Here is a 144,179-nt window from a genome sequence, read left to right on the forward strand (position 1 = left end):
ATAGTTGTATGTTTTTGTCTATCTGATGACATTGTTTAAAAAAAGTAATAATCAGACTTCATGTTCATTTTGGCAGATCCGGCAGCTCTCGTGCATATAAAATAATAATATAAAAACGTTGGGGGGAAAGAAGGAGATGAGTCGTTGATGGCTTTCTCCACTTTATTGTGGCACCAATAAGAAAACAAAATAATAGCGGACTGCTGCCACATTCGACCGCAAAGTTTTGCTTCTCGCTCATCTCACCCCCTCGCCTCCTACTACTCACAGCTCTCCAGTCCCAGCGTCTCTTAAACGGATCGTGCATAGTGTCTTGTTATGAGCTTTTTGTTGACAAAGGTATTGAACACACGACGTGCTGACAACTTTGTTTCTTTATTAACACATGGAGCTAACAGTACGAACACAGCTTGGGGCTCTCGGCAGGCTGTGAGGAGCGATAGATAGAGCCTGTAGAAGTGGCGTCTAATGGCGTGAGGAAATGTAGTTTTTTCACACAAGCGAACAGATTACAAAGCACCACCTCAGTGTTGTCCCGAGACTACATTTCCCATAATTCACTGCATGACCTGCGCCGCTCGCTGATTTGCTGCGAGATTGACTCAATGGCTACGCTAAACCAACACGCTAATTGTCAGCTGTCCCCTGTCAGCGGCTCTCGTAAAACACAAACTAGAAGGCTATCATGCGATCACCGTGAAAGAAACACCGAACCGTCCAAGAGCAATGCAATGCATGAAGCATGAATGTTGAAATACATAATACAAATACAAATAAATGTGCACAAACTCACCGGCGGTGTGTGTCTCTTACGGCAACGTGACCGTGAATTACTGCGATGCCGACCCGCTTATATGCACATCCACACCCCTTTCCCGATTGACAGTGGATAACCCTTTCGGACAAGATCGTAGATGACGCACAATTTAAACACGCTTAACCTAGCGAACGCAACAACAACTATGATCGGGGATTGCCACGAGTTAGCTATCGACTAACGTCGCTAGCTTCTACTGTTCATTCCAGAACAGTTGGCAGCTCTGCTTTGACAAAGTCATCAGTCATCTATCCAAAAATCCCACTTACTTTTTGGCAAATCCTTGATCATAAGCAGACCAGTTGAGGAAGCAGGCATCTTTGAAGTGTTTGCAGCAGAGAACACTACTCGATGATGGCGAGAAATTCATTCGCTTAGTGCGAACAAAAGATGTCCATTTACGTGCCCTGCTATCCTTCAGCCACTCATACAACTTTTCTTGAGATAGAGAACAATACATCGCCACACACCGCCGTGGCATCTTTCCGAGAAGCAATGCAACAATACTGTGTGTATGGCGGACTTCCCTCGCAATTCTCGGTGTGACGTCAATTCCGAAGATTTCCGAAGATTGTCGAAGAAAAGCATTTTCGTTGTCAAGTTGCTATGGGTTAAACAAAGAATCTGGATGGGTTGCGTTAAAAAAAAAAAAAAAAAAAAACGAAAATATGCTTATAATTGTTTAGCCATTGATATTATTCAAAAACATGGTTGGCCAACATTACTTCACATTTGACTTTTAAACATATTAAGACATTGCAAGCATTTTCTGTAACAATCCTGCTTTTAAATTAAAATTAATACCGTAAATTCCGTGCTATCTGGCCCAGCCATTGGGACTATGTAGTCATCACATTCAAAATCAGTGGGAAAAAAAGGGTTTATTTGAAATATGTTGTTTTTGTGGCGTGTTCAATTGAATAAAGGTCGAATTGTTTTGTTTTTGAATTATTGTTTTTCCAACTGTATTGGAATTGAGTTTTGTAGATCACAAAAAACAACAACAACACATTATTATTGTGCTTTGGATGCTGGGAAAAAAAATATAGAAAAAAAATACCTGAAGTTTCTGTCATTCTACAAGTCCCGACAACTATTATGATAACTATCTTTATGCTCCTTGGCCTGGATGGATGAGCTACGGTGTAAACAGCCAGCAGCTATTTACATTCGTCTAGCAGGGAGCTAATTCCTCTTAGCCGACATGGTCTGGACTTTCTCTCATGGCCCAAAAAATGATGAATGGACAGAATAGCATGCCTTTACAATGTTTTTTATCTTGTTCATGCATGTTTCCAGTGTTGTTCCCTGTTCATGTGGTTTTGGCCTCTTTCACCCAAATGGCAGCTGTACAGTACAGTTTCAAGCACTTTTAATTAAGCACTTGACTAACCATAAAGCCATGTTGGCAATGTCTGAGCGGCTGGCAAAAAGGAGCAATGCGGTAATGAGGTTCATGAGGTGCGAGTCGTTTGCCTGAAATGTGATTCCTCTTGCCGTGTTGAATAAGAGTCCGCTAAAATCACACTTTTAACTTCTGTGCTTGCGCAGGAGATAAGCCTTTCGATCCTGTACTCTGCTAATTTATGGCATAAAACCACTAAACATTAGGGGTGGGGGGCAATATTGATTTGGTGAAAGGAGAACTATCACCAGTAGTATGTTTTCATTGCAAAGCTAGAGAAGAAAGAAAGAAAAAGAAGAATGAAAATGCCACCGTTTACCGTTTCCACTCATATGAAGCAGAATCAAGGCACGCTTATTCTCCAGCATAGCTAGAACTGTCAATGAAAGGAGGAGGGGGAAGAAATGGAAAAATGAATGCTTATGATTTGTCTTGTAGTGAATGCCAACACAAAATTATGTAGTAGCTTTCTTTCCTACCCATTTTTCATTTCGGCCGGTTGCAAGCTGCTGGTATACTTGAGCCACATCAAGAGCCCATTCAAGTTTCTATCACTCACATTTGTGAGGGAGGACTGCATTGAAGTATTAACCCCTTTAAAACAATAAAAATGAAGGAGGAGATGTGATGCCACAGTACTCCTGTGTGGTCTCTCGCTTCTTCTCTCTCTCTCACTCTCTCTCTCACTCTCTGGTTCCTCCCTCTCTGACATTCTCTCCAAGCCTATGAGCTAGCGAGGGCCCTTCTTATTACACACCCAGCAAGGCTTTAAAAAGGCAGGTTGTGTTTGTGCCTTTTTGGTTTTGGCATTTTCCTCTGAAAACCGGTCGTGTCCAACCTCCTGTTCACATCACACCAGGGATGCAGATGCCACATTGCCGGCCTCAGAATCTCCCACTGATTCTTCTGGGAACTATGTTGCTGGCAAGAAATTGGACTACTGTGAAGAGCCAAGGTGAGGAGTCAACAGGGATACTAGTGGTCCTTGTGGTTTGGCTATTTCTAGCACTGTGTGTGCAGATGCAGGTAAACTCAACATAGTAATGTGTGTGAGGACAGATTGTGCCTCAGAACAGAATGCACAAACTCAGGTGTGTAAGCAGAGAGGAATGTCAGCAATCCTGCAGATGGGTAAAAGTGAAAGTGTGGAACATATTTTTGTTGTGTCTACCTACTGATGGAGAGTGGGGGCAAGTTAAATTATTTTGTATCTTTTAAGGGATATAAAACATGTGGCTTCTCAATTATTCTTTGCTTGATTGAGGTCGAATTGAAATGTACATCACGTGGGTAGTTTAAGTATAGGAATGCCATGTGTGTTTGTACACCAGACTACAGTAGACGGATTAGTAATACTTATGTCCTCTGATTTTGTGTTGAAATGCATCCTATTGTTTTGTACACGCAAGTATCATATTTTTGGTCATCTTCACAGTCCTGTACGAGCATGAAAGAGAACCAGCCTACTGGGATGCCAAGGCCAAGGAGACACTGGATGCTGCGTTGAAACTCCGCCCTCTGGAGCACCAGGCCAAAAACATCATCTTGTTCCTTGGAGATGGTATTCTTCCTACTACTAGAGTATTTTTGGAGATAATATTCGTCGAACTACTAGAATATTTTCTATCAATAAGCAGATAAGGTCCTTTTTAAATCTAGCTTGATGGATTGCAAAAAACAGTTCTTAATATCCAATGCAGGACAATGTGTATGTGTAAGTAGTCAATAAGTACTCAGTCATGTTGGATTGAGTGAATGTGTTTAGAATACGATGGCCATGCGCGTGTTTTCAGTGGGAAAATGAAAGCCTGGATAAACCATTTGGAACAGAGTGTGCAAAGGTAACTGAGTTTCAGCATTCCAGTACCCTGATTAATTTCAAGAGATATCACACTGGACAGGGTGAATAAAAAGGGATGAGCGTGAAATACCTAGCCCATAAACCGGCATTTAAATTTGAAGTCCACCTTTGGATTTAGACAAAAAGATTGCAAGACTTGGAGATTGTACCTACAGCCAAACCAAAGAAGGGTTTGGATATACGTTTGTTTCCCCTAATCTACAAGATCAAAAATCCAATTTAGAATCAATTAGTGGAACTAATTCTCCAGTACATCAGTCTGTTCAGAGATTACTATTGCTGTACATAGAAAGAAGCCTTGCACACGTTTACTGTTCTTTTTCATTCCAAATGCACAGTATTTGATGGGCTTTAGTTTCTGGGCTCTCAAATTCCTTGACATTAAACTCACCCATGCCTATCCTTACGGACCCTGCTACTGTATATGCACAGGGGAACTGTCATGCTGGAGCAGACCCTTTCACAAAAATAGTTGGGGTTCTGTCTGTATATTTAATATATAAAACCAATTTTACAGCTCAGTCTTCTTGTAAACATACAGTACATAATTGTTCACCCATATTATTAGAGTGGTATGAAAAAGTATCTGAACCTTTTGGAATTTCTCAAATTTCTGCATAAAATCACCATAAAATGTGATCTGATTTTTGTCAAAATAACACAAATGAAAATACAGTGTCTGCTTTAACTAAAACCCCTAAAACATTTAGTTTAAGTTTTCATATTTTAATGAGGATAACATGCAAACAATGACAGAAGGGGGAAATAAGAAAGTGAACCCTCTGCCTAAGGAGACTTAAAGAGCTATTGAAACCAATTTTTACCAAACATTTGAAGTCACAAGTGTTCCCAATCACTGGTGAGTGGTTTAAAGCTGCCCTGCCCCCTATAAAACACACACCTGCTAAGAAATGTCTTGATGAGAAGCACTGTCTTATGTGCATCATGGCTCGGTCAAAAGAACTGTCTGAAGACCTGCAAACAAGGATTGTTGATTTGGTTGAATGGTGTTATAAATGGTGTTACACTTATATAGCGCTTTTCCACCTTTCTAGGCGCTCAAAGCGCTTTACACTATCTCACCATCTACCTACTGGTGACGCAGCACCAGGAGCAACGTAGGGTTCAGTGTCTTGCTCAAGGACACTTAGACATGTTCATCAGGGCGGCGAATCGAAAATCGAACCCACAACCTCTGGGTTGGGGGCAATTACAATTACTCTACCACTGAGCCACGCCACCCACGTTGAGAAAGGATACAAAACCATCTCCAAAAGTTTGGATTTTCATCAATCGACAGTCAGAGAAGTTGTCTACATATGGAGAGAGTTAGACATTGTTGCTTCTCTCCCACGGAGTTACAGTCCACCAAAGATGATGCCAAGAGTTCAGCGCAGAATACTCAGAGAGGTAAAAAAGAACCCTAGAGTGTCTGCTAAAGACTCCAATATCTCTGTGCATACATAAACTATATGTAAAACTATGGCCAAAAATGGTGTTCATGGGAAGACTCCACAGAGGTAGCCACTGCTGTCTAAATAAAATCACTTTTGCTCTTTTAATTTCAGCAAAAAGGCACTTGGACACTCAACAGAAGTTTTGGCAAAATATTTTGTGGACTGATGGAACCAAAGTTGAATTGTTTGGGAGGAACACAGCTCACCAACATCAACTCTTCATCCCCACCGTGAAGCATGGTGGAGGGAGCATCAGGATTTGAGGCTGTTTTGCTGCCTTGGGGCCTGGACAACTTGCAATCATTCAGGGAGAATGAATTCAAAAGTTTATGAGATATTTTGCAGGAAAACCTGAGGCCGTCTGTCAGACATTTGAAGCTAAAAAGAGGATGGATGCTGCAGCATGACAATGATCCAAAACGCAGAAGTAAATCAACTTCAGAATGGTTTCAGAAGAACAACATACACGTTCTGGAGTGGCCAAGTCAAAGTCCAGACTTGAACCCAATTGCGATACTGTGGCATGACCTAAAGACAGCGATTCCTGCCAGACATCTCAGGAATCTGACTGAACTACAGCTGTTTTGTAGATAAGAAGGGGCTTTAGATTAGTCCTGGTCGATGTGCCAGACTGATCTGCAGCTACAGGAAGCATCTGGTTGAAGTCAGCCAAAGGGGGGGACAAAATATTTAAATGTGATGGTTTACGTACTTATTTTTCCCCCGTCTGTCATTGTTTGCATACTATCCTCATTAAAATATGAAAACCTATAAATGTTTGGGCGGTTTTAGTTAAAGCAGACACTGTTTTTTCATCTGTATGATGTTAACAAAGATCAGATTACATTTGATGGTGATTTCATGCAGGAATGTGAGAAATTCCAAAAGGTTCAGATACTTTTTCATACCACTGTAGTTATGTGTTCCTCCACAATGACCAGTATATAAAAGGGAAGGAAAAGGAAAAGGTTTGTGTAATGTTAATTCTAAAATATATATTTTCAGGTGGTTAAATACATAAAGTCACTGTGTGATATATTACCTATTATGTCAGTCAGAGATGAGGACTTCTTGGCAGCAGGAGTTAAGGATGTGGAGCGAGAATTCTCATAGCAATGCCAATGAGTGCAGCAATGGTTGTCAGATTAGATCTGCAAGATGTGACCTCTTTAAGCAATGTAACTGAATAGATGACTATAACCAGTGGGGAAAAATGTTTCCACCAAATTTGGAAGTGTATTTAATGATGTTAGCCATTTTTTAAAAAGGCATATTTAGGTGTTCTCTATGCTGGACCTGTTATAGAGTATGTGTAAGTGTACATACTTTCCAGATATGGATTGGACTCAAATCGCCAATTTTTACATGAGCAGTCCACGAAACAGATTTAAAAGAGACAAAATGGAGAAAGACTTTGAGTTTAGTTGCAATTCTTAGCTTGCAATATCTGCATCAAGCCTGTGACCCAATGACATGTAATATTTTTGCATTAAAGTTTTGTTTTTTTGTTGATCACCGTAACCTCGGTAGTTGTTTCACTTCAGAATTCTTTTTGAAAATACTTCCGGCATCATCTAGTATCTACTGTAACACACTTTTTATTTCAGTATATGAAGCCGTGCATATAGGAGATTGTGATTCCCTCACTCCTACTCCCGAGAGGTTAATGCTGATATCAATAACAGATGTTAGGGTCTTTCTTTTCAAGCATAACGTTTCTGTCATCATGTACAGCTATTTTCCATGGTCAACCCATATGACATCTGTTACTTTGTACACCCGTGGTTTCTTTGGAAATTCTAAATGGATGTATAAGCTATGGCCAATATGTGTCCACTGGATCCAATTTGATCTGATTTTCCATCATCTTCCATCTCTACATCTTGTCTTTGCATCTTTAAAGTCCTCTATAGCTAGGGTTTTCATGTTGGGGTCTTCCTCTGCCTGATATAAAATGAGTCTTTACTCCCAAGCATGGACATTCAACAGCATTTATAATTCAAATAATCATAACATCAGCAAAATAACAAACCTTTCAGTCACATGTAAATTGGATGAGGTTCACTCATTCAGTGCTATTGAAGGTGATAGATGTCTAAACCAGTGTTTTTCAACTACTGTGCAGCAGCACGGCACACTGCTGTGCCACGGCATAGTGTCTGGTGTGCCGTGGAAAATCATCCACTTTTACCTAGTTCACCTAATTATCAGACGAAAGTAGATGATTTTCCACAGCGAAAGTGAATGATTTTCCACGGCACACCAGACACTCCGCAACGGCACAATAGTAGTACGCGGCACACTACTGGTGGTTGAAAAACACTGGTCTAAACCATTTTAACTGGGAAGGGTTAGAGCGAATGACCACGTTCTGGTAAAAATGATTGCTGCCAACCCTCGCAGTTAAAATGGATGGACGTCTATTTTGGTCAGTGGCAGCAGTGTGTTAAAACAAAGCGTGTATCTTGCATGACTTTTTTGTTTTAATTGTTATTAATTGATTTGTATCAAATCCAAATGTAAATAAATGGACATATTCTAAAATATTAAACACTCATGACCTTATTTACTTTATGTCAAACCAAAATGCATATACACTATACAGCAAAAGTAGAATAATTATCTTGACAACTAATACGTTTGAGATGGAATTTATTAATAAAATAAATAATGGAACCCATCTCTTTAATTGTCTGCGAAAAACAAACTAAGAAACAAACAAGAGTTTCAGACAAGATATACTGTAGTTGGCAAAATGTTCTTTGTTGTTGCATAGAGGTGTAAAATTGCACATGTTGAAATTGGAATTATTATTTAAACGGTGCTCTTAATGTTCGCCAAGTGCTGCTCTGTCTGAAAACCACTGACTTAAATGTGCAGGTCCATTTGGACTCTCAGTTGATGTTGATGGCATTGACATTGTTTACTTGGAAGATGGTTAAATTCCTTTTTTGAGCTCAATTTGACAGGAATAGCTTGAGCTCCTCAAACAAATATTTTTTTTATTTTCAAACGGGGTGGGGGGGGGGGGGGATGTCTGGTTTAGTGTTTGGATTCTCACAAACAGAGGATACCTTTTGAAACTTAAATGGGTCAGTGAGGTCATTACCATAGAAGAATATACAAAAGAATGAACGAACATCTTCAACATGTGGACAACATACATGGGAGAGTAAAAGACATGTGAAAAATAATTCCGATTTTTAAAAATATGAAAAAAAGATAATTGCACAATAATTTTTAGAACAGGGGGAAAAAGGGATGGCTGTGTTTTTTACTTCTTTAGTGCTCCAGTACTCGGAATATTATTTATTCATCTACTGACCTGGTTATCATCATGAGGTTCACATCTCAGCTAACTATCGGCAGGAGGTGGTGTACACCCTGAAGTGGTTGTCAGCCAATCACAGGGCACATATAGACAAACAACTTTTCACACCACTCACAATTCCACCAATGGAGAATTTAGAATGTTCATTCAGCCAACCAGGCGCCTTCTTGGGAAGTTGTGATAAACCGGACTCCCCGGAGAAAACCCACCAAGACACAGGGAGAACATGTAAAGGCCAGAGCCCGGCAACTCTTGTCACAGAATTGTGAGGCGGACATTCTAACCAATCAACGTGCCACCAGCAATGTAGTTTATTCATTTTTTGGTTGTTTTTTTTCTTTAATGCAAACCATTGCTTTTTTCCTCTTTTTTTTTCCAATTTAAACACAGCAGTCATTGGTAGAAATTTACTCAGGGAATCTAAACAAAATCAAACAGAAGCTCAGTAACCTGTCAATCTATGCCTTTTAGGGATGGGTGTGTCCACTGTGTCAGCCGCTCGGATTCTTGAAGGTCAAATGGAAGGCAATGCAGGGGAGGAGACAGTACTGGCAATGGACACTTTTCCATATGTGGCACTTTCTAAGGTGACAACACACCGACCTTTTAACACAACACACCTATTTTAGTTTACACAAAGTGAAAAAAAAATGTTCCTATCATGTGCTGACTTTAAAGGAAGACGTCCTAGTGTAAATGACCTTCATGTGAAGGATAGTTGGTCAAGGATAGTTGGTCAAATAATCTAAATAGGCAAAAGATCATTTCTTAGAATAATGATAACGGAGGGTGCAGCCACGGTATGTCAAATGTGATGTCAATCACTTCACGCTCATGGAGCACATAAACGCTGATACACTTGAAAGAGGTAAAAAGTAGCTAAGAAAATAGACACATACTATTTAATAGTATCTGTAACTGTGAAACATGTCACTGTATTCCTTCTTTCTCTGTCTAAGACTCAGACGAAGCCTGCTTCACTTCCTCATTCCATTAAAGCATGTATCAGCCATTGACAGTGCATAGCACAATGGGGAGCCAATGCGTGACAAGTAGGCAGGACAATCTGGCCAAAATACTAGTACCGGCATTTAAAAACAACAACAACAAAAAAACACCTTTTTGCCTACTTCAGGGAATATTGGCTATTATAGACATGTTTCTCCACTACTGCACTTAGGAAAAATGTATTCTGTCTTTTGACTTTATTGTACAAGATACCATCCACTGTTATGCACTTGATTGAGATCTTACTTGTGCTTGAATTTAGTACCTAACACTCTGATACTGGAAATAAAAAGCAATGAATGGACATTATTAATATAATTACCATAATTTTCGGACTATAAGCCGCTACTTTTTTCCCCTCATTTTGAATCCTGCGGCTTATAGTGCAGTGCAGCTTATTTGTTGATTTATTTGTGTTAATAGGTAACACTTTATTTGACAGCGGCGTCATAAGACTGCCATTAGACAGTCATAATTATGACATGACATTATCATGGGCATTAATGAATGCTCATGACATGTCATTAAGTGCCATCCAGCAAATTATGTCACTAACTCCATTTATGTCCAGCTCGGATCTTTTACAACCATTCAAAAGGGAGATAATTTTCCAGATGACATAAAATAACATCTGTCATAAGCATTATTTGATGCTCATGGCACTGTCATGTCATAATTATGATGGCCTTATGACAGTCTCATGGCGCCACCTTCAAATAAAGTGGTAATACATTCCATTAGCAATTAATGAAACAACTAGAACACTAAGTGAAGAAATAATTAGCACAGAACAGGCATTTCGATTTATTTACATCTGTAGCGCTGCAATGCATGCTAGGAGGCATGTTGGATGACAACAGTGTTGACAGCAGCTGGCATTAGAGGTTGACTCTCCAAGAGAACAATGATGGCCTAATGAAGCTTCCTGAAGCTTTGGAGCTAATTGGTTCAAAGCTTCATGGTCAAATAAAGTGTTACCGGTTGATATCTTTTGGTGTAAATATTCCATAATACAGTCACAATACATAATAATGTCATTTTTGTGTCAAATTTGGTGGGTGGCGGCTTATACTCAGGTGCGCCTTATAGTACGAAAATTACGGTAATTATTTGCCCACAATGTGGGAGAGCGAGGTACAGCACATATGTGAAATTAAGCTCAGTTGTGTGTGTACAGTTATTTCTTCCAAAACTTGAGCTCTATATGTTCCGCCTTGCCACGTGCTTTCTCGCTTAGACTTGAGCCCTCAACTAGGTAAAGTCGACAGTTTGCGTCAAAATGCTGACATTGTGGTAAAACATGAGAAAATAGGTTTAAGGTCGGATCAAAGTTAAATCCACCATAAGTCTTTAATTAGGATAATTACAGAGAGAATGAAAGTTCAAAGCTATACTTCTAGATGTTAACATTTTCTCATGTGCTAAGTCAAGTCAGACCACAGAAATACAGTATTCTTTAAATCTTTCTTTGAAGGGAAGTTAAATAAGAAATTAATGAATTCATCCTCCATTTCACTTATAGGGCACAAGGAAACAAACAACAATCACACATACACTCATATCTAGGGACAATTTGAAGAGGTCAAATAAAAAGTCAAAATACATTTTAAAAACACAAGATGACACTGTATGCACCAGCCCAGCAATTATAAACATGCAGGTCTCTGATTAATATGGCATTTGTGGAATCAAAACTAAGCCAAACCAGAAAAAGTACAAAAAGGATAGTAATAATAACATGGAGAAGCATTTTACATCAACTTCTGTCATGTCCAAGTGTTCCTTTCATTATTCATTTATTTATTTATTGCAATATATTTTGTTAAATTGACATGTGCCAGTGCATTTGGTCTTTAATTTTTAGTTTTGTTGCCTTTAGCAAATGTATTTCTTTTCACCAGACATACAGTGTAGACAAGCAGGTGGCAGACAGTGCTAGCACAGCTACAGCCTACCACTGTGGAGTGAAAGCCAACGCCAAAACCGTTGGACTGAGCGGCAATGCAGTGGCCTATGAATGTAATACCACTTTTGGCAACGAGGTCTACTCCGTACTGCGACGTGCAAAAGCCAAAGGTAAAGGCTATAAAACAGAGATGCATTTGTTGTGCGTTGGAACATAGGTCACCAGGTTTAAGTGATATGATTCTTATCTCTATAATAAGATGAATAAAATCATTATCTGATAAGAATGTTACTGGACTACTAACATCAGGTATAGTTCAATGTTCAGATTAGGCCTAAGTAGGAAATCATTGTGGAGTGATCGTCAAATGTTTGGAGGGTGATTAATTAAAGTTTCCATGTTTATGACCTGGTTCAAGAAAATGATTGACTTGTTTTAAGCCTTCTTAAAGTACAGCATGATATATTTTTAAGATAAACCTTCCTAAAATATTATGACACTGGATATCCAAAAGAGCCCGATGTTAGATTGTTACTGCAGAGCAAGACTACTGTACTGTGATTCAGCGCCTTCTGTAAATCAAATTTTATTGACTTTCAATATTATTTTCAAAAGGTCATAGTCTTCTATTTCATCACCTGACGGATTACACATACTGTATGCAAATATTCCTGCTGTTAATTAAAAATACTGCTGATTGACTTACTATATCTGGACACCATTTTTGTACGCGGCACATTTGTAGACCAGTCAGGGTACGCCAACGAAGGAGGGTTTCTTGTCCAGGTTTTGGTAATTTGTGGACATGCAGAGGCATGTCTCGAGGAAAATGGAAGAGAGGTGAGCCTTAAAGGCATGAACATCGCTGACTCTTTTTCACCAATAAGCAGCCTTGTTCACATCTCCTTTAAAGTGCCTATGACAGCAAAAAGCATGTTTATATCATATTTTCCGTGGTATTTTATGCTCCTGAATGAAATGGACCGCTTGGATGTGTGTGGAAGCTATCGCTATATTTATTTTGTCTTTTAAATCCCGCGCCATGAAAATGAATGACTTCATGCTTCAGTCTCGAATTGAGAAAGAGGGCGCTGTGACATGTACGGTAGAAGGAGTCCTCTCCACTATCCAGCCGTACTATTGTATGAGAAGGACTAAGGATTCAGCTGATTTTGCGGATTCATTCGTTTATTTTTCGCATTACACCAGCCAAACGGCTGCAGAAAAATTTTACTGCACCAGGGAGAGGCGTGTGAGCCTTTTTGGGGTTTCAAAAGGTTCCCATTCACCGGTGGATATTGGCCAAAACAAGCCCTACTACTGTGGGACCATTGGACTTACGAGGAAGTGAGTAAACATCGTGTTTTGTATTATGTCAAATACTGGGATCATTTTAAAACGTAGGTGGCTTGGATTTTGTGGCTGACATGCTCTTTGTCCACTCAGCCGACGACCGAGACACACATCCCCCCGCTGGGAGAGCCTTATACTCGGTTTATTGCCCTCTTCATGTGCCCGGTCTTCTGTCAAATTTTCAACCCCATCAGAAATTGCAACTTTGTGTTAAAAATGGCCGTGAATACAGCGATTACAAAATAAACACCACAAACTTTCTTTAAATAAAGGACTATTTACTTATGTTTCATCATGGATGGGCATGTAGAAAAGATCTCCTAAGACACATTCTGTCTGTCATGTTAGCTGCACAACAACTGCACGCCGCTCTTTGTTTACGTCGTCGCTATGTAGTAAAGCATTATTTTTCATTATATTTGTGTTGACCATGTGGCAGCTACGCGTTCCTCCGACGTCGGCCGGTTTGTCCGGCGGTACTCTCCAGCTGCTTCCCCGGCAAGCTCTCCTGTCCGTAGTAGCAGGAGAACAAGCTGTAACTTGTTCTCCGCCGGGCGGGTTGCCGATCAACGAAGACAATCGACAACCCGCTGCAGTATGACATATTCCGGGCTAGTTTTGTGTGATTTTTCGCTCCGAAAAGCGAAAATAAGACTTTGAGATGTCACTCGGTTTGGGTTAGCATGTCGGCTAGCTGTCATGCCTCTTGGTTTGTTTACATTCACAGCCGGGGAAGGGAATGACAAAAGCCTGACGTGGCATAAAATATCGTTTTATCAGTTTTGATCATTATGGAGTAATTGTGCCATGTCTGACTGAATAAATGCATTTTTATTATTTCATATTCCATTTAGCACAAGATTGTTATATGTCATGACCATACCATTTATTTAGCAATTGGGAAAAAAATTTTGATAAAAAGAATATCCTTTAAAAATATTGGAGTAGAGAGACTTAAACAATGACGTTGTTCGGCTCTCTTCTTCTCATTTTCCTCGTTATGAATAATTCCCCCTCAATGGGCTCCATACTAAATCAGATGAAACCATTCTCCCACTGACGTCATCCACCTGTTGGGGACGCTAGAGCCCTATAATGGTAGGCATGCTAAAACGGTGGATTAAATAATTTCTTGTCAACTGCGTTTTGGCAAATTGTTGTATATAGTCAAATCGTCTCAAAATACGATTCTAATTCACATAATAATGCTATTTAAGACTTTTTTTTATCCTGTCGTACGCACTTTAAGAGCAATAAAGTAGCACATTATTGTATAAGATTCAGCATTCACAGTTACACAACCCATCAAAAAGTTTTAACTTTTATCATGGAAAATATGAATAAGATATGATTTAGCATATGTTTGGGTAAGACTTTGTTTACATTACCCAAGATTTCTTCGGCGAAAGTATCTTAAATATAATGTTAAATGCCTTTAAGAAAAAAAAAAAGGAAAAAAAAACAAAAACAAAGCTATACAGTAGAATGTTCAAATTATTTATAGGTTTTTTAACAAACACTTGAGTAGCAGGTCATGACAGCATATCAAGCGTTATCAGCAGTCTGCTGAAAGGGAAATGCAATTATAAATTTTTCAATGTTAACAAATCATGTCTTTTCGTCACTCTCCAGGTAAATCAGTTGGTATTGTGACTACAACTCGGGTCCAGCATGCATCACCAGCTGCTGCCTATGCCCACTCAGTCAGCCGTAGCTGGTACAGTGATGCAGATCTTCCAAGTAGTGCACGCCATCAAGGTTGTGTGGACATCGCCACTCAACTAGTTACCAACGTTGACATTGATGTGAGACCATCGCTATTATTTTGTAAAAATGTTTATGAAAATTGCACAGTACCACCCCTCACCCCCGGCCCAGTCAAAAGTCAAAAGGATTTACTGGCGACCAATGCTGGATGTGCTCGACCTTTTACCTGAAGTAGGTTGCACATAAAAAGCAATAGACAATTGCTGGATGGAGGCATAAATTCCACAGCCATATTTACAATTTTCCAGCATTAGATTGATTTTTGTTAGCACATTCACGTGCACATGTAGAATATAGTTAGTATAAAAGTTATTGTTTAGTGGAAGGGGTGGATCTTTATTATTTTATGGTAATTTTCATACAGTTTAATAGGCGTGCAAGGACTTTGGCCAGGTTAAACGATCAGAACATTGGAGCCACACAGACAGGGCATTTCGCAGGATCATTAATAATGAACTGAGGGTTTATTGCCTTAATAGCTGTTCAGCATTGATGATGTTGTTATTAAGCACACAGTTGTTACTGCTCTTCTTGACTCCATAGGATTTGAAAATAAAATTGTGAGTAGTACTTGTGTACTTGTGCACACTGCTCAGTTTAGTTTACGAAGTCTTGCAAAGTTGACATTTCTACTCTATGATCCAAAGCCAGAGTACAACAGCCGGTTATTCATTTTTTTTTACCCTCAAGGCATCCAATGGGCTCAGCTGATCCCTCCTCCATACTCCTTTTGACTAACGTCATCCAGAAAGCCTTATTCAAGGTTCATCAACATGCCAACTCTTGTGTCTTTCTTTACTTGAAAAATTACAGTAAAATTTTGCTTTCTTTGCCCTGGGTTTTCCATGTATGAGCGTACAGTATAATAGCAATAATCCATGTTGCTAAATATTAAATGTACTGTTTATCGTGAAAAGTAATTATAAGGTTTGTTTTTTGACAAAGTCAGTTAATTCCGCTTGGCTAGAGTTGACATACAACGGCTGTCATTAGCATTTTTGTACACAGAAGTTGCCTTATAGTACCATAAACTTGAAACTGAGCACAAGTAAAATGGCTATTTAACATGTAATTTTAAATAGCCTTTTCTTTAAACAAAACATCAACAACGCAGCATTGGTCACCCAGACCCTAGCTCATGTAATTACACAATGGTAGAGCACTATGACAATGTAAAAATTCAACAGAACATTTTAGCAACTGGAGTAAAGTATATAATGAATCTTTGTGTCCCTATAAGGTGATCCTGGGGGGAGGGAGGATGTATATGACACCAAAAGGCACGTCCGACCCTGAGTATCCAACTTCAAACTCTCGCAAGGGAGACCGCAAAGACCGGAGAAACCTTATAGACGTCTGGTTAAAAGCTAAACCAGTAGGGTCATTTTAAATGTTTTTAAAAATAACTTTAAGGCATGAGATTAGATATTGTCCTATGATTAAGTGTGATTTACTTTTTCTTCCAGAACAAGAGTTCGCACTATGTTTGGCACAGGAAGGATTTTGACCAAATTAACATTGAAACTACTGACCGGCTCATGGGTAATTAACTGTTAATTTGCTCATTAATATGTGACATTATACTCTAAGAATGTACTGGTAAAATATTCTCCTCACACATCAAATACTTGCATGTCTATGTCCTGATAATGATAACTCAGTCTTATCTTATGTTGTGAAACCATTGCAGGGGTTCAGAAACGAGACATCAACTTTCATCTTAACAACTATATGAAGTCATAAACGTGTGACACCATAAATCGATAGCTGTCTGTCATTAACTCCTAACAATTGTGATAAGAATTCAAGGGCAAGTTTCTTGTCCTGATAGCAGCATGGAGTCATCACGTCACCATCTGTTTGAGACACTATAAAAGCAATATCATGTTAATGTTAAAGGCTATGTATAAACATTCACTTAATTTTTAACCTGTAACATCTTTGAGAGCACATGTTTAGCATGTTTCATTTTTGTTAACTCAACACTGTGCTTTGCATTTGTACTAGGGGTGCAACGGTTCAGTTAGCCCACGGTTCGGTTTGAACCTCGGTTTTGGATCACGGTTTCGGTTCGGTATTGGTTTGCTTTTTTTTTTTTTTTTTTTTTTTTTTTTTTAATAAAACTGCCTTTATTTTGCTTTTTAAAAAATGAAATAAACACTTAAAATGTATACATGTTTGACTGTTAAAATGCCTCTTAGCTCTTTGGCTAGTTTAGTGACTGACTACTGAAATACACACACAATAGTAAAAAAGTTGCTTGGCAAAGTAACTGGTGTTACCTTTCATGTTTTGTTTTTTTTTCATTTTTTTCAAAAAAAAAACCAACAAAAAAAACATGGTAAACTTTCCTATGTTTGGAGGTCATTTAATGTTCTGAATCAACCGTTAAAGTTGATAAAATTGCTCCCGTTTTTGCATTAGTTCCCTTCTGTCTACTTTTGACATGTGAAAATTTCAAAACTGTTTCATCATTTAAAGATAGACTCAAGTCAAGATTCTGCTGATTTAGGAGTTTTCTAGATAAAAAGTTACTTAGGTTCACTAGGAAGGTTCACTACAACAGAGCCTTTCTGAGAAGTTTACTGCTCTAAAATGGCGGCTGTTTACTAATGCTACCGAGTCTGTCATTTCGCATGTAGTTCTATATGCATAAGATATCTAGGCGTAGGTTGTAGGCTGTCGGCTACAGTCAGGAAATATTGGAGCCACCTAGCCTAGCATCGCATTTGCTACAGTGTCACAACAAACACTCTTTCCTCTCCGTGCCTCTGACTTTTTTCGCGTCATTCAACCAACGTATTAACGAATGGAGGGAAAAAAACGTAATGCACGAAAAACGTACAGAATTTGAACGTAACGTACGGTGTACACATTTAAAAATCAGTGCTCGCTTGTACAAATTACGCCGAGACCGTACAACTTGACAGGTATGAATTATAGTGGACCGTCACAGTTAGGTAGTAGCACTCTGTAGCATGGGATGTCCAACTATCAGTGGTCACGGCGAAACTATGTGCTTTAGCGAAGTCATCTTCGATGGCTTTGCGTGCCATTTCATAAATGTCAGGGAATACGTTGTTGGATAAACATGTCCACGAGGGAACAATGTAACGCGGGTCAAGCGTTGCAAATAAAGTAACGAAGCCCGCTGTGTGTTTTCACTGGTGTCAGCATGGTTGTCCTGCTCTGAGAAAGTGATATCTGTGGGTGATGCCAGCTGAGGTGCCGGAGTCATGTTATAAGTGTTTCCAATGGCATAGGGAACAAGCGCTGAGCAATGCTTGCAAATTTTTTTTTTTTTTTTTCAATATTTTCTCTCCCTCCTTTTGTCTCTCCCACCGCATTGTAGTCCACGGGGAAACCGAAATGTTGCCACACCGCAGATTTGAAAGAAGCCAGTGCTTCCTCAAAATCCGGTCTTTCCACTCCTCCGCTCGCCATAGCTTTTTGTTTTCTTTCTTGTTTCACTTTCACTTCGCTCGTAGGCGAGAGAGGGCGTTACTCGGCTTCTATTACACAGGTGCTTGACATCGATCGGACATTTACTTGCGGCGGGGCGGGAATTTCTCCAAGGCTGTACTTCGTATCGCACACAGAGCTCGACCAATTCATTCCACAAGCGTTCGGAATAAATTAATTGCAAAACCGAAAAGGCGCGGTTCATAAAGGCGTATTGAACCGTACAGGGCGAACCGTACGGTTCGACTTTGAACCGCAAACCGTTGCACTCCTAATTTGTACAAGCAGTAAACGGGAAATTGTCACTTATCCATAACTATTTAAAGATTCCCAGGTTGTTGGCTTGCAATGCAGGTCATAAGTTGTTCAATGTTCATGAGTCGAATAGTTTTTCATTTTAAAGATGTTGCTAAATTTTCAACATAGTGCTATCAATTTAATTAAACCTGTCATCGTTCTTGTCTGTGACAACCTGACATTTGTAGCCAACCCTGCCACCTGTTAGCAATTACTCTATTTACAAGATGTTTTTCCTACCACTCCCTCTACTTTCTCATGTTTCCACTACCTCAAGTTTTGTGAAATGCAAAACATATAACTCCAAATAAGATCCTTTTTGTTGTTGCATCCTTCTTTTAGGATCTAAAATGTATGCACATGATGAAATATTCAAAATACTACTCAAACTGCATCTACTATCTCATATCTTGATAGGTCTGTTTGAGCCAAAGGATATGAGGTTTGAGGTTTTCCGAAACACCACCCGTGACCCCTCTATTGTTGAGATGACGGAGAAAGCCATTCAAATACTGAGCAAGAACCCAAATGGCTATTTTCTTTTTGTGGAAGATGAGTAATTAATATTAGCAGCAGACAAAAGATTTGTCATGATGAATTGAAAGTAATATACCTGTATACATAAACAGAATGCATAATGTTGTTGACAGAATTGTGAAAAACCTAATCAATCCACCAATCAGCCCATCTGCAGTACATCTCATGGTACTTGGGCACAAACTCTTAAGTTCCTCCAGAATTTTAGTTCTGTGTTTTAGCTAGATATTTTGGAACATTCCATCTTCCAAAGAGGAAGACATTTATATTTTGTAAATATTGTAGCCTTAACATGATTGTGGAATTATGGATTTAGAACTAATAAATATGAGTGCAAAATCATCAACAACAAAACAAAACAAAAACTAGCATAACATTTTCTGTGTTCTTTTCCAATACGAGGAAGAATTGATCACGGACACCACGATGGAATAGCAAAACTTGCACTAACAGAGGCTGTGATGTTTGACCGAGCAATTGAACGAGCATCACAGCTCAGCAGAGAATCTGATACATTAACTGTTGTCACGGCTGACCACTCTCATGTCTTCACTTTTGGTGGCAACACACCCCGAGGAAATCCAATTTTTGGTATGAGTCATTTAAAGTCATGTTCTCTTTGACCAGTGTATTATTATTGTCATTCACCATCTTTTTTCATCCAGGGCTTGCACCAAAAAAAGCAGATGACCAAATGCCTTTCACCAGCATCCTGTACGCAAACGGCCCTGGTTATGTGCATATAAATGGAACCAGAGGGAACATCACGATGGTGGATTACTGTAAGGACATGATAATAACTTTCAGATGTAAAATTTTTCCATGCTTGAGTATATTGATTTAATTATAGCTTGCTTTTAATCACTGGGAAGCAGAAGTTCAGCTATAATATTTATAGGATTCACTGCGCTCTGTTTCCTCTGAAACTCATCTGTGTGAATCCTTGGAAAAAGTATTGGCCACCTTCTCCAATTTGTTGTCATAGCTTAACATCTTTAATGTTGAAAATAATCAAACAAATATAAATAAATAACAAAGATCCAGGAGTGATTTTTGCCCGGTAACTTCGCCATGGATGGCATTTTTGCCCAGTCTCTTCCTTATTGTTGAGTCATGAACACTAACCTTATTTGATTCAAAGGAGGAATTGGAAGTTTTTCAAATGCTGTCCTTGGTTTGGGTTAGTCCCAAAGCTTTAGTAATGGCTTTGTGAGCGGTAAATTACTTTATTTCTCATCTGTTTTTTAACTTATTTGGATTGTGTTATTTTGTTTGCAGCTTTTTGAGATTTTTTTTCCCCCACAACTATATTTCGTCAGACATTTGTTGTTTTTTGTGTTGCTTTGTTTTCTTTTTCTTTTCAGTGATTTCTTAATTGAACAGGTCTGGAGAATCAGGTTAGATTGTGTTCAGTGGAAATTAACCTTTTTCAAAAAACGATTAGTCAAAATTAATTAGCTATTTAACAAAGAGAAATCACTTTTTCATACAGTGCCAGTTAGCACTGGATAATTTGTTCCCCTATGATAAATAATCCACCATTTAAAACGGTTAAATGATCTTTACATATGTTCTCTTTGTCTGAATATAACATCATAAATATTACAGTTGACAACCTATGTGTGTTATTAGGGTAATAATAACAATAATCTGAGATGGAGAAACTATTTTTAGTGCCATCAGATTAACCTAAAATCTATTTGTATTTCTTATCTGTTTTCTATAGATTTGGAGAACACTGAGCACAGACCCATTTATTATTTTCCTGTTCGGCACACTTGCTGAGTCATTGCGTTATCTGCTCTATGTATATTAACCCTTTAAGGTCTGGGCCTATTTTGTATGATTTTGCATGCCTTTGAAGTTGCCTTTATATTTCAAAGAAAGAATTGTTTACGATGGCCTGGTTTGGTCCCTTTTTTTGCGACACCTTGAACTTCATGTCCAAACTGTTGTTTCCTTCACTGACCAATTATAAATCATCATTTTGGGCCCAAAAAGACCAAAAATTCCAAAATCGTTTTGTCAAAATTTTTAATATTGATGTCCAATTGACAACCAAACATGCGTAACGAACCGTTTTGAAACTTTGTAATATTTATTCAACATGTTAGGATGAACATTCAACCAAAAAAATTTAGAATAAATAGTCTTATATTTGACAATTCAACATAAACAACAGGTATAGCCATAGGCGTTTTTTGCCTTTATACATGCTCTAGTCAAAACAGGTTATATACAGCAGACCAAACAGTGAAGAACAGTGAAAAAATATATACCATCTAACACAAAAAGTGTTTAGAGGCCATCTCTTTATGAGTTTAGGTATTGCGGCCCATCACCTGATGAAAACTATGTACACACAATCAAGCTTCTTCAACACACATTATATACTGGACTGTCTCAGAAAATTAGAATACACAATATTCTAATTTTCTGAGACAGTCCTGTATATTGTTCTATGTAAAGCACGTCAGCCAAGGTCGGCCCCCCACATTTTTACCACGCCAAATCTGGTCCCCTTTGCAAAAAGTTTGGACACCCCTGCTTTAAATGGTGGATTAATGTACAGGACTGTCTCAGAAAATTAGAATATTGTGTATTCTAATTTTCTGAGACAGTCTACACAAATTGAGAAGACTGATTGTGGGAAAAAATATATATATAACAATGGGAAAAAAAATATTTTCAAAAATATTTACAATAAACAAGTTAAATCTTTTTTCAGGCATGCCACTCCGAAAAGCAGTTTCATCCTGGAATTAGACACAGGGCTACATCACACAGCCACACTTCCATGGGGTGTCGGTCCTCTTTCCACCCTTCCATTTTCATTTCACTTTACTTTCATTGTCACTATAAATGTACATGAAAAAAAGTCATTATTTATGAAAATAATAAAGTATAAAATAAAAATATATACAGCAATAAATAATAATGGAAATCTATATGTATGACAATAGAAAGAATACCATAGCTGAATATGTGCTACATCCCTAATCTTCATATAGAAAGAAGAACACCACAAATTATAAATTCCTGCCTGGGATACACACAGTGCACGTACAACTTTGATCTGATATGCACATTTTATTATTATATACACAAACACACACTTATATTGCATCAAAATTAACTTTGTCTTGCAATATCAAAAGAAACTTTCAAAAGAAACTTTTTCAGCATAAAAAAAAAAAAAGTGAGTTGGCTTACCTCTGCTCGTCGATGGCGTCACCCACGTGTTCAAATCCGTCACTATCTTCACTCGAGGACTCTTCCGAAGAAGACGATGATGACGAATTTGGACCATCCTCTTCCTCAAGTTGATCAAAAACCACAATTGCTTTCGCTAAATTTAGTTTTCTGTTCATTCTCAAAGTCACACAAAGTCGCTGCTCGATCCAAACGGCCGTCGCTCGCCACCTCGCTGCTTCAGACCACTCCTCCCTCTCATTCGGTGGAACCTCGCACGGCAGTAATATTTATTTTAAAAAACGCATTTTGTGCTTCCACTGTGACTTCGAAAGGGTTCGTTTGATTTGTGTTTTTTTCATGGATCTTCCGCTTTGAAAAAGGACAAGAAATGATGGAAATATAGACATAAACAAATGATCCATGCAGCGTTTTAATGTTTTTTGAGAGGACAATAAAACTATAAAACTTAAATGACAATATCTCACGTTTTAGTTGGTCGATTGACTTCAAATAATAACGAGAGTAAACCGCAACTTCCGCACTTTAAAACGAGACCAACCAACGGCATGTGGGTGACGTAATTAAAACGTGAGGGCGCTTCAAAGACGACGTGCGCTGAGGACGCGCCGGTGCGTCCTTCGACTCTCAAGGGTTAATCTTCTTCAGGATGGATTAGTTTTACTAGCCCTCAGTTTTGTCTACCTGAATAAAACCATAGTGGAACCACCCGATTTAACTGCCGTAACACTTCGTTACCTTGAATATGGGAATACTCTTGAGGGATTGATTTCTAAAAATGTATACCTCTTGAGGACCTTTATCACAACACAGCCCCCGCCAATACAGATACAATTTCATCTTAAATAGATAAAACTTTGTATATCACACTTTAATTATTGAAGCTATATAAATGTGCTTTTAAAATATACACTGTAGGCTATATATATACATCAAATTGCCGAACATTGGTTCTGCAGGCCACAGATGCAGACAGCTGTACAAGTTTATCTAAAAATATGTCTTGCATTTAAAAGGACCCATGTTAGATTTCTCTGACTGGCATAAAGAAATGTGCTAAGAGAGTGAGTGAATGGTGCTGGAATCAATTATACTTGCACTGGCAAATAAGACTCACAATTTTGGTTGAAAAGTTAAGCAGTTAATTTTCTTATTGGCAAAAGATAGATATTGACTCAAGTCCTAAAGATCTATGGTGTTTTATTCATTTTCTTTGTGGTTTCATAAGGTTAGAACTTAGTAACATTCTCCTCCCTTCTCATTTTATTTGCAGATGATGAGGAGTACATGCAGCAAGCCGCTGTCCCTCTTGACGCTGAGACACATGGTGGGGAAGATGTGGCTATTTATGCCAAAGGCCCCATGGCTCACCTCTTCCATGGAGTAAAAGAACAGAATTATGTGGCTCATGTTATGGCCTACGCTGCCTGTTTGGAACCCTACACCGACTGTCCCCCACATTCTCATTCCCATACATCCGCTGCATGTGTGACAACACCCTCAAACCTAATATTTGGACTAATCGGCTTCCTCTGGCTGTCCAGATGACATCCAGACACATACATTTGCCACACGCATAAATGGACACAACTGTTAATAGTGCAACACAAAGTATCTTTGCAGTAGGCATGTTTGGCAAAAAAAAAAAAAAAAAGTAAATACGTATAGAGCTCTCCCATTTTAAAATCAAGCAACAATGCAGCCGGTAGTGCAAATTCACAAACAAGAACAATCAAAATATGTAGGGCCTTATGTGGGTATTTCATGTTGGTAACTAAAATGTGATGGGCAGGTTTCTGTCCTAATCTCATTTTTAGATTGTTACACAATAACTTGAAGGCAACAGGGAAGTTGAAGTTCATTCTGTAGAAGTTTATTTTGACACTGAATGGACTGGACTCTAAACACAGAGCACATTTTGCCATGCCAAGCTCTAACACCAGTAGTCCTTAAGAATTTATAATAATACTGTATATCTTTCCAGGTGTTTAGGATGTTTTGTATGTAGAGGTGTGAAATCTGCACCTCATGGGCACCGCAGTTGAATTTTCTGTTTGTCCAGGTTGCTGTCACTTACCAGTTTTCATTGTCCATGAATGTATTTTGTATGCAAAATGTTTTTTATACAGTGTTTTTGTAGACGGTTTGTTAGAAAAATAAATAATATTAATGATGCCTTATTCATCAATAGTGTTATCTGAGAGCTACAGCTTTTCAATATGGTAGAAATACATAAAAAACATCAATATACATTTTTTGTTGATAAAATGTTGTTTTGTTTGATTGATTGTGGAGGTTGTATGAATAAAACTAGTTTTTCCAATACTAAATTTGCTTTTAATGTGATTAAATTAAAACTATTCATATATTTACCTAAACGTTTAGTATGTGACCTTCTTTTTCACTAATTAATGAGTCACATCATATTGGTAATGAACTTTGGAAACTTGCATTGCTTTCAAGGAAACCCTTTTACCTGTCCTGTTCAGCTGCTTTGACATGGAGAAAAGGAATCTGAGTGTCTTTATAGACTTAGTTTGGTGTATTCCCATTGTGGTTGTTTATATTGAGTTGTTTATTCAGAGAAAGTAGCTGGGCAGAAAAGGTTTTGGGGGACAGAGAGAATAGAAGAATAGACTGAAGAACAGAAGGAATAGTGATACCAAAAATAAATAAATAATTCAATATATGCTACTGTACAAGTAGCATTGCTGTCTACTTTTACCAAGCAGACACTATCTGGGGAGGGGATAGCGACTACCTGAAAATGAGGAAGAAGGGAGATAAGACAGATGAAAGTGCATGCATGGGTGAGAGCGCAAATAATGTTAGTAATGTGTAGTGGGGAAGCAAGTTTTAGGACAAATCAATCAATCGACATCCTACAGTGTGTTGAGTGGCACCTAGTCACGCGGAGAGTGTGACTGCTGTGCGGGAACCACTGCCCAAGCCAGATACCGCCCCACCATCCCAGGTTTGAGCAAGCAGGGTGCTGGAGTGTATTCCACCTCACCTCCAGCCGTAGGCAGGGTTCACTAGGAATTTGTTGTCAACCAATTGCAGTGCACAAGGAGACAAACAACCTTTTACACAGACACTCATACCTGGGGCTCGATAATTTAAAATGGTCAATCAGCCTACTACGCCGCATGTTTTTGGGATGTGGGAGGAAGTTGGAGTACCTGTAGAAAACCCATGCAGGCGCGCAAAGAACATGTAAAGTCCACACAGAAAGGCCACAGCCTAGGATTGAACCCTTGGTCTCAGAATTGTGAGGCAGATGTGCAAACCACTCTTCTACCGTGCCACCAGACTTTCCCATTGAAAAATAATTAAAAAAATAAATAAATAAAAAAACATTGTTCCACATGTAGTGTTTGCAAGATTTGTTTAAACTAGGCAATTTTTCTATTCAGGTCATTTGATAGTCGTTTTGAGGCCCTCATTTTGCCTCGCTTCACTCAAGGTTAAAAAAGAAACACAGCATGAAATCAACCAACTGCATTTTCTCATTATTTCAGGCATCATCCTATGAGTTTCAAGGACATGTCATGCCAATTTTGCTTTCCAATGAACCAGTGCTAATATGTTACAGATTTTCAAGTCAATAAAATGGCTGGGTTTTGATGCACATTGCAATTCTTCCATTAGTCCGTTAGTCCAATTAAAATAGTTTTATTTCCAAAATGTTAGTCAGTAGTCCATCACTAATTTTATACTTTGTTTATCAAAATAAAGTTGCTGATACAAACACCCAATTATTCATTAATCAAAATATTGGAAATTGTTAAGGAATCCCAAACTTATACAACTGCGAATTAGATGATAGAGCACTACAATGCCACTAACACACAAGTGTTATTTGTGTGTTGAGCTCCTAATTATTACAGTTTATCAGTAAGCAACAAAATGATTTTTTTTTTTTTTTTTTGCATGCTGTTTTGTCTTTCTAGTCTGGCTGACTGGGAGGACTACATAGAACACTTTAAGAGAACCCTGTCTAGCACCCTCTACTGCAGTTCCATGTTCATTCGGACATACATGGTTAAATCCTCCTATGCTAGTTGTGGCAAATAAGTGGCCTTTGTTCCTTAACACTGGCAATAAAAAGACAAAGGTGTGTTTTCTGTGCGCACTGTTTTCAAACGCAGATAAAGTCAACAGCATGGACGGGAAACATATATCCGTTTTATGTGGATTACTGCTTTTCATTTCAATCCAAAGGAGTGTCTCTGTTAATGGTAAAGATTTATTCATTTCATTATAGTTCACATGTTGTCTCTTTGTGTGTATGCATCTATATATACTCTCTCTCTCCATGACGACGATTTTAATTTATATATACATACATATACATATATATATGTTGGAAAACACTCAGGTGACTTGAAGTTCCGCTCTGAGACCCCCAATTTGGCCAAATTTCTAAATTGTTCGATATGCATGTGTGATACATCATTGGGAAGCTTAAAATCTCCATTTTCTGGGGAAAGAAAAATAGGAGGGTATTTAAAAAAAAAAAAAAAAAAACATTTTAAACAGCAAAACCCTAACTGGAGGCGAGAGCACGCGAGAGCAGAATTAAAGACGCCACGAGTTTAACGAGATATTATCGCTTGCTTACCTTATTTCGATCCAAAAACTCCATGTAGCATGTATAACTGAGTGTCAAGACACAGCTGTGAATGGCCACAGCCGGATTTTTTTATTTTATTTTATGGGTGAATAATGGTGATATAACAAGGGTCGCGATGCAGAAATAGCAGACAACAAGGGGTGGTTGAGATTTTCTTTTTCATATAGTTACCCTTTTAAATGTTATTTTTCAATTTTTCTTTGTTTGGATTGATTATTTATCATCTAACACATCTGGGAAAATGCAGCAGTAACAAAAATAAAATACAATTAAGCGATAGTTATAAGGTAGATAGCTGTGACTTTTTTACAGACGCCAAATTTTTCATTGTGATGTAATTTGTTTGAAAGTTTAAAATATACAAGTGAATAATTTTTTAAAGTCGTTTTTTTTTTTTTTTAGCTAAATATTAGACATCAATTATTGATTCAAAGCTAAAAATGACAGGCATTTTGAATAAGAAATATGATTACTTAGCTTCTTTTTATGGCTAGGTTGAAACAAAAGCGGTTGCGCGACGTCTGTAAACGGGGGTTTTCAGGGTAAAACGGACAAATTAAAAATAATTTGGGGGCTTCATGCGCCATGAATCTGCTATAGCAGCATATAGACATATTATTCTATCAAACAGAACAGTTATTTTGGCTTAAAATACAGCAGTTTCTTTTAAGGAGGAGTGCAAGAGCAGAAACTGCTATTTCAGTCTTGTCTGTGTTTTCCGCCATATATATGTCCGTTTTACCCTGAAAACCCCCGTTTACAGATGTCGCACAACCGCTTTTGTTTCAACCTAGCCATAAAAAAAAGGTAAGTGATTATATTTATTATTCAAAATGTCTGTCATTTTTAGCTTAGAACCATTAATTGATGTCTAAATTTTAGTTAAAAAAATAGATTTAAAAAAATTATTCACTCGCATATTTTAAACTTTTAAACGAATCATGTCACAATGAAAAATTTGACGCCTGTAAAAAAGTCACGGATACTGTATCTACCTCATAACTATCGCGTAATTGTATTTTTTTTTTTTGTTACTGTCGCATTTTCCCCGATATGCTAGATGATAAATAATCGATCCAAACAAACAAAAAAAAAAAATAATTTGAAAAAAATAAGTTTAAAAGGGTAACTATATGAAAAATCTCAACCACTCCTTGTTGTCTGCGATTTCTGCATGGTGACCCTTGTTATAGCACTATGTTTCACCCATAAAATCCACAAAACATCCGGCTGTGGCCATTCACAGCTGTGTCTTGACACTCGGTGATTCATGCTACATGGAGTTTTTGGATCGAAACAAGGTAAGTACACGATAATATCTCGTTAAAATTGTGGCGTCTTTAATTCTGCTCTCGCGTGCTCTCACCTCCAATTAGGTTTTGCTGCTTAATTTTTATTTTTATTTTTTTAATGCCTTCCTGTTCAAAATTTTTGTTCCCCCAGAAAATTGAGATTTTAAGCTTTCCAATGATGCATCACATATGCATTTCTGACAATTTTGAAAGTTGGCCAAATTAAGGGTTTCAGAGCGGAACTTTAAGTCACCTGAGTGCTTTCCGCCATAAATATATAAATTAAAATCGCCGTCTCGCCCGCCCGGGCGGTATGGTCTCCCCTTTCAAGCTCGGGTATTTATATATATGTATATATACTGTATATCGGAAAACACTCAGGTGACTTGAAGTTCCGCTCTGAGACTGCCAATTTGGCCAACTTTCAAAATTGTCCGATATGCATGTGTGATACATCATTGGAAAGCTTAAAATCTCAATTTCCTGGAGGAAGAAAAACTTTGAACAGGAGGGCATTTAAAAAGAAAAAAATTAAACAGCAAAACCCTATTTGGAGGTGAGAGCACACGACAGCAGAATTAAAGACGCCATGACTTTAACGAGATATTATTGCGTACTTACCTTGTTTTGATCCCAAAACTCGATGTAGCATGTATAACGGAGAGTCAAGACACAGCTGTGAATGGCCACAGCTGGATTTTTGGGGGATTTTATGGGTGAAACATGGTAATATAACAAGGGTCGCGATGAAGAAATCGCAGACATCAAGGAGTGGTCGAGATTTTTATTTTCATATATTTACCCTTTTAAAGTTTTTTTTTTTTTTTTTACAATTTTCTTGGTTTGGATCAATTATTTATCATCTAAAACATTGGAGAAAATTCCAGTCTTCTCTGACTGGACATCCGCCCTGCGCTCCGTCGCGGGTCGCTGGCTGGGCGCCGGTGTATCAGGGGGGTGTTGCCTGCACCGGCGGGGGACCCTGCCCTGCCTTGGGCTTGGTGGGCCGCTGGGGGTCCTGTGGCGTGCCGTCCCGGTTGGGGGGCGATGGCGCCTTTGCTGGGCTGCGGGAGGAGGGATGGGCTGCGCTTGAGGCAGTTTTTGTCATATATACACACATGCGCACACACACTGTTTGTATACACCATCATTTTCAGACTATAAACTGCTACTTTTCAACCCACTTTAAAGCCTGCAGTTTACAGTCCAGTGTGATTTATTTTTTTATTTTTACAGGCTAATGAGCTGCACATCATTTGGTGTAACTATCCAATGATATACAGTAATCAGGACACCTGCACCTTATATTGTATTAGTGCGGCTTATGTTGTATGAACAAACATATGCATGCACACATAGATGCCAGGTGGTGCTTAGGCACTGGCCCTTGCCATCTTAACCGAACAAGTCCCCTTATCAAGGTTATTAAGTCATGATCATTATTGTTAGTAATGCGTGTGCCCTCCCAAGCGCTGCAGCCAGAATCAGAGCGCCCTCTGTCCTTCAAACGGGCAAACACATGCCCTCCTGTGAACGCGCAGCGCGGACACGAAGGCCGCACATATTTGAAGTAGATGCAATAACAACAACTAATAGGTGCCATTCATGCCTTCTCTTCTCTCTCTCTCTCCTCACCCCTGCCTGCAGCCCCTACGCAGAGGTAACACACAATGAGTCGGATCTCGAGTGTACTATACGTTTGTGCCCCCCTAAACCTGAAGTACCCTTTGTCTCTGTGCATTTCTCTAAATTTGCCTGCTGCCCAGTCCCACCTGCTAAACAAGATGGGCTAGCCGCTCGAGATAATTCAATTAATAGATGTAATGTGGCGACCAGCAGTCCAGCACACAACTAGTGTCAGTAGGAAAAACAAATAAAATTATATATCATTGCTCAATATTTAGTAATGTGTTTGCATGTTTAATACTAGTACAGCTACTTCAGGAGAATGTTGCTACATTACAAAAAATAATAAGAATCAAAATAAACACACAAAAAAATATATACATATTTGAAACTCACCTGGAGGCAGTGAGACTGAGTGTATGTAGTAGAAAGTGAATGATATGCTCCAAGAAAACTGTAGGCTCCTTCGTTTGAGTATGGACTCACAGATACACTGTTATTACATCAATGCAGGTTTAAAGTAGGCTATAAGCATTATTTATTTGCTAAATGCCAAACATTAAATTAGTCGTGTAGTGTATGTGCCCTGAGGTAATGTCACCAAGCAGGCTTATATATATATATATATATATGTATGTATATATTCCACTTACAATAATTACTTAATATTTCTGCAATGTGATTTCTTTCTTTTATTAATTCACATTGTTCTAACGTGGCAACCAGGCTGTGAGCAAAAAGTGCCCTTTTTTCCCCTCTGGGAACCTGCCCAAATTGTCTGTGCACAACACTGTGAACAAATATTTATTTTTATCGCATTTGGTGCGGGCGGCTAATAGCCGGGTGCACTTCATCGTCCAAACATTACTGAAACATCCCAGTCCAACCTTGGATTATATTCATCACTATTTATTTCCTTTCTAAAGAAGAAGAGCTCCATGCCAGTTATTGGAACAACAAAGCAAAGCAATCCCTTCACACTGCCCTCAACATTCAGCCTAATCTCCACAAAGCCAAGAACATCATCCTTTTCCTGGGGGACGGTGAGTACAGCAAAGACATTATCTCCCAAATTAAACAGCCTCTTTGAATTAGTAAGTAATTATATGCCATTGGATCAAGGAAGTGAAAGTTTAATCACCATGGTAGTACAGTTCTCAAGTGAAGTGATCAAATTAGTGTGAACTTAATAGCCCTAAAAGGTATTATGACTTGTTTTTCAAGTTGTTAGGGAGGAAGGGGGAAAAAACAGAGAAATATTTTGACAGTTGTCTGTTTTGTGTCTGTTTGCTCAGGTGACTTCTGATAGCCTTGTAGATAATGAAAATGTTGGGGTCAACAGTACACTCTGTAAAACTGTAATTAACTATTCCTACTTAAGTTAAATTTGTTAACTTCGCTTAAATCTGAATACCGGTAATCTGTTGATCCATTTAAATCAATATGATTAAGGAACTGAAAAGTCAAAAAGAAAGTACACAACTAAATTCCTTTATGGGAACTGGACTTTAAACTTTTTATTATGGGGACAAGTGGTCTGAAGTCACCCACAACAATGTTGAGCCATCAAGTCAGAATTTAGGAATGAAAATGTTTGATCTTTAGTGTGTTTGATAATGTGCAATGGCAGGTTTACGTTGGAGTTGTTATCTAACATTTAGGTTTTTTACCTCTTCCCAGGAATGGGAGTAACAACTGTTACTGCTGCCCGCATTCTCAAAGGCCAAATGGAAAAGCAGTCTGGAGAAGAGACCAGTCTGGTCATGGATACCTTCCCTCATCTGGCACTGTCTAAGGTCAGTGAACTCAACATAGTTCAGGTTACAAAAATGCAGAACACTGTTCATCGCAAATATTGGTAACACTTTACAATAAGGGTCCCTTAATTACCATTAGTTAATGCATATTTAGACAATAACTCATGTTTAAGTAACATTACAATAATTCATTTAATCCCTTATCTAACATTCTTAATATGTTAATTAACATGAGTTAATGCATTAGTTATGCATTTTAAGACAATAACTAATTCTTAAGTAACATTACAATAATTAATATAATTGCTTATCTAACATTTATTAATATATTAATCGACATGAGTTAATGCATAAGTTAATGCATTAGTTAATGCAAAACCAGACAGTAACTAATAGTTTGGTAAAATTAAAAATATATATAAGCCTATATAGGGTTAGGTTTTAGGGTTAGAGTTTGTTAACTTAAGCATTTATTATTTCTTAGTTAAGGGACACATGTGCTACACTTTACAATAAGGGTCCAAAAAGCATTCAGTAATGGTTAATAAAGGTTAAGGGGGGGAACTTAAGCATTTATAATTTCTTAGTTAAGGGACACATGTGCTGCGCTTTACAATATGGGTCCAAAAAGCATTCAGTAATGGTTAATAAAGGTAGAGAGGGGGGAACTTAAGCATTTATAATTCCTTAGTTAAGGGATACGCGTGCTACACTTTACAATAAGGGTCCAAAAAACATTCAGTAATGGTTAATTAAGGTTAAGTAATACTTATGAGGTAGGTTCGCGTGAAATAATACCATATTTAAGGTTAGGTTATGATATATAATATATATAATACATAACATTAATTCACATGTACATTAGTGCATTAATAAATAGTTATTAATGTATACTGGTACTAGTAAGTGATTATGTCATTTTAAAATGAGAAACATTGCTCTGTGAGTCCTTGGGTGCTGCTAACCTAACCTTAAGTATGGTATTATTTCACGCGAACATACTTCATAAGTATTACTTAACCTTAATTAACCATTACTGAATGTTTTTTGGACCCTTATTGTAAAGTGTAGCACATGTGTCCCTTAACTAAGAAATTATTAATGCTGAAGTTCCCTCCATTAACCTTTATTAACCATTACTGAATGCTTTTTGGACCCTTATTGTAAAGGCATCAGGCAGCATAGAGTGAGATCTCGGGACAGTCAAAACCAATCTGGGCTATTCAGACTGAGAAGCATTTTGTCCATATCTGATATGAAACTACCTTAATCTTAATAAAACATCATAAATAATATATATATTTTAACGAAGTGTAGGTTGCTTAGTCAACACAATGCGGATAAATAAGTAGATACCACAAGACAAGTTTTTTTTTTTTTTTTTTTTTTTTTTTTTTTTTAAGTGGAATGCTCGGAACTGCTTTCTTTCGTAGAGAGTCACAAACCCGGCAAGTAAAAACCATTCTGCCTGCTCAGCTACACCATACATACAGGAAAAATATCAATTATTTCGGAATGCAATCAGAGGGGTTTCGAGCAGCCTTAATTTCTTTACAAGGAAGTCAGGAGGTATTAAGGAGTCATTAAAATTGCCCAATTATCATTGATTAGAAGGCCCCTAAACGGCACTGCTCGTTTATGTCAAGACAGAGCATGCGCAGACAGCACCAAACCTGACAACTTTCCGAATCACTTAGACATGACAGGAGTTTACGTTTAATCAGATTGGGAAACGGAATATACTTTCCCTTTGCACCAGAATTCAGGTTCAGCCTGTTTTTTCTGATTGAGGTGTTTGAGTTGCTGAGGTAGAGCATTTTCATACGGTTTGGGCTTAAATGCTTATTCTAATCGGAATATTTGGCTTCATGTAAACCAGGCTATCGTTTTGTCTCAGGTCAAAAAAATCAGAAGCAATGCATAAAGACAATGATGATATGCTGAAACCATACCGACAGAACAAATAGTCACTAAATCAAGAGATATGAAATAAATACAAAGAAATAAATATTCTTATATAATAACACATCAAATGGAAAACGAAGCAAAAATTCATGACACGTTTCCACAAAGCCCTGGTTCAATACCTCAGCCAGTATATACTCAAACTACATGTTTAAAGTGTCATCAACATATTCTTTCAATTGTTATTATTATTTGCAATTTAAAATTGCAATCCCTATTGAACTTACTTTGAAAATGAACACGATGATGTGGAATGTTCGCTATTGTGTTTTGCCTTGCAGACATATAATGTAGATCAACAAATGCCTGATAGTGCTGGCACAGCCACTGCATACTTATGTGGCGTGAAGGCCAACTATGGTACCCTGGGTGTCACTGCTGCCACTCCAAGGTACAACTGCAGTCTCACCTATGGGAATGAAGTCAAATCTGTGCTATATCGGGCCAAGCAAGCAGGTAACAGTTTTAGTCAGCTATTTGTAAAGATCAGTCTACTTAAAAATGATGTAAATCACTACAGTGTATTTCAGGAAATAAAGCTAAATTAAAACCAGTTTTATCATAAGGATGTACTGAATAGTTTGATGTCTCACTGACTACATACTGTGTACAGTACATGCACCCAATAACCCTTTTATAATCAGGATAATGCCGGTTACGCAAGGCCATACAAACATATTCAAAACATTAATCTGCTCATATTTGGGTTTTTAAAAACTCAATTGGCTACTCATGGGTTCATTTTTTTCTAACCCCAATAACTGCTCATGTATACACGATCGACTCAACTCTTTAGAAATTTGGGTTCTGCGCATGCTCCATTCGCAAGAAATCTTTCTTTTGAGTACTGGAAGTAGTTGTTGCAGCATAATAACCAGAAAAAGTGCATAGCTAAACCCTTTTGGAGTGAGAAGGAAACTCATAACTTCATCAGTGTAGTGAAAGACTAAAAAATGTTGTCTTTTATTAGCGGTAGAAAGAACCGGAAAAGCGAGATTTACAAAGTGGTGAGCAAAAAGTTACAAGTAATGTTAGGTGGATTTGCAACAGAATTGAATTGATTCATGACTTTCTCTGTTATTGTTCTCGATTATTGTTTGTTTTGGGTTTTTTTCCACTGTAAAGCACACTTGACTATAAGCTATGAAAACTGAATTTGCTCAGATAGAAGCTGCAGGGTTCAAACCTGAATACTGGCTCCATTTTAACGCGAACGTAACTGATGGCAGTGGCGGGCCGAGCATTTGATACTTCGACCTTTAGTGGAATTTACCCAAAGTAATCCACCTTTTAATACCATCACTGCTAAATTATTGAAAGCATTAATTTGCTATGCAAAAATGCAATATAATCATTATACCGTATCTTTAATGTGTCTGGGGTAAATATGAAATCTGTTTGGTTCAAGCGATAATCCCATTGTCAGAAGCCATTGAAGTTAGATCAGTTTAGTCCCATTATTAGTACAAATTTAAGTTAAATCCATTTGGCATACGTACAGTATTTAATAGTATGACAAAACAGTTTTCTGTTATGGTTCGTGGATGGGAGAGGATCCCAAAGCAGACAACGGGACGACAGGCTGAAAACAAAAATGTTTTTGTTTATTGTTGGGGCGTTGCTGGCGAGATCCAGACCGACGTGAGGCAGGAAAGGCTCGGGGAGGGGGGGAATCAGAAGAATAGTAGTCAAAATGTAAGTAAGGCGGGATACAACTGACAGCAGAACTAGACGAGTTGATCTGACGACGAGGTGAGGCGTCCACTGGCTTTTTCAAGGCTGCCGATTGTGATAGCCTGCACCTGTGGCCGCTTCACCCATCTGGCATTCAACCTGCAATCAGAAAACTCATGCACGCCTGCCCCAAGTGGGCCAGGCAGAGGCCCTAACAGTTTTCTGGCATCTGCTGTGCGCTGCAAGAGCAAACCATAAAATAAAAATCAAAACAAAGTTGATGACATCACATTTATAAGTGGGCGTATTTTATTTTATTTTTATTAGACAGGAGATGGAAAAATATTCTTAGATAATTACCATGTATTACTCAGAGCACACATGAAAAAGAAAAAGCTAAACAGAGACATCTTGTCTTCTCACCACTCAAAATTACACATGCAAGACTAAGATATAGGCCAACTGTATATATAATTTTACAGGAAGTGATTTTCTGTCATCATGTGTGGTCTTTGATGCATATAAAATCATTTGCGTTATCATTATTTATAAAACAAAATGTGCAAAAAGTAAGAATGGTTGAATATTTTATGGTTGTATAATTCTGAATTAAACTTGGTGGTCTGACAAATATGGGGGTCTAGATTAGTGACTATCGTCATTATTCAGCAATTGTTTATGAATTTTAGAACTATTAAAAAAAAAAAAAATCAAACATTGTATGCCCAGTTCAGAGGCCCAACACACAGACAAAATATTAAAAGGGATGGGAGGTGACACAGCAAAATAAATAGTGATTGTGATGGGCGCAGTAATGTATGATGGGATAATGTAAGTCATTCTTAGATCCCATAACTGACAGCAAGCATGCCCATTACTGATAGGGTACACTGCAACATTGGAGAAGGGCGGTCAATCTAGATTATTATCATTATTATTATTATTTATTTATTTATTTTTGTGGATTTCTGTTTCACATGACCAGACTGTATATTTATTTCAGGAAAATCTGTAGGGATTGTCACCACAACCCGAGTGCAGCATGCATCTCCAGGTGCAAACTATGCTCACACTGCCAATCGAGGTTGGTATGCAGACTCGGATCTCTCCGATGAGGCCCGCGCAAATGGTTGTCGAGACATTGCACACCAGCTTGTTAACAACGTTGAGATAAATGTAAGATTTTTAAAAAGAACTTAAATAATTTCACTGTCTGTCTGCCATTTATATATAATAATGCAAACTTATAATGTGCCTGATCAAGGTTATACTTGGTGGTGGTCGACAGTACATGATTCCCAGGGACATGCAAGACCCGGAATATACTAGTGTAAAAGGAGATAGGGATGATAAACGAAATCTTATTGTTGAATGGCTAAACAATAAAAAGGTAAATGACCATTACATTACCAAGATCATTAAACGTGTTAACAAGTAATTTGCATTAGAAGGGTTAATGTGTTAAAAATTACCGTCCAAAACTTCTTTACTTGTTTTTATGTGTTTTTCATTGTTAACAGAATGCTAAATATGTTTGGAACAAAAAAGAATTTGATGCAGTGGACCCCGCAAACACAGATTTCCTAATGGGTGAGCGCGTTTCCAAAAATTCTTCAACTTACCTCAATCTTACATTGTGCACTTTTGTTGATGATTAATTTAACTCTCTTTTCAAACTCATATTACAAGCTGACATTTTCTCCATTTAATGTTATTATTTTCACTTTCTTTAGGTCTTTTTGAGCCCAAGGACTGTCGCTTTGAGATGGAGCGTAATCCATTAACAGATCCATCCCTCACTGAGATGATGGAGAAAGCTATAAAGATTCTTAGCAAAAACCCAAAAGGCTATTTCCTTTTTGTGGAAGATAAGTACAAATATTTTATATTGTTCAAATCCACAAAATGTAGATTATAGTACCTGTACATGGGACAAACTTGACATCAATAAGTATTCAATTAGTAAGTTGGCTTCCCCAACCATTAACAGTTCACTTTTTATGATTTTTTTGAAAAATATCATTCATTTTACACATGCTTCACATATAGTCAGGGGTGTACATAAGTGGTCCGCATGCGCGTATGCGTACTGGAGGTAGACAAACGCGCTAGCCCTCAATAGCTTCCATACGCTTTTGCGTACCGATGGCTGACCACTGTATTTGCGGCGGACACGAGAAAATCACTTCTCAAAATGTCAAAGAGCCATGCCCCACTGAGTAATTATTTCCGTGTTGCCCCACCCCCGTCAAAAGACAGACAGACGACAGAGACGTCACCGGAGCTACCGAAAAAAAGGACTTTTGCTGACAAGTGACTGCAGGAGGTACCATGGCTAGAAGCAAATAATGCTCGCACGGAAATGTGGTTCAGAATTTGACGTGAGAATCCGAATGTCGCTGATGAGAGCAGCGCATTTTATGTAGGGTCAAAGAATTTCAGCCATTCAAACTTTGAAAAGCACGAAAAAACAGAGAGCATGTGGCAATTAAGCAAACTATCGATGTCAGACAGGACCCCACTCGCCCTATGGACAAGTAATGAAGAACAGCGCCATGCACTGACAAACGTGTTTTTGCTCGCATTTCACAAAGCTATACATGCACGTTCAATGAGCTCTTATGAGGAGGACATCCCACTTTTACAAAGGCTTGGAGTTTATGTAGGAGCCGCATATGATTCTTTACATTTCACTTGGGAGTAATGGCAATTATGTTGTGCCAGTTGATGTTAATCAAGCGTTAATTGTTAATGTAATTAATTAAAGGTAATTGGCTCAACGAAAAGCTTGTCATAATTTTATCGCATCAGGCGGGTCTGCTCCCAAGCTCAATGAGGACCAAGTCACATCTCCAGGTCCTCCTCTGAGAACCCGAGCAAAAAAAAATATGTGCGCCCCTGCATATAGTTACACTGTTGCAGCTACTGATGCACCAGAAAATTAATAATTCATGAGTATAATCCTCAAAAACACGTGCCTAACATTGCTAGTTCACTTTTGCTAACTTGTCAACAAAAACTGCCACAAACTGTTATGAGCCTGACCTATAGTAGCTTGCATTGTCAAGTATGGGACAAATGAGTAGGCGAGGACTAGGCAATGTCGACCCAAGTGCAAAGAAGTAGGGAGGCAAGGCAGACAGGGAAGAAGGTGCAAACTAAAAATGAAGAACTGAACAGAAGAGAGCTTAATAGACAGGGGGTAACATCTGACCAACATGTGACCAATCAACTCCCTTCTGCCTTCCGAAGGCAGAAGGGAGTTGATTGGTCACACAAACAAGAAGCAGGTGCAACAAGTGATAGCTCCCCTCTGCCTTTTGTGCTCACCCAGGTGTTCCTTGTTTTGCTACCCCGTCTTTGAGGACATTGAACAATCAGTCAGGTCCTTGAGAGTATCAATCCAGCCTGTTTGCCATGTCCCCCTCCTCTAACACACATGAATCAAATGGTCAGTTCATCAGCAAGCTCTGCAGAAGTCTCACAATGATCCTGATAATTTGATTCATGCATGTTGGAGGAGGGAGACATGGAAACCAGGCTGGATTGAGGCTCTCGGGGACTGGATTTGGCCAATCCCTGGAAAATTGCAACCCCCCCCAAAAAATAAAATAAAATAAAATAAAAATATATATATATATATGAACAAGTTTGGGTCTCAGGATGTTAAGCTCTCTCCTGTTTAGTGATTATCTGATGAGAAGTATTTGTGGCGCTGAAGTAGTAGGAATTATTGAGCGAGTATTATTTAAAGAAAAAAAAACGCCACCAGAGAGGATGAAGATTAGATATAGCCTACAGTGCCACCTCAAGATACGAAATTAATTCCTTCCGGAGTGGCGTTCGTATCATGATTTTTTCGTATAATGAATCGCCTAATTCATTCCAAACTCTAATTGAACACCAAATTAAATTTGCTGTCAGCCTTGCTGATTTCTTGTCTTTATTTGTAATCATTTGTCGACCCCTAGTGGGACTTAAGTGTAACTAGTTCATTAGGTTACAGCTCACTCTACAGACATTATCACATGACTGCTCGAGCTCATAGCAAACACAGAATGCTAAAAGACGAGCTAACTTCGGCAGCAATTGTATGATTGCGATGCTTGCTATTTCTTCTTGATATTTGTTTGCCTGGCACAGCCAAACAATTCTCCCTGTATTTTTCAAACACTGTGAGAAATAGTCTGGGACCCAGCCCATTAACGGCCACTCGAGCAAGGTACAAAATCAATCGTCCAATCAGATTCGTTTATTTGCGTGACGTGTTCTTAAAGAGTAACGTCACTCTTGCGCGCCTAAAGTCGTGTCTACAACAACACAGATAGCGAACGGGAGAGCCGAGAATATGTTCCAATCCGTGGTGAAACCAGTTTTAAATGACCAAAAACACATCGAAACAAGTCATTGACAACAGTCAACATGGCTCGCGCTAGCCATGTTGAATAAACTTCTCCATTCTCCGCTTACGCAAATTACTTGTCGCTTTAATAACGTCATGTCTGCCCGTCGCTGATTGGTCCACTCTGCTGTCTGTTTGCTGTGGCTTGCTCCGCCCTCGGAATTGATCCGCCGGACGGTCGCCAGACTCAATCGTTGGAACAGCGGTGAGTCTGGTATACCAGGCAAGATATTTGTGCCTTGAAAAAGCATTGCATGAAACTTACTGTATATTCGTCTTTTGTTTCATATATATGAGCATTGTGTAGCCTATTAAGATATATTTTGTTTCTTTACATTTACAGTCAAACATAGTTGCATTAATTAGTTGGTTGCATGCTGCGAGCAGGAATTATCTATTGCAGTACACATGATATTTTATATAATGAATAATTTTTTCATTATATAAAGCAAAAAAGGCTTTGAAAAACTTTTTGGAAATTAATTTTTCGTGAACCGAAGCTTTTGTATCTCCAGGTACCACTGTATAAGATTTATAGCGTGACAGTATAACCCGCCACTGAGTAGGTGTTACAAATGTCGGAAATATCGTCACATCACAGCAGTGACAGAGGATTATTATCATTGTAATCTATCATTGTTACTTCAAGTAATTAAAACAAATACAACTCAGGGCAACAACTCTGCAAAAAACATGAGATTTGCAATGACACCAAACATTCATGTCAAGTAGTGGGGTGCAAATTATTTACATATAACTTTTGGATGCAAGCAATTAAAAAAAAAAAAAAAATTAAGAAAATTGTGGGGTTTAAACCATCTTGTCATCAGCCCGTAGTTATTCAAGTTACTGCTGTGCACACAGAAATTCTACAAAACTGTTTCCTGATTTGGTCACGTGACAGTCCGCATAAGGCCTATTAAAGATGCGTATTATGCATAGCGCCATTATGTCTACTGCATACTACACCAATTGCCAGAGTGACATTGGCTAGGTTCATAATGCAGGTCTTAATGCCCAAATCCGATTTTTCTTCATATCTGCTTTATTGGCGTGCCTGTTCAGACTACCTTTCATCATTGAGCCCGTAAATGTAGTACGCATGCGCACTACCTTGCAGTCCGACACGCGCTTAGCAAACTTGCCTGCATCCACATCAAAACAAATGCCTACACATGCTGGTTCTATGTCATTCTAGGATGATCATTTTTTGATTTTCAAAAAGAGGACATAAATAACAGATATACAGACATAAATCATTCCCGTTTAGTCTTATATTCAAAGTTTATATGGATTGATAGAATGCATGCACGCACTGTGCATGCATGACACACACACATACAGGCAGTTTACCCCGACTCTTAGCCGTGTAAGCAATCTTGAAATATTGCTCATTTGATGCACAGAAAGAAAACCTAGCATTCTCTGCCCCCCCCCATTTAATTTTTTTATGACTGTTGTCAAGCCCGCCTCTTCCCTAAAAGCAAAGTTCAAGCTAGGCACTAACGCTAATGCACAGCTCCATCGCTGCTGTAGCTGCTTCTTTTGATCTTTGCTGATGTCATTGCTGCATGAAATCCAATTTGGGAGACTGGACAGTTCAGACCACAGCCACATTCTGGAAACAGATTTTAATCACATATGAAAGTGACTTAGATCGGATTTGAAATGGTCCATTTTAATGCGGCTTGTCCTGTTCATTCCGTCAGGTTAATGCCTGACTCGAGTCGGAAAAACACGAAAAAATCAGATTTGTGGATTAAGACCTGCGGTATGAACCTAGCCATTGTCATCTCTGCTAGGTCATGTAGGTGACTTGATTCCCCCCTTGATTCCTTGACTTGCGGGGATTATATTGTACGTCTATGTATGTTGAGAGACACAACTTCAGAGCATACTATAAAATGATCTCTGTAATGAAACAAAATGATTCAGCAATTAGAAGAAAGAGAAATTAACAAAATTATATTCAATGTTCAAGGGGGAGAATAGACCACGGCCACCATGATGGGATGGCCAAAAGAGCTCTCACTGAGGCAGTTGAGTTTGATCGAGCCATTGGGCGAGCAGCTGAACTCACAAATGAGTTGGACACCCTGTCGATAGTCACTGCAGACCACTCACACGTCTTCTCTTTTGGAGGACACTCAGCCAGAGGAAACCACGTGTTGGGTGATAAATTTACTTTGCTCAGGAGCTGAGTGAAAACCACTTTCTGATAACAGTTTATCACGCGATCTACAGGTGTTTCGCGGGGGGTTGCTGATGACTCAAAGAGCTTTACTATTGCTGGATATGCAAATGGTCCAGGGTACCAGTTTGTCAACGGAACTCGTCCAGACGTAAATGAGACAATTTCAAGTAAGTGGAGTGTCAATCGGTCTTTTTTAGAGTAGCTACAAACTATTATAGTAGCTCCATCTTGTGGCATTACATGCGAAGCCCTAGCTGTTCAGTGCAGTGTTTCCCTATCTTTGCTGCACCATGGCTCTGTAATTATAAAAATCACACAGGAAAGCTCCAGACAAAAATGTTCTAAAAACTAATAATTCTGGCATTTCTTGGATGATGATGATAAGGAATTAGTTTCACTTAAAGCTGATATAAACCTACTAGGAGATAGTCATGCTTTATCGTGTTTGCACATGCTTAAAGTGCTTGCATATTCTTAAACGTATGAAGTAAAGCATTTAACAATTACGCAGCATGCCTCCTTTCCTCTATCCTGAACACATTTAATACAATTTTACTACAGATGGCTGGTCTGAAGGTGCTGGAAGCTGAAACCTCCAAAAGGCTAGTTAACATTATTCACTTGTCCTTTCTCCTTCAGTGGGTGATGAGTACCTTCAACAGGCTACAGTGCCTCTTGATTCAGAGACTCACGGCATCGAGGATGTGGCCATCTTCGCCAAGGGTCCAATGTCACACCTCTTCCATGGGGTTCAGGAACAGAACTACATAGCCCATGTGATGGCTTACGCAGCTTGCCTTCCACCTTACGAGGATTGTAAACTCACACCTCCCAACCACGCTGGATCCCTCAACCCTAGCCTGCTACCCGCTCTTTTTGGCTTAATTATATTCTTTGTCTTCTTGTCATAGTTGTGCCAATCATTATTTGTTATTCTTACTAAAAATGTATTTCGTGGTAAAACCCTGTCAATCTGAAATTTCAAGTCATTTGTATTTATTGACCTAAAATGATTGTCCGTTATGTGTACATTAATATTCAGTATCATTGGGGCCTGAAGCCATTGTTTTCAAGACAATTTTTTTTTTAAATTTGAAAAGCATTGTTGCAGTTATTTTTGAACACCTGTCCATGTTATATCAATCCATCTATTTGTCCACATAATGCTTATCCTTACTAAGGTCAAGGGCATGCTAAGGGCTATGCACAGGAAGAACAGAGCCTGGGATTGAGCCGTTGATCGGAGAACTGTGAAGTAGATGTGTTAACCACTCAGTCACCATGCCACGTTGGGCCAGAAGTCCAGCTCTATCAGAATCTTGTGGAGGGTTACCCAACATGTTTGATGGTTACCCAAAAGTCATGAAGTTCAAAGGTAATGCTACACGATACTAAGGAAATCTACGAGATAGACATTTTGAGCTCTGAGAAACTAAACTTTTCAAAGAAATGTTCTCTCTCATTATTGTGGCGAGTGCCAGCACCTTATTTGGCATGGGATGAAAAAGGTTCTCCGGACATCTGTGAAAAACCTATGAAAAAACGTTCACAATCTATCGCCGTGAAGTTGACGAGGGGAATGACTCCCATATCCTTGCCTTTTTAAGAAGAAAAACATTCATTTTCCCAGGTGTCCAGCAGATTAAGTAAACACAGTAATATATTAGCAATGAATGAATATGTGAGAATTTTCTTTTAATAGGGTGCCGTTTGGGCGAAACAGAGTGGACACAAACAGAGGGGACATTTTGTGCTAAAGTTAGCGCTGAGCCTAGCTTTGCTAGCATAATAGCTAACATGACTTTATATACTTAAAGAGAAATATCATTTTACATATGAAATTATGCAATTCAATTAATTTCTTTGGTATATTGCTTTAAGAAAGTGGACACATTATGATGAACCACACTGATCGTATTTCATAAAACTGCAAAATTAGATTTCTACAGGACGTAAAAAAAATAAAATTGCTTACCATACAGTTGAATTTCCCGCCACTTGTGTGATGTTATCGCAGAAGAGTGATGCCTTTAATAAGTAGGGAATTTTCTTGAAGGAAAACTAAAACAACTTTACAAAATGGACAGTGACACTGGGGATGAAGAGAAAACTTTTTTTCAATTAAATACTATATTTTAAGATTGATTCGTTTTGTTTTGTTTTGTCAGTTTATTTAAAATTTGATTAAGTGTATCCAAGAGATTAAAATCAACAATTATTATCATTATTTTTCTACTTATATTAGTTATTTTATAGACTGAATTCGAATGGAACACACTGGGGACAGCAAAATTCCATAACAACCGTTTAACAGAAGTACTGTATATTAAAAAAAAAAAATTATATACATACATAATATATATATATATATATATATATATATATATATATACAGTGCCTTGCAAAAGTATTCGGCCCCCTTGAACCTTGCAACCTTTCGCCACAAATTTAAGCTTCAAACATAAAGATATAAAATTTTAATTTTTTGTCAAGAATCAATAACAAGTGGGACACAATCGTGAAGTGGAACAAAATTTATTGGATAATTTAAACTTTTTTAACAAATAAAAAATTGAAAAGTGGGGCGTGCAATATTATTCGGCCCCCTTGCGTTAATACTTTGTAGCGCCACCTTTTGCTCCAATTACAGCTGCAAGTCGCTTGGGGTATGTTTCTATCAGTTTTTCACATCGAGAGACTGACATTCTTGCCCATTCTTCCTTGCAAAACAGCTCGAGCTCAGTGAGGTTGGATGGAGAGTGTTTGTGAACAGCAGTCTTCAGCTCTTTCCACAGATTCTCGATTGGATTCAGGTCTGGACTTTGACTTGGCCATTCTAACACCTGGATACGTTTATTTTTGAACCATTCCATTGTAGATTTGGCTTTATGTTTTGGATCATTGTCCTGTTGGAAGATAAATCTCCGTCCCAGTCTCAGGTCTTGTGCAGATACCAACAGGTTATCTTCCAGAATGTTCCTGTATTTGGCTGCATCCATCTTCCCTGTCCCTACTGAAGAAAAGCAGGCCCAAACCATGATGCTGCCACCACCATGTTTGACAGTGGGGATGGTGTGTTCAGTGTGATGAGCTGTGTTGCTTTTACGCCAAACATATCGTTTTGCATTGTGGCCAAAAAGTTCAATTTTGGTTTCATCTGACCAGAGCACCTTCTTCCACATGTTTGGTGTGTCTCCCAGGTGGCTTGTGGCAAACTTTAAACGAGACTTTTTATGGATATCTTTGAGAAATGGCATTCCTCTTGATACTCTTCCATAAAGGCCAGATTTGTGCAGTGTACGACTGATTGTTGTCCTATGGACAGACTCTCCCACCTCAGCTGTAGATCTCTGCAGTTCATCCAGAGTGATCATGGGCCTCTTGGCTGCATCTCTGATCAGTTTTCTCCTTGTTTGAGAAGAAAGTTTGGAAGGACGGCCGGGTCTTGGTAGATTTGCAGTGGTCTGATGCTCCTTCCATTTCAATATGATGGCTTGCACAGTGCTCCTTGAGATGTTTAAAGCTTGGGAAATCTTTTTGTATCCAAATCCGGCTTTAAACATCTCCACAACAGTATCTCGGACCTGCCTGGTGTGTTCCTTGGTTTTCATAATGCTCTCTGCACTTGAAACAGAACCCTGAGACCATCACAGAGCAGGTGCATTTATACGGAGACTTGATTACACACAGGTGGATTCTATTTATCATCATCGGTCATTTAGGACAACATTGGATACTTCAGAGATCCTCACTGAACTTCTGGAGTGAGTTTGCTGCACTGAAAGTAAAGGGGCCTAATAATATTGCATGCCCCACTTTTCAGTTTTTTATTTGTTAAAAAAGTTTAAATTATCCAATAAATGTTGTTCCACTTCACGATTGTGTCCCACTTGTTGTTGATTCTTGACAAAAAAATTAAATTTCATATCTTTATGTTTGAAGCCTGAAATGTGGCGAAAGGTTGCAAGATTCAAGGGGGCCGAATACTTTTGCAAGGCACTGTATATATAAACAAATGGTACCCCATAAAAAATGACCCATGTATGATTATATGAAATAAACAAATATGATGGAATAAATATACGAAATATATATTAATATATTTAAAAAATCCTTCTCACCACTTGTGGGATAGTATATGTGTTATTCTCAGGCTCGGGTCCTATACCTGAGGCCTGGGAGTTTGAAGGTTCTGCGCACTTTATCACCTTCACTCTCTTCTGCTCTTTGTCCACCACGATGTCCGGTTGGTTAGCCTGGAACTGCTAGTCAGTTTGGAAGCTGAAGTCCCACAGAACTTTGGCCTTGTTGTTCTCAGCAACACTAGTTAACCCTTGTTACAGATGTTCCTGTATACCAGGGGTGCTCAAGTCCAGTCCTCGAGAGCCCCTATCCAGCTTGTTTTCCATTTCTCCCTCCTCCAACACACCTGACTCAAATAATCAGGATCATTATCAGGCTCCTGCAGAGCTTGCTGATGAGCTGATCATTTGATTCAGATGTTTTCAAGCACGGAGACATGGAAAAAAAGCTGGATAGGGGCTCTCGAGGACCGGACTTGGGCACCCTGCTGTATACTATCCGAGCCACTCTGTTGTGCCTCTTCATGTGTGCTGATCCACTCATATACTAGTACATGAAAAGGATCAGGTTTTTAATTTAAAAACAATATATATGGCGGAAAACTTACGTGACTTAAAGTTCCACTCTGAGACCCCCAATTTGGCCAAATTTCAAAATTATCTGATATGCATGTGTGATACATCATTGGAAAGCTTAAAATCTCAATTTTCTGGGGGAAGAAAAATTTTGAACTGGAGGGCATTTTTAAAAAAAAAAAAATAGTTTTTTAAACAGCAAAACCCTATCTGGAGGTGAGAGCACGCGAGAGCAGAGTAACAGACACCATGACTTTAACAAGATATTATTGGGTACTTACCTTGTTTCGATCCAATAACTCTATGTTGCATGTATTACTGAGTGTCAAGATACAGCTGTGAATGGCCACAGCTGGATTTTTTAGGAATTTTATGGGTGAAACATGGTAATATAACAAGGGTCGCGATGCAGAAATCGCAGACATCAAGGAGTGGTCGAGATTTTCTTTTCATATATTTACGCTTTTAAACTTGTTATCACTATTATTTATCATCTAACATATCAGAGAAAATGTGACAGTAACAAAAAAAAAAATATATATATAATTAAGCGATAGTTATGAGGTAGATATCCGTGACTTTTTTGCAGACGCCATTTTTTTTCATTGTGAGATAATTTGTTTAAAAAAGTTTAAAATATGTGAGTGAATCATTTTTTAAAGTAGTTTTTTTAAAATATTTTTTTAAACGAAATATGAGACATCAATTAATAATTCTAACCTAAAAATGACAGACATTTTGAAAAATAAATATAATTAATTACCTTCATTTTATGGCTGGGTTGAAACAAAAGCGGTTGCGCGATGTCTGTAAATGGGAGTTTTCAGGGTAAAACAGAAAAATTACAAATAGTTCGGGGGCTTAACGCACCATGAATCTGCTATGGCAGCAAATAGACATATTGTTCTATCAAACACAACAGTTGTTTTGGCTTAAAATACAGCCGTTTCTTTGAAAGAGGAGTGCAAGTAACAAAATAATCCAGAAATACAATGGCTTTCCCAAAAGAACCAAAAATATATACGTTTTATATTCCGCAACACTCTAGGAAAAATGCAGAAGAGGAAGTACTGTAACATGTTTGGAACTTTTGGCAAAAAAAAGGTATCAGATCAGGACTCTTTATCGGCTGATTCTCAAAATCTGGTGACTTGGACTCGGCTACGCAATTGGGACATCCCTAATACATACTAGTACAGTATGTATATATATATATATATGTACAGTAGCCTACAGGTCAAAAGTTTGGACACACCTCATTCGTGTGTTTTCTTCATTTTCATGACTATTTACATTGTAAATTCTCACTGAAGGTTGAAAACTATGAATGAACACGCATGGAATTGAGTACTTAGTAAAAAAAAAAAAAAAAAAAAAAAAAAAAAAAGGTGAAATAACTAAAAACATTTATAATATTCTAATATCTTCAAAGTACCCACCCTTTGCTCTGATTACTTTTTTGCACACTTTTGCCATTCTCTTGGTGAGTTTCAAGAGGGAGTCACCTAAAATGGTTTTTGACTTAACAGGCATGCCTTTTCAGGGTTAATTAGAGGAATGTATTGCTTTATCAATGGGGTTAGGACCTTCATTTCTTCATTTGTGTTGCATTGAATGGGGTGTGTCCAAACTATTGCCCTATACTGTACATATGGTTCTTATCAACCATACCGTTTGAGTTAAGAATGGTGAAAATCACTCACCTTTGTTTCGCTGCATAAGAGTGGGCCAGAGACATCTTCTGCTTTAAGATGGCCGCCAGCTACTTACGCCGCCATTTCGATTATTTCATATCTAGCTCAATTTATATGGCATTCAATGGGCGCGACATCCGCATCGTCATTCATGAGGGAGGGTTATTTTCCTTTGGAGGGAAGTTTGATCGAAAAAGACAATGAAATAGCCATATCAACTTGTGAGGCGTAAGGCAAATCCATAATGTAACCGAGGCACATTTTTAACTGATTATTGATTATGCAGAGCAGCGCCGTGCTTCATGCAGAATTAATAATGGATTAGCCTGTTAGCTGAAGTTGTTGTTTTTTTTCCTCGAGCATGTTGCTGCATGGAATGGAATAATCCATTCGTGAAGATGCTAATAATTTAGAATTTAATTATGTTTTGAACGAATGTGGTCATGGATCGGAAGAAGGGGAGACTGGAGAGTCAGCTGTGTTCTGCAGTGAACAATGGAGAACCGAGGTGATGTACACGAAGCATTTTGTTTTGTTTCGACGTGGAAGGAAGGCGGAGGGGGGGCTCCTTGTAAAGGCTCGAGAATGTTTCACGATTGCGTGTCCTTTGTCCAATTACAATTTGTGTGACGTTTATTAAGGTTAACAGAAAGGTAGGTACGTACGTAAGATACTTTACTCACCACATAGAGTGAAAACACATTTTGTAGCCGATGCTGCGATTGTCTAGTGGTCTGAAAGGATTTGACTGCCATTACCCTCTCCGAAACAAAAACAAAACAAAGTAGCATTAAAACAAAACAAAGCAGCATATTAGACCATGTGGAGTATTTTGCGGTAAGTAAACGTATGCAGCTAGATATAGACGATCGGGCGCCATTTAAAGTGCCTGTGACAGCAGAAAAAAAAAAATCTTAAATAGCATTATTATGTGAATTAGAGTCATATTTTGAGACGATTCGACTATATGCAACAATTTGGCAAAGCGCAGATGACGAGAAATTAGTTTTTTAATCTGCCGTTTAGCCCCGCCTGTCATTAGAGACCCCACTCACATGACGTCACAACCACGCGTCCGCACCATATTGTCCGTCAGCTCGTCATGTTTACGCATTACCGCTACGTAAATTCCTCCTATTATGGCGTGTTTTTCTGCTCGTTAAGATTAATAATCAAAATGGTGAAGGCGTGTGTAGCGGTTGGTTGCAGTAACAGAGAAAATAGACGGAGAGACTTGAAGTTCTACCGTATTCCGAGAGACCCGGAGAGGAGAGCGAGATGGACTGCTGCAATTCGACGAGAAAACTGGGCACCAAACGATCACCACGGATTATGTAGTAGTCATTTTATATCTGGTAAGATGCATTTAATATATATTTAGAGGGTTTTGGGCTGACAACAACAATTAAGATCATTGCGAGGCTAATCGCCGACAACATACAGTTTCAAATTCAAGATGTTTATTTCTTCCGCCAACATTATTTTTTGAATAATATTTAGCTAGTACCAAGTGAAAGAAGCTGGCCTCGTCTCCGGATCATCAGTTAAACAGGGGTGTCAAAACTTTTTGCAAAGGGGGCCAGATTTGGTGTGGTAAAAATGTGGGGGGCTAACAATATATTGAAACAAATTTTAGCAAGCCCTTCTGTGTGTCACATTTGCTTTATTATTATTTTTTAAATTCATAATTTCAACAATCTCGACCTTGTGGCGTTCTCTTTCGACACTCGGGCTCTTGCGAAATACTGCTGCTGTGAAATTAAACTAGCTTTAAGTTGCTATAATTTCTCGCTGCGTATCTTCCCTGTAATGTTGTCGTACATGTCAGGGTGTCTTGTTTGGTAATATCGCGTCACATCGAACTCATTGAAAACAGCGACTGTCTCTTTGCAAATGAGGCAGACACAGTTATTGCGTATTTTATTGAAGAACTAGTCCAATATCCACCTATCCCTGAAGCGTCGGCCATCGCAGTCAACTTTTTTTTATTATTGATTGTCGCCATTTTAGAAAATTGGAAGTAAAGGGTCACACGGGGTAATGTTGCTTAGAGTGCTGCTTTTAGTTTTTCAAAGTTTTGTGAGAATAGGCTGAGTTTCTGTGGACAAGATAGTTGTAGATATCAGGGTAGCAGTTGTCAGGCAGAGACGGCGAAGACAGCGGGTCGAAAAATATCGATTTAGGCATCAAATATGGATCTGGCAAATTGATAGACTGAGGGGCAGTTTACATGGCGACTCTGCGACACAGAAAAATGACATCGCTTCGAATGGGCGGGCATATTTTTTTCCGGGCTGAGGGAGCTTGGTGGGGTCAAAGTGCATCATTCTCTGTCGCCCGGTAAATCTGCACTGCCCCCTAGGGCTTGGCATGAATACTACATCGTTTTCATGCGGAATTGCGACATTGTTCAAATGGAGACGCAAATGCAAATGCAAATTTGAAATTGTTCGTATTCTCAGAGAGTCACCATGTAAACGGCCCCTGAAGCTTTTCCACATAACGCCTTTTATGCAACGCATCCAATGAGTTTACAGCGTCTGAAAGCACCGGGGCTTCCATGAATTGCACTATAAATTGCACGACAAATTGAAACCATTGAGAATACGGATAAACAATGACGGACAATATGGCGGCCGGATACAGCGACACGTCATTGTGTGACGTTGGTGAGTGGGGTCTATAGTGCTCTAGCGTCCCCAGCTGGAGGATGACGTCGGCAGCGTCAAGATTTCATGTGGTTTAGAATTTAGCCCATTGATAGGGAAGATTCAGTAATGTGACAGAGAGCAGCAAAATGTCATCATTGTTTCAATCTTTCTACGCCACAGGTGTCAAACCGATTCCAGAAAGGGCCAAGTGGGTGCTGGATTTTGTTCCAACCGATACCGCACAGAGAGTTTAACCAATGAGCTTCCTGCTGAAACAAGCAGCACCTGACAAAGTTTAACTGATTACACATGTAAAAGATCTAATTGGTGAAAAAGTGTCCTCTTCATTGGTTGGAAAGCAAACCTGCACCCACTTGGCCCTTTCTGGAATCGGTTTGACACCTGTGTTCTACGCCAATATTTTTATAGGTTATTCTTTTTATCTAAATATTTCCCCAATTGCTAAATAAATGGTATGGTCCGGACAAATAAGTTTTATGGTAAATGGAATATGAACTGTTAAAAATGCATTTATTCAGTACGACAGGGAAAAATTACTGCATAATGGTCAAAGCTGGTATTTTATGCCACCAGAGTTAGTCCGGCTTTTGTCATTTCCCTGCCCCGGGTTCAGGGACGCAGGAAAGAGCGTAAACAACGGTGGGCTGGCAGTGCTCATCACCGGGAATAAACGCCGAAATTAGCCCATTCTCGGTGGACAAACAGGCCTACGTCAGAGCGGGGAGTTGCTTGTAGCCAAGCAGAGGAAACAGCATTCTTGGCGACCACGGTGTGCGACAAGCCGCTGGTTGTCGGGCGTGTGGCCTTCTCGGTGGTTTGTCACTCACAAGATGCAAGCCACCTCCTTATTAAAACGTTTGCCATGATCCCAGTATTTGACATAATATAAAACACGAAGCTTACTCACTTCCTTGTCTGTCCACTGGTTCTTCGGTTGTCAGACTTCTTTTGCCCATCGCAGTGAACAAGAATCTTTTGGAAATCCAAAAAGCCTCACACCACACTCCCTGGTGCAGCAAGAAAAGCCTGCAGCACATTGGGCTGGCGTGATGCGAAAAATGAACAAATTAATCTGCAAAATCAGCTGAATCCGCAGTCCATCTGCATGGTATAAAGCAATGGCTGTGTTGTGAGATGGTGACCCGGGTGACGTCACATTCGCATTCTTCCTCAACCCGAGACTGGAACCGGAAGTCACTCATTTCCATGGCGTGGGATTAAAAAAATTGAATAAATAAATCGATTGGTTCCACACACATCCAAGCTGTCCGTTTCATTCAGGAACATAAAATACCACGTGAAATATGAAATAAACATGCCTTTTGCTGTCATAGGCACTTTTAGGGTTAGTCGTTTGTTCGTCTTTTATTACTTGTATCATATTTGCAGTGGGTAGGTGTGTTTAAGGGAGCGTATTGCAGATTTTTCAGGCATATATCTAAAGCTCATTCAAGTAACAATTTTACTTTGAGTTGATTTGTGATAGCTATATATTTTGTACACGGCAAATTAGAAAAATGACATGGCATTGTGGCTGGCTGTCAAAAACTGTCGGAAATGGGACTTTTTAACACCTTTGGTGGAGGTGAAAAGGTGGACCACCTGATGTGCCCCTTGACTACGTCATCCTCCAAACGCTCACATCTGGCTTACTTCGTTTTTTTGGATATTTTTTTTTTAGCTAATTAGAAACGTTTCAGTTAACAATAGTGTTTTTGTAAAATGGCAATGTAAAATTTAATCTATCAGTTAGCGAAAAACCTCTGTTATTAAAAAGAAAATGTACCTCAGTCCAAATATGCGGATAAAAGTTAGACCAAATACATACAGTGTTCATTTTAAATCATGAAATGTTTCCAATTATGTCTGTGTGCCTGTATGGTTTGCATTTGAGTGCTTTCAAGATTTGGGATAGCATTATCTCAAAGTGGCAATCAATATGTTTATCAGTCTGCTATCGAATGAGCTGTGTTTCGGCACATACGGCATATCCGGAACATATGGCAAACCAAACTTTCTTATGTCTATTTATTTTATATATTCATTAATAATTCATCTATCATTTATGGTTTTATATTGTTTTTAGTTTTGTATTGAACACCAAGTTGAGTACTGCAACAGATTACTTTGAATGTACTGTCATTTAACGAAAACAAATCCTTTTTAATTCGTTTTAAAAGGCAGAAACTGATGTTTGAACCCTGAACCCCAGAACTGTGAAGAAGCAGGAGTATTAACCATTGGTTGACTGCTATTCTGAAGTGCATATCATAAGTCATGAAATCTGTGAACCATCAGTGAGATGCATTGTACCTGAATAGAGTAAACATGAAGTGAGAAGGCGAGGAAATTTTTCATTTTCTTTACCTACCGGTAATTTGTTTCATATATGAATTTGTGTCCTAACACCTGAATTAATGACTGTTACAATAGATCAGGCTTATAATTCAGCGGTAAAACGAAGATTTCCTGGAGAACAGCTGGTCAATGACAAAATTTAAAGATTCACGGCTTGGAAAATAAGCAGGACAAAAATCTAAATCATACTCTCTGACCTTATCATACAGGGCCTATTGCACAATTGAACAAATGTCATGGTTTAGGAAAAAAAGAAAAGAATGCCTTAATTCTTGTGGTTTATTTGCATTGTTACTGAACTTAAGAAATGATCATTTATATCAGGATTTAATAGGTATCTCTTCCTCCACAGATCCGTGCAGCTACTTCTTTCCCAGGGTGCAATCCCTCACCTTGTGGGGAGTAAGGGAGTGGCTGCAATACATTTGGCAGTAGGCAAAGAGAATGAAAAGAACATGCGATGCTTGAAAATGCTATTGCAACATGGTGCTGACCCAAATGTTAAGTGAGTGATACACTGCTTGTTTCTTGGGACCCTTCTCATGTGGTGTGCTTTTATTTTTTAACCGTCAAAACTTTGTAGAAAGCCCTGCAATTGGCTGGCAACCAGTTCAGGGTGTCCTCTGCCTACTGCCCCGAGTTAGCTGGGATAGGCTCCAGCACCTCCGCGACCCTCGTGAGGAAAAGCGGCATGGAAAATGAATGAATGAATGAACTTTATAGAAAATAAATAAATTACACAAGGGAAAATGATTTTTATTATTGTGGCTTTGACATTAGCTTGGTTAACTGATTAAACCTATATCTACCTTTAGATGCTATTTCATTAGTTGATGAATGATATTTCATTAAGCTGTTTTACAAACCTTTATATGTTGTAGAATTTATCATTTTTGGCTGTAGCACCGACATTGTAAATGCCTAAATACTTCCACACAGATTAATAATACACAAAATATTACCGTATGTAAAATATGTAAAAAATTCACTGCTTTGAACAAACAAAACATATTTTTCTTTTTTCCTTTTACAGGTCATTAGATGGCTTGACTCCCCTTCACATAGCTGCAATTTGGGGATGCTATCAAAATCTGAAACTCCTTCTGATGAATGGTGGGAACCCGAATATAAAAGATAACGTAAGAATGTCTACTCATACCTGTCCACAAAATGTATACATTTATCCAACACTTGTTTGCTCATGCAGGAAGGAAATACACCGTTTTGCCTTGCAGAACAGGAGGACAACAGAAGGTGTGCTCAGCTTTTACTGGAGTATCAGTCCAGCTCTTTGGGCACAGAAGCAGAGGACCAGCCTCAGTTCAGATACTGTGAGAAAATGTTTTTTGTTTTAATCCATCCAAAGTGGTGCTGTCGAGTTGATTGATGAGCCATTCAACTAGGTGTAGCCGAGCATTTCATTGTTTACCTCATGAAATATTGTCCAGTGCATGAATGAAAAAACATGCATTGTGTTTTACATGACACCTGAATATAGATAAATCTAAATAGCTAGCTAGCTGTATAGAGGCTAGTGGGCGCGCGGTCCGTCAATACATGATTGTCGCATGCATGCTGCAAATGCAAGCGTGTTTACTTTATGTAGTGCCGTGTTCTTACAAATGAGCAAACTTATAAGAACAAACCTTCAATGGAGCAAAACTTATGGATCCAAAATTGCACAGTGAATGGATCCAAATAGCACTAATAATGACATCATCGTTATTTGGGACAAATGATTGCTATCAAGCACCCAATCAGATGATTTATTTGTGTGTCATATATCAATATCCAACCTGCATTAAAATCGCAATTTGCTGCAGGGATTACGGTGTCATGTCTGGAACATGTTCTTTATAATCCCAAAACAGGCCTTGAATCTTAAAGTTTGAAGCAGGATTTTTTTTTAATGCTGTAAAAAATACTGATAGAATTAGAATGACAAAAATAATCAAATAGGTTTAGGTTTCAGAGGGAAAAAAGGAGTTATGAACAAGTTATTTTTTTAAACAAACTTGGCACAAAAGTTGAAAAATATAGACTATTCACTGAACTTTTAAAAAAAATATTCATGAACTAAGCTTTGAACTAGTTTGCATAGAAAATTGACTTTCCCCAAACTGATAGCTCGGTGTAGTGGCATTAGCTCTTGCTAATGTCAGTTGTAATCAAAATAGAGATGCCAAACCTTGATGAATATTGCAATAAATTCAAATACTGCATGTCAGCACATGATCATTCGACTGGGTAAGTTATAGGGAAACTTCCTCAACACTCTAATGGTGATCGTCATTGTTTGTCTCTTTTATCTGTCCTTAGCGGTCCATTCTGACCTCACAGACACATCTGGCTATCCTGAATCTCGCGACAGTTTCACTTCCCAGTCATCTATCGTAAGTGAACTTGATGAAGCCCCTTTAAGCAGCACAAGGCTGTCATCATTTTTTAACTGTGCAAACATCAATGGAAGGGCAATTAACAAAGAAGTAATTTACAGCAGACTCTATGAAGGGGATGCGGCGTTGCAACATAACCTTGAGACTAGTTCTTTCTCACATTGGACTCCTGAAGATGCCTCCCTTTTATCAAGCACTCGCATGTCTACATTGGGTCCCACAATGCTTTTTCCAAAGGAGAATAATATGTTTGCTGATGATGATGTCATCTTGTCAAAGGGAGGTGTACCTAATCAAATCAGAGAAAATAGGCAAATTACTCCCACCAACCATGACACACCTTCAACATTTCTTGACAGAGGAGCAAACCGTAAAAGTGTCAGTTTCTGTGACGCCGACAAATGTTTTCCTGTTTTCAGTCCTGAATTTCACACAAAGATACCAACTGTTGGTGATACACAGGATAATGGCTGGATTTCTTTCGATCTTTCTGAGTATTCTGGGTTCCTGGATTCTGAACGTTTGGCAACAGTTTTACCCCAGCAGGGCATAGATGTCACATCACCAGACCATGTCTTTGTTTTCTCCCGGGAGAGTACTGAAAGCTCAGATGAAAACATGGACAAAACCGTTATCAGTCACTGCACGTTGTCAGACAGCGATAAAAACGGTGATAAGGATGTAAAAGAAATTCATGGAAATTTAGACAAAGGCCCAGCACATCCTAGTGGGGAGAGCAGTAGCAGTGGAGGCAGCAGTAGTTACAATAGTTGTGAAAGTGATCATTACACAAGTGCAATGGATATTTCCATTCATCCCAGCCAGCTGCCTCTATCTGAAGAAACTACCAAATCCGGTGATGGTGATGATTCACAAGCTAAAACTGATCCTCTAGTTGATATTTTTAAAATTAATAAACTGAGTTTGATTGAAGATAACCATCCAAGCACTAACATGGTTAAGGTTTGTGCAGATCCTGCTGTAATTACTTTGAGTAAAGCAGACCGCTCATCGGATGACATTCAGCAAGCAATTCCATCTGAAAACCAAGAGCCATTTATACCAAGTCCTTTCGTAACAGATCGGACTCAATCGAGGCAGAGTTATTACTCATTGAGAACTAGCAAACCCCCTGAGGAGGGTACCTCTGGCCTATTTGAGGAGACGGTTTCAAAACCAGTGCGAACTCGCAACATAACTCCCAGAACCCAGAAAAATAACAGCTCTTACAGTTCACCACATCATCTATGCTTCACATGGTCCAATTCGGAAAGTACTACAGGGCCAGATTCCTTGCACAAAGACTACCCAGACACTCAGTCCAACATACCTGGAGCAGGTTCATGTGTGAACTCAAGCCAGGCCGAAACCATCATCCTCCCCCAAACCATGAGTGAGGCATTTGTTGAGTCAGAGACTCTTTGTGACACAGTTATCTTGGAGGCCAATCACGATTCCTCGATGGATTCATATGAAAGAAATCTTGCAGACGTTATCCAGGCCATTCAAGGACAAGAGGTTGAACTTATTAAAGATGGGGATTTTTTGACAGATGATGTGACAAGTACTGATGAAGCAACAAAAAAGGCCACCGAAGCACCTTGCCTTTCAAAGGAAGATTTTTGGATCACAGAGGACTCTAGCTCGAAGGGTGTATCTGTCTCTTCTTCATCCAGTTCCAGCTATTCCCCAAAGCGGTCAAGGACAGATTCAGACATTCTAAGCACTCCAGGAACTCCAGGCACTTCATGCCCTCCCAGATACAGCATGAGTAGACTACTGACTAACCAAAGGTCACAGCATCTGGCCAACCTTTCTTACACCCCTGGGGGGCGTCCACATATTGAGGATGCAGATGAACCAGTGGAATACCTTTACACTGATATGGAACAGGGTTACAAACTGATTGAGGCCCACATTCCACCAACGGCTAATACCTCTTGTGACTCCAGCATGAGTACCTCTAGTAGTGAAGACACCATCCTCTATGACTGGCGTGCTATGAAGACCAAGCTACAAGACACCAAAGAAAACCAGAAACCACCAACAAGTCCTAATAAGAAGACCAATGAGGTTAAGAATAGATTTTTGATGGAGATTGAAGGGATGACAGATAAGGAGCTCAGACGGAGGCTCATAGAGGTGGGAGAGAGTCCAGGCCCCATTAGCCGTCGAACCAGGCCAGTCTACATTCGAAGGTTGTGCTGCCAGTTGCAGGACTTAAACTCTAAACCATCACGGCCCCAGGTCCATGTGGAACAGCCACAAACTGGTATTTATATTTATTGCCTGATTATACATTTGACAGTTTCATTTATTTCACCCAATTTAACTATCTTTTTGTTTCCCTCTTTCTGTGTAGCACATTCAGTTTATAGCCCAGAATTGAATCTGGCCCTTCAAACTTTTAAGTTGCCTGACTGTCAGGGTGAAGAGCAGGCCTTGTGCCAACAATTTGACCAACCGGATCAGAACAAAAAGTGGAGAGAGGGCAATATCAAGTCCAGCTTTAACTATCTGCTGCTTGACCCAAGGTGATGTTCAGGACTGTCCTATCTTTCATCTTTAGCTCCTGTTTGAAGATTAGATATACAGTGGTACCTCTACATACGATCGCTTCGACACACGAACTTTCGACATCCGACGTAAAATTTGACTCGCCATTTGTTTCTACATCCGATGACATGCTCGAAATACGACGACAATGGCAGCACCGCAGACGAATGCACGGCGGATTTTCTTGTGTGACAAATCAACACTGGTTTCAGAAAAGGTTGGTACAGGTGGTGAAACAAGGAAAAAGTTGACGCTTACCTTCTAAATGAAGATGCAAATGACAGAAAAATATGAGCGTAGGGTGGGCATCCGTGAAATGGCTCAAAAATACATCTCCACGGTCCTCCTATGACCATCGTTCGCCAGTCTTTATAAGTTAAGCTGACAATTCCTTTTGTGGTAACATCTCCAGAGAAATCGCCAACTTCGCCACGTTTTTATCATTTATTTCACAACTTATTCAAAACAAAACACCTTCTGTCTGCCGCAATTGAGGTGTTCTCAAGAAAACATTCAAAGTTAAGGGGAACTCAAGCTCACCGGTCTGTCTCTGGCACGTGAGCCTCGCGGTGCGTTCAGGGTCAGCAAAAAACGTCCGCCACATTAGAACCCGATTCGTTACATTAATACAGGAATTATTATTATTATTATTATTATTATTCCGATTTTGATTTATAATTTATTTGTTTTGCTATGTGTAATTGCCATTTGTAATAGTACCAGCAGTATTTTTTAAGGATTCAGTGAAGGTTTTTGGGCTGTGGAACGAATTAATGGAATTATAATGTATTCCTATGGGAAAATCCTGCTCGACATACGACCATTTCGACTTACAAACAAGGTCCTGGAACGGATTAACTTCGTATGTAGAGGTACCACTGTATGATTATTTTCTTTTTTAGCTTGAATTACTATTCCCCCCAATTTGCTCATCTTTTGTCTAAGATGGACAAAAACACGCAACATAAAAAAAAAAAAGCTCAAGACAAATGATTACGGACTTATAATTACGGAATAATTACAGATCTAATTGTATGTTGGACCTTGAAACAGCTGTACAGTCTCTTTTGAAGTTTATCTGACAATGTATTTAATAAGATAACAAAATTAAAAAATATTTTTTGTGCAATTCTTTTTGTCAGAGTGACAAGAAATCTTCCATTCCGGAGTCACAGCATGACATCACAAGAATGTTTCCAGACGTTTGTTCGTGCCATTTTTTATGTGGGCAAAGGAAAACGCTCCCGCCCCTACAGTCATCTTTACGAGGCCTTGGAGTACTACAAAGGGGATAAGACCTCAAAAGTAAAGTGTAACTGTGGATTTAATTTAAATGAAGGGATAGTGAATAATATTACTAATCTTAAACAGAGCTCGAAGTTAACCACTTCCCAGTTGTGTGGGCCTACTTAAAAAAAAGTCACAGGCAAGAAGACCAGACATAAAACATCCCCATTGAGCAAGCATATGAATAAATATATATAATGAGTCACTTATAGTACTTTAACGTCTCAGAAAACAAGGTCAGACTTAATTTGCTTAGTTGCTTTTCTCAATTATTTGTTCATGGAACGGCTACTGGGTGTGCTACAGCTGACACCAAAAAACAACAATAATCTCTCACTTTTTCCACTTACCCACCTTTCACTCACCCTTCCCTGTGTAATGATGTGTTCATTGTAATCAGAAACAGCAGTGCCCATCAAATAAGACCGACATACAACAACTCGGAACTGGATTTATGACAGTACAAAATACAGTGTTCTGACCGCTCACTGATTCGCTAAACTGACACTAAACGCTTCAATTGAGCGCGTCAATTCTATGGAGTTATTTCGTTTTTCCTCCGCTTTATAAAATGCTTCAGTTTGGCATTGGCACTGAGTCTGAAGGATGTGGCTGGATGATGGTAGACCTTTGCATTCTACTCATCAAAACTTTGTCAATATGGAGAAACTGGATTGGTTAAATTGTCACCAATATTCACCAGGCTAAGGCAATAACCTCGAGCCGATCGCTAGCCATCCCGTGGCGGCGACATCTCATTCGAATGTCTGCCCTATCAATTTACGATGGTACTCTCTGCGCCTACCATGGTGACCACGGGTAACGGGGAATCGGGGTTCGATTCCGGAGAGGGAGTCGTTATGCAATGGGCACAAATTATTACTGCTAAAAATGTGTTTTTTTTTTTTTTTTTTTTTTTTCCAAAACCATGCAATTGGATTATTTTCCTTTGTCATCAATCAGTTTTTGTCTTGATTGATGTCAAGGTTGTTTCAGTTGTTTATTTATATTCTTAAAATACTAAATTTTGAATAAATTACAATATACCTTAGATGGTGAAATCCTTATTTCTTTTAAATTATATCAATTTTATTTTTCTAAAAAAATGTGGATTGGATAACAATACTTAACAGGGCAGGCTTAAGTTTGACAAGGGCAGGAAAAAAAATTTAAGTGCTTGCCTGAAATGACAAAAAAGAAGTTAACTTCAAGCCCTGCTTCTTTGTATGTGGAAATTAAAAAGAAGCAGATAATACACTCATTTTTTAATATAAACAAAATACTCTACTGATGCACGTTCTTTTTTTTTTTTTTTCTTAAACTCTGACAGAAACTCTGCTCCAAAGTGCAGCAAATACTTCAGGTATGGAACGCTGAACAGGGAGTTATCTCACTGCATTGCTTTCAGAACGTCATTCCAGTGGAAGCATACACAAGAGAGGCCTGCATGGTGGAGGCCGTCGGTAAGTAAAATACTGTAAGGGAGGGGTCCACAACCGCCGGGCCGTGGACTAGTTCCAATCCATGGCGCATTTGCTACTGAACTGCACAGAAGTAATGAATAATTTCTAACGATCACATTCTGGCTTGTGCCTCTTGGCACACCAATCTGCCTTTCTACCCTATAGTTTTAATAACAAAACTGGATAGGATGTCATCATAGAAATCTATTGAAGCAAACATCTAGCATCTGTTTTAAAAAAAAGAAAAGAAAAAAAAATATGACGGAAAACACTCAGGTGACTTGAAGTTCCGCTCTGAGACCCCCAATTTGGCCAAATTTCAAAATTGTCCGATATGCACGTGTGATACATCATTGGAAAGCTTAAAATCTCAATTTTCTGGGGGAAGAAAAATTTTGAAGAGGAGGGCATTTTTAAAAAAAGATATTTTTAAACAGCAAAACCCTAACTGGAGCCGAGAGCACGCGAGAGCAGAGTTAAAGACGCCACGATTTTAACTAGATGTTATCGCGTACATACTATGTTTCGATCCAAAAACTCCATGTAGCATGTATCACTGAGTGTCAAGACACAGCTGTGAATGGCCGCAGACGGATTTTCGGGGGATTTTATTGGTGAAACATGGTGATATAACAAGGGTCGTGATGCAGAAATCGCAGACAACAAGGAGTGGTTCAGATTTTCTTTTTCATATAGTTACCCTTTTAAATGTTATTTTTCAATTTTTTTTCAATTTTTTTGTTTTTTTGTTTGGATCGATAATTTATCATCTAACATATCGGGGAAAATGCGACAGTAACAAAAAAAATATACAATTAAGCGATAGTTATGAGGTAGATATATGTGACTATTTTACAGACGCCAAATTTTTCATTGTGACGTAATTTGTTTAAAAGTTTTAAATATGTGAGTGAATCATTTTTTTAGTCTTTTTTTTTTTTCTTTTAAAACTAAATATTAGACATGAATTAATGATTCTAAGCTAAAAATGATAAACATTTTGAATAATAAATATAATTACTTACCTTCTTTTTATGGCTAGGTTGAAACAAAAGCGGTTGCGCGACGTCTGTAAACGGGGGTTTTCAGGGTAAAACGGACAAATTAAAAATAATTTGGAGGCTTAGTGCCCCATGAATCTGCTATGGCAGCATATAGACATATTATTTTATCAAACACAACAGTTCTTTTGGCTTAAAATAAAGCAGTTTATTTTAAAGAGGGGTGCAAGAGCAGAAACTGCTTTTTTAGTCTTGTCTGTGTTTTCCGCCATATATATTTACGCCTCGATAATGACGTAGGCGCATCAGATTTGTTTGTGGAACAGGTGACCCTCAGGTATCTGGTCCATTCTGCATAATGTATGGCTAAAAGCTAGCAAACGAGCCAATTAAGCCATCAAACTTGCTTCGGCATATAGTGACTAAGTACCCTGGAATAATAGATAAAGACAAGCATTAGCACGGTGGCCCGAAACAATTACTGAGGGGCATCACATCAACAAAAGTGAATGCACTGAGAGTATCATGCTTCATGGCGAACCGTATTGCTAAACCCAAGAAACATTTCAGGATTGGAGAAGAACTTGTTAGGCCTGCAACCAAGGATATTTGCTGTCAAGTTAATGGAGTGGCCGCTGTTAAAAAGGTTGTGAGCACTCGCATCATCGCGCACGAGAACGTGGCATTAAAAACAATGACAAACACGGAGTTTGTACTCAACAGAGAAGCGGAGAGAGACATGGACTTGATTTGACTGAACATTTTTTCACAAATTTTTTTTTTTTTTTTTTTTGCGTTTACCATGAGTTTTTGAGTCCCCGACCACGTCAACAACTTGTTCTCTACTATTTAATTACTGTTTTAAATTACATACTGTAACTTGCATAAATCACCGTCACTCCTCATTGCTTCTGCTATGGCGTTCCATGCAGATTCCTTTTTAAACATTGTGACTTTCCACCTCCATCATCGTCCATGTTCGCTGGTGTTTAAACCATGAATAAGCACCTGGCCCGGCTCCGCCCATTTTGACAGATGTGTTCCAGCAAAAAATAGAAAATAGCCCAAACCATTCGGTGGGCTCTGGCACGTCAGAGATGGTCCGCAGTCAATCCGTAGCGCTGATGCGGCCGGTATAATTTGAACAATAGGATAGAATGAAAACGCATTGGCTCCGGTGCTATATCTTGCCGGACCCGGACTGCAAACACATCCGGTGTAATTTGGTCTTTACATTTTGCTGTATTTTTTTGCCACACATCGCCAGTCCATGGAAAAAAAGGCCCACTTCCCACTGGTCTGTGGTGCAAAAAATGTTTGGGACCTGCAACAGGCATGAAAATCTCCTTTCGGCGGAATTCGCCGTTTTTAAGTCAAAAAGGGCGACCTACGTGAATTGCGTAGATCCGAGGAGAAATTCTTTTTGGGGGGGGGGGGGGGGGGGTCGGGAGGTTTTATTTAATTATTATTATTATCATCATGTGATTAACTTAGTACGTAAACTGAGCACTTAAGAACACAGTCAGCAAATCCTTCTAGATGCTTCGCTGACGAGAACCAATCATCGGCCCAAGCTGCGTTCCATTATTCCAAACGCGCGCACTCCTTACGCGTGTACATGGAGTGCTCGGAGAGCCTTCGGTTGCATTGCAAAGCAGCGAAAACAAAAAGCAGGCCTTATCCACATCGGGGCAGACCAGAGCGCAGCATACACACTTGCCTGTATTTGCCAGCAGATTGAATTTGGTGAGTAATGGTTTCAATCGTTTTCACGTTTTGCGATATAAAAAAGTTACTGCCATTCGTTGCAGCTTGCGTTGAACACTGCCAGAGCTAGCCAAATCTCCCATGAAAAAAAAATAGCTCCCGTTAAATTGGCGTCAAGCTTGTGTATTTAGCGGTAATATAAACGAAGAAACACACTGTTGAGTCAAATTAAGCGGCATTCTCTCGGATGGAGGGGGCGCCTCACATCGCTCCCGTCGTCCGCCGGAAACGCGTTATTTTCGGCTTTGATTTGAGCTGACGGCCGGTGTCGGCACAACAGCGGCCCGACAAGTGGTGGGAATGAGTCCTGCTTCTTAAAGCTTTTCAGAAATACAGGGATCCATCGTTTTTCGCGGTTAATGGGGATCAGAACCCGCCGCAATAAGTGAAAACCGCGAAGTAGCGCCCCCCCCCCCCCCCCCCCCCATTTTTTTGTGCGTGTTCAATGCATTTATTCAGATTTTACATTGGAAAAAAGATAGATATATATAAGACATGTTTTTTTTTCACTTTTTTCACCAAAGTATCATTTATAAATGGTTTTCAAGCACTTCAAAATGTAAGAATTATGATGTTTTAAACATGTTACTGCCCCACCGAATTATTTTTAAACAAGAATAAAGTAGTTAGAAAATGCTTGGCTTCATAGTGAGTCTACTCAAACCCTCTCAGGCTTTGGTAAACGGTGATTGGCACATGTGCAAAGTTTTTCTTTTTATATATATATTTTTTTGTTTGAAGCAACTTATTTGATTGAATAATAAAGACACAAATGTCCTAGCCAAAATGTGGCCCAAACGCAAAACATTACTTAAATGGAAAAATTTGTTTCAATCAAGAAAAATAGTTTTCAAATGCTTTTTTTGTCTCAAATTTATTATTGCAATCAAAAACATTTTTTTTTAATTGAAGCTACTTTTTGGGATTAAAAGTATATACTGTATTTTGATTGAAGCAACTTTGTTTTTGATAGAAGTAACTTTGTTTTTTGATTGAATAATAAAAACACAAATCTAACTCCATCGTTATTGAGTGAGAAAGAAATTAAGAAAGCTTTAAAACTAAAAGCCACCGGGGAGTCTGTTTGTTTTTTTAAATATTTATATTTCATTACATAGACATGCGTCGTAGGGAAGGGAGATTGAGGGATAAAAAAGGGAGTTAGATGAGGCTGCTAAAGGCAGTGGATGAGGGATAAAAAAGGGAGTTAGATGAGGCTGCTAAAGGCAGTGGATACCTCATCAGCTGGGTGAATAGCAGACCTGGTAAGAACAAGTTTGCAAGGATAGTCGGGTATTAAATCCAATTATAAACACAATTACAATGTTATTTTTCTATAAGATTTTTATGTCATTGCTTTATTAATCATTAGGTGCTAGAGTTGTTAAGTATGGATAATAATGAAATAATAGTTTTAAGAAAACTGTGCTGTTGGTGGCTCAGTGACCATCTGATGTGGTTTGTTCTCAGATGAACAAGTTGAGGAAGGAAGTTTTGATGCAGACGTTGAAGGAAGAAAAGAGGCAGACTGACTGAGTCATAGCCAGAAAGTGTTGATGACAGTTTTGATTTATATTCACTGTTGCCCCCTCCCAATTAAAGTATGTCACAGTTGCAGCCAATTATTATCTAAAGCTGGTTAAAATTTAAGTTATGTTGTTTTAAGGTGTATTAAATACTTGTTCATGTGCCCCTTTTGATCTACGAGCACCCACCCCTCCACCTGTCTCTGCATGGCCCTGCTGAAACACAGTGTGGGTCGACAGAGCTCAATATTTTGTTGGGGTGTACAATACAGTGTACTGGAACATATTTCCTCCACACCCTTCTCACCTTTTTAACCCCTGACCCATTTTCATGCCTGCTGCAAGTAACCCCATTTCTTTTTAATGAGTAATACAATACACAGTAATAATATTTCTGCAAAATTGTGTTGTTGATTCCTACTATGACGTATGTAGTTTCAGCCATTTTACATATGTGGTCTGAGTAATCTCCCAAACTACGTTTAACTAAAAAGATTAGCGAAACGAAAAGAACCCGATTAGTGGCAACGTGCTAGATGCATTCCAATCTTCTGATACTTTTTTTTTTTAATTCCATGCTGTGATCCCTGTGGTTTGTGAAAACATAGAAGGATCTACAGAAATTCCTAGAGTGAAGCTCTAATTTTGGTGGTCAGTGTTGCTGTCTCGTCAAATGCAAATAATTAAATTAAAAAAAAAATCTTTATACATCTAATCAAGCAGTTATGAAATCCAGTTTGTCACCTTTTCTCCCTCTCTTCATTCATGTTACAGGGTTGAAGATGCTCACCAATGTGAAGCGCGGTGATTTCTATGGTGTGGTATCAAATTGGCCACTGAAGAAAAAGCGCGAGCTGGGTGTCCACCTCCTCTACAGGGCAATGCAGATATTTCTGGCGGAAGGTGAGCGCCAGCTCAGGCCAGCAGATATCAGACACTAAGTAGTGAGAAAAACCTCAGACTTATTAAGACAAAATCTCCTACTCAACATGATTCCTGGACCCCATTTACAACAACGGCACCCACCACACACACAGTCGTGCTGTAAATACTGTACCATAGTTGGTTGATCAGGTTCACTTTTCAGGTTCATTATTTTTTACTCTTTATGATTATGTACATCAAATTTAATCAAATTCTTACTTGTGTAACATGGGAGTCATCACACACTCTCTATCATTGACTCAGATAAATCCCAAATGAAGTCAAGTGGGTTTTACCTGACGTGTTTTCTCGCAAAAAAATGAATTTTTTTTGCGCCAGCACATATTGTATTAACACCTGTTCATATTCATAATTGCCTCCTCCTGTACAAAGGTCCCAGTTCAAGCTGATGAAAAAAGTCACAAGATATGGTCACCATGCTTTATTTTTGGTATGGTTGGTCTTTTGGTGATGAGCAAGGTTGTGTTTTCGTCAAACCTATTCTTTGGAATTATTGCCACCCCCAAAAAAACTTCCGATGCATCCGGCAATAACACATTGCTGTTGTGTATTATTGTGTATGTTCGGCTTAGTTCAGGTGTTTTTTATGTTGTTGTAAGATATAAGAAGTTTTCGTCTTTCTGCTCAAGCCCCTTAGCTCAGACCACATGAGCCCCCGAGGGACACGGTCGAACGCCTACTCCAAATCCACAAAACACAAGTAGACCGGTTGGGCGAACTCCCATGCACCCTCGATGACCCTGCCGAGGGTGTAGAGCTCCTGGTAAAATGGCATCCAATATTTTGAAAAATAATGTAAAAAAAATTAATCAAGTGCACCTTTAATATGCCTTTACTGTGCAATACATTTTAAGTGAATCACTACTTTAATAACATGCACGGGTTGGCAAGTGGTGAGCACTAAAATTGGATACACTTCCAAACAGGCATCATTGGGATCTAGTTGTTTGTACTGGGATTAACAATGCCAGGGTGAATATTAGGGTATCAACACTATTTCACAATGTGTTTACCATATTTTTGGGACTGTAAGTCACATCTGAGTATAAGTTGCACCAGCCATAAAATGCCCAACGAAGAGGAAAAGGAAAACCTATATAAGTCACACCGGAGTATAAGTCGCATTTTTTGGGGAAATTTACTTAAAATTCAAAACATAGAACAAATATGTCATCTTGAAAGGCAATTTAAAATAAAAATGCAATAGAGAACAACATGCTGAATAAGTGTACAGTATGATAATGTTACATGATGCATGAACAACAAAATGCGAACGTGGCCGGTGTGTTAACATAACTATTAAGAGTTATTCAGATAACTATAGCTTAAAGAACATGCTAACAAGTTTACCAAACCATCAGTGTCACTCCAAAACACCATTAACACATATATTAATGTGTTAATAAGTCGCTTCAGAGTATAAGTCGCACTCCCAGCCAAACTAGGGGAAAAAAACTGCGATTTATAAAAAATACGGTGTTCGTAAAAGGACTATGCAGTTGAATTCAACATTGATAAATGATTTGACTTGATCAAAGAATGTTAACAAGCCCATCAAATTTGAATTAAAAAAAAAAAAAAACATTGCGTCTTCAAAATGGGAAAAAAAAAGTCCAACACGCTCTGCTCAAATGCCAAATGTCTACTTGTTACCATAGCTTGTTACAACATGGAAATTGAATGATACATTTTTGTTGTTGTTTCCTATGTCTTCATAAAATTCAAGAACCCCCTAGGGCATCTAAACATTATTTGGGGGGGGTGTTGACTCTCATTTTACATGAGTTGGAAAATTATTGATTAATTCTTAACACATCAATATCTTAAAGGGACTGTACATACTTTTTAGTTAATTTAAGTGCGCTTTCACACTAGCACTGGTTGTTTCTCTTTGTTCGGACCAGAGTTCTTTTTCTCAGATAGTCCACTTCGTTTTGAAAATGTGAACGTGCATACGAACTCTGGTCCGCTCAAAAATCGTGGGTCCCAGTCTGCTTTAAGCGCACCCTACTTGGCTTGTGATTGGAAGCGGTGCAGGGTACCCTAATGCTACATTACATGCAGCTGCTGTGACACTCCACGCTCCCTCCCCTCTCTTAGGAGGGAGGTATTTCCTCTTCTCAAGGGTGTAGGTTTGCATAGGGAGGGTAGGGACATAACACTACCAACTTTTTTTTCAGGATGTCAAAATTATCCCCACCAACTTTTAAGCAACACTGTTTGTATGATATAATGACTTCAGTTATGTAGGTCATTTAGAATGTCTTCCCATATGTTGTAAGGAGAGAATTGGCCCTACCATTATTAAGTGAATTACTTTAATTATTTTCAGACTAACATTGACCCCTTTTCACTTGCAGTCCATGTTTTTCCCCTCACGTTTGATTGGCTGTAGACTTGACCACCCACACACACACGCAATCTCTAAACCCCCCCCCCCCTCCCGACACAAATACAACATGCCGCCTCCTCTGCCTCCTTTGAAGACGAAGAATATTAGAATTTTTTTCCCGCTAGCAGCAGCCACTGTAAGTAATTTCAGTGTTGTGGAAGTGGGGTACACACCACTAATTTTGCTACTGTAGGTCCGAACTGCATCAGAGTTAGCATAACGTTAATCTGTGTGAATTTTCCAAAGTCGAGTAGGAAGCTGTTCTGGGAGAAACATCCTCCTGTATGTGTTTTATACGATTAGCATTAACTAAACTGTGAGAATTGTAGTGAACCGAGATTTATCAGCTTCACCCCAATTTTCATTTTTTAATTTACGTATGTGGTCTTAAACCAGCTCAATGAAGCTTTCGTTTTTTTTTTTTGTTTTTTTTTTTTTGTTTTTTTTTTTGTTAAATGTGGCTGCGCTTGTGGACAAAAGCAGTAGTGTTTTATCTGAACGAGGGCTCAATTTTTATTTATTTTTGTGTTCAAATATTGCAATTTATATTTGCTAATAAAATCCAGACATTTATTCTGGAAGTTTTCAACGTTTCAATGTTCTGTATTCAATGTTTCTTAAGTAGTTTTTGAAAACAAAGGTTTGAATCAAGCGGTGTATCACCTGAACCAACACATATGTACTGCAAAAATACACCTCCTTAAAACTAGTTAAGTTCCCTTGTTTTCAGTGTAAATCTACTGGAAATAAGTGATTTGCCAGTGCTTCAAGTGAATTTTACTCAGATTTCTTGAAATAAGAAAAATAGCTAGCTGAAAATAAGCTTAACAGACTAATTTTAAGCAAAAAGTTAGTATATTTAATCTTTAAAAAAAACTTGTTTGTCAGAAATGTTCTTAATCATTCGGGCTGTTCGGTCCCTGTACGACCAGTGTCAGAGTTTGGTCCGTATTGCCGGCAGTAAGTCGAATTCGTTCCCAGTGAGGGTTGGACTCCACCAAGGCTGCCCTTTATCACCGATTCTGTTCAGAATTTTTATGGACAGAATTTCTAGGCGCGGCCGAAGCGTTGAGGGGGTGCGGTTTGGTGACCTCAGCATTGAATCTCTGCTTTTTGCATATGATGTGGTGCTGTCTCACTGGAGCGGTTCACAGCCGAGTGTGAAGCGGTTGGGATGAAGATCAGCACCTCCAAATCCGAGACCAAGGTCCTCAGTTGGAAAAGGGTGGAGTGCCCTCTCCAGGTCGGGGATGAGATCCTGCCCCAAGTGGAGGAATTCAAGTAACTTGGGGTCTTGTTCACGAGTGAGGGATGGACGAGGCGGGAGGCCGGTCCATAGTGGTGAAGAGTGAGCTGAGCTGAAAGGCGAAGCTCTCGATTTACCAGTCGATCTACGTTCCTACCCTCACCTATGGTCACGAGCTTTGGGTCGTGACCAAAAGAACAAGATCCCGGATACAAGCGGCCGAAATGAGTTTTCACCGCAGGGTGTCCGGGCTCTCCCTTAGAGATACTGTAGGGGGAGAAGCTCGATCAGCCGGGAAGGACTCTGCGTCAAGCCGCTACTCGTCCGCGTTGAGAGGAGCCAGCTAAGGTGGCTCGGGCATCTGGTTCGGATGCCTCCTGGACGCCTCCACGGATATAGTGTTCCGGGCATGTCCCACTGGTGAGAGGCCCCAGGGATGACCCAGGACACGTTGTAGAGACTATGTCTCTCGGCTGGCCTAAAAATGCCTTGGGATCCCGCCGAAGGAACTAGTTGAAGTGGCTGGGGAGAGGGAAGTCTGGGCTTCCCTGATAAAGCTGTTGCCCCCGCGACCCGACCTCGAAGCAAGCGGAAGATGATGGTATGGTATGGTATGGTATGGTTCTTAATTCAAGAGCAAAAAGCACATTTTTCTGGATTTAGGTGAAAAATGACCAACTTTTAGATGGGTTTAATAAGAAAAAATAGTAATGTTTACTTAATTTAAATGGAATAATCTGATGTATTAACCTGTTAGTCTTTAACACTCAAAACGAGATGGAGAAAATTATTCGACTAAATTTTAAGAAAAATTATCAGATTAAGACGTTATAAATTTGCAATGTGAAAGTTAGTATGAATCAATACAGATTTATTTGACATTAATCAATTAATTAGGTTCAGTTTTGTGAGAAATGTAGCCCTTAACCCCATTCACCCAATCTGTTTGGTCTTATTAATGTCCCATCCCCAGCAAAAAGTGTACATGCAGGTTATGTTGTGATATTGTCCCTACCAATATTGAGACCAAACATACGCCCTTGCCTCTTCTATATTTGTTCAATCAATGAGAGCGCCTTTCGTCCACGTGATGCTAATCTGAAAGTTTGGTGCAATCTGAATGTTGTTGCTAGGTAGCTCTTCAACCAGACCCTGGTCCTCTTGGTCTAATGTGAAAATGCCATAAAAATACTTTTCTACTCCATGAATGATCCACCAATGCCCTGATGAATTAATGACATTTTAACTGGGACTGCCCAAAATAGCCCTTTTTCTTACCTTCAATAGTGTTCGGATGAAACGCGCCTGTGCATGTCTCTGGGGCAGCAGCGCTATTTCATCGAGCCTCCGCCTTGTCTCCGATTGGCAAAAACACTTTTATGACCCACTTAAGAGTTGCTACTTTAACTGTTTTTACGTTTCTGGTGCTGATTTGAATGACCAAAAGCTCGTTACTTTATGTTCATGCTTGTACAAGCTTGCGCCATGCACGAGCTGCAGTTACGCTTTAGGCTCGAGCTAGCAGTTGCGAACAAAAAAAGTGACACATATTGTATAGTCCCTTTAAGTTATGGTCAGTCAAGGTGGTACAATATATCTGTCTTGCTCTTTCTTCTTTCTTAACTGGTGAGTTTTTATTATAATTATTTTTTTTAAACTATTCTGAGAAATCTGCTGAAAATTTTAAAAGTGGTTTAATAGTGTTGTGAACTCTTGTTTATTCTATGTGTTTAATGTGTCTAATGTGTTTTTCCTATTTCTAAAAGTTTACTCTCATTTCAGTATCTGTTGTAATGTCCCCTTAGATATTTTGAAACATGAACCATCACACACCATAGACAGTAACGATTTGCATTTCTGCTGCTAAATTAGCCAAATCAGTTTTTTTTTTTTTTTTTTTTTTTTTAACCCAAATTATTTTGTACATATTTTACCAATTAAGTAAATAGGATATTAAATTGGATGAATGTATGGTTCATGAGTTTCCATTTTTAAATGAATTTATATTGCAACATGTTGATTTTGGTTCCCTTATTATTTACAGCAGTATCAGTGTGATCATCTCAACAATTTTAGGAAATGTTTGTTTCTGTAATAAATAGTCAAAACATCGGGAAAAAGTTTTTTTTTTTTTTTTTTTTTTTTTTTTTTTTTAAAGGACATTTTGTACTTCAAATTTTACGGTATATGATTACCCTACAAATCTACCGGTAAACAGGCCTAACTGTGGTGGTCACTTATCAGCCTCATGCGGTACTTTAGTCATTTGTCCTTATTCAGAAAAATAACCTCAGACTGTTGAATTTTTACTCACTTGAATTTCGCACACTTGAGGTCATTTCATAATTTAGTCAGCTAGTTCTGGGGGGAAAAAAGAAAAAAAAAAAAACACTTTCCTGGATCAAAATCTTGATGTATATGAGGGTAGCTGGTCATGGATTTTTAGATAGTTGTTGTAGAGCTGGCTGAAGTTTGAAATGAATTGATTATATGATTTGACTTCAATTCTTGTTGTCTCTTATATTTATAAAGTACCAAGTCTACTTGAGGAATGTTGTGCTAGATTATGCATTTCATTTTACAAAAATGTGTCTTAATGGCAGCAGCATTAACCTGCTAAGAAATCCATCAAACAATGATATCTGTACTGGTCTTAGTAGTACAGAAATCTGCATTTACTGGATTTATTATCAGGATATGTAACTACTGATCACTTTTTTTTTTTTTTTTTTAATAATAATTTGAATCACAGTATGGCTTAAATGTTTGCTGTTTTTTTTTTTTCTTGTGTTCATGACTTGAATTGTAAATCAGATTTATTTTCATTATGACAAGTTTTAGTCTGTCCACCATGTTTATTGTTCACGTTGCAATATTTCAATTTGTATAAAGGAGCAAAAACATAACTGATCCAGATGATAGGTGTTTTTATTCATTTTACTGGGTCCCTCTAGTGGACAAAGGAAAAAGACACATTTTCATCTTGAACTAGTCTTGTAGTTAGTTGTCTTTGTGTTACAGGCAGGCATCTTCATTTCTTTGGAAGAGGAGAAAGGCCAGTGAAGAAGGGGGGGGGGGGGGGGAACAGTTGGCAGGATTCACACTTTTAAAGGGCGACTTTTGTCTTTATTCACAGAATTCTCTCTTTAATACCAGAATTCTGACTTTCTCAAAATTCTCACTCTGAATTATTTCTTTATGGCTGATTGCTAGTCTCAAGTATAGCTTGACTAATTCCCTCTGCCTTTTCAAGCACTGTTTGAGTTACACTATCCGTCTAACTTTTTATCAGCACAAAAAAGACAACAATTGGAATACGAGAAAAACAATTGATTTGTTTATAACCAGTGTTGGGAGTAACGCCGTTATAAATAACGCCGTTACATAACGGCGTTATTTTTTCATTAACTGGGTAATCTAACTAATTACTTTTTCCGCCGTTACAACGCCGTTACCGTTACTCACGGTCAAAAGCGGTGCGTTACTTACTCTGAATAAATTGAATAAACTACCAGCCGTGTCGAGTCGACTCTCTGCTCTGTTGATTTGTCATCCAAGACTTGGTGTGCGTTCAGGTTCGAGAATAGCACACGTACTTCTGACTCCAAGCTGTTTGTCCCTGCTCACTCAATTAGACAATGCTTTCCAAAGTTTGGTAACGTTTCTGTGTTTGCTACACCTGATGCTAGCATCGTTCCCATCTCCCACTGTCAGCCAGCAATAATTCTGCTTCCATCTTGAGGACGGCAGACGCTTTGAAGGTGACGTGAATTGTCGGGAAACGAGCCTACCTGAATGCCCCTCGAGAGATGCGATGGAAGTGATTGTGATTGGCTGAGGGTTAGAGTCATGTGTCGTGGTAAGCCAATCAGAGCCGGTGACTTCACAAGCAAACCGGAACAGCGGGTGCGGCAAACACACACGCAAAACAGATGCACAGGGTCGGGATGGCAGTGCATTCAGAAGAAAAAATGTCCTTTAAGAGGTGGAGATATAGACACTATTTCAAGTTTGTCGAAATTAAAGGAAAGAATCTGCATGTAATGTGTAATTTATGTCCCGGGGCAAAGCTTTTGTCGACATCTGTGGTAAGCAATTCAAATCTGCTGAAGCACCTAACAAGTTAACTACCTGTCTGTTCTTCTCTATTCCACTGACTCGAATACTGCTCAGAAAATTTCAAATTCTTTGACATACAACAAGTTCTTTTTAAAGTAACGGAAATAGTTACTTTCCCTTGTAACTAGTTACTTTTACTTTAGAGTAATTCAGTTACTAACTCAGTTACTTTTTGGAAGAAGTAGTGAGTAATGTAACTAATTACTTTTCTAAAGTAATGTGCCCAACACTGTTTATAACCCGACTTTATGACAATATGATGACTATATAAAGTTGTTGATAATAATAATGATTCCACTCACAATTCTGTGTCAGTTGTAACTTTAATAAACTCATTGTCCTTAGCTACTGTATGTGTCGTCACTGAGATGTAATGTCTGTGGCTGTCACTTCAATCGCTTTATTTAAACTGATTACTGAAGTAACCCAAAGCCTTCTAAAATTGCCGCATGATCCTGCATGGCTGCATCCCTTCATTGAGAACTGAATTTGCAACATAGCTATAAACTACACAATGTATAATGTATGTCAGTTGTGGACGCTATCTCCGCTCCTCTAAAAGTGAAATAATGTCTTCCGACACTGCTCAACCACGCAAAAGGTCACCAGGTTAGCACATTGTCCTGAAGTTGCTTAAGTCACACCACCTTTGAATTTTGATGGGAATAAGTCAGAATTCTCTCACTTTAAAAGTGAGAATCCCGCAGCAGCGGGGGCAGAAATATATTTAAGGCGGAAAACACAGACAAGACTGAAAAAAGCAGTTTCTGCTCTTGCACTCCTCTTTATTAAAAGAAACTGCTGTATTTTAAGCCACACCAACTGTTGTTTGATAGAACAATATGCCTATAGACCCTACTCACCAACGTCACAGAATTACGTGTCGCTGTATCCGGACGCCATATTGTCAGTCTCTGTTTAGCCCTATTCTCAAAGGTTTCAATTAGTCGTTCAGTTTATAGAGCAATTCATGGAAGCCCCAGTGCTTTCAGACGCTGTAAACTCATTGGATGCGTTGTATAAAAGGCGTTATGTGGAAAAGCTTCAGTCTATCCATTCGCCAGATCCATATTTGATGCCTAAATCGATATTTTTCGACCCGCTGTCTTCGCCCTCTCTGCCTGACATCTGCTACCCTGATATCTGCAATTATCTTTTCCACACAAAATCAGCCTATTCTCATAAAAGTTTGAAAAACTTTAAGAGCAGCACTCGAAGCAACATTACCCTGTGTGATTTCTAAAATGGCGACAATCAAAAAAAAAAAAAAAAAAGTTGACTGCGATGGCCGACGCTTCAAGGATAGGTGGATATTGGACTATTTTTTCAATAAAACACGCAACAACTGTGTCTGCCTCATTTGCAAAGAGACAGTCTCTGTTTTCAAAAAGTTCGATGTGACGCGATAATGATATTACCGAACAAGACACGCTGACATGTACGACAACATTACAGGGAAGATACGCAGTGAGAAATTATAGCAACTTGAAGCTAGTTTATTTTTTCACAGCAGCAGTATTTCGCAAGAGTCCGAGTGTCGAAAGAAAGCCACAAAGACGTGACTGTTGAAATTATGAATTAAAAAAAATAATAATAAAGCAAATGTGACCCACAGAAGGGCTTGCTAAAATTTGTTTAAATATATTGTTCTATGTAAATCAGCCAAGGTAGCCCCCCGCATTTTTACCACACCAAATCTGGGCCCCTTTGCAAAAGGTTTGGACACACCTGTTTAACTGATGATCCGTAGACGAGGCCAGCTTCTTTCACTTGGTACCAGCTAAATATTATTCAAAATGTAATGATGGTGGAAGAAATAAGCATCTTGTATTTGAAACTGTATGTTGTCGGCGATTAGCCTCGCAATGATCTTAATTGTGGTTGTCAGCCCAAAACCCTCAAAATATATATTAAATGCATCTTACCAGATATAAAATGACTACTACATAATCCGTGGTAATCGTTTGGAGCCCAGTTTTCTCGTCGAATTCCAGCAGTCCATCTCGCTCTCCTCTCCGGGTCTCTTGGAATACGGTAGAACTTCAAGTCTCTCCGTCTATCTTCTCTGTTATTGCAACCAACCGCCACACACGCCTTCACCATTTTGATTATTAATGTTAACGAGCAGAAAAACACGCCATAATAGGAGGAATTTACGTAGCGGTAATGCAGCAACACGACGAGTAGACGGACAATATGGCTGGTTGTGACGTCATGTGAGTAGGGTCTATATGTTGCCATAGCAGATTCATGGCGCATTAAGCCCCCAAACTATTTTTAATTTGTCCGTTTTACCCCAGAAACTCCCATTTACAGACGTCACACATCCGCTTTTGTTTCAACCCAGCCATAAAACGAAGGTAATTAATTATATTTATTCTTCAAAATGTCATTTTTAGCTTTGAATCATTAATTGATATCTAATATTTCATTAAAAAAAAAAAAAAAAAACGACTTTTAAAAAATTATTCACTCGCATATTTTAAACTTTTAAACAAATGAAGTCACAATGTAAAAAATGGCGTCTGGAAAAAAGTCACGGATATCTACCTCATAACTATCGCTTAATTGTATTTAAAAAAATTTTTTTGTTACTGTCGAATTTTCCCTGAAATGTTAGATGATAATCGATCCAAACAAAGAAAAATTGGGGAAAAAAAGTTTAAAAGGGTAAAAATATGAAAAAGAAAATCTTGACCACTCCTTGATGACTGTGATTTCTGCATCGCGACCCTTGTGATATTATCATGTTTCACCCGTAAAATCCAGCTGTGGCCATTCACAGCTGTGTCTTTACACTCAGTGATACATGCTCCATGGAGTTTTTTGATCGAAACAAGGTGGGTGCGCGATAATATCTCGTTAAAGTCATGCCGTCTGTAATTCTGCTCCCGTGTACTCTCACCTCCAGATAGGCTTTTGCTGTTTAAAAAATATATATATAAAAAAAAAAAAAAGCCCTCCAGTTCAAAATTTTTCTTTCACCAGAAAATTGAGATTTTACGCTTTCTTATGACACATGCATATCGGACAATTTTGAAATTTGGCCAAATTGGGGTCTTAGAGCGGAACTTCAAGTCACTTGAGGGTTTTCTGCCGTTTTTATTTGATGTATATAATAAAGGTTTGTTTTATTAAGTACACAGTATATATTAAAAAGCAAAGTCATTTTAGTTGATTAAAAATTATCTTAATTTATTAAATAGAAATATTAACATGTATTCTAAAAAAATAAAGGGAAAAAAGGGTACAAAAACACCATTATCAATGTGGTTAAGACATGAAGCTAATGCTACCCGACAAGCCGCATCTCGTCTTTCTCTTCTAAGAGAAAAATTTGCAGCTATTAACGTTAGCCTAATGCTATCAATAATTTACTCACAAATGAACTAACTACCGGTAGGTTACATAACTGCTGCGGTTCATCAAGATATTGTGAACATCTTTTTAACTTTAACGGCGTGGAAATGAGACACGCGGAGCATTTATACTTCAGGCGGCGAATTCAATTTGAAATTGTTTTCCATTAGTATCCTAGAGAAGGGCAATGGGGACAGGCGTCGTCACTGTTCGGCCAGTTTACATCGGGGCCATTCGGTAAAAACATTACAGTCAATGGAGTGTGTTCTTTCAAATTACTATAGATTTCTCAAATTTCAACCGGTTTAGTTTCTCATAAACTTAAGAGTTTCAGTTTTTTCGTACAGCAAATTATAACATTTTCCTTAAACTGCACCAAGAATTATAGCCACATTAATAAGGTTTGTTACAAACCAATCCGTTTGTAAAGAATTCAGCCAATTAAGTATTTTAGTGGACAAAATCTGGCACCTCACTTCCGCTAATACAGAGCCCACCAGAAGAGTCCACCAACCCAACATGGTTACTTATGCAGGGTACTTGCGCAGTTGTTTTTTATAAATTATGTGATATCTATGAGGCGGACAACATTGTACTGAGCGCACTGTATGGCGGTTGTGCAAAAAATATAGGTGGGACGGGACTAAATTTTGGGGATTTAATTTCTATTTTTCAATATAAGAATGTGCAAGTTATATTTTTTTGTGCATAATAAATGTAAGGTGCGGCGTGAGAATGGACTGGAATGTGTGAGCTTTGAGAACACTAATATCGGAAAACAAGCCTTAATTTTGTCATTTCACAAATTGTCATGCGTTGTCATTGCATTTAAAATATTTTTCAAACTAACTGAGCTACTATGCGGACATTCCACCTGGATTATTTTCCCCTTGACCTAATGCAGAGATACAGCCAAAATAAACAGTGTTATTGAGTGAAGATCAACTTTTACAATTTTTTTGTCACCTCACCTTAAAATGCTGTCTTGCTCCATAATTATCAGCATTAATATCTCCAGATCAGTGTAATCTCAGAACTCTAAGCGGACTGCTTATTGATCTGAACATTTAGGAATATTTGACTACTGAGATAAGTTTACTGTACATTAAAGGTTGTCATACTGAGTAGTAAATCTTTACAAGTCTTTACAACCATTGGGCAGTCTACTTCACCATGATGTTTAGAGCGTGACGTCAACTACCGGTAGTCTCTCGTCATATTTTGAGTGAACTGAATCATTTAAGTTCTTCCCATAGACTTTAAAATAATATTGACGGGACACGGGGTGCGAGGCCGATTAATAGGGGGCCTATCTCCGTTAAAGCTGACCGAGTGGAAACAGACAAAGAGCTTTTTACGTTAAAAATTCTTGTGAATAAATGCTTAAATCCCTGAATTCTTTAAAGATATGGGTGTAAAACAGTCTCGATTCCTGATTAGCTGTTAGCATTTATTTTCCGTAAATAATGCCGTAGCGGTTAATTTCTCCTATTGATTTTTTTTCAAAACGTTTCAAAATGCATGCAAGGTACGAAAAATATAATAATTACCTTGAATCCTCGAACAAATCACTCCTGAGACAATTCTTCCTTTTTGTATGCGGTACAGATTTCGTACTTTCTTAACCTAAATCAGCGTTGGATCGCTACGTGTTGAAGAACTGCGACCGACTGTGAATAACTGAAGCTGTGGGACGAAAATGTGGGATGGCCCCCTTCTTGAAGGCGTGACGCAGTGTTTGTCGATTGGATCCCGTCAATATCATTATGAAATCTATGGTTTTTCCCATTGCCTTAATTTAGAACAATTTTTCGGATTTTCCCTTCTTGAAATTATAATGACTTTAATACCGTCAGATGAGATGATATTAAAGCATGCACATCTAATTACACAATGTAATGAGTTGGAGCTAGAAAATTCTTGAATATGTTTATGGCGAAAAACACAGACAAGACTGAAAAAGTAGTTTCTGCTCTTGCACTCCTCTATAAAAGAAACTGCGGTATTTTAAGCTAAAACAACTGTTGTGTTTGATAGAACAATATGCCTATATGCTGGCATAGCAGATTCATGGTGCATGAAGCCTCCAAACTATTTTTAATGTGTCCGTTTTACCCTGAAAACCCCCGTTTACAGACGTCGCGCAGCCGCTTTTGTTTTAACTTAGCCATAAAAAGAAGGTAAGTAATAATATTTATTATTCAAAATGTCTGTCATTTTTAGCTTTGAATCATTAATTGATATCTAATATTTAGTTTAAAAAAGAAAACAACTTTAAAACATTATTCACTCGCATATTTTAAACTTTTAAACAAATTACGTCACAATGAAAAATTTGGCATCTGTAAAAAAGTCAGATATCTACCTTATAACTATCGCTTAATGTTTTTTTTTTTTTTTTTTGTTACTGTCGCATTTTCCCCGATATGTTAGATGATAAATAATCGATCCAAACAAAGAAAAATTGAAAAATAACGTTTAAAAGGGTAACTATATGAAAAAGAAAATCTCAACCTCTCCTTGTTGTCTGCGATTTCTGCATCGCGGCCCTTGTTATATCACCATGTTTCACCCATAAAATCCAAAACAAATCTGGCTGTGGCCATTCAAAGCTGTGTCTTGACACTCGGTGATACATGCTACATGGACTTTTTCGATCGAAACAAGGTAAGTGCGCGATAATATCTCGTTAAAATTGTGGCATCTTTAATTCTGCTCTCGCGTGCGCTCGCCTCCAGTTAGGGTTTTGCTGTTAAAAAAAAAATTAAATGTCCTCCTGTTCAAAATTTTTCTTCCCCCAGAAAATTGAGATTTTAAGCTTTCCAATGATGTATCACACATGCATATCAGACAATTTTGAAATTTGGCCAAATTTGGGGTCTCGGGGCGAAACTTGTCACCTGCGTGTTTTCTGCCTTATATAAAACAAACCAAAGAAAAAGAGGCCATTTTCCAAAATGGATGAACCTGTATAGATGAAGCAGCACGTGTGTAGTTGCATGAAAATCTTCCCCCACAGTAACAACTTTGAATCTCAGCCGAGGCCCTTCTTTTACCCCCATGCCCAAACCAGTAATGTAAGGTAAATTCAGGACTATTAATAGATGAAAATGTCAATGTATGTGGTTGTTTGTCTGTGTCCCATATTTGCTTGTACTCCGAAAGTTTAAAAATAATAAATAATCAGAGGGACAAGTGGTTAAGCTGTTATGATCAAGAACTTAAGTCAGAAACATTCTAATAAAAGTTCTTTATTAAATTCAAACACAAAGTATTGTATCAAACTGGTATTTTAATAATGTAGAAAATGGGAATACACCTGTTAAATTCCACCTTTCAAAAGCCTGTGTTAAAATAAAATCTGTCAATTTTTATCTAAAAATAAATAAATAAATAAATAATGATGGTGCATATAGCCTATGCTTGCTTCATTTAGTATATATTTACAGATATTTTGTACATCAAAAGTAAATGCAATTTTCTTCAAAAGGTAATTGTTCCACAACTATCTATTTATCCTCGTCATCCCCCACCCTTTTCCTGGTCTGCCTTTGTTGCTAGATTCCAACCCCTCCAGCAAAGCCAGTATGATCGAGATGCAATCTGAACTTCCTGTCAGTTCGCACAGTCCATGTTTGCCTGTTTTTGGTGGAATGCTTGGAGCGAGGCAGGCACACATATAAACAATGGCATCATCAGCATATCGTGACATTATTCGTTGTGATGGTTGGCTGAAATCTGGGACACAGTTGCATTCATCGTTCAGTGAGCTCTTCTATAAAGTTAAACCCACCGACAGCAATGAATGTTGATTGTGACCTTTGTTTGTTTGTTGTAGGAAAGGAAGATATCTTTATCTTGCTTGTAGAAAAGGGTCAGAAAGATTTATACATTTTACTTCTTGGTGTAACAGCCTGCTATAGGGTACAATCAACGGTCGATGGTTTTTTCAATATACACAAACTCACCGACAGCGTTGAATGTTCACTAGTGCAAGCCCAAACCCTGATGTCAATGTTTCTAAGTCAAAAACTGGCCTTTATTGCTTTACATATTTTAATAGTCTTCTTGGGTAATTCCACAACAATGCTAATTATTCAATTTACGTGTGCATGATTTACAACTGAACCTGAGATTTGCAGTGGTAAAGGATTGAAATTGAGGAATTGTTTTGTTGATATGTTTATAAAAAGAAATGCATTTTTTTAAGCCTCTGCACACACCACATTCTCCACTAGTAATTGTTTGCACAAAGAACTGGCTTCGCCTCATTCATTGTTAAATGCCAGCAATGTCAACGCTAGCTTCTGAACTGTCACCAACTGTTGTGTGCATGTTAGTCCTATAACACATTTTCATTATGACAGTAAGGATAGTGTCAGTGGTTAGACAAGGGCTTTATTTCCTTTAAAATAACAGTAGAAAAAAGATGTCATCTTGAAACTGCTGAGTCATTGGCAGTTTTTAGGTGTGGTGTGGTCTTCACAGAGGCACTGTCATATATTGAATGCCTTTTACAATGGTCAGGATGAAACTGTTGATGCGCATAAATTTATAATAGCTTTCGCTATGTCAACTTTGCTGTTCAAAAAGTAAGACTGCACAACGACTTGCGTGAAAGGTTGTACTACACTTTGGGGTGTTGTTGCTCTCCCAGGCGACATTGGTCTCTGCTCATCAGAAACCAAGTTGCTGTGCATCACAGACAGTGACTCAAGAGGAGGCCTGCAGAAAAGTTTGCAATTAGGAAGCTTTTAAGGACGAGCTGGTCGCTAAGTTCATTAGCTAATGTGAAACAAAATACAATGCTGGCACAAAAGTAATTAAAATAATTCTGATATTGCATGTCTGGTGTTAAAGAGTGCTTCTCAATTTCCCTGCATTTTTAATTGCTGCCTCTGTGCACACACAAACAAGGGGGGAAAATTCCAATTAAAAAACATTTTTTGCATGTCACTGCCACACTAAATTTGAAATACAGGCTAAGCTGCAAGCAATGTTAGAAACACAGTTTCTGTGCTCCCTCACGAATCAGGATTTGAATGACAGTGTTGGAATTGACAGAAGTGGATGAGAAGGATGTTGCTTTATAAGGTCTTCTCTGGCCGCGGGACGAGGGTGACAGAAAGAAAGATCTGGGCCATGAGGAGAGAGAGAGAGGGAAAGAGGGAAGGGCCCTGAGCTGACAATGTTGCCCTAATGTGAATGACAAGGTCTGCGCACACATCAGCCCTCAAACCTGCCTGGATGTGTGTGAGATGGATGACGGCGGATGAAGGCAAAGTCAGAGTGGGAGCAAGAGAGGAATAAGAAGAGACAGGGGAAAGTGGGGGCGGGGTTTGAGGGTGTCCACCCTTCAAACGCACTGGCCTTAATGGCACGGACAGCTCTGACATTTAACCACTGACTCATCTTTAGAAAAGCGGAGGTGGTGGTTTATGAGAGAAAATATAAATGTTTGCATTGCTTATTTAGTCTCTTCCTAAAGAGATTCACTTGAACTGGTTCTGCTTATTCAGACCACTACAGATTATACAGCATAGAATAAAAAATTGTGACCTATCAGAACAAGTCTTTATAATTGATACCGTGAAATGTTCCAGTTGATACTGTTCCCTTGCCGAAACATTCAGAGTCCAGAAAGACATTCATATAAAGCAAATCAAATTACTCCAAAGTAACAAAGAGTGGCTGTAGCCAATATCAGTTAAGTATGGGTATCTCTTGAGCTGTTGCTTACTCAAATTAGGATTGTTGATTTATTGATGATCTCCCGCCTTTTGGTATGATTGTAGTTTTGTTTTTCTAAAACTGATCTAATTTGTGATGATTACTAGGGCAATTTGAAGATCAGTTTTAGACAGTCACATTTGAAAGGAAAGCCCATAGTTGCATTTATGTGTTTCACAAGTGGGAGGACATTCCTGGCGAGGGTACTGCTGCCTGCCTGCAGATACAGACCGGTCTTCTCCGTCTGTCTGCTGATATCAAACCGCGACGTGATCTGTTTAGTTGCCTGACTTAATGCTCACCTGTTCACGCGCCTCTGGCTTTGTGTGCACGTGTTTGTGTGTATGTGTGTGTGTGTAGGTCTTGACTTCCCCTGTCTCGCCACAGCTGGAATGTTGCCTTTCTTTATCTGCTGCCCTGCAATTACACACAGTCACATTCAGGAAATTACGAATGAATCCCTGCTAGGAAGACAAAAGCCTAAACTGGACACATCCCTGTCTGAATCTTGTGCACAGGATGTACATTTGGACACTAATTGGTCCTTGATTTATTGACCTCTTCAGTTGCCTTGATTCAGTCTTTATGGCTATACAGTACATACATAAAATGTATGTGCATGTAATCATAGAGTAATTAGTACTTAGTAATTAATAATAATACTTCATGACCAGCCATATCATTTTTTTGTATGTGCTAATATGCTGCATTCCATTTAATAGCTACCTGTACAGTACGTAAGCTATACAAAATGCAACTACTGCACTATATATCTATTCATTATCTGTACCACTCGCTCCCACGAGGGTTACAAGAGTGGTGGAGCCCATCTTGGCTGACTTTGGGCAGGAGCCAGGGTACGCCTTGAGCTAGTCACCAGCCAATCACAGGTTACAAACAATTGTCTACACTCACACCAAAGGACAATATATTGTCTTCAATTAAGCGAGCATGTATGGTTTTGGAATGAGGGTGAAAACCCGCACAGGCAGAACTGTCATGTAGTCCGGAATGAAAAACAGCCAACCAAGCCATAATAAGGCAGATTTGGTAGCTAACATGCTGCTATATATGGAACATTTATCATAAAAACCATTTAGCCCTATGCATTATTTTATGCAATTAAACAGTATTAGAAATAATATTTAGGGATTTTCAATTAGCTGTGGGGTTAACCTTTAATTTGTTATTTCAAATGTGTATTTGTTTTTTTAGAACTCAGTCAATACCGGTGCCAAGTGTTAAAAGAAGATCTTATTGTTCTCATTTACCCCTGATTTTAAGGTGAACACAAATTGTTAACCATTTCATTCACTAAGCAGCATTGATACAATGTCATTTTTTAAAATTGCAAAATACGTATGTTTTCACCATTTATGGGATGATTCCTGAGAATTCATCCTGAGCGATACCATGAGAACAGACCATGCAAAATGAGAGCGGCACAAACTGGGAAAGAACAGAATAATAGCCACTAGGCTGTAGGAAACGTAAGAGTACCTCACTCTCACTTAATCCCTCCCTTCCACATTCACACACCAAAATGCACAAGAGACTCCTCAGGGTACTGAATAATAACGCTCCTTGTCATTACCGTCACCCGGCCGAAGCACCCTCCAGTCTTTGACACAACCCCTCCTGCGCCATTTACATTGTGTGGTAAAATGGACGCATCAATAGACTCTTCCAAAAGCAGAGCAAGTCCCTTCCTCTCTGATTCTCAAGTGCTTTAATAGCCGGCAATCATGCTCTTGAATCCCGTCAGGACTGGCAAGCAAACGAGCAACACTAAGCCAAAGCCCATGCAACTCATGATACTGAAATATCATTACAGCCAATTGTTACCTTGAAACCAATAATTTTAGCATAACAGTCCTGTATTTTGAGAATGGATTTAGTGTATAACCTTATATTGTCACCCCTGCCCTAAAATAAATAAATAAAAGAAACTTTACAACTTATAACACTTTTTGGAAGGAGATTGCAGGATGTTGAGGTTTGGGAGGGGCACTGGTTGCGTGAGGGGTGTGTGAAAGAGTTTGTGGAATATGTAGAGCAGATAAACTTGTGGAACATTGATGCTTTTGCACGCATACCTATTTGTGCAAATTGATTGTGAATTGACCTTTGTCTTTTATTTGAATAGTAAACAAACAATAACTAACCATAAATGACCATAATTATTGACTCTTATAATGGGATGTGTCCACAATCTCTGTTCAGTTTGGGTTAAATTACTGAATTGTGCATTTGTTCTAACTAATCTATATTTCAATTTGACAAATTCAATCAAAATATGATCTTAACCAGAGGTGGATAGAGTAGCCAAAAATTTTACTCAAGTAAGAGTAGCGTTACTTCAAAATAACTTAAGTAAAAGTGGTTATCCAAAAAATGTATTCAAGTACAGGTAAAAAATTATTTGGTGAAAAGAATGCTCAAGTAATGAGTAACACTGTGAGTAACTGCTTACGATTTTTTTATTTTTAAACAATGTTTTTTCCAGCACAAACTTATGTACATGAACAGTGATCATTATACTGTACAATAACCTATAATATAAGTGCCTAACTGCAAAACTATTTTTAAGCAAAATTTTAAAAAATGAAAAAAAAAGTCATTGAATTCCGGAGGGGGAGGAAACTATGGAACTGAAGCATCATTCTTCCAAAGAGCATAAGTGCCCTCTAGTGGAGAAAATAGTTCCTGGTTTGAATACTTGAGTCGTGAATAGTTCCTTCATATTTCCTATTATTTGAAATTAAAAGGATATCTCCGGTTTTCCGTGGTCAATCTGTGCCAAATAAAAACTGTCAGCGAGGTTAAAATCAGCGCTTTTGAGTCATGTTGAGGGCAGCGCTCTATGTCAAATAGTTAACTTTTTACGGTGCTCTAAAGACGCCATGTGGCGTGATCATAGAATGGCAAGCTTCAGTCTGATTGGTATAATGGAGTCATGTAATAATTGTTGCAATGTCTCATTGGTGAAATTGGTAGAGCTACTATTGGCATCACTGGCAAAAAAAGTAAAATCTAATATGTAGAATAAAGAGGAAAAATGTAACGACGAGTGTAGCCCAAAGTAGCGGAGTAAGCATAGCGTTTCTTCTCCACAAATCTACTTAAGTAAAAGTAAAAAGTATGGCTTAGTAAAACTACTGTAAGAAGTACATTCTTCTCAAAACGTTTCTCAAGAATATGTAATGGAGTAAAATCAACGCCTTACTACCCACCTCTGATCTTAACAAGGTAATGTGCAAAATATAGCTCCTCCAAAGTATTGTTTTCATCTTTTTACGCTATGTAACTCTATGTCAACTCATACCTTCAAAGGCAAGGGTGCATGTGTGGCATGCAGTGACAAACGCGAGGAGGTTGGGAGTGGTATGCTCATTTTAGACCGCAGGCAGACCCAGGGTGCTGAATGTGTGTGTACGCCTGTAACATGTCTGGACCTGGGCAGAAGAAGAAAATGAAAAAAAAAAAGAACATTTTGAGTGTTGATATTTAACACAATTAAAATGTCACTGACTCCGCACTTACAAGCAGTGATACAGGACATACATAACAAACTTGAGTCTTTCTTTTCATACCATTTCATAACAATTTTCTAATGTTAATGAGTATCAAGAATTATTGGATGTTTAGTAACATAATTAGATGGAATAGCTCTTCGGTTTTGCCCTTCATCTTTTCTTTGTGAGTCAAGCACTGTTTTTTTATACGAACAACGAGCCCACTCACAACCTATAAACATTGTGGGTGGTCTTGAGAAAAAAAATGAAGAGCTCACTTGGGTGTACATTTGTACATTTCATCTGTTTTTTTGTTGTTGTTTTTTTTAAATCGTGCATTATTTAAGTTTCTGTGAGTTCAGCACTCTTGGCCAAAATATCTAAAATTATGCTGTTGGCTGCTTTGTTCTGCATCTTATATACAGCCTGTCACCGACTGCAAAAAGTGTTGAGATGTTTTCAAACAAAACAGAAAAGAGAGAATAGACGGCAAGCTTGAAACAACCTAACCATAATTAAGGGGGTGTCCACTGAAAAGATCCAACTTGTCTCCAATTCTAAGTTAGTTCTGGGCTCATTTGTGGCTGCTCAGCGCAATCAGATTCCAGTTGAATATAATATTTAAAAATGTATTTTAAGCTACTTTGAACACAGTAATTGCGAGAGTTTCTTCAGAGACATTTTTCCCACCATATCCTTTGCTGTAAGAAGCATCTAGTTCTTGGCAAACATTTAACAAAATTCATGATTTCATGTGTTGTCTGCACTGGCTTCTTTATAAAAATATCCTCAAGTGTGCTTACACATCAGGCACTGATCTTAAAATACAAATTTGCATGCAGATGCTAGGGCTAATTGCAAGACTCTCTTTCTAATCTTAAAGTAATGCTCTTTTCTTTACAGGGGCTAAACCTTTTGTTATTTAAAGCAAGTCTACACAATGGACTTTTGAAACCTGTGTGGGACACAAACACTGCAATAAATTAACTTGGTAATTCAAAGAAATTAAGTCAACAATCTATAAATGAAGTTACTACAGAAAACAGAAATCTGTCTCAATGGTTGAAAGGTGGCTTGCTACAAAGAAGCTTGTCAGTAAAATATATTTCTTGAAATTTCCTCACAGAGAGAGAACAATAGATGACCTTGGTTGGATGAAAAATTGCTTCAATTGTTTAAATTTAGCTTTGATGTTAAAATGAGAAGGGTTTGCACAGGAAGCTTGCCACAGGAGAAATATTTTGTGATTCCTACAAATGAAATCATTTTTAGATTTTTAAAGTTGGAAGCTGGAAAGCTGAATATTAGCGGTTCATCTACTATAAATTCTACTAGCACCTAGTAGCCAATGTGCCATTACTTCATTGGGTCATGTTCAACGAATGCAAGCAGGTGCTGAAGAAAGTTATAAAATATACTGTACACGTTAAACATAGCCATTGTCTTTTGTCTTGGTCGTCCAGTATTAAAGACGACGAAAGTAGTGTCATGAATACTTAAAATCAAGTGTTGTTCCATCAAGATAATTTTGCTGCTGTTTTGTAGAACCATTCTTTGTGTATGCAGGTACCTGACCTCATACATTGAATTCACAACTTTCCACGTTTTTGTGAGTGTGTATTGGATCACATTCAAATGTGTGCATTTGTATTGGTCCTTTCGATTATTTTACTAACTAAGTCAATGCCAACCAAGACAGAGCAGTTTCATTTAATCTGACATGATTAGATCTTGTTTGTTTTGTTGAACAGCCCTTGGGCATCACAATAAAAATAGTCTAGCTGGTGGGATGTTCCTGACACCTCTATTTCCAGTTTGTTTTGAAGTTCCCCTACAATTGCAATTGCAATATACTTTCATTCATTCATCTTCTGTACCGCTCAGCCTCACGAAGGTCACGGGGTTGCTGGGGCCCAGTTGGGTATGGGCAGTAGGCAGGGTACACCATGCACTGGTTGCCAGCCAAGGATGGACACATATTGACAAACAGTACTTCACATTCACAATCTTTGCCTTCCATGCATGGTTTGGGATATTGGAAGGAGTCGGACTACATGAAGAAAACCGACGCAGACAAGGGGAGAGCATGCAAACTCCACACAGGAAGGCCGTAGACCGGGATTGATCCCTTGAGCTCAGAGCTTTGATACTGACATGCTCACGCCTCATCCACAGTGCCACCTGCAATATGCCGTAATTTTCAGACTATAAGCTGCTACTTTTTTCCTTCACTTTGAATCCTGCATCTTATAGTCCAGTGCGGCTTATTTATTGATTTAATTGGGTCAATAGGTAACGCTTTATTGACAGCAGCGACATAAGACTGTCATAAGATCGTCATAATTATGACATGACACTATCTTAGGCATTACTGAACACCTATAACTGATGTCATTAAGTGTCATCTGGCAAATTACCTCACTCACTCCACTTATGTCCAGCTCGGATCTTTTACATCCATTTAAAAAATAGATAATTTGCCGGATAACACTAAATGACATTTGTTGTAAGCATTCATTAATGCTCATGACAGTGTCACATCGTAATTATGATTGTACAATGACAGTCTTGTGACACCACTGTCAAATAAAGTGATACCAAATATCATAATTAGCAATTAATGAAACAACCGGAACAGTAACTGAAGAAATTTGCACAGAATTATGAATTTTGATTGTTAACTACATCTGTAGCGCTGCAATGCATACTAGGAGGCATGTCGGACGATATCAGTGTTGACAACAGGTGGCACAGGGGTTGATTGTCTCCCCGAAAGGGCGCAGTGATGGCCAAATGAAGCTTTTTGAAGCAATGAAGCTTTGCAGCCAATTGGTTCAAAACTTCATAGTGGTTCATTTGACAGTCGTATGACGCCACTGTCAAATAATGTCTTTCTGGTTAATGTCTTTTGGTATAGATATCCCATAATACAGTGTGGAGAGCTGCGGCTTATAGACCGGTGCAGCTTATCTATGAACAAATGCCGTTTTCGTGACAAATTTGGTGGGTGGCGGCTTACAGTCAGGTGCGCCTTATAGTGTGAAAATTACGGTACATGCAGTCTACAATTTCCGTGTTGCAAGAAAATGTTCTTTCTTTAACATTCCTCAATTGTCTGGTATAAACACAAGGCACATATTATGGGATTAGCAGCATGTTTCAATTTCGTGAAAATCAAATGTGTTGCCAGCCAATTGAGCTGTGTTACAAATGAACAAATGTTTGAATGTTTCATAGCACACATTGTGTTAATCACAAAAATGCTGATGAACAGTATTAACCTCATGATTTGGGCTCCACTGGTTGGAATCTATTTTAACATAGTACGAGTAATCGTGTTTGAATCAAAATTTGTTTCTGTTTTGATCATCCTTTAGTGGTCACCTGCTTTGCATTTGAGCTGCTTTGTCAGCTCTCAAGTTGCACAACAAATTCACAGGATGCTGAATGATAATTTTTGTTTATCCCAAAGCCATTTTTCTCTTCTATGACAGCGAGGTCAGGCAGGTAATAACCCTGCTTGAAATCTTCAATACACTTTTTAATCACAGGGCTTACGAGTTACCCAGGGCGGGAATGAGCTAAGTAAAACAAACTTTATGAGAGGTACGAGTCCAACTATCACCAGCTTATTAAGAGTTATGTTGAGGTTTTGGTGAATGGATGCTTTCTGTGGAATGTAACCACTTTTTGGCGTTGAAATAAAGAAATATAATTTAACAACTGACATACAATTCAGAAGGAAATTGATTGTTTTGCTGTTAGTTGTTATCTTCTTTGGTTGTGAGGTCCAAGTTCTTTTTATTTTATGTTATTATTTACAAAAGAAATATCAAACTCTTAATGTATTTGATCAATTTTATAACCCATTATGGTTGAGATGTAGATCTTCTTGAAATGATTTACATTATTATATTTGATTGGACTATTAATGTATTGACGTTGGTACCTTATTAGAACGTACCTGTGCTTTTACCATATTAGGTCTGTTTTTAATGTAACTCACACATGCATTTGGCGCTAGATCTCCCGGAACAACCAAGTCGCCAAACTTATAAAACATCACAAGTATTATTCATATCCATCCTTTTGGGTGTGTCTCACTACTCAAAACAGACTGAGCCACTGAGCCAAAGCCTTTTGGAGAGAGGTTTTTTTTTTTTTTTTTTTTTTTTTTACAGAGGTTGCACAGACAAACTCTGTATATTAGAAGCATTGGGGTGGTCGCAATCACAAACAAGTCAAAATTGCTACACTACAAATCTAGGTGTAACTTCACACAATCTGTACAGCGAAGTACAACAGAATGCCATAATATTTACAACTGGCGTTTGTGTTTAAGTCAATCAATCCATAATTTAATCACATACCAATGATGAGACTGTCAAGACAACAAACTGCTTATTTTTTGCAGGCATCTAAATTTAAGTATAAACATTATCGGTTAAAATTCAGATGGGATTGGAATACTTTTGCACTTTAACTAAATGTACATGCATACTGTCGTCTAAGCCCATTAACATGCATTGACTGGCCTAGAAATGTCCGTTAATGCATCTGCACAAAATACACAGCTGTGAGTTTATTAAAAAACATGAAACCCACTAAATTACACAAAGCAAATATGACCCCTAATCAACACGCTGTGGTGGCATTTCACCATCATTGATCAACTCTATGTAAAATTTAAGACAACATGATGTTGGGCCTATATTTACAATTATGCCTCACAAGCACTGATCAGTATGAATGAAGCAATGAAGACACGAAGACTTGGTGTTAATGTTAGCTCCAACCTTTGATCCTGTGCCTTGTCTCAGGGATTGTTGTTTTTAAAATGAAAAGCAATTTCAGTCCATGACCTAAAAATGAGGACATTAAGAAGCAACTACGAATCAGAAGTGCAACACAAGCTCTCAGCATCTGCCTCACGATTGAAAAGGTTACCTACAAAAAATGTTCATTACCTCTGTCCATTCCTGACTTCATAATGTTTCCAATGTACTATCCACCACAGATCAATGGCTTAATTGTGCTGTTATATTTTGGCCCTAATGCTATTTAAAGCTATTTGCGGAAAATAGGGAGGATAATGACATGCGTTTGGTTGCACCCTCCGAACAAGCGGAGGTAAGTAAACTCATATATTCTCTGGGGGCTGTGATAATGAGAGACAGTGACAATACGAGCAATGGTTCATCATCTACTTAGGAATAGACATGTGCCGATTACCGTTTTCAAGGTATACCGTGGTATGAAAACGTCAAGGTTTCAAAGCTGCAAAGTTTTTCCATTATACCGGCCCTAAGGTATTAGCTATTTTTTCTGTCCTAAAAATGAAGGGAGAAATCTAGGGTTGGGAATCTCTGGCATGAAGCTGATTCGATAGATATCTAGATACACAGGTTACAATTCGATTAAAAATGATACATTTTTAAGGCCGAGCGATTCGATACGATTCGATACAGTGTAAGAACGATACGGTTCGATAGAGTGAAAACGATACGATAGTAAATATTTGTTGTGTGTGTTTGTACAGTATTTTAAACATATAAAAAGACCACATTTCTAATATAGCAAAATTAAACAACAACATTTCATACCAATGTCATGTTTTATTTATTTTTTTTTATGAAAAAAAAAAAAATAAGGCTGACTATATGACTGTCATTTTGTTGGATGGGATTGATAATAAAATAAAATTCCAGTGACAGACAACAATAAAGTGCAGTAATTCAATTACTGTATTTCCTGGTGTTTTTAACACAAGAGGTAAGTAATTTAAGTGCAAACTTTCAATGTTAACATCTTACAAACAAAAAATATTAATTATATGCAGCAGCTCTAGAAAAAAAAAAAAAAAACCTGCTAGTGTTATCATAAATAAATAATAAATTATGCTTTACGACTGGTATAACAAAACAAAAACATGGCATTTTAGACAGGTCAATAATCATTACTTTAACCTAATACACAGCAAAGTCATTCACTTATGCCTGTGCTTCCTCATTTTTTATTCCTCATCACTGTCCATATCTTTTTTGAAGGGCAGATTTTTCTTGAGGAAGATCAACTAATCCAAATTTTTATGTTTAAGTAGACTGCGTTTCGTGGAAACAATATGCCGCCCTTTCCACCATTGTTGTGGGTTATTTTTCAGGGTTAAAAACTCACGATCTCTGTACCGCTCCAAACTTCACACAAGGTCTGTCCCATGCGAACAGATCTGGCTGCCTTCATCACTTCAAAGTCAGACTTTTGTTTTCCTAGGTGCGTTGAAAATCAATCGCTGCACGTCGCTGGCATCGGTGATCACACTGTCCATTGTTTTAGCATGTTGCTTCGTTGCCACTACTAGTTTCGTTTTGGGCTGTGAAGAAAACGCTACGGAGCGTGCGTTACAGTGGTTTCGTTAGCTCTCGCGTTGTTATGACATGCCCGTGACGATCGGGTAAGGACGGCGACTAGTAGCGGTTCTGCTGAAATGCATGGGAAGTTGAGGCAACCACGACTGTGAGTAGTGCTTGTCCATATTATATCATGCGTGCGGTCTCGATCCAAGTGCGCTGTGTGGTGAATGACACAAGCGCAGCATGTGAAGTAAAATATTAAGCAATGCATTGAGCTAGGCATTAGAAGCCGATTCTTGTGCTCGCGATAGCCGAATTCTATCTCTGCTATCGGTTCATTGAATATTTAATGGCTAATTACTGTCAAATGATAACTTTACTATCGATACATCTGTATCTCTCACCTGTAAAACCGGATAACCGGTCGTATCGGTTTATCGTTCTCAAGCTTAGACAAATCCCTCGCTTGCAGCTGCAAGGCTCAACCCTCCCCCACTGGTTGTTGCTCAGTGTCAGTGGTCAGTAATGCTTCACCATGGCTGGAGGAGATGAAACTCCTGAACTTTTTCCCCCATCGAAGAAAACGAAATCGCTGGTATAGGAATACTTCAGTATCAGAAAAGTTACAGACGGTTGTGGCTTAGAGGAGGAGGGCCACCCGACATGTAAAACATGTTTGCGGAGGGCGGCTGCCAAAGAGGCAATACCTCCAATGTGATTTTGCATTTATACAAAATTAAAGGTTGGTAAACACTAGAGCTGAAACGAGTACTCGAGCAACTCGAGTAACTCAAGTTTAAAAACTGATCCGAGTAATTTTATTCACCTCGAGTAATCGTTTATTTTGACAGCTGTAAGCATCACGTTTTGCTAGGACTACTTTTAATGCGGGACAACGCGCTGTCACGTGCGGAGAGGAAGAAGGGAAAAAAAAAAACTTACCGCAGCCGACAGCCGCCACAAACGACGCCGACGTTGCTAAATACTAGCCCGCACAATGCTACATTGGTAACAGGTAGCGTCTGGTGCGTCTCATAGAGATCACATGTATGTTGAACTAGATGCAAATTGACAAACTCGGCTGCGTCTGGGCAGCGTTTGTAAACAGCCGCCATCTTAAAGCAGTACATCGCTAAGCGCTAATAAAGAGTGCTAAGTGCTAATAAATAAGATTAACGTTACTGTCGCTACTAGCTCACGTAACGTTAGCCCTGCGGAGGGCTAGGTTTCAATTAATTATGACCACTGTCGATGCGTGGCTAATGTGTCTTACATACAGGCTTTAACATAACATAGCATTGTGGAGTGATCAGGGTGTAAAATAAAAACTCAATAATGCCAACTATCAATTTTAGCTCAGTAGTCATTGCTGGATAAAACACCAAGTAGCACTGGTCCCTAATGTGCTCCAATACAGCCTGTATCATACATTTATTTTGAACACTGCAAAAACTCAAAATCCTATCAGGACTTACAGTTTAGACTAACTTAAAACTTAACTAGAACTTAAAAATGGCTTGACACAAAGAGAAATTCAGTTGAAACACGTGGGGAAAAAAATCCTAACTTTTAAGTGATGTTTGTTATCAAGCGTAACGGCCTTTTTAGGTAAGATATAGTATATACAGTGGTACCTCTACATACGATCACTTCGACACACGATCTTTTCGACATCCGACGTAAAATTTGAGCCGCCATTTGTTTCTACATCCGACGAGTTGCTCGAAATACGACGACATGACAGCACTGCAAACGAATGCACGGTGGATTTTCTTGTGTGAGAAATCAACACAGTTTTCAAAAAAAGTTGATACAGTTGGAGAAACAAGGAAAAAAGTGATGCTTACCTTTGAAATGAAGATGCAAGTTATAGAAAAATATGAGCTTGGTGTGCGCGTCCCTGAACTGGCTCAACAATACAGCTCCATGGTCCTCTTCCGACCACCGTTCGCCACTATTTATAAGTTAAGGTGACAATTATTATTGTGGTAACATTGCCAAGGAAATCGCCAGCTTCGTCACGTTTTTATCATTTATTTAAGAACTTATCCAACACAAAACGCCCATTGTCTTAAGCAGTTGACTGCTCTCAAGAAAACGAAAGTATTATCTCTACCGCACCGACCTATCTCACCGTGACGTCAGCTTCGCGGTGCGTTCAGGGACAGTAAAAAGTGTCCGCCATATTAGAATCCAATTCGTTACATTATTTACAGGAATAATTATTAATTATTCTTCTTATTATTATATTATTCTGACTTATTTATTTATAACTTATTTGTTTTTCTATGTTTAATTGCCATTTGTAGCAGTGCCAGCAGTATTTATTAAGAATTTAGTGTATGTTTTTAGGCTTTGGAACGAATTAATGGAATTATAATGTATTCCTATGGGAAAATCCTGCTCGACATACGACCATTTCGACTTACAAACAAGGTCCTGGAACGAATTAAATTCGTATGTAGAGGTACCACTTGTATATATATATATATATATATATATATATATTTTTTTTTTTTTTTTTAATAAGATCTAAAAGTTTTTTGAGTGAAAGCAGTGAATTAGTCTTTTTTTTTTTAAAATTTTATTCTAGTTACATCTGAGATGCAATTGTTGGCTGTTTTCAACAATATACATCGAAAATAAAGACATTGATTGACTGAAAATGGTTCAAGATTAGATGAAATGTCTTGTTTTCTCATGTACAGTATATGTATAATTGCTCTTCACCTAAAAATATATTTGTTTTATCCGATTACTCGAATAATCGATAGAATTTTCAGTCGATTACTCAATTACTAAAATATTCGATAGCTGCAGCCCTAGTAAACACTTCCATGAACATTTCCAACCGGCTACAAGAGTTAACCCCAGCATGTTTAGTGTGTCTAGCGGTGGTAAAACGTGGTGTTTTTTTTTATTTCTGGCAACTGTCTGTGTTGAGAGAGTGTGTGTATAATGTAAACATGATAAGAGTCATACACATGTGCTTTTTATGGAAAAAAAATAAATTATTTTTGTTCAGATGGTAATAATGTTCAGCTGTGGTTGTGGGTTTACACTTGCCCAAAGGACTGCATTTACCGTATTGGCCCGAATATAAGGTGGTGTTTTTTGCATTGAAATAAGATTGAAAAAAAAGGGGGTTGTCTTATATTCGCAGTCTAGACATTATACCCATTCACGACGCTAGATGACGCCAGATATCATTGAAGCGATGTTCTAGTATGACAGATCTCAGCTGCTCTCCCCATTCACGACGCTAGATGGCGCCAGATATCATTGAAGCAATGTTCTGTCATGGCAGATCTCAGCTACTAGTTTAACCAGTTTGCATTATTTTATTGCAATGTTTTTCCTTATTCAGATTTGTTTGAAGACTACAGTTACAGTTAGACTTTACTTTGATGGTTAATGCAGTTATTGCAATTTTGTTGTTTTATCACAATAGATTGGTTTATTTACAATTCAAAAACGAGAAGCCATTCATTTACGAATGTGATTGCACTTTAGTTTACATATTTAAATCTTCAGGTATTAAAATTTGAATGAGGCAAAATAACATGCTTTTTCTCTCAAATATATTGTTATAATCATTTGTTCCGGATGTACTGTAATTATTTTCTGTATAAAAATTAATTTGGTGTTCAAAAAGTCTTTTTTCAAACTTGAGTCTTGAAAAAGACGGGGTCGTCTTATAATCAGGGCGGTCTTACGTTCAGCCCAATACGGTATTTTAATTAGAATATTTGTTATATATATATATATATTTTTTAAATTTATTTTAACTCAACCTTATTCTTATGGTCCAATTTGATAATATGTTTTGAATAATAAAAATCCTGTTTAATAGAAGAAAGTTTTTTTTTTAACCCAGATAACTCAAAGAAACACATTTTAGAGCTGTAACTGAAATACCATGAAACCGTGATATTTTGGCTTAAGTTTATCATACCGTCAGAATATCAAACTGCACATGCCTACTTAGGAACTACGGAATTTTACCTGAAATACGTATGTTTGCTGCATTTAAGAGTGATACATATTGTGAATAAACTGATTTTTGTCGTCAACGGATGGTGACAATTAGCTTTGCCATAGTGGACAATAAAAAACAATTTTTCTTACTTTTTCTTTGAGTGTATTCTTATTATTTTTACTTATTTTTATTTATTATGAAAAACAAAAAAAAGGTCATGAGAAAATCTCCTTAGGACTATTGTACCAGCCATGCATGTCACACACAAACATGTTTCCGTGTGTGGACACCATTGTAAAGCGGGGTGTATAGTTAGTGTTGTGATTGAAAAGAAGGGGTTCATTTATGCCCCTTCGATTCAAATAAAGTCTCTACTTTAGTATAGAAAAATATTCAAGCTTGAGAATGTAAAATAAGATTGGAAGGGGGGTAGAGTGACTAATGTAAGGATGCAAGTGGAGTGTGTATACGTGTGCAGAAGCATTTTAGTGTGTGTTGGTAATCCCTCCACCGGCAGACTAATGATAGGTCTTATCGACACGCAGCAGTCAATGCAAACCTTTGTCTCCTCTCAGGAGGCTTGACGGAAAGCTTTGGGGGGCCCCTGCCTCTGACTATTTTCATTCTTTCAGTCACTGATAAAAATGAATGCTAAAATGGCCACTGTTTTAACGCTTCATAGACACAAAACTCTACAGCCCTTTTTCACTTGCACTCAGTATGGTTCACGGACTTTGCATGAAACGATTTGCCTTAAGTGTGTCAAGGTTGGGAAGCTCAAATAAAAATAATGACATATATAAAATGTTGTAAAGGGATAAATACTGGTATTAAAGATATCGGCATAATAATTACTTTCAGTGCTTTGCCCAACAATGTAGCATTTCTCTCATATACTTTAAATCATGTAGTATGAGGGATGAAATACTTCCTTTTTCCAATAGCAAGCAGGATTTTCGTCAGGGAGGTTATGCATATGATTTTTGCACACAATTTCTGGGTTTCTTGCAGTCTAGACCTCAATATTTACAACTGCTGATTCCTTCACTTCCTGAGATTAATGAAAAAGTGAACAACATTTAAAATGGATTTTTAAAGTACGGTACTTAAAGTTGTTAAATATATCTTTTCAAACTAGAAATTGTACAAACAGTCCGAACCTTGGTTGCCTTTTACTGTATTAATCGACATTTTTCCTTGTTGCAAGAAATAATATCTGGATGCAGATGCAACATCACAGTCAACATCTCCATCTCGTATGTTCTTAATTGCTGATTATGGGCAGTCATTTTTCCTGCCACTGGCTTTAATAAACCGCTGCCCATCTTCCGCTTGTCCTTTTGGCACAAGCGTGAAAGTAACAATGACTCGCTCTGTCCCGTTGTCCGGCACTGAATCAATCGGACTTGACTGAGTGACTCACTCGGTTGTCACGTCCTGTAGTTGTCTTCTGAAATATGACACCATGTGACAAAGTGTGCCGTTGAGCGCTCTGCCTACGCATGCAAAAAGAAAGCCAATGCACTTCTTTTTGTTCAGGTTTAGAGAGACTTGGTTGGCCCTAAGCTTATATGAAACTAAATGTGACCACATTGGTTGCAGTTTGTTTATACATGGTGCACCCATCAAGAAGAATAAAAGAAAGAGGTAAGCGGAAAAAAAGACATAGTTCAAATCAGATGTAAGGATGTCCAAAAAAATAAACAAAATTTAAGACCGATCAAGCGGTCGCTGGACCTCCAGCGCTGTTTCCTGTTTTTGAAAAGACTGTCTTTGGCCTCGGAAGTTCGAAGTGAAAACTTGGAGCCATGACCAGGCAGCTCTGCTGTCCAGACGACAGGAACAATTAATATGAAAACAAAAAAAAAGGTTCTTGTGTGTGTGGGTAGCCAAAGTGAGGAGACCATGAAGCTGTAACTGCTAAAGAAAGAACAGAAGGGAGGTGCAATAGGGAAAAAAAGATCAGCAGAAGACAAAAAAATAACAGAGGAACACTATCCATGGATGTACTGCAAAATCATACAGCTGAAACCAAATTGCTTAAAGATTAAAGTTAATGATGACGATACGGCACATGGTTATTGTTGGTTGTGTTCACTAAGGTATGTGGTCTTATCTCTCTTGGCAAAGCGTGATTGTACTGTAACTTCAATGATGTTTCCCATTAGGGTCTGGCTGCAGATACAAAAATAATACACTCCATATGCCTATAATACAAAAAATAAAGAATGGAAATAGTACCATAAATCTAAGGGCTGTGTTTAATGAAGTGCCCAAAATTGTAAAATCTTGGACGGCGAGGCAGTCTTCATAGCTGGTGACCAGAGGGTGTGTTGTCATGAAAATAGGCACTATTCACCACCTCGCCTCTTTAACTATCCCCTTCTCCATGTTCGTCTTGCATGGGAGAAAATGATTTAGTGCTGCACACAAAGAGAGAGTGAGAAAGAGGGTGAGCATTACTCAGCCAGGGAGTGCTCACTTGGGGAGCAGCAGTTAAGACAAACGGTGGCTCTTTTCACAGTTTTGTTAGAGTATTATGTCAGGGTGTATATCATCAATTTCATGCCGATATGATACCATATTGATTCTTTGGGCTACGATATAATTATTGCCGATATTACAATGTCTGCCATTCAGCCATATATACGAATAGCATATGCATATATACATGCATTTAAGAAGAAAATATATTTCATACAAAAACTATGTTAAATTAGGATTCTTTAGTGTTTTTATAACTGTGTAGGCATGATCAGAAATATTAACCTAGCTGTACCACTGTAGTGACCACTGTCTCTGGAAGGGATATGCATATACATATTTATTAAGAGTGGTTCGGTATACGCAATCAGACGGCGAATACGTTTTGAGTTAAAAAAATAGTAATAACAATCCTCCACTCCAGGGGGCAGTAGAGGTAATGCGTCTAAACCAGTACTTCTCAAATGGTGGGGCGCGCCCCCCCAGGGGGGCGCAGAGCGATGTCAGGGGGGGCGCGAGTGACCTCGGGGAACATGCTTTTTTTTTTTTTTTTTTTTTTTTTTGCCGTACTAGAATAAAGTGTACTTGCACATCCACTCCGTGGGTGGCAGTGGCGCTCTCATTTTCAAAGTGCGTGCAGTATTTTTGAAGTAAGCAAGAGCACACGGAAGAGACTCATGCAGAGCTGGACTCACGCAGCGACCCACTGTCTTCTTCGGTTCTCACGTGTCCGGCTAAGAAGTGCCGTTTTCGGCTTGGGATCGTCACGACCACCGCCCTCACCTACGGTTCTCCCTCGGCCGCCGAGAATGCGCTTTTTTCGGGCCGTTTGCCTTTGACTTTTAATATAGTGGGAAATGAGGAAAGACCACTGTTTACTGAGTCTAAAAATGATTATAGCGGAGAAGCCAAATCAGTTAAGACGCCACTTAAAGACATTAGACCTCAATCTCATTGATAAGCCGCTTGATTGTCTTTCAGCGAAAATGTGCCGAATATTGCCAATCGTCCCGCTTTGTCAGTGTTATATCAGTAAACCAGTGAGTACTGTGGTGAATCAGCGAAAATAAAAACTTTCCTTCTGTCCAAAGACCCCCCCCCCCCCCCTTCTATTCAGTTTTGGTTTTTTTTCGGTCAAATTTTTTGGCATGTTGTCCTGAAGAGTAAATGTTTCTAATCAATTTGAATTTGTTATTATTTACTGATTTTATTACATTTTATTTTTCAGTATCAAATGGTCAAAAATGTACCTTGAGTGTATTTTTACAGTTTGGATGTGACTTTTTTTTTTTTTTTTTTTTTAACTTCAGGCAAATTGATGCGCGTTAAGTCTTTTCTGTTACAAGCAACACAATGTTAAAAAAGTTATACTTTATTACAAGTTGATCTATGTTACTTTTTTTCTTTAATAGAAAAAAAAAGGACACAATGTTAGGCTGAGGCGTACTTATAATAGTAATATAGACGAATGATACTATTTACAGTGGCGGCAGAGAGTTGGGGGGGGGGCGCGAAACATTTACGTCTTCCTTGGGGGGGCGTAACAGAAAATAATTGAGAAGCACTGGTCTAAACCAACAACCAACCAGAGTGGGAACTATCAAAAGCGGTATTACTAGCACTTTTTGAAGTCTATTTTATATTTTCAAATAAGGAAGTGTTTATTTTCCTTTAGCCCTAGGCTGAAGTCTCTGAAACAGGAGTAGGTAGGTACGTAAATGCGAACGGTGACAGAAGAGAAAGCAGGTGCATCAGAAAGCAAGATGGATACATGTACACAAAACAGATACAGTGGTACCTCGACACACAATCGCTTCGACACACGATCTTTATGACACCCGACGTAAAATTTGACTCGCCATTTGTTTCTACATCCGACGACATGCTCGAAATTTGACGATTTATGACAGCACCGCAGTTTCTTTGTTTTCCCGCAAGACGGACACACAGCAAATTTTCTTGTGAGGAAAAATCGATATGGGTTTCAAGAATGTCAGTGCAGGTGGTGAACAAAGGAAAAAGGTGACTCTTACCATTGAAATAAATATGGAAATGATAGAAAAATATGAGCGTGTTATGTGCGTCCGTGAACTGTCTCGACAATACGGCCGTAGAATGCCTACGATTTCGACGGTCCTCCTCCGGCCTCCATTCGCCAGTCTTTATAAGTTAAGGTGACAACTATTATGATTGCAACATCGCCAAAGAAATCGCCAGCTTCATCAGGTTTTTAATCATTTATTTCAGAACTTGTGCAACACAACTTGCCTACTGTCCACCGCATTTGAGGCCAACAACAAAACGTTAAAAGAGAAAGTAAAATCTCTGCCGCACCTTTCTCGTCATGTCAGCCACGCGGTGCGTTCAGGTACACCACGCAAAACACAACCATCACATTAGAATCCAATTCGTTATATTATTACAGGTGTTGTGTACTATTACTATTTTATTTTATTATTCTTATTTTTATAATTTATTTGTTTAGGTCTGTTTTACTGCTATTTGCAATAGTACCAGCAGTATTTATTAAGGATTTAGTGTACGTTTTCGGGCAGTGGAACAAATTAATGGAATTATAATATATTCTATTGAGAAAATTCTGCTCGACATACGACCATTTCGACTTACAAACAAGGTCCTGGAACCAATTAACATTGTATGTAGGGGTCCCGCTGTACATGCAAACACCAGACCCAGCTAAATGGGGCAAACTGTAAGAAGGGCGCCAGAAGACATACGCCGACCCAAGATAATGCGTGAGCCCAGGGCAAACTTGTCTTACCTCTCTTTCATCACTTCTGTCTTTTCTTCATCGTGTTGTGCTCTGGGGCTCCCATTCTTCCGCTTCTGTGTTGAAGGCACTCATTCTTGTTTTTTCCTCTTAACCATTAATGACCTAAACAAGAATAGAGAAGAGAAGGGAAACACAGGATGAAGTTTGCTCATAGTATAAACGTTATCAGGAACTGGGACGAAAAATTAAATACAGTATACTCTCTTTTAAACTCCTTTGAGACTCCAGTTATTGCTACTTCAAGTTAATCTCACAACTTTGAATGAAAAATGTATGAACAAGATAAGTGCTGAAGGTGACAGTTCATGACCCACTGCAGAATGTGCTTGCACAATGCCATGGTATATTTACTTTTAATGTCTTTTATTGTGTCCAAATGTTTAGTGACATTTTTTAAACCAGAATGCTAGCTCGGAAATCACTGGTGTGTTTGATGAGAGGAAAAAGGTTTGCTCACTGAAACAAGGAATGAAGTTCAAGTTAAGGTCATGTCAGGAAGACTGGCAAAGTAACAACAGAATACTGACTTTTTTTTCTCAAGAAAACTGCCTTGTTGCCAGTCACTGCCATCCTGCCTTGACTTGCTACTGACCGCAAACGTCATCTCGTTCCTATACAATTGACAATTAATTGTGCCACAAAGAAGAATGATAATCGCTGTGCCACTGTCTTGAAAATTGACAGGGCCTTGCTTGCGCACAAGCATGTACGTATATGTGGGCGTATACAGTCTGTCTTACAAATTTGCTCACAGCTGTGACAGCTGCCGTTACGGGCACACACAAGGCTGTTGTCATTTGTATCATACAGCTGCAAAGGTTGAGAAAATTGTGTATAATGGGCAGTAGACAATGCAGCATTACACATACACACATACTGTACTATCTCAGCTTAGCTAGTGTGTGATGAAAAAAATGGGGGAAAATGACTTGCTCTGTTGGTCCTCTTTATTTTTGTGAACAAAACAGACAGCCTTGCTCTTCTCATTCATTTTAATAATAAAACCTCCTCAGTCACACTCTTTTTCCAGCTCCGCCGCACCCCCCAACCCGCATCGCACCAGCCGGGCAAAGACCCTCCCAAAAAGCCACAACCAGGCAGAAACAGTGATCCTTTGTTCAAGAACCCAGAGCCCCCCAGTCCACTGACAACACCCCCACACCGTACAACTCCACTTCTTTTTGTAAACCCTTTACTATGCTTTGGATGATGCTGTTCGGCAGTAGGGAAGACATGCCTCAACACGAACATCATTATCTAGCAGGGGATGTCATATTATTACGTCCGGCTAATGTAGCTGAATAAGCTGTTTAATACTTTATGTAAATTAGCTTACCTTAGCTGGGAGCTACGACGAAGTTTTAGTATAAATCCTTCTATTAATTATAATTTCATGTACAGTAGATTTGCCCAGAGCTTAAGGACTTCCTTATTTGTGACACCGATTCTAAACAGCCTGTCGAGATGCTCATAATTATTGTTGATCTTAACAGAGGCGGTGAAGCTCTATGTAAAGTACGTTGTATTTATTCAGCGACATTAGCCATATGTAATAATACAACTTTATTCTTACTCTTTATTCATATTAGTTAAATATTTTCACGCAATTCTAGATTTAGGATTTATATTGAAGATTTATATATAAGTATACAGTATATTATTTCTATTTGATATTTCGGATTTATATATAGGATTTAGAGACAGTATATGTAGGCCAATATAACTTTGATCTAATATTTAGATTTAATATTGAATTTATGTCAGTATATGCTGACAATACACCCTTGGTAAAAAGATTTAACTCATTCTCATTGAACTGAATGATGAAAAGGCTCAAAACATATGACCATAGGTGTACTTTTTAACACTAAAGCAACAACATGGAAAAGAAAAACAAGCCTGATGTTTTATTTTTGCTCCCAAAGTGATAAAAATAGCACAAGGCTCCTCAATCAGTGGGTAATATTCCACACAAGTAGCTTGTAAAAATAATCTTTATTTACACAGGTTTATTTTTTACAGCCAACAAAATACTCAATGACAGATCATTTTTGTCACATCATTTTGGAATCTAACCCAGTCCTGCAAATAGAACTTTTTAAATTGTTCTCAGGCCAAGAACCATTTGAGGTGATTTGATTTTGAAAACGCAGTCTAGAAGTTATTTTTTGTTTGTTTGTTTGTGCACATTTAAGCACAGATGCTATGCAACTCGCATCATTACCCTAACTAACCTTCAAATATCATGTTAGTCAAACAATCTTTTTTGTTGTTGTTTTAAATTTAACACGTGTGTCAGCAGTATGTGCGTGTGCGCAACATCTCTCAAAATCTGTACAAATGTGTCATGCCTGCCTGCAGTAACAGACGCAGACGGAACATGACAGACAGTGTGTGAGTGTGAACATGCCTGGGTGTGCATGCGTGTGCAACTCCCAGTGATGCAGCTCAGCCTTGATCTAGACTCCCGCCTTCCTTGGACTCCCCCGCTGCGCCTCCTTCATTAATCAATAGGACAGATGAAGACAGACTTCTGCTGGGATGCAAGGCAAAACAATAGATGGCGTGTGTGAGTGTGAATGTAAAGGAGGCTGAAACGTCCTCGGGGAGAACCTGGCAGACATGATGCAAGGCTTCAAGGCTTCCTGCCCACACAAAGATCATTCAGACTGGATTTGCCTTCTTGTACCAGCCGAAAAACAGACTCAATTTGATAGATGATTTGCATACATTATATGTCTGCAAGTGTGTGTGTAAGACCTAACTTACAAAAAGCGGCTTCATTCCAAAAGATGAGGAAAAAAATAATCTCCTTTGATCAGGTGAGATTTGCACCCAAGTCCACAAACTGTTCACGCACACAAAACAGTGATGACTAGTTCCGACTGATGTGTCAGTCAGCAGTCTTAAACCTTAATCCCCAAAATAAAGAAAAACCTATTCAATATAATGAAAAAGTAAAAATGGAAACTTTACAAATGACATGCCGGTCATGAGGCTATTTTGAAGACAAAAATAGCTAATCTTTTGTGTCATCCAACTCATCTACTTATCGTATCTCTTCAAGCACACCCTTGAGGAGACCATGTCATTAGACGTGTTCATTGTGACAAGGCAAGTGGCATTATTTCTTATTACTCTGAGTGAGCTCTAATTCAACTACAGTATAGCTGAGGAAGAAAGCTGTTACGACTGGTCAATTGTGGGGAGATTCTGGCAAATTAATCACATAGAAATATATTTTTTAAAATTGTAATACATTTTCATATGAGGATAAATTACTTCTTTTAGTGTCTACAGTATATTTTTAGCGGATGTGAAAGAAGGATGCAACATTACACTTGAGAATCCATGCTTTTAACCATCTTTGACATTTGCATTATATTTTCCATTGGTTGGACTATTACGTTTAATGTAACCTTTGAGTTCAATCACATGGTCCACTGTATTTAAAGCTTTTTGTATTTTTTTTTAATGAAAGCAATAAATCAATTTTAAGTATTTAAAAAAATAAATCTTGAAATTTGTGGAACATGATGATTGCATGATTTCAATAGGGACTTACATTTGAGTTTTCTTTATAACTGACCAGATGGAATGTGCATCATTTTCTGGTCAATTGATTCTTAGCATATATTATACAGCACTGTAGAGATGGGTCACGACTATTATGTATGCGCTCAGTTGTGCCATTCAGTGCACTATTAAGAGGAGCATAATAATCCATTTGTCGATCATTTATAATTTAGTTGATTTTGTCTAATTAATTGTTAATTAATCACGTCTTGAAGTGACTGAGGTGAACTGAGGCTCAGTGGTTCGCTGTTAAATTCCTCATACAGCACTTTGCACCTGCGTTACATTGTGTTATTATGAGTGTTCTTTCTTCATATCAATATATTATCAATTATGGGTGTTTGTGGCCCAGTTGGTAGAGCAGGTGATCCACAGATCTAAAGGTCAGCTGTTCAATCCATCAAGTGACATCCAGTTGCATTTCTTAACAATTGCTGATGGAAGTATGAGCTTCTCGTGTAATGTGTCATCATGTAACGTCATCATTATATAGTCTGGGTCCAATGGATGTCGTTACAAGTAAATAAGGATTGTAGGAATTATATAACTGTTTCACGATTTATATCATTATACTGCTCAGCACTAATTCAGAGTGACTGCAGTTTTGCGTTTTAGCTACAGTTGGACCTTTTGAAAGCCAGCTCGCACAGCCACCCAAATACAACAAACAACAGCAGTCTTCTACTATACACTACCTATATGTAGGCAAAATGGCATTGAGTATGTATGGATGGCATTCACTATACAAAAGTTTCATTTTGCACGCGAGACATGTATTTTTAAAGAACTGTTTACTATAAATAAATGACTATAAATAACTGTGGTTTTGGTTTAGGAAACACATTGGTTGCTTCCAATTTCTGCCTGTCTCGTCAAATGTACATTATATTTGTCTCATGTCTGACACGAATGTGTTTGTGTGAAATGATCACATTGTATTGTATTAGCAATCGCACAAGAGTAAAGAAAAGGAGTAAACATATACAAATAAAAGTTACAATACAAACATGAAATTGACTAAGTGGAGCATCTCCCATTGATTTACTTGAATTACATTGCATGTTGAGTTACTCTTGTACTGAATAACACCACTGCCTGCCGTCAGCAGTTACAGTGGGGCAAATAAGTATTTAGTCAACCACTAATTGTACAAATTCTCCCTCTTGAAAACATTACAGAGGCCTGTAATTGTCAACAAGGGTAAACCTCAACCATGAGAGACAGAATGTGAAAAAAGACAGAAAATCACACTGTTTGATTTTTAAAGAATTTATTTGCAAATCATGGTGGAAAATAAGTATTTAGTCAAAACCAAAGTTCATCTCAATACTTTGTTACGTACACTTTGTTGGCAATAAAGGAGGCCAAACATTTTCCTTAACGCTTCACAAGCTGTTGCTGGCATTTTGGGCCATTCCTCCATGCAGATCTCCTCTAGAGCAGTGGTGTTTTGGGGCTGTCGTTGGGCAGCACGGACTTTCAACTCCCTCCACAGATTTTCTATGGGGTTGAGATCTGGAGACGGGCTAGGCCACTCCAGGACCTTGAAAAGCCCCATTCATTCTTTTCTTTACACAGATCAGTTGTCCTGGTCCCTTTGCAGAAAAACAGCCCCAAAGCATGATGTTTCCACCCCGATGCTTCACAGTGGGTATGATGTTCTTCGGATGCAGTTCAGTATTCTTTCTCCTCCAAACACGAGAAACTGTGTTTCTACCAAAAAGTTCTATTTTGGTTTCATCTGACCATAACACATTCTCCCAGTCCTCTTCTGGATTATCCAAATGCTCTCTAGCGAACCCCAGACGAGCCTGGACGTGTACTGGCTTCAGCAGGGGTACTCGTCTGGCAGTGCAGGATTTGAGTCTCTGGCGGCGCATTGTGTTACTAATAGTAGCCTTTGTTACTGTGGTCCCAGCTCTCTGTAGGTCGTTCACTAGGTCCTTCGTGTGGTTCTGGGATTTTTGCTCACTGTTCTTGTTATCATTTTGACGCCACGGGGTGAGATCTTGCATGGAGTCCTAGATTGAGGGAGATTATCAGTGGTCTTGCATGTCTTCCATTTTCTAATAATTGCTCCCACAGTTGATTTCTTTACACCAAGCGAAGAGTGAAGAGTTACAGAAAACGTTTGGCCTCTGTTATTGCCAACAATGGGTACTTAATAAAGTATTGGGATGAACTATTGGTATTGACCAAATACTTATTTTCCACCATGATTTGCAAATAAATTCTGCAAAAATCAAACAATGTGATTTTCTGCTTTTTTTTCCACATTCTGTCTCTCATGGTTGAGGTTTACCCATGTTGACAATTACAGGCCTCTAATTTTTTCAAGTAGGAGAACTTGCACAATTTGTGGTTGACTAAATACTTATTTGCCCCACTGTATATTCATTTTTAGATGATGATGTGTAATCATGTTCAGCATAGTGCCCTTTTTTTCTTTTTTTTTTTTAAGTTTTTTTAACAGTTAGTACTCTATGTTGTTGTTGCTTCAGCGTTTCTTAGCATATTCGTTAGAGATGTTTGTGTTCACGCATGTGCCTATATCGTTCATCAAAAATCATTGGATTTCGCTGACATTGGCACACTGACACTAAATTGTGTCCCTTACAGCTTTTGGTAGAAATACACACATTGAGAGAACCAAGAGAGACAATTACGCTAACTTTCAAAGATTATAATGTTATATCTGGGAGATTAATTAAAGGAAATTACAATAGAAACATAAACATGGAGGTTTAAAACACTAACCCAGTCAGTTGTAAATGTGTATTGCCACTGCTAGTTCCCAGCCACTAAACAAATTCAATGAAACAAACCCAAACATGAAATCCTGTGTAGGTTCCTCACCCAAGATGCCCTTATTGTTGAAACACATTGTGTACTATGACATTGTACCCATGCCTGACACCCAGACAAAAGAACCAATGCGGGCCTCGAGGGGGCAGATGACAAACACTCCTAAACCATGGCCAGACATAATCCCACCCCCTCCCATCAAACCCCATAACAAACGCACAGTGGAGGGGGGCCTATTCAGAGGATATTAGGAAGGTGAAGGAGGCCAGGCACTGGGGACCCTCCCCACACAGCTCTCCTAATCATCTGAGACAACTCCTCCAGAGGCAGACCGCCACCAAATCCATTCCCGCCTCAAACCATTTTCCACCACAACACCCTCCTGTTCACCCTCGCTGTACCCCACCCAACATATGACCCAGACACATCCAGTGTTTACAAGGGTGGGCAGTCATGAAGTGAGGAAGCTGACCGAAATGAGCAGTCGCATGGGAAATGTCACATAATTGTCCGCCTTCTCGGGCCAAATTAAACAAACTCGAGTGAATTCAAGTACCGATACGTCTAACGACCCCCTTGTCATTTTAACAAACTGGCACGTTCCGTAGAGCGCGCCATTGATGCAGAATGATGAGTGAGACCCCATTGTCTCATTATATTGTCTTCAATTAGGTAGGAGATGATGAGAGACAATGAGAGAAGCACTGGTAATCATGAGGCTTCCCCACTCACGCTGGGAAACAGAACTTCATTATGCCCGATGGTCCCGCATCGACGATAAAGCCCCAAATATGTATGAGTTCATTCATGGGATGTTTTCAAGCATAAAAGGTTCAGAAAGGCGAAAAACTCATGTCGCTTAGGATTCTGAAACTGTGGCTAACTATAGAGATGTACACGACTAATCACTTGTCCCCTGTTTGTCTTAAGTTACCAGATTTCTCACCCTTAAAGCCCAGTTATTTTAGGTACAATTACTAGGTAAACCATAGTGAGTTAGTATTTGCTCTGGTACACAAAAGCCTTAGGAGGCACTCACGTATTACACAGTGGGACAGCTGAAGAAAGTATTGTCCTCATTCCTGTTGTGCTATGACAAATAATGAATAGATCTAGGGCTGTGTGAAGTTTCCTGTTACATACACTGCCTCTTGAGATGTGAAGTGGTATTGCACTAAAAAATGCGCTAAAAATCAGTCCAAACGTTATTCTTACAAGAAGGACACAGGGGTATTTTTAGAAACGATACTCATAGAGAAAGAAGAGACAAGTGTTTGAGTGAACTTAGAGGGAGGAATTTGCTGACATGAAGTAAAGAAACGATGTCTTTTCATTTTCACTGCCGCATAAATGTTGTACAAGCTTAGTCCTGATAGAGAAAGCTCATGGTGCCTACATCAGCACAAGAAAAATTGAGACCACGGGGTAGCGTTCAGAGGAGAAATGAGTGTAACCCAACATCTTGCTGTTTTCTTGGCATACCTCCTCATTTAAATCATCTGACACGATGATTTGGACCATCTGACAAATACACTATATTAATAAAAATGAACACATTCTTTCTATTCAACTTGTCAGCTGTATTGTTCTATCCCAGCCCTACCACCACTTTCACCTCTGATTACAGTACTGAGAGCTAATCTGAGATGAACACTCACATTGACTCAGTCACTTTGTCAAAAGGAAGGGAATTTCATTTTCTTTAGATTATTGAAGTGAAGAAAGTGGTTGATACCATTCACCAAAAAAGCAAAAATAAGCTTTTGTGAAAAAGCTTTATTTATTTCTTCACATGCATTCAACTGGGATTGTGATCCCCATTGCCTATGCATACCTCTTAGTTGTTCTCGTTAAAAGAAGTTGCTCACTTTTGGTCTTGTGTATTTGCAGCAGTTTGCCAGGAAGAGATGGTCATCAAGTAAAGCTGCTCTGGGGCCCAATAGGCTTCCCATTAGAGCTTCACTTCTTTATCTGATTTCACCAGGCACAGTGTGATTATGACCATGCCGGATTTTGATTTGTTCTAATCTATAACAGTGTTTTCACTGTGTCATTGATGACAGTCACTCTATTGTAAAATCAGTATCCATTTATTGTTATTGAATACTTTAAGAAAATTGTATTGTAAACTGTGTTAGCTTTCCCATGAACATATGCTAGAGGAAGAGATTATTTTGTATTTTCCTGTGTGTTTTACTATTTACAACTCGATTATGTTCGTAATATGGACAGGTTTACAAAAGACAAACAATTGAGTGGGAATACCAATTTGTAAACGACAATTGTCGTGATAGAAATGTATAAAAAATGATTTGTTGGCACATCCTTTGACCTTCAATAAAGGTGTATTTTATGATACTTATTCTAGAGTAACCAAACGTCCTCTTTTGCCCGAACATGTTCACTTTTAATATCCTGTCCAGGACGTCTGGCGGGGTTTTATATATTCATAAAAATGTCTGGTTGTCTGCCTGTATGTGTCTATTGGCGTATTGAATGGACTACATTTTAATGGGAAGGCATTATATTAATATTTTTTATCATTACTTAAATCTTTTTTTTTTTTTTGGCGTTTTTATTGTTTGATTTTTTTTTAGGAATAATAAAGCCTGTTGAGTAACCTCTGAGAATTTGAATTTGTGTCTTTGGTTAAACAATACATGGCTATAATTTTTTTTAATAAAACAGAATTTTTCTATCCAGACGGAGGAGGCATACTTTAAATGTATTAAAGTGATAAAGGCATCTTTGGGTGAACTTCGAGTAAAATTCAAGTATCTCAAGGCGGGGTCGAGTGTCCTCTTTTTTGGAAATCAAAATATGATCACCCTAATTTATTCATTTTAGAGTTATTGGCCATTTTCAATCTATGACGAGTGAACAAAGAGTGACATAAATGCCTCTAACCACAGGCCAAAAGTTAAATGTGCTCATCAAGCTGTATGGTGCTGCCATGTTCCTCAATGCATAGTGCAACAGTGCAGAGCAGTTAGCATCTGCCTTGTCTCTACCCCCAGATGGAAGCAGCAAGTATGAAGATTAGTTCATTAACCTCAGAATGCTTTAACCAGTGGGCCATACAAAGGGCTTGCTCCTCCCACGTCTTCTTGAAATTTATTAACACTTATTAATAGTGCAAGGAAACTTTCACTAATGGCCTGAGGTGATTTGCGTTGCTGTTATCAAACACTGCAGTAATTATACAGGACATGCTTCTGATTAGCACTCCTGTGATTATTGCACGATGTCAAATCACCAGGCTTTTTCAACCCCTTTTTAAAAGACGTCAAATCCATTTTCCAGAAGAGCGAACATTTTTGAAAAGACAAAAAGTGTTTTGATTTGCTAGCAGACGTTAAAGGATATGCGGTGGAGAATATGAATGAATGAATAACAGACGTTAAGCTGTGCATGAAAAACGAATCAAGGAGCAAAACAGTGAAACGGATATGCGTTTTTATCCTCCTGTGCTCACAGTGTGAAAAATTAACTTGCTTGTCTTTGTGGCAGCTACAGAGCAGAGAGGCCTTGCACCTGGAGCAATGAGGGGCATGTGTGGGGTCAAGGGTCATCCTGTGGGGTAAACAGGAATGGAGAGCTCCCTCTCCCTGTGAGGACCAGGCAACTCCTGTGGCGGGTTCACACAACGCAGCTCTTTCACCCTGCTTCCTTGCATTTCCACCTCCACCTTTTTCTTTTGGAATTGTTGGAGTAATCCATAGTCGGCCCAATTATCCGACCCTCAAATGCCGTTCCATTTGTCCATTTTCTCCCCGTGGATGGAGATTTTAAAACAATTAACCTCTTCACGGCTGGGGACTTTTCCCAGGAAAGGGCACGGTGGTAATTGAATGACTCTGCACTGACCATGACTTCACCCCTTCACACATAAATCTGGTTATTGAAAATCCTAATCTGTGTCTTTGTGATTGTCCAAAGTCATTAACATGGAGGTTGTACCAATACACTTGGAAGGCACTATTTCACTGCATTGAGGTTTTTAACAGGACTTTTCACATTTGAGCTACTTAAACTGAGTGGTTGTGTAATTTGTTTGTTTTTTTCCTTGGTAATTCTGAGCAATTTTTTTTGAATGGAAGGAAGATTTTTTTTTTTTTCCCCAAATGCAGCCGTGCTGATTTGCATTAGACTATTTCACACCAAGTGTCTATAAATTGCAAGAGCATCCCCCCACATGCTAAGGCTTCAATAAAATGTTCTTTTTTTTCCCCCTTCGTTATGGAGGGGCCTCCTATTCATCTCCAGGTAGAAAGCCTCAAAGTGTAGGAGGGAAGAACAGCTTGTTGCACCCATTGAACTTTTTATTACTTCCCCCTTCAAAGGGTTGCAACGGAGGAAGAGATATCCTCAATCTCCTTGACGCCACGACACACAAGTCAGCTCGCAGCAAGCCCACAAATACATGTCAAGATTGCGACTGGAACACTTTGCACATTTTTCTATACTTGTCACGTACGACAAGATTACGCTGTTTTGGAAACTCGAAATCCTCTAACAAACATGTTTACTAAAACTGTCAATGTTTGGATCAATAGCATCAATGTAGTTTTTTTTTGTTTTTTTTTTACAGCTGCAACAGACTGGATAACATGTGTTTTGAGGAGGTTATGGAGCTTTTAAAACATTTTCTGTACTGCTTATCATTACAAATGTCACGGGAGTTCTGGAAGCTATCCAAGTTTACTACGGGCATCAGCTATGGACTTTATCGATCATAATTATTGTATAAGTGTATGTATGAATGCATCTGGGGCTGTCAGCATTAATCGATTAACCGATGACTTATCGATTATCAAATCTACAACGATTGCAGTGAATTGTTTTGAGCCTAAATTTAGCATAATAATGTCCAAATTTATGAGCCTCTTAGAATAAACAGCTAATTTCTGTAGCCCTCAATAAAAGCAATTAATTATGTTGATAATAAAGACTTTTAACTATGTTCTGACATTTTACCGATAAAGCCAGTAAGGGAATCATAATCACGTTACGTAACAGATAATAGTAATTTAATTTAACACTATTTGGCAAATCATGGTAATTCAGCTGTACCTGTAGCAGATAGTGAATTATTATATTTATTAATAGGAACCCAGGGAGGCACTAGTTAGCACGTCTACCTCACAAATCTGAAATCAAGGGTTCACTTCTGAGCTCCAGCATGTTCTCCCTGTGCCTGTGTGGGTTTTATCCGGGTTCTCCAGTTTCCTCCCACATTCCAAAAACATGCATGGCAGGCTGATTGAGCACTCCAAATTGTCTCTAAGTATGATTGTGTCTGTGAATGGTTGTTTGTCTCCTTGTGCTCTGCGATTGGCTGGCAAATACTTCAGGGTGTACCACACCTACTGCCCACATTTAACAGGCATTGAGTCCAGCACCCGCGTGACCCTTGTGAGGATAAGCGCACAGAAAAGGAATTATGAAGCCGATTATTTGATCAATAAATAGAATGATAGATATAACAAGTGTTTCTAAAAATATTTGATAGTGACAGACCTACATGTATGCATGCATGTATGTTTTTGGATTTAACTAGCTTTTTCCATGAAATATTCTGTCTAATTATCACACAAATGCGGCAGCATGCGAATGATGTAATCCCTAACCAACACTTCAAACTGTATGACTTTTTCTAACGGAAGATGCTCTTGAAGAAGTCAAAATGAATGTGTGTTGATGGATTTTTGATACAGTCCCCTATTATTATAATTCGCATTGCTTTCTGCGCAACTTCAGAAACAACTTTCAGCCCCCCAGCTGAAAGCCCCCGGCCTCCTGAGCGAAGTGGCGATGTGGGAGCCAGCGATCGGAGGTCTTATTAAAAAACGCAAGAATCAAATGCAATCAAATGCAAGAATCTGACCAACATTTTGTTTTATTCTGGAAGTTGGTGACATCTTCCTGAGTTCATATACAGTGAACATGAAAATAGAACACAATGCAAAGCCGACATTTTATATATTAATCTTTTGGACAAAATAACATGAAATTAAAAAAGAGGTTCCAAGTAGAACATTGCTCAAAGAAACAAGCATACACCTAAAAATGCAAACGCACTTACACACAGAAGTCTTTGATGTTTCTCTGTGAATGTCTGCTGCAGCTGTGTGAGTCAGCCGTCCTTCATCTAACATTTATGTAAAGCGGACCCCCACATAATCGCGGTTCGGCATTCGAGAATTCACCTATTCATATTTTTTGGGGGGGCGGGGTTATTCTGGAAACATTGATAGTCATTTTAAATTTTCTGTAACATACTGTAAAAGAATATTGCCAAACGTACTTATGGCATTTATTGTATTCTAGTATTTCTTTAATTGAGACATAAAATTGAAAGAATAAAATCTTTATTTGTCATCATGCAGAGCACAACCAAATTCCGTTACAGCTCTTGGCCCAATGCAAAGAGACATCACAAAACATACACTGAGTAAAAGCAAACGTTCAATACATGAAAGGAACACAGTAAAATAAATGACTGTCGGCTGTAAATACGCCAACAAAAACGCTAAAGCTCTATGGGTTGAAGAAGAAGGTAGAAGTTGCCTAAACAAGCACTCACTTTGCGCTCACTTGCTCAAAAACTTTTGCGATTTCATCTGATCACAAATCGAACAATTGCACCACAGAAGAATGATTCATCGTTTTTGGATCGTAATCGTGATATCAGACAACATGATCCTGAGATGGCCAGTAAAGGTTTTTTATTCTTTTCAAAACAACTAAACTTTGTCTATATTTCTGAAAAAAACTACACCTCTGACAAGCAAGTTACATAGGCGACACTGACTGAGCAAAAAGAGAGAACATATATTTTTTGAATCAATTCAGCATTGCTGAGACTATACATATATTGTATTTGTTAGCCCTCAGTGACCATTTAAAGCAGTTACCAATGAAAAAGAAAGTTAAAAAAAAAAAAAAAAAAAACGCTATTTATATTATTAGCTATATTAGCTATATCTGCATTACATGTATGTACATTAGTACAAAAGTTACAACACCTATAGGTTAAAAAAATATCTTATTACAGTTTCATGTTAATGGGTCTTCTCATGTTCATGTGACTACAGAGTGAATTTTTTTTCACTTAAGTGTGATTTGAAGAAAAATCGCTCGTTAAAAAACCTAAAACCACCAAGAAAAATCGCATCTTGATTTTGCCTAAAATTGTTCGGCCCAAACCTAGATTTGTGATTGACAGTAAGTCGGAGAGACCAGATAAAATCGTGGTGCCCATGTTTGCTGCAGATGATTTGAATCACAATAGTTTTTCTCAACTATAATGAAACTCACAACCAACAAAATAAACAACAGCTGAGTGTAAACACAGCTAAATCTACCTACAACCCTCAATTCGTGTTATGGTTATATCCTCCACTTTGGGACAGTAAAAACTTCCCACCAACATCGACCACCTAACAAGCATTGGCACCACTAATGTAACTTGTATACTTTACTGTGCAGTGTTTAATCGTTTTATGCAAGTCTGCACTGCGACAGTAATTCTTTATCTTCAGCATCTGAATTGTTGATGTGCATCTGACTGCTTTGCAGCTAGCTAAGTAGTTTACTGTATTTTTAAAGGCATAGAATTTTTTAAATGCAGTTTCAAATGTTACTAGTTTTTTTTTGTTTTTGTTTTTTTTTTAGAATTACAGTACAGTTTGTAGTATATGCTGAAAAGTGTTAACAACAGCATAGGCAATTGTAACCACTTTTAGAGGGGTGTCAGTTTTTTCACAGAAATTACCTATTCATGGTAGGTCTGAGTCCCTATTCTCGCAATTCCATTGTAGTCTACACAAAAACAGCAGTAGTGTGTAAACTGCACATCCCTACCACATGAGCAGTAACTCCTAAATAACATTGCGTGCCTCAAGTACAGGCAAGGACATGAGCCAGGGCCAGCTGGAGGATATAAAAAGAATAGGAAAGGGTAAAATTAAAGATTTGCGTGTGTTTCCGGTGGACTGGAGCATCGCGTGATCATTATGTTTAGCCTTCAGGTGTCTGATGGTTGGAGCAACTGTAGGTTGTAGTTAAGTTGAGGGTGATGGCGTTTGTGTGGTGGTAGTGGTGGGGGATGTACTCCAACACAGAAGGAATAAGAGGGTTGCCTACATACCATCGGCATCAAGAAAGGGAGGGATGAGAAGGGTGCAGGGAAGGGAACAAGTAGATTCATCAAAATTTGATAAGATCTTCGGTTAAGTGACATTCTGTGTTGCGTTCCTTTTTTAATATGTAAGCCCCCCTTCTTTGTAACTCCTCAGTGGTGCCTTCGAGAATAGGGCAGACACATTTTATAGGTCTTAATTAAAACCATATGACGCCTTTTAAAACATCAAAATGGCTTTAGTCCTGCATGCCTTTCTTTCCCTGTGATGGTGCAGGGCGAAAAAAAGCGCACATTCAGGAACGCATTTTTTAGGCTAGACTTTAAAATGTACATCAATTCTACACCCCCACCGCACAGAGGTGTGACCCCACCAATTTCACATCAATAAAGAGGTTCTGGGAGTGACATGACCTCTCTAGGGTGCGGTACTGGTGACGGTGGGGGTGAAGGGAATGTTGTGCTGCTGGAAAATGGACTGAAGTCAGTCAAGCGTGTTTTGACTGAAAATGTATCTCACATTTTTTCCCCTCCACCAGAAAAAAAGTATGTTTCCATTTTTATGTATTTATAGGGCTGTTTACTGAGGTAGTCCAGCGCCTCAACGAGGTTATGGACTGTCCTCCCTTATCCTGCCCTGAGGGTTGAAGTGAAGTACAGCCCTGTTTATGGAGTCCTTTAAGAACTCATTTTTCCCCCTCTGGCCACACCAGCCCCCCTCCCTAATTGTCCTCATTGAGCCTTGTGAAGCGGGTGCACAGCCAGCCAGCCAGACAGCCAGGCTCGGGTCATCGAGTTTACCGCGTGCTTTTTATCTATATTTCATGCTATGGGCTGAGGAGATAGACACCCCACCACCCCCCACATCCCCGCATATATCACAAAGAAACAAAATCATGTGGGTGCACAAAGAGAGGTGACAATGACATGACAAGAAGACGTGCCATTTTTTTTTAATTGTACAACAATTACAGTATGTTTAATTTCTCTGAATGCATACGCCTTTAGCGCAAAAAGTACCATATCAACTAGAGCAAGAGACTAAATTGCTGATAGAGATAATTGTTATTTTTAAGGTCAGTGTAGATATGCTTCATTATAATAAAAAAACATCAAATGTTTTACTTACGGTTAATTTCAGCAACTTATGGGCGTTTATGTCTCGCCCCCGTGTCTCCTCCGGCCGTCTGCTTGCGGAAAAAGTGTGTCCTTCCTCGGCAGTGAGAGTCATCATGTGGCCGGTGCACACCTTCATTTTTTTTTTTTTTTTTTTTTTTTGCAAAGCACATACATTGTCATTGCACAACGTAGATGCTGACCGTCCGATTTTGCCGGTGTCAAGTCTGCAATGATGCCTGGGCTGTTCGCTATTGAGCACTGAGAGGAGAGCCAACATATAGAAAGGCGTCATGTGAGCAGGGGGGCGTGCGCCATTGGCCAGGCGCGCACACTGCGACCAAGCTGCGTCGTGTGCCATTGGCCCAGGACGCCAGCCGAAGCGCCTCCTCACTTGGCTGTACACCACAAAGGGAAGGGAGTGCGCCTCTTCTGTTCATCATCTTCATCGGCGGCTGCAGGAGATGGGGCGTGTGGGTAGGATGGGTGCGATCAATCAAAAAATAGTCAAAATATTTTAGGGGGTATCTTGGGGTAATTTTTGCCTCTCCTCCAGTTTTCAACCTCCATGTAGACATTAATGGTAATTAAAATGTTTGAGGATCACAATTCTTCAAATAGCCCAAACTTAAAGCATGTTTAAGTGGGTTCTGAGATCTCATATTTTATTTCTCCCCATGAAAAACCTGCATAGCCAATTAGTAATTGATTTAATTGGGTGTGAACATTCCTTATGCATCAGGATTTATTTTAAACACGCAAAATTTGTGAACTATAATTAATATAGATGACTAGATTGAGCAAATTGTATTTATACAAAAAAAAAAAACGTGTTTCTATTTCCCTTTCTTAAAATTAGAATGCCATTTAACCACTTAAGTGACCATTGAATAAAATGCAATAAAGAAAGGAGGTCAAAACCTGTAAACCTGAATGTGTAATCCTACGCAGTTTTTATTTCAATAATTGCTGCAATTGTATGTCAGCTAGACCAAACTAAGATGCCTAATCTATGTTTGATGTTAATGACGTCTGAAGCCATTTATTATTTAGGCGGAAGGGAGCTAATTGAAAGGCCCAAGCATTAGATTTGGATGCCAAGGAGATGCCTTGATGTTCTCTAGATAAACAAAAGGATTGTTGTTTTACATGTAGTGTATATTTTATTTCATCCTTCATCGGTTTCTACACAGGTGGACCTCACAAAAGCCGATGAAACAACATCCTCTCACTGTCTCCATCTGGTTCTCTGGAGCATGGAGTCTGAAGAACTCAAGGTTCAGTATGGGTGGGAAATAGAGCGCATGTAATCTGGAGCGCACATCTTGCCGCCCTCCCCTGCTCCGGCTGCGGCATTAAATCAATATTCCACAAAGCTTTCTCTTGTTTTCACATTCACTTGACTGCTGCCATGATGCGCTGCAAGGGTCGGCAGCCGCTCCCTGATTTTTGTGGCACTTGCAAACCCCCTTCACCGTGACCTCTCATACCTTTTCCTCCTACTTTGTGGCAGACTCCCCGACTGCAATAGCTTCAAGGCAAAGCTTCGGTTCCATTTGTTTCCTGCCTTAACGGGATGTGACAGGAATAAGACAACATGCTATCATGACATAAAATGTAGTGTCAGCGACACCCCTCCAATGTTGTGAGAGAACACTTAATAACCGCTTGAGGAACATGTTCACATTAGTGCATTAAATTGCTTCTAAAACATACAATCCGACAATTTGGCTCAAATATAATGACGCTTGTGAATTTTCTCAGCAGTGAACTTCTGGGCTTATGGATGATGGCATTTTGAGTGGATATGTAGTACAGACATTTTTTTTAACCAGACAGTAGCTTAGTACTTTTCAAGATTTAAAAAGCCTGTCTTGCTACATCACCCTGTTGCAGGCGACTGGATATGCATCCGTACACACACGCGCTCCTTCACACTCCATCGTTATGAAAGCAAAAGCCTGCCTCTGCAAAATGGGTCAACTACACCGCAGTCGCTCCATCTCAGCAAATGCATTGTGTCTGTGTAATTGTGCAAGAGGCGGGCATGCGCATGTGTGATCGCACATCAAAGGCAAAAATTCAATATTAAAATGCGACAAGTCTTCGCCGAACAAAACGGGGTTTTAGAAAGTGAAAAACATTTTCTGTTTTCAAAGAGGGGGACTGTTTGTAAGATCGGTCCGACATGGTTTACCCCCAAAGCTAAAATGGCAGTCGTTAATACCTTTAAACAGCTAAGAGGAAGATGCTCACCCTGGGAAAAAAAACCCTCCAGTGGCGTCATATTTCCTGTACCGCATTGCGTCGCATGCCCTAGACTTCCACCAGACATTTGAACGAATTGGATTTGCCCCAAACTCTGAACTGTTATTCACCCTTGGCTTGTAGGCGAAGACACACAGTAAGGCTCCTAGGTAGACACGTACACACTTACACTCACACACACAGATATTTACTTGCTGAATTCAATCTGTGGGGTTCAAAGCTGTGCCAGTCAAAGCGGGAAGAAAGCCGCATGCTGCCGTCTTCTAGACCCATCAATGTGTGGCGTTAATCTGTTTCATGTTCCATCCCTATATTTAGACTGGTGTTTTGTGAACACTTGGCTTAATTCTCCGAGACGAAAGGAACCTTTTCGATGACGCTAACTAGCTGCAAGTCTCATCAGGAGATTTTCAGATGCGAATTCCAACAAACACCTGTTCTTGCCTTTGTATTAGGGCTAAGAAAATTCCTGTGAGGAAATTGTTTATTATGAAAGAAGAAAATTATGCAGCGAATCCATGAGAAATGTACTGATGAGCAAGTTGAGTGCTCAAATGAAAATGAAGACGTTTTCCTATGAAAAAAAAAGCAAAAACTTTAGTCGTGTTCCTCACCTTAAGACATACTTTCTCATCATTGCATCACCCTGGGGACCTTGTTTATCTTTGGAAAAAACAGCTTTAAACAGACTAAAGAACTTACGGCCGTTATACTCAGTAGACTTAAAGATCAATTAAAATATGGAGTTCTTCAAAATGACTTCTTGTCTCTCATCCATTTATGGATTTAGCTGGAATTATTCTTGAATAGAAAAGTGCTTTGCTTAGAAGCTAATCAGGAGGTTGGAAGCATCCCAAATGTCTTATGGTTAGCCTTCAGGTGTCATTATGATGCATGTCCGTGACTTCAAATGCCAATAATTGAAGATCTAAGGGAAATAACTGGACAGAGTCTACCTCTTATGGAGTCCTAATCTAATCTGGAGGGAAAAGGGATTTGGTCGGACTAAAAGCTGTTACCTACATCCTCTGCACATTTACACAAGGACACAAAGATGGAGTATGAGGTTCAAAAGCTTGTCCCTTAAGCATTAAATGCTACACATTTTGTCCACAGTAACAGCCCACACTGGGAGCCTGCATGGCATCTGCCTCCCAGCTTCTGGAGCCAAGGCATGGGGCCAAGGGAGGGGGTCTGAAGCCCAGATAAGCTCTTCCTCCCCTGGTCACCACTACGCCACAGGGACCGGACAAGCCTTGAGCCTCAGCTGAGCACAACTGATAATATCCACATGAGTATGAGTATGGGTGGTCGTTGCGTGGGCGTGAGAAGCTTATTTGAAGTGTTGTGTGTGTGACATGAGTAGAAACATGCATGGATGCACAAGATCGAAGTTGGTCGAAGCATTCATATTTAACAGACAAAATTGCCTTTCCAAATAATATATTAAAAATTATACAGTCCGGCGTCAAATAAAGAATGTTAACATGGAAAAGCCAACGGTCCGAAAAAAATTGAGATATGCTTGGGTAAACGTCAACTGAATACTGTCGTGTTTGTAATCATCATAAATTTTATTTAAATGTTTTCACGAATAGGAATTACAAGCACTAGTTAAGTAGGGCAAAAAAGTGTGCGCACATATTACTTTCACCACATATGACTTTTTACTTGTTTTTTCTTCAGTCTAAGATTAAATACGACTGCTTGCAAATCAACGCAGTATTATTTTTGCTCTAAATCAGCGGTTCTTAACTTGAGTTCTATCGACCCCAGGGGTTTGGTGAGTAAGTCTAAGGGGTTCGGCAAGGGTCCCACAGAGCCCTATTGTCATACGCTGACTAAATCTAAGCAAAGTAGCGTGTTAGATTAGTTTTTTTGACCGACTCTCCCCTATTTACGGGCTTTATTTCAACTGCTTGTCCTCTATCTGAAAAAAGGAGAAACTCTTTTGCTCAGTGGAAGGTTGACTTGCACTTGGTATGAAGAAGTATAAGAGACTGATGGGCAGCGTGGACTCAAAATTGTGACCTGTTTAAAAACATGCTGTCAAAATGAGAAGAAAGTTGAGTGGGAATCCAATTAAATGTTAGGTGAGATAAATTGGTTTTGATTTTTTTTTTTTAAATGATCGAATTCCGAAGGGTTCCGTGAATGCATATGTGGAACCCGTGGGGTTCGGTACCTTTAGCAAAGTTAAGAACAACTGCTCTAATTCATTGTTTAATTTGAGTCTAACGTATAATAGTTAAATGACCCACACATACAGTATGTACATACAAGCAAACAAGTAAATTCCACTTTCATAGCATCTGTCACAGACAGGGGTCACAAAGTCCTTTCATGTGTTCACAATCACGCGTCCATTCATAGACCCATGGTGCTGCTGCTATGCAAGGAACTTCCAACTCATTGGAAGCAAACTAGGATTTAGCCTCCGTCCCAAGGACACTTCAATGGTGGACAGTCATAGTCAGGTATCAAACCCCTCATCCATCAGTGCAAGACAAAACCAGCCACTCCGGTCCCGTTTTTGTTCATCAACTCATTTTAACTTGACGCTTTGGAACACACATTTACTCGTCATGCTGAGTAACCCCATTAGAGGAAGTCATGCAAGATCAGATGTTTTATTTCTATGTAGCTGTTTCATATTGAAGTGCATTGAAAAGAAATTGAAAGAATCCCATTTCATAAAATGTGTTTTTAATTAGAACATTTTAGTTCTGTTTAAAATTAATGTCAGACAAGAAGATTCCAATTAGAATTATCTACAATAAATATACTGTATATGTTAATTGAATCACACCAATCATCTTACATCGAACAATTAAATGCTATGTTAGGTGTGGCTGTAATTTTTGTGTGTGTGTTTATTTTTTTGAGCTACGTTTATTATACTGAAATATTCATTTTATCATAAAATGAAAGCAATACAGTGCATTTCAATACATTTTAGAGTAGCATCAAGTGAACATTTCTTCATTTTTACTGTCAACCCAAAAGGGTTTTTATTTTTAGAAACCAAAACACCCCACAGAGAAATTATTATTACACTGTGCAATACTTTATCTACCTTTTTAAATATAGTTTATTGTGTCTGTAATAGTTTTTATATAGTGTTTTATTAGAATACATTAACTAATTTAATTTTGCACAAGTCAGCAACACAATCTCATCTTATTTTATTGTTACAATGACAATAAAGGATATTCTATTCTATTATTTTCTATTCTATTCTATTCTATTCTATTCTATTCTATTCTATTCTATTCTATTCTATTCTATTCCTTAAATATCTTGAGGGATATGTTGCTGCGATCTGAGTTGCATAACATAACCATTATAAAAGGTCATATAAGGACTAAATTTTCACGTTTCTCAGGTGTCACCTTCTTCTGGAGGCTTATTATGCTCTGTGTTCTGAAATGCTTTACATTCCACATACCAATTAGTTACTTGTGATTCTAGGTTGTAAGGACTAATACATTTGATTGATTGATTGATTGATTCCCTTGCAATGATTTTTTTCAATTTTTTTTTATTTTATTGAGTGGGTGAGAAAACAAGCTTCATCCTTTCAACCATTTCACAGACGGCAAAGATTAAAAGTGACTTTGTTGCAGGCTCCACGTTAAATCAGACAACAAACAGCAAGCACGAGAGGGAGCACGCCATAGCGAGAACTATCCAAATATCCAGGTCAGCTTTGAGGCCTCAGCTGGAGTGGAGGCCTACACCTGTCAGCCCCCAGGGGCCTCTCGCTCTCTGTCGTCTTTCTGTCTCTCTCTTTCTGTCCAGCTGGACGTGCAGAAGCCACTGAAACCCCCACCCAGCTTTCACCTCACAGATCCAGGCCAATTCAGCCCAGCCATGCATGACCATCTCAGGGAATTCATTTTGGATGCTTCTTGCTCCATGCATCCATTCCTTTGACTCTTCCTCTCTCTTGCTAGCTTGTCACTCTATCCCCCATCACTGCATTTCATTTTACTGACTGTCCCATAACCCATTTCTTTTTATTTCCAACTGTCATTTTCTGACACATGGCAGAAGATTTCATTGTTACCACCACCTTGTAGATATTGAGTTGACTTATCTATTTGTGTGCACACTATTTTTAAAGCTTATAGCTATCCTGCAACCTCTTTGCACTTCCTGTGGTGGAAATTCAAGCAAGATCAGGGTTAATCATTCCTACCGAAGTAAAATGTTGGTGGAAATGTGGTTTTAGACCACCTACTGAATGTCTGACCTGGATCCATAATCTTTTTTTTTTTTTTTTTTTTTGGTACTACTGTAAATATGAGAATGGAATATAGAGTTACTGTTAAGAATACATTATGTGGCTTTTTGTTGTTGTTGCACTTTTAATATATTTTTTAAAAAGTTCTTACCGTGACTGTGAAGGTTAGCGTTAGAATTACACCCATAAAAAATAATCAACCATGGGTGATAATTGTTAGGTCATATTTGATGGAAATATATAAATAGGTATGGAGGTACAATGTTCCAACATTTCCTTACTGAAATAGCGCTACTGATTTTAAATAACTTTTAATGCAAAATTTGGCACAGTGAATTTAGTGAAATGGAAACTGATCATGTTTCAAATATTATACATCATGTTTTTTGATTATTGATTTAAACACCACACAATTTTAAGCTAGCTGACTACATCTGGCCTTTAAAAAATGACTTAAGAACACAGAGGTATCTAACACAAAAATACAAATTACAACTGTTAGTGTATGTGCATGGCATAATACAAGATATTCACTGAGTTACAATACAGTCTCTCCAACCGCAAACATTTACCTATTAACAATACCACTTGCTCTGTAGGCCTTCGCCAGGGGTCGGCAACCCAAAATGTTGAAAGAGCCATATTGGACCAAAAATACAAATATCTCTGGAGTGGCGGGGAGAGGGGTGGGCGGTTGTGGGTGCGCCGTGGGTGGTCTCGGGCGGGGGGTTGGTGGTGCGTCACCTCTTGCCATCCCTGTAGGCCGGTTGATGGGTGCGATGGTGGCCCGGCCCGCGTGGCGTCTCCGCTCATCAAAGCGCTGTTGCACGCGCTTGGTGGGGCTCGCGTGCGGCTGGATGTGATAGGGCGCGCTCGGGTGGGGGATCCCGGTGCCAGGGGTGGCAATGGGGCAGCGTAGGGTCAGTCACCAACGGGCTTACACTCACAAGGGACTTACACGATTACTGGGTTCCAGATCACAGAGCGGTTTTGTGTACACTCTACCCCTTTCAACCACTTAGCTTATAGACTCCCCCACCTTATTCCCCCTCTTTCACTGATCAACAGGCCCCCCACATGGTGTCAACCGGAAATACATCTAGCTGACGATAGGACCAACATATTAGTAGTTAGTGTAGACGTTCAATGTATTTCTTGTTGTTGGCTGTGTTTCTTTTCTTTCTTCTCTTTTGTTTCTTTTCTTCTGTTCCTCCATAACCCCTTCATGTTCGCTGCTTTGTCATGATAAACGAGGTATGTTAATTGATCACAATGGGAGTATGCCATACTCTTAATGTGAAACATTAAAACTGTTCAGACAAACCGGGCATTCTCCATACCATTCTCCGTGTCAAGCAGCTCAACAGGACAGGTTTAAAAAAAAAACAAAACAAAAGAAAAGAAAACAAAAAAACGACAGTGAGCTAGTCACTTGCTAATAAAGCAACTTTCACAAACTGGCATTCACATTCACCAAATAACGAGACCTGTGCATGTTTTTGGTTTGTGGGCTCTGGGATGAAGTTAAAAACTCACAAAGGAAAAGAACACATGATGACCTACAAACGTGATAGACTTGAGAGCATGTCTCAAGCAGGGGTGAAAGTGGGCCGGAACAGTCCAGTACGCCGTAGCAGTAAAGGATTTGGGACCAGGACGATCTGGTACGGAGCTTCGGTCCCAAACAGTACGGCAGCAAATGTCAAAACCCCATGTTAAATAACCGGCCAGGCTACTACACATGCTCATCTCAAGAAAACGATCTACTAATATCAGATTTACATCCAAAAGTGTTAACAAAAAGTCTAATAAAATGCTTCTGAACTGTTCCAGTTTGCTTGTGTCGCGTAAACCATTTCCACTGATATTTATAATTTATTTATTCCATGGAGTTCTGTCCACCAGTTCAATCTCTGCCATTGTATCTGACCAGTAGCTTAGATGTGCGCATGCGCACAGCAAACCACCCCAGACAGAGTTGCCCGTTCAATTGGCTGAAAACTGGCACGTGATCAGCATGGATAGTTGGCCTTGGTTGATTCCAATGCACATGTGCTTTCGGAAACCACAACAACAGAAAAAAAGAACAACTCACAGCAGGGGGATGATAATGATAATGATGTAACGAATCGGGTTCTAAGGTAGCCGTTGTGTTTTGCATGCTGTTCCTGAACGCACCGTGTGGCTGATGAGAGAGACGGGTGCTGTAAAGGGGGAAGTTTTTACTGTTTTTCATGTTGTTGTTGTTGTTGTTGGCGTTGGCTATGGCGGACAGTAGCTGTGTTGTGTTGGACAAGTTCTGAAATCAATTATTGAAAACGAAGCTGGCAACTTCCTTGCCGATGTTACAATAATAATAATAATAATAAATCAGAAATAAAAAAGCATTTTTATTGTCCCTTTAATTATAGAGACTGGCGAACGGATGTCAGAGGAGACTGGCCATATCGTCGACCGAGTTCACTCACACGTATACCACGCTCATATAAATTCTCGTATTTCAAGCATGTCAACAAATGATGTGTCAAATTTTACGTAGGCTGTCGAAAGGATCATATGTCAATGTGATCGTAATGAGAGGTACCACTGTATTTCTTTATAATTAAACAAATATATATATCCCATTTGAATATGCATAATGTAAGAATCATTCGAACTTATTTTTGTTAATCCATGCTACTTATTTATATCATTATTTAAAAAACAAAGTCAACATTTACACTATCTTCAATTTTAATGTACCTCCGATTCTTCTTAAGTTAGGTTCTAAAGTAGTAAAACAGTGAGGTTTTACATTTAGATGTGAGGGAATGACAAAAAATAATATTAGGAGATGTAGGTTGGGGTTAGTTGTTTTTTTGTTAACTGTGATTTTGCGAATCATTGAAAAAATACAATTTTGAATGAAAATCAGTTTCTCATGTACGCCTTGTCATAATCATGTTACAGTAAGTAGCCTAAACTTTGTCAAAAAGCAGTTTTCGTCAGTGGTTTTAGGAGGTTTGACTCCCACCCCCGACAATTAAAAAACATAAAAATAAATTTAAAAAATTGTCTGCAGGGCAATTCCAGCCACTTTCACCCCTGGTCTTATGTTGTTTTTTAAGACCAAGAACTAGCGAGCAATTGATTCACTTTTATTTTATAATAGCTCTTTATAATAAAACATTGATAATTCAGATAATAATTGTGTTTTATTTCAGGACAAAATTTTGAAATGACAAATGCTGGTGGTTTTAGGCTGGCAAATGACATACAGTAATACATTAACCACACACATTTGTAAAGTTGAGGACACTAAACACTTCTTTGAAAAAAGGCCATGAACGGAGAATGTTACACCTCCAAATCTGTTGCATCAATATCATTAACACTCACTTATTCATGTTGATGCATACAGCTGCTGAGACTGTTGTTTGGTTAGTTTCCTAAAAGATCTTCAAGGTATTTTAGGTACAACTTCATTAACATCATTGAATCTCCATTTGTTTCCCACAGTGAGATGGAGAAGAAAGTAAAATAGGAGTGGGTATAGTGTCTCAAGCTGTATTCACAGTGTATCCTATCCGACATGTTCACTGCTGAATTATTTAACTGTTTGTACCTGTGAGGCAAGCGGGCCGTGTTAGGGGCTGCCCCAGTATGATCTATAATTAAATATAATGCAACATGAAAGTGCATAAGTCATGAGTAGCATTTGGACAAGTCACTCAGACTTCCTCCTTGTTATCCATTTGGTTCTTATGCTGACTTCAGCTGTTTATATTTTGAGTTCTTTCAAATACTTTTGCATCACATTTTTTCCTCTTCTGTTTGGTTACTCACTCTATTAGTGGATTTCAATTCATGCTATCATCAGTTTTGACACCAAGGAGGAAACAAGATCACGTTATGTTTGAATATCCTATTATTGCCTCACTGCTCTCTGAGTGTACAGTATTACATTCAAAGGGGCCCCTGTGTCTTGGAAAATGTTTGTTTTGTTCCTCCTGGCAGCTCCAACCTAAATCCTTTCAAAGCTCACTCATGGAAATAATCCTGGTGCGCATTTCAAAACATGTCCACCCCATAACTGTTTGGCGGCTGTTTAAATTTCCCATCGGTCAGCAAAGATGGATTTCTTGGTGACTGGATAGCACATCTGCATTACAATTCTGAAATAATTTGCTCACATTCCAGAAACATACATCTCACACTAATCAAAGACTCAAAATTGTCTTTAGATGTGAATGGTTGTTTAGGCTGGTGACCAATTCTGGCTGTACCCCGCTTCTTGCTCAAAAATGGGATGGGCCCTGGTAAGGGTAAATAGTACAGATAATGGATGAACAATGCGACAAATTCAACCAAGTAAGGTTACTAAAACCAGTAGTGATGGGACTGACGGATTAATGCGCTGTAAACTTAATTTGTATCATTGATGAAATGCTTTTTTGGGGGTGGGAGGGTCAATGAAAGCAGCAAATATACAGCAAATACTCGTATACTGTATTTCTAATTGTCCCCAACTCTAAATGCTCTAGGTCCAGGGTTCTCAATTAACGGACCGTGGTCCGGACACCTCTCTGTAGACCCATGGACGAACGAAAAACTTTTTTTCTACATGTATCATTTGTATGAATCGCCGATTTATCGCCATGCGCTACTATTCTATCGCTAAATTCTGTTTCATTTTTAGTCAAATATCTTCCATGTTCTCACTTCTGTTGTCATCTCTAAGACAATGATGCGCTGTTGTCATCTCTAAGACAACGATATGCTGATTGGCTGAGAGAGCCTACGTGGATGCGCTGATTGGCTGAGAGAGCGTGCATGGATGCGCTGATTGGCTGAGAGAGCCTGCATGCTACTAGCTAGCGTGGACGGACCGCAGCAGTGTCAGCAACCTTAAACACGAATCGCACCCGGCACTTTGCAATCTGTTTGTACATGCTGTTGTGTACTTTATTTTTCATTCAAGAACGTGAGTCATACTGTGAGCAAACGTGATTTATTTATTTATTTCACCCCGCCACTCTCGCTGCACGTGGGCAATGTCAAAGATCACAACGTTAGCTCGTTCACTAACACCACACATGCCACCAGTAGAAGACCGAATCTAACAAAATGGCATGGTCAAAGTTGACTAACAGAAGAAAAGTGGACAACGAAAAATGAGGAATGGAATGACAAATATGCGTCCATTTTACCAACTGCAAGTACCAAACCTATGCTTAAGCTTAATATGCTTAAAGACAGTTGCTCTGATAAAAAGTGAAAATGTGAAACGCCATAATGTGAAAGAGCAAAACTCTTTTGAAGATAAGTTTCCTCCTAAATCAGAATTGAGAAGGCAAGAAATTAACTGGTTGAAGCAGTCACATCAAGAGTCAAGCAAGGTTATTGTTAAATATATGACACAACAACAAATTGCAACTGAGTGCTCACTCAGAGTGTCGTGGGTGTTGGCCAAACATAAGAAGCCGTTCTCTGATGGAGAAATATAACAAGAGCGTATGACTGAAGTGACGACAGCAATGTTCAAGGGAAAGAAAAGGAGGAAATGACAACAAAAATGAACCAAATCTCCCTCTCAGATTTATCAACCACAAGACGCACTGAAGTGCTGGCTGGATGATGTGAGTAAAAAGCTTTGCGACCCCCAAATGCCATTTCTGTCATTGAGCAGTGTTTTACAGTTAAAGTTACTGTCAATAATTGTTATGTTTGCACCTTAATGACAGAGCTTGTCATTTATGTTCTGAACAAGTGAACATGTACTATACTACTTGAACATGTTTTTTTGTCAAGCAGTGTTTTCTGTTACAATATGTACTGTCAATAGTTATTGTTTGCACCTTAATGACAGATCTTATCAATTATTTTGTGTACATGTGTAAACATTGTACTTGCATGTTTGTTTGTTTTTTTGGAATTTTTATTTTAAGTAAAAAATATGTTTTGTTGATTATTTTTTATTTAATCAGAATGTACATTGTATTTTTGTTTGGTCAAAATAAAAAACACCTTTACCACCTTCGACCTGCCTTGTACTTGACCGACATTAATAATGGACCCATGCTTGTATGAAAAAAATAATTGTGGACCTTCAAGATTTGTATTTGAGGACCCCTGCTCTAGGTGCATGTAACAACTCCACCCAAAAAAAGGTTACTCCTATGAATGTCCTTATTTTGTCAAGGGATCACTCTAATTCAGGGGTGCCCAAGTCCGGTCCTCGAGAGCCCCTATCCAGCTCTTTTTCCATGTCTCCCTCCTCCAACACACCTGCATCAAATAATGAGGATCATTGTCAGGCTCCTGCAAAGCTTGCTGATGAGCTGATCTTTTGATTCAGGTGTGTTAAAGGAGGGAGACATGGAAACCAAGCTGGATAGGGGCTCTCGAGGACCGGACTTGGGCACCCCTGGTCTAATTTAATCATTTTAACCTTTGGTAAGCAAGGGTGGGTATGACAACATGGTAACAACAAAGTTTCTTCTCATAGTCAATGTTATGTGTATCATCCAAACACTGCGAAGCCATTATTAGATAAAATTATTTTCTCTTTTAGTTAGCTGTTCAGTGCTTTGTATTTATTTTCCCTTTGGAGCAAATAATTTCCATAATTACATGGGTAAATAGCTGAATTTTTATGTTTCCTTTTTATTACAACACCTAATTAAATACGCACCACTAGTGCCTCATATTGCCGATGCCCATCGCTGTGTCTTTATATCAACCACAAAATAAACACAATAAATACTGGGAAGCTGGTCAGGTGGCAGTGCTAAAATCTGTGGGACTTGTGCTGTCCTTATATGCGTGGGAGAGACAGATGATACCATACCAATTTTTAAAAATGTTTAAAAAATAAAAAATAAGATGGATCGATTAATGATAAATCAGTGATCATTGAATTCTATAGTATATGCAAGTCATATTTTTTCAATAGTATGTATAGACACATTTTTGTAATTAAGGCATTATAAATTGCATCGTTAAACAAACAATATCAATGCACTGAAATTCCTTTAAAGACACTTACCTTTTTACATAATTTCATCATTACATTACACCTTGGAGACTAGGCATATTGTTTGTCAAACAGGTGACTAATGATGGTCATTAGACTGAATGGAGCCAGCTGGGTTAATACTAGTAGCTATATACAGACAATTTACTCACCAGTCCGCGGGTATTCTATGGACAACTTGTTCACAGGTTTCTACAAGTCCATGCATAAACCGTATTTAGTATGACCAGGGGTGAAAGTGGCTTGAATTTCTTGTCGGAACTCCCCGACGTGAAGGTCGCCACGGAGCCAGAAATTTTATTTATATATTTATTTATTTTCCCTTATTTTTGTGTGTGTGTGTGTGGGGGGGGCCAGGGGGGTGTCAAACCTCTTAAACTACTGAAATGCAAAGAAAACTGTTTTAGCACAGTTATTTCTGTAACATTTACAAAAACTGCTTTTCATTCAAAATTGTATTTTTTCAATGATTTCCAAAATAAAAGTTAACAAAAACAGCAATAACCCCAACCTCCATCTCCTAATTTTTATTTTCCTTCATTTCCTCACATACTAAATGCCAAATCTAAATTTTAACTACTTAAGAACATAGGATGTATATTAACATTGAAGTTAATGTAAACATTTACTTTTTGTTTTGTTTTTTTAATAACAAAGATATAAGTAACATACATTCAGAAAAATAAATACAAATGACTTATATTATGCAGAGTGAAATGGAATATATTTTGAAGATTGCGCAAACACAGACTTTTTTTAAATCATAAGGTAATGAATAAGTAGCCTTCAGCGCAAACATTGACTTTTTTAAATCATAAGGTAATGAATAAGTAGCCTAACATAAATGAACAAATTTAAGTCCAAAGTGCATATTGACAGCGAAGATGTTCTGAACTTCCCCATCAGAGCAAATAAAACTAAACATGATAAATAAGCCTCCTCAACTCTTCCGTTGCTCTTAAAGATTTGATCCATTTTATGTTGCATTGCCCTTTTTTTGTCGCATCAATTCAACAACCCTTTTTTTTTTTTTTTTTTGCTGTTCCAGAAAACATGCATATTTGAACCAGAGTTAGATATCTCTGCTGATCACATGTTAGTGTGGTAGCCAATTGAACGGCTGAATGAGTCCAGGTGTTTTGCTTTGCTGCGAGTATTTGCACATTGACATGACTCATCATAGTCAGACTCCGATAACTGCAGCAACTGGAGAAACCTCCATGCTGTCCGTGGAATAACATAAATAATAGATATTGGTGGAAATGGATTACGCTACCCAAGCAGTTTATTATGCTTGTTGTCAACACTTGTGTATGTAAATCTGGTTTTAGTAAATTGTTTTCTTCTTGGAGATTAAATGCATGTGTGGCAGTTTGGCATTTAAAAATTTTTTTTTTAAACATAGCATTTTGACAGTTGCCGTCATATTTTTGGAATCAAAGCACCGTGTACCGGAACTGCGTTCTGGCCCTGAATCTTACACCGGAACTGCGTTCCTGACCGTTCTGGTTCACTTTCACCCCTGAGTATTACGGACTTTTCTTCAACTAAAGCTACAACAATTCTGCATTACCACACAATATAGAGTATTGTACTGTAAAATGATGACTGCCTTACTTGAATGAAATACTGTGGAACAATGCAGGTGTACAACGAACTGGTTCTAAGTTAGAACAGGTTCTCAGTTTCCAGCACCACTCATATTTTAAATGAGTACCACAGACAAGCGATTTTGGGGGAATTGCAAAATTGCTCTTTAAGTAGAAAACTTGATCAGTGAGTAGTTGACAACATGCTCTAAGCGTTGCATTCAAGCTGACAATTTGACCAGTTGAGTAGTCTGTACAACTCTGATAAAAAAAAGATTACAGATGAGGTATTTTGATATTTTAACAAAAAGAAAAAAAAAATACAAAGACTCCTGACCTCAGCCGAACTGCTGCAGGCTGAAAAGGTTTGTCTTGATAGACATTTGCATTAGACACCTTAAACCTGCACACACACACACACACACATGCCCGCGCACAGAGTGGGTTCCATGCGTCCATCCAAATGTGAACGGTAATATCTTCGCTTTGCAGGCGGCTGCAGGCAGGAAAGGCTTAGTGGCTCGCTCACTTTCTTCCTTCACTGGCTGTGAAGTGGAGTCTGAGGTGTCAGTAGTTTTTTTTTTCTTCATCCACCCCCAAACAATCTCTCTGCATGTGTGTGTCTCACTCCGTCGTTTCTCTTTAAAACATGTCATCAAGTCTATGCTTTACGGCGAACACTGTGACGGCTTGATGAGAAACTGTGTATCATGTGGACACCCAAAATACAAACAATTGTATCCAGTAGTAGTACAAGATGTAAAACGTGTCTAATTGTCTAAATTGTAAAAAAGTTGATAGTTCTGATCATTTATTTCTAAAAAACCCTAATTAATCTAATTGTGATTCAAGCAAATTAACTGACACTTATATTATTGTTTTTCCGAAACAGGTTAATATTCATTCTGATTACCGTATTTTTTGGACTATAATTCGCAAAATGACAATTAACGTGAAAGTATTTAATGTATACACCTTCTCGGAAATGTTTCCTTTATCTAGAGCCTAAGCATTAACCTCTGGTTTGCTGACATCCTGTTGCCAACATAACAATGCCTTTACTCTGTCTTTTGACCTCTTTCAAACTTACACTCCTCACCCAAATACCCTCAGCCCTCCCGTTTCCTTCCAATATCCGAAATTAGCTATGGTTGTCATGGCAGCAGGAGTTGCTACACCCACTTCATCCCTTGAAATTTTTTGGGAAGATTCATTTTAAAGAAGGAAAAACAAAAGAATATTGGGAGAATTACAGGGAATAAGAGCGGGTGATTAATGGAGAAAATATTTCTTTGAGACTGACGAACGTTGGAAGCATGTACCCCCTCTTCCACTGCATGCCCCACCAAAGCAGATGGCGTGACTCAATGGCCATGCCTTCTAAGTGCTGCAGCCATAAGGAGGCAGGTTAGGAGGAGATTTGGAGTGGCAGAGTTTGGCAATGGCTACAAAGTAAGAAATGCAGGGTGGGTGATGTCGCTTTGTGCCTTAGGCTGGCACAGAGGTGAGTTGCTGTTATGTCTGTGTAATTTAAGGATTTATGGTGCAAGTACTGAAAATCATTTGTATTTAGGGCGTCAATGTAAGAATGGAGTAGCAATTGTACCTTTCCTTTTGAAAAACCATCAAAATTATGTAATTCAGGAAATTTAGGACTACTTAATAAGTTGATTGATTCACAAACACACATTATCAGTGGTGGGCCATGCATTATTTTTGGTCCCTCAGCCACCCAACCCCATTACTAATTTCTTCCAAGTTTTTGTGAACAAATTGTAAACGCTTAAATTATTCATTTATTTATTTAATTTTTTGTAAATTCATCGTTATTTTATATGGAGAGTGCTTATATACCGCATTTACAGTATCTACAGTACATGTTTACCGTGCCCCAAAGCGCTTTACATTTACGCATTTACCGTTTCAAGCACACATTAACTCACGTGCTGCTGGCAAGGCGCTGCCAACACATTGGGAGCAAATTAGGGTTCAGTTCACTTCGACAGTGAGCAGCCATACCCGGGAATCAAACCGCTGACCCTTCAGTCCCAGGACAACTTTAGCTAACTGTGCCTTGGCCGCATATACTGTAGCTACAGTATCTATCTATATCTATCTCGACAAGTGCTTGTCATGTAGTGGGTCTCAATGTGATGTGGGGGGGACACGTGACCCATGAGAGCATGTTTCTTTTGTTGACCGTTTAAGAAGAAAGGAAGAAAGAAAGGAACACTAACTTTTCAACCTTTATAAAGTATTTTCATACCATTTAATAAAAACATGTTGACTGACAACTAGTTGAATGACACTTATTTTGTATCTTGAGGGGGTCTGTGTCGCTTTCATCAGCACTAATTAACGGAGGGAAGGTGGCAGGAACACTGCCAAACATACAAAAAAAAAAACTAAAAATTTGCTGACTGCTTTATGGCATACGTCACTTCCACCTCTCCACATTCATTATTAAGACTGAAGTCGATGCAAACACTTTTTGCGCAAATTCTGGAAAGGTGGCAGAGCAACAAAAGAGAAAAAATGTTTTGGATATACAGGATATACAGAATAAATATTGACCCAACTTTCGCTCGCTGGCATGATGCCCCCCTCCCCCCATGTTTGGGTGGGGTGGTGGTGGTGTTGGTGGGGGGTTGGGGGGGGGGGCTAGTCGCACTAAGCCACATGGTTGCTAACCATCATATGCTATTGTTTAGCCACAACTGAATTAATTATAATACTATTCATATTTCACACAGCCACTGGAAACTGAAATGTTGTTTAATCCATCTGCAGGCTACCAGGAGATTGATTTTTGATTGATTGACGATTTTACGACACTTTGCAGGTGTGCGCCAGTCATCATGGGAAACGCAGCGCTGGTCCTCATAGGAAACACAGTCTTCCTCAAGGCAAAACACTACCGCTTTTTTCCACCAGCGTCGCTAAAACCAACCAAAACTGAAAAGGTACTAAGTGTTGCTTTAACTGTAATTGCACATCCACTAGCTGGCGGTGACACTCTCACTATGGTGTAGGGTTTAATTTGCAACAAGCAGACAATATGAAGCGAGTAAACAAACCCTCAAGACATAACGTTTTGCAAACGGAAGGACAAAAATGTGGCTGATATACAGGTATATAGATATGGTAATAAAACAAAGTTATCCAAATGCTTAAAAACTCAATTACACCGCAGGTGGAACAGCTCCAATCTGCCGGTGCAATTCACAGTCTTTAGAATCAATGTGTGTAGTTACATAGTGCGCATGAGCTATGCGTTTGTCCTGCATGAGGCTTGCGGCAGACACAAGCCACACGCAGAACTTCTATTTTTGCCAGGCGCCACAAGCAAAACCCTTCAATTCAGTGCTGAGGAGAATGAGCTGCAGCGGAAGTTGTATCTGGCTACAAAGTAAAATACTTGGTCAATTTACAAAATAAAATGAACTCAATACTGTTTTTCATGAAATAATGGGGATATGTTTCAAGTCAAGATTCAAAAGGTCTTTTACATTCAATATGGATGATGAAAAATTCTTTTTTTTTTTTTTTTTTTTTTTAAATTTCAAAACCACACAACTATTTATGACCAAGGGCGTAGGTTTGCATGACACTACCAACTTTTCAGGATGCTCAAATTCTCCCCAGCATATTTTAAGCAACCTCATTTGCATTATATAATGACTTCAGTTAAATGGGTAATTTAGATTGTCTTCCAATATGTCGTAAGGACAGCACTGATACTACCACTATTAAGTGAATTATTTTCCTTAAGTTCGGACTTACATTTGCCCCTTTTGTCTTGCTGAATGTGCCGGTCCATTTTTTCCCCTCAAACACACATTTAATTGGCTGATGACTTGCATTTATTCATCTAAATTTTCCGATAATCATATATTATCATAATCAAGGTAAAAAAAGTTTTAATTTTTTGTTGAGTTTGGCTGTGCTTGTGGACAAAAGCAGTCGTGTTTTACCTGAAGAAAGGCTCTGTTCTTATTTATTTTTCTTATACCATGATTAAGAAATGTTTTCAGTCATATTTAATTAATTTATTTAGACAGACAATGTTGAGTGGTCTTAAGACAAATGCTTTTTTTTTTTTTTTTTTTTTTTTTTTTTTTGCATTCCAGGACAGTTAAGAGATCATAAACAAGTTTGTATTTAGGCAAAGGCCCAGCAAATTTAATTATAGAGCACAATTCAACACAAGGCAGTTCAAAGTGCTTTACATCACATGAAGATAATAAAAATCACATTAAATCACTAGAACGTTAAAAGCAAATACAATCGAAACAGAAAATAAAATTATATATAAAAAAATCACGATTAGAACTAAAAAAAAATACTACTACTACTACTACTACTACTAATAGTAATAATAATAATTGAAATCAGTGGAGATAAAGCAAAAGCAGAATAGAAAGCAAATAGCTTGAAATATTCTGTATAGACAGATATGGATATACTGTGCTAAATGAAAGCGTTTTAAGCCCTGATTTTAAGGAGCTAACATTTGAGCATACTTCAGTCCTTCAGGTAACTTGTTCCAGAGGTGAGGAGCATAATAACTAAATGCTGCCTCACTGTGCTTGGTTCTTGTTCTTGGAACATACAGGAGACCGGTTCCAGATGACCTTAGGGATGTAGATGTTTCATAGGAATCTAACAAATCAGGCATGTATTTTGGTCTAAGGCCATTAAGTGTTTTGTAGACGAGCAGTAGTATTTTATAGTCTATCCTTTGAGTCACTGGAAGCCAGCGTAACCATTTGAAAACTGGTGTAATGTGATCCAGTTTCCTTGTATTTGTGGTCCAGTTTCCTTGTATTTGTGAGGACTCTGGCTGCAGCATTCTGTACTAGCTGCAGCTTCCTGACTGATTATTTATCAAGACCTGTAAATATACCGGTGCAATAGTACAATGTACTGAAAATTAATGCATGCATAAGTTTTTCCATGTCTTGTTGAGTCAGAAACCCCTTTGTTCTGGCTGTATCTTTTTTTAGGTGGTAATATGCAGATTTAGTGACGGACTTTAGATGACTATCAAATTTTAAGTCTGAGTCAATAATTACGCCAAGATTTCTGACTTGATTTGTAGCTAACATTGTGCTAAGGTGCCTGCTTATCTTTGAACTTTCCTTTTTTGGCCCAAAAATGATCACTTCTGTCTTTTCTACATTTAGCTGGAGTAAATTCTGGCACATCAATTCATTGATTTGATGAATGCATTTACTCAGTGAGACTAAGGGACTATCATCATGTGGGGACACAGAAATGTAGAGTTGTGTTTCATCTGCATAGGTGTGATAGGAGATGTCATACTGTTCCATAATCTGAGCTAGGGGAAATATATAGATGTTAAATCTGAGTGGTCCAAGAATTGACCCTTGAGGGACTCCACACGTGAATTTGATTAGTTTTGACTGGTTGTTTCCGATTGACGCAAAGAAATCCCTATCATGTAAATAGGATGTGAACCACTGAAGAACAGTGTCAGTAAGCTCTACCCACTGTTCCGATCTGCTGAGTAGTATGTTGTGATCAACCGTGTCGAATGCGGCGCCTTTGCCTGCATCGGTATTCCGACGAATATCATTGCGACTTAGATAAGCACGGTCTCGGTGCTGTGTTGTGTATGTTACTATAATTTATGTTTAAATTGCAATTTAATTTTAATTTATATTTGCTAATAAAATCCAGACATTTATTATGGAAGCTTTCAAAATGTTAATTTATTAGTTTTTGAAATCAAAGGTTTGAATCAAAAGGTGCATCACCTGAACCAATAAACCTGAAAGTTAGTATGAGTAATTACAGATTTATTTTGCACTGACCTTTTAGCCTTTCAATTAATTAGGTTCATATTTGTGAGAAATGTAGTCCTGACCCCTGTTCACCCAATCTGTTTGGTCTTATTAATGTCCCGTCCCCAGCAAAAATTCTGCTGTTATATCGTCCCTACCAATGTTGAGCCCAAACCTACGCTTTTGTTTGTGACTAAACACATGCTTTTTGTAAGAATCATAAGAATAACACAAAAAAGAGCAACCATTGCTGAAGCACTGGGAGTTGGTGGCTGATCGTGAAATATTTTCTTCTTCCTTGGAATGAGTAACAGAAAATAATAGAGAAGCACTGATTTAAAACAGTGTATAGGTAGTATTTTAAATCATATAGCGTTTGTTGTTTTGTGGTTTCCCGGTTCTATTCTCGTTTCATGCTGGCAGAGAAATTTAAAAGCATAAATATAATCATATCATCCAATATTTTTAGGCCCTCACCCATCTGGGCCCTCTTGACGCCCGCAAACCGGGCCTCTCGCTGCACCACCAGCACTCTGCCGAGCTCCGCCCCTGCCACAAATGATTCTAATGGGACCCCGAGTAACCCAGCGGGTTTGTGCCTGTCAAACTGCCTCAAAGTGCCCTATTTTTGCCCTTGTAAAAAAAAAAAAAGAGCTTAGGGATTTGTCTTTTTGTTTATTATTTATTTGTTTATTATTGTATTGTCTGATTGTGGTATCGAGATCTCAAGTGAAAAAATGTGGATTGATGCAGCCCTACTTTCAACATTATGTTCTGTCTACTAGCTGTTTTCTTGTCATTACCATTCTCAACCTTGGATAATCATGATCATCACCAACCTTACCTTTGTGAAAACGTATGTAATGTTAAGTACAATGTCAAGAAACACTATAAACTGATGTACGATCATGTTTTGTGAGTAAGCGATTGCTTGACTGGAAAAGAGATGTGGCAGGGACAGCTACAATAATCAAAACCTTATTCTAACCTTGACATGCACTTCAGGAAGTTTGTATTTCCTGTTCTTCGGTCATCTCACACCCTGTGTTTGGAGACGACAGACCGTGCTTAGTGAGAACATAGTGTAACGGCTGGAGTACTGGCGGGTGGAGTTGTGAGTGCATGGGGCTACAGGGTAGGTGGAGGCATTGAATGTGTGTGTGTAACAGAAGGGGTCCATGGGGTCATCTGCCTGAATATTCCTGTACACATCCTGGCATGCCATCTCTGTAGGTACTCCCCTCCCTCTCTCTGTCACATTCACCAAAGACATGAACACATTCGTTCCCACATGCATGGAACCCAGCTGCAGCCTCAAAATTCTGCACACAAAACAGATACACGCACACCCTCTCTCTCTTTCTCAAATACATAAAACACTCAGTTGCAGTCGTTGCACAAGTTTAGACGAGTATGCATTCATTCCAACTTTCCAGCTCAACTCATGCACTGTCTGCACCAATGCACTCTTTAACATGGACTTTAAAGGGTCCAGCAACCCCCATTCCAATTCAAGGCCTGAAAGAATGGACCCAGTGTGTGTGAGGGTGCTGGCACGCAATGATTGGGGCATTTTTTTTTTTTTTTTGTCATCCATATGTGTCAGGATGAATAAGATTTGGAAACATGTGTGGGGGTGTCTATTTACTCTATATATAAGGAAAAGTGACATTTCATTGTTGAAGTCATAAAACAGCAATCAGGGAATTTGAATCGCAAAAGCAGTTGATTTTAAGGGCTAGTTCATTAAAATATTAAAATAATAGCTGTTTCCTTTCTAAATTTAGAAGTCTGTCATGAGGCAGCACTCAAAGGATTAACACATAAAAGCACTTTTAAACAAATGCTCAATACAAAAGAAAAACTTTCATTGTGTGCTCACCTATTTGTCAGCTGAAACTGCACTAAACAGAAGAGCCAAGCTATGCTTATACAGTACATGGATGGTCCTGACAGCTGTAGATGATAAACACATTTTTTTCCCCGGGCCCATATCACATTTGTCTACAATCTAGATAGAACTCGTGATTTTTGCTATTGGTCGGCCAACCTTTGATACAAAACTAAATTATGTCTTCCATACCTGTTAATAAACTAGCAATACAGTTTTAAATTCTGTCCAAATCTTGTTTTTTATCAAACTTTTATGACACTTAGCTGGCATTCATATCAAGAAAGATTTCAAGTACTGGTAGAACGATTACGCGTTCTGCCGGTGGAATCTTACTTGTATGTTTCAACTTCATGGTGTGTGGACTAGATGATGACATCTACCATTATGACAATCAACAGACAGCGGTGTCTTTTTGATGAATCTGATACAAATATTTTAGAACATTTCGGATTGAAATTAAATACCTGATTGTTTCTAAATGTTTCCATTTTGATATATTGAAGCAACCGAAAAGACCACAAATACCATATAACCATAAGTCCAAGGCAGGGGTGGGCAAACTATTCCACAAAAGGCCGCAGTGGGTGCGGGTTTTTGTTCATACCTATCATGAGGACAGCTTTTAACCAATGTGGTTTCTTACAAGTGCAATCAGTTGATTGCAATCTGGTGCTTCTTGTTTTCACTGAAACCTCATTGGTTAAACTGTCTGTCCTGAATCAGTTGGAACAAAGACCAGGACCCACTGCGGCCCTCGAGGACTGGTTTGCCCACCCCTGGTCTAAGGAGTAAAGGTACTGTAGGAAAAGGATGGCTAGTTAAAGTAAAACAACAAAATTCCGTGAATTCCCTCAACAGTTTTAAGTTTTGTACAAAACACACTGTATGTGAAGGTTTGAATGAGCACGTACAGTATTCCTTTAATCTAAGAAGTCCGATAGTGTCATAATTATCAGCGTGAAGAATTTTAGGGGACTTATTTTGCATTCGAGGAAAGCGTTCCAAGCGAATATAACCAGCAAAGATGGTTGATTGCGACAACTTTTTTTTTGTTTTTTTTTTAGCCATTTTAACATCCAGCAAACCTGCTTTCTCATAAGCCAGGGGTGGGCAAACTATTCCACAAAGGGCCGCAGTGGGTGCGGGTTTTTGTTGCAACCCATTAATAGGCCACCTTCTCACCAATCTGAAGTGCAATCAGTCGACTGCAGTCAGGTGCTTCTCATTTCTGCTGAAACCGTTTGGTTGGTTGGTTAAACTTTCTGTGCTGGGTCAGTTGGAACAAAGACCAGGACCCACTGCGGCCCTCGAGGACCGGTTTGCCCACCCCTGTGACATAAGCGATGAAATAGTGGAGGAAAAATGACAGCTGAGGTAAACAGCACACACCGTAAACAACCTTTTTTATTTACATTCTTAAAAAGGAATATATTTTGTGCAAATCATCGGATAAATTCATGCAAACAGACAGCAGCATATCTCCATGCAAAATCTGTAAAAATCATATCGTGTTACTAGTAGTTGTGTTGATTAACTGAATTAATTTAATAATATATAGATTCAGATAAATATACAGTATTATGTTAATCGTGCAATTTATGTTTTACCATTCACAATCAGATTTTCGACGAGTAGTGCCATTTTGTTGAGTGACGTCAGAGCAAAGCAACTACATTGTTTTCCCTGACTTTGCGACTAGGACCTCCCAGTTAGAGTGGAGTTCTAATGATATTCTTCCTAGTCGGAGGTTGGAAAACTCCAACTTCCCACTTCCCTCAACTGCAGCATTAAGACGCACATGCCCTCTAGGAGGCTGTGGTTTCCTCAAGGGGAGAGGCTTTGATTGTCTCAATGACGACTCAATTTTAGAACTGCGTCTTCACTCCTGTAAGACATTCCACATCCAGGACACTGTGTATATTTTCACTTTAAGATATAAAAAGTATACATTTTCTTTCAATCAAAAAAAAAATGGGGATTTGCTGTTCTTGTGGATGTATATACAGTATATTTCATGTTGCAAAATATTTCATGTTCAAAAATAAAACAATAATCTTTAAGAGTCTGTCGACTAATGTCTGCTTTTCAAGTGACGCTTGACCACAAAGAAGACAAGAATAGCAGAGGGATTTCGTTCAAGGGTTTATTGAACACACACATAAAACATGCGATCGCGAAAAGGGAGACAAAAAAAAAAAGGTCCGTGACAGCAGGTCGGGATCCCCCAACAAAAAAAATAAAAATAACAGAGGGAAAAACACTGTGAGAAAAAAGCAAGACCAAAACAAATAATGCACTCAAATACCTGCAAATGGTAGAGGATTCCAAAAACCAGGGTGGCAGACAAATGAAAAAAAACAAGGCCAGGATGCAACGAGCAACGAAGGGATCGAGAATACAAACTGTCAAAAGTCAACATCTCGGCAAGCTGCCTAGAATCGGTATAAAGACACTGCTGATGAGCTGAAATTGGATGCAAGTATGATATTGGGAACACACCCCACAGCTGTGTAAAAAAAACAATTTGACCAGCAGCAGAATATTATGAAATCATGCCAGTCGTCATACTAGCTTCGCTTTCTAGCTAGTACAGCTATTCTCCCAGACCAGCCCAACCACATCATCACCCCCAGGATGCATCCGGAGGTCAAAACGTACTAAATTTTATAGATTCTTAAATCAATGGCAATAATATATGTGTTTCTAATAAATATTTTTGTATAAGAGAAGAATTGCAGTCATTAAGTCATTAAGTCCGAGGTTCCCTTTAAAGCGCTGAAAATGGCTTGTTTTCTTTTTTTTTGTTTGTTGACAGTGCAATGTTAATAGCTTTAAGTCTATTATATACGATTTGGGGGTTTCCCGCAAATTGTTGATTTTTTGGCCAAATTCCATCAAAATGAATCTCAGAGTTCAAAGTGATGTACAGTACATGAAACAAATATCGCTGAATCTCATTATTACAAACTAACTGCATTGATTCAGTTCAAAATAGTTAATTGCACATTATTGTTGAAGTAAGGTCCTTGGTCCATTCCTGTTCTTCCAGTTCACCCTTCTCCCGGTTTCAGAAGCAATTGACTAAAAGGCACCGCCGCAACCCCTTTGGGTGCCTTAAGCTGAAAGTTAGATGGTGTACATGCTCCATTAGCTATATTTTTATGTTTATCGAATGGCCTCAAAGAAAAATGGCCGACAAGTGACGATGCCCATTCGCATCCGCTTACTGCGCACATCAGGCATCTAGCCCAGTATATATAATATCTGTGTGCTACAGCACTGGAAGAAACTGGTGTGATGACGTCATGATAAGAGGAGAGAGGAAAGCTGTCTGTTCATTTATTACATGATGTGTTTAGTTTATTGTCAAAAGAATTTGATGTAGGGTGGCTTCTTAAAAAAAACATTTTAGTCTTGATGCCCTTTGGCCTCCAGGGGGCCCACTGTGTGGTGCATCATTTGCTTATA

The 144,179-nt window shown here is 38.7% G+C and overlaps 3 protein-coding genes and 1 long non-coding RNA gene across 8 annotated transcripts; 3 read left to right on the top strand and 1 right to left on the bottom strand.

Annotated features, from left to right (window-relative positions):
• Positions 1–3,036: 3,036 nt before the first annotated feature.
• LOC130919086 (alkaline phosphatase-like) lies at positions 3,037–24,612 on the top strand. The gene is made up of 11 exons (XM_057841496.1): positions 3,037–3,177; positions 3,658–3,783; positions 9,343–9,458; positions 11,781–11,955; positions 14,771–14,943; positions 16,146–16,280; positions 16,372–16,447; positions 19,082–19,216; positions 19,601–19,792; positions 19,867–19,983; positions 23,688–24,612. The coding sequence occupies exons 1-11, from the start codon at positions 3,084–3,086 to the stop codon at positions 23,960–23,962; spliced, it is 1,614 nt and encodes a 537-aa protein (XP_057697479.1). The 5' UTR covers positions 3,037–3,083; the 3' UTR covers positions 23,963–24,612.
• Positions 24,613–25,538: 926 nt separating this feature from the next.
• Positions 25,539–43,830, top strand: LOC130918388 (alkaline phosphatase-like). Its single transcript, XM_057840072.1, has 13 exons — positions 25,539–25,630; positions 26,368–26,483; positions 26,566–26,655; positions 30,895–31,011; positions 31,649–31,764; positions 33,972–34,146; positions 36,368–36,540; positions 36,629–36,754; positions 36,885–36,954; positions 37,098–37,236; positions 41,748–41,938; positions 42,011–42,127; positions 42,600–43,830. Exons 1-13 carry the CDS (start codon positions 25,539–25,541, stop codon positions 42,869–42,871), a joined length of 1,794 nt encoding a protein of 597 aa, XP_057696055.1. The 3' UTR covers positions 42,872–43,830.
• A 4,649-nt stretch (positions 43,831–48,479) lies between these two features.
• On the top strand, positions 48,480–72,029 carry ankle1 (ankyrin repeat and LEM domain containing 1). 2 transcript variants are annotated; one of them, XM_057842295.1, is made up of 9 exons: positions 48,480–48,820; positions 53,695–53,847; positions 54,376–54,481; positions 54,550–54,673; positions 55,662–58,010; positions 58,101–58,272; positions 59,437–59,599; positions 60,912–61,044; positions 66,113–72,029. In XM_057842295.1, the coding sequence occupies exons 1-9, from the start codon at positions 48,756–48,758 to the stop codon at positions 66,277–66,279; spliced, it is 3,432 nt and encodes a 1,143-aa protein (XP_057698278.1). In that variant the 5' UTR covers positions 48,480–48,755; the 3' UTR covers positions 66,280–72,029. The 2 variants fall into 2 exon arrangements, with proteins under 2 accessions (XP_057698278.1, XP_057698279.1); XM_057842296.1 differs by lacking the exon at positions 48,480–48,820 and having other exon boundaries at positions 53,783–53,847; positions 54,376–54,455.
• A 4,938-nt stretch (positions 72,030–76,967) lies between these two features.
• Positions 76,968–118,164, bottom strand: LOC130918917 (uncharacterized). Of its 4 annotated transcripts, XR_009063855.1 has the most exons (4): positions 117,906–118,164; positions 99,216–102,354; positions 86,456–86,585; positions 76,972–83,547 (listed from the first exon to the last, which is right to left on the bottom strand). It is a non-coding gene; the product is annotated as an uncharacterized LOC130918917 (long non-coding RNA). The 4 variants fall into 4 exon arrangements; XR_009063856.1 differs by having other exon boundaries at positions 76,968–86,585; positions 102,241–102,354; positions 117,906–118,162; XR_009063854.1 differs by having other exon boundaries at positions 76,972–86,585; positions 117,906–118,163.
• Between the last annotated feature and the right edge of the window lie 26,015 nt (positions 118,165–144,179).

This window comes from Corythoichthys intestinalis, chromosome 7, assembly GCF_030265065.1.
Source record: "Corythoichthys intestinalis isolate RoL2023-P3 chromosome 7, ASM3026506v1, whole genome shotgun sequence".
NCBI lineage: Eukaryota > Metazoa > Chordata > Actinopteri > Syngnathiformes > Syngnathidae > Corythoichthys > Corythoichthys intestinalis.

Excerpts from the sequence above, each read along its gene's own strand:
- LOC130919086 (XM_057841496.1), top strand. The coding sequence starts at position 3,084 with ATGCAGATGCCACATTGCCGGCCTCAGAATCTCCCACTGATTCTTCTG. Across the intron at positions 3,178-3,657 it reads GACTACTGTGAAGAGCCAAG|TCCTGTACGAGCATGAAAGA; the intron begins GTGAGGAGTCAA and ends TCATCTTCACAG. Across the intron at positions 16,281-16,371 it reads TCTGGTTAAAAGCTAAACCA|AACAAGAGTTCGCACTATGT; the intron begins GTAGGGTCATTT and ends TTTTTCTTCCAG.
- LOC130918388 (XM_057840072.1), top strand. The coding sequence starts at position 25,539 with ATGGTCAATCAGCCTACTACGCCGCATGTTTTTGGGATGTGGGAGGAA. Across the intron at positions 36,541-36,628 it reads TTAACAACGTTGAGATAAAT|GTTATACTTGGTGGTGGTCG; the intron begins GTAAGATTTTTA and ends TGCCTGATCAAG. Across the intron at positions 37,237-41,747 it reads TTCCTTTTTGTGGAAGATAA|GGGGAGAATAGACCACGGCC; the intron begins GTACAAATATTT and ends TCAATGTTCAAG.
- ankle1 (XM_057842295.1), top strand. The coding sequence starts at position 48,756 with ATGGATCGGAAGAAGGGGAGACTGGAGAGTCAGCTGTGTTCTGCAGTG. Across the intron at positions 58,011-58,100 it reads TGTGGAACAGCCACAAACTG|CACATTCAGTTTATAGCCCA; the intron begins GTATTTATATTT and ends CTTTCTGTGTAG. Across the intron at positions 61,045-66,112 it reads CTGCATGGTGGAGGCCGTCG|GGTTGAAGATGCTCACCAAT; the intron begins GTAAGTAAAATA and ends TTCATGTTACAG.